The following is a 121,896-nucleotide window of genomic DNA, read 5'->3' as shown; positions in this document are numbered from 1 at the left end:
TCAATACTTTGCTATATACCCTTTGTTGGCAATGACACAGGTCAAACGTTTTCTGTAAGTCTTCACAAGGTTTTCACACACTGTTACTGGTATTTTGGCCCATTCCTCCATGCAGATCTCCTCTAGAGCAGTGATGTTTTGGGGCTGTCGCTGGGCAACACGGACTTTCAACTCCCTCCAAAGATTTTCTATGGGGTTGAGATCTGGAGACTCCAGGACCTTGAAATGCTTCTTACGAAGCCACTCCTTCGTTGCCCGGGTGGTGTGTTTGGGATCATTGTCATGCTGAAAGACCCAGCCACGTTTCATCTTCAATGCCCTTGCTGATGGAAGGAGGTTTTCACTCAAAATCTCACGATACATGGCCCCATTCATTTTTCCTTTACACGGATCAGTCGTCCTGGTCCCTTTGCAGAAAAACAGCCCCAAAGTATGATGTTTTCACTCCCATGCTTCACAGTAGGTATGGTGTTCTTTGGATGCAACTCAGCATTCTTTGTCCTCCAAACACGACAAGTTGAGTTTTTACCAAAAAGTTCTATTTTGGTTTCATCTGACCATATGACTTTCTCCCAATCCTCTTCTGGATGCACTCTAGCAAACTTCAGACGGGCCTGGACATGTACTGGCTTAAGCAGGGGGACACGTCTAGCACTGCAGGATTTGAGTCCCTGGCGGCGTAGTGTGTTACTGATGGTAGGCTTTGTTACTTTGGTCCCAGCTCTCTGCAGGTCATTCACTAGGTCCCCCCGTGTGGTTCTGGGATTTTTGCTCACCGTTCTTGTGATCATTTTGACCCCACGGGGTGAGATCTTGCGTGGAGCCCCAGATCGAGGGAGATTATCAGTGGTCTTGTATGTCTTCCATTTCCTAATAATTGCTCCCACAGTTGATTTCTTCAAACCAAGCTGCTTACCTATTGCAGATTCAGTCTTCCCAGCCTGGTGCAGGTCTACAATTTTGTTTCTGGTGTCCTTTGACAGCTCTTTGGTCTTGGCCATAGTGGAGTTTGGAGTGTGACTGTTTGAGGTTGTGGACAGGTGTCTTTTATACTGATAACAAGTTCAAACAGGTGCCATTAATACAGGTAACGAGTGGAGGACAGAGGAGCCTCTTAAAGAAGAAGTTACAGGTCTGTGAGAGCCAGAAATCTTGCTTGTTTGTAGGTGACCAAATACTTATTTTCCACCATAATTTGCAAATAAATTCATTAAAAATCCTACAATGTGATTTTCTGGATTTTCTTTTCTCAATTTGTCTGTCATAGTTGACGTGTACCTATGATGAAAATTACAGGCCTCTCTCATCTTTTTAAGTGGGAGAACTTGCACAATTGGTGGCTGACTAAATACTTTTTTTCCCCACTGTATATATATATATATATATATATATATATATACACTACCAGTCAAAGGTTTGGACACACCTACTCATTCAAGGGTAATAGTGAAGACATCAAAACTATGAAATAACACAAATGGAATCATGTAGTAACCAAAAAAGTGTTAAACAAATCAAAATATATAAATCAAATAGCCACCCTTTGCCTTGATGACAGCTTTGCACACTCTTGGCATTCTCTCAACCAGCTTCATGAGGTAGTCACCTGGAATACATTTCAATTAACAGGTGTGCCTTCTTAAAAGTTATTTTGTGGAATTTCTTTCCTTCTTGATGCGTTTGAGCCAATCAGTTGTGTTGTGACAAGGTAGGGGGGGTATACAGAAGATAGCCCTATTTGGTAAAAGACCAAGTCCATATTATGGCAAGAACAGCTCAAATAAGCAAAGAGAAATGACAGTCCATCATTACTTTAAGACATCAAGGTCAGTCAATACGGAACATTTCAAGAACTTTGAAAGTTGCTTCAAGTGCAGTCACAAAACCCATCAAGCGCTATGATGAAACTGGCTCTCATGAGGACCACCACAGGAATGGAAGACACAAGAGTTACCTCTGCTGCAGAGGATAAGTTAATTGGAGTTACCAGCCCAAATAAATGCTTCACAGAGTTCAAGTCACAGACACATCCCAACATCAACTGTTCAGAGGGGACTGTGTGAATCAGGCCTTCATGGTCGAATTGCTGCAAAGAAACCACTACTAAAGGACACCAATAAGAAGAAGAGACCTGCTTGGGCCAAGAAACACGAGCAATGGACATTAGACCGGTGGAAATTTGTCCTTTAGTCTGGAGTCCAAATTGGAGATTTTTGGTTCCAACCACCGTGTCTTTGTTAGACGCGGTGTGGGTGAATGGATGATCTCCGCATGTGGAGTTCCCACCGTAAAGCATGGAGGAGGAGGTGTTATGGTGTGGGGGTGTTTTGCTGGTGACACAGTTTTGATTTCTTCACTATTATTCTACAATGTAGAAAATAGTAAAAATAAAGAAAATCCCTTGAATGAGTAGGTGTGTCCAAACTTTTGACTGGTACTATATATATATATATATATGTATGTGTGTGTGTGTATGTATATATATATATATATATATATATGTGTGTGTATATATATGTGTGTATGTGTATATGTATGTTCACCAATATATTACTTAATCCAAAATATGATATATTAATATATTCAGGGCTGCAAAATGTACATCTAAGAAGCAAATTTACTTTTTTTCCTGTGTTTTATATCATATTGTACAACAGTTGATGAAACTAACACTGTAAAAGTGTGAAAAAATGTGATCTGTGTTATTTCCTGATTGGACCTTCTAATCAGCAGGTTTGCATGGGCGGGAGTTTCGGCTTTCCATGGTGACATGACATCACCATGCGGTAAATTGGTTAATAGACCAATAACAAAGAGAGTTCCAAACCACTCTGCCAATAACAGCTAGTTTTCAGTTTCCCCCTCCCTACTCAAACCATTCCCATACAGTCCTAGCAAAATTCTGGCTTGAGAAATAGCTACTTTTTCCCATTTTAATGGAAATCTACTACAGTAAGGTATTTAATTGAAACCTAGAAATGATGTAATATTGATATAAAAACATCTGCATTGGGCCTTTAGGCAAATGCAGTGGCCTAGCATGGCTCAAAACTGTATCAGACCTATTGCTTCAATGTGACCAATACTCTGCCTGATTCTACTTTATGGAAGAGACAGTCATATTCTCCACCCTCTGTATTAAAACCCCATCTGCCACCAAATGCACCTAGAAAAAACAGACTGTGAGATATTAGACGTGAAAAAATCTTAACTGGTTTACTGCATAGCGTTCATATGTGTTGGTGCACATTGCAGGTGCATTACTAAATTGTCATGTGTTATGCCACTAGGCTAGGGGCTATCAAACTTATAGCCCACTAGGCTTTTCATGAACACAACTCATTCATAAATGTAGGATCTAGATCCCATCTACTAAGAGTGTACTTGTTGCCACTGAGTTCATCTTTGAGTATCTGTGCATCAGGAGCAGCAGGAGAATGCAGCACAACTTCACGAAAAGCAGCGACAGATAGGAGTAGTAATAGAACTAGGCACAAAGATGGCTGATATAGCAGCCTTATATAGGTTCACCCTGACATTGTGAAAAGGACAATCAAAACAGGAGCTACTACAAAGGTTCTATACATGTGATGTAGTACTGACGTAGTACTACACAGGTACAGTACTATTCATCTGATGTAGTACTACACAGGTATTATGTGATGTAGTAATACTACACAGGTACTATTAATCTGATGCAACGTTAGTACTACACAGGTACTATACATCTGTTGTAGTACTACACAAGTACTATATATCTGATGTTGTTACTACACATGTACTATACATCTGTAGGAGTCTAGAGAGAAAGAGTGACAAGAAAACCAATCCAACCAGAAAAAGGAAGGCTGATCCTGTGGGCAGATGGATACAAACCTAATGTGTTCTGTACAAGCTCTGTCCTCTTCTAAAGTATCACTAGGCAACACTTCCCTACAGTGTAATTACTAATGGAGGGCAATGGAAATGTGTTTCTTTTCAGCTGGTCAAGGCTTTGTGTTAAAAGTCCCCCGAGTGGGATAGTGCAGATACAGTCAGTAAACCATCATCCTTTCATTTCTGTTCCCTCCATTTGACCAGTGGGACTCCATCGACGTCCGTCTGTCCGATCATCTGCCTGTCAGTCCGTCTGTCAGTACCTCCTTTTCCCGAGCTTCCCAGTGTCCGTCATGCAGGTTTTAGGACGAAGCGCTGCAAGATTGGAAACCAAATATGGTTTTGGTTCATTCACAATGAAGTTACAGAGAGATGGAGAGACGAGAGACAAAATTAAGGTGGTTCACACACAAAAATAGACAAAATATCAGAAATTCCAGTTTTTTGTTTTTTAAAATGTATTTTCCCCCCTTTTTTCAGCAAGCAGGGGGGAAATTCACACAGACGTTTTGGTGTCTTTGATATGTTTAAAAGACACTGAAACATTTTGGTTGATAATAGTGTGGAAATTTCATCTCTGAAATACCAATATTAATAATGTAGCTTCTAGTTTAATTTGCTGCTCACTGATTATTGTATTATACCTGGTCTTTTTTAAATGTATATATACTGAACAAAGACATTCTGGCTGAATTGCATTGCCTACCTGGATCAACTGTTTGTTTCTTGTTGTTGTGATGGACTATCTGATTCTCATTGGTCATCTTCACATCTTGGTCCTCCACATAATTGCTGCAAAACAACACAAGGAGGGGAAAACACACCAGTTTCACTTGTGTCTCTGCATAACCTGGCCAGGTATATGAAAGGCTGGAGCATGCGAGCAACACAAAAACTAAGGACGGACTGACTGACGACAACAAAGCTTAACGCGAGCAGGTCCAAGTCTTATGTCTTACAATGAAGTTACAGAGAGATGGAGAGACAAGAGACATGAGTGACAAGGGACTAGGAGGTCTTTTGGAACTACTGTAGAAGAACTTGGCATCACAAACCAAGCTGTGGGTTGGAGGTGGGGTGACTTGAGGACATGAACGCAACTTCTTTTAACATGAATCGACCGGGGGGCTGACAAGGGTAATGAGACACTCTGTTACTCACTGTTTCAGATCGTGATGTCTGCTACCACCTCGGGGGCTGGAGTAGAGAGAGCACATCTCCGTTTAACACGAGTCACAAAGAGGAAGACTGCAGTGCCAATTACACCGTTATAACTAATAGGAACGTCTGTCCTTGAAAAGACAGGAGAGTTTCTCCCACTATGCTAGCTACAGTCTCCTGCCATTTGAAACAACTCACATCATGTGAATATGGTAAATGACTTCACAAACTCTGCCACTATGAACATGTAGACAGAAGAACCAATAAGCATGTGTGCAAGTTGATGGACAAGCAGCCAAACCTATCCGCACATGTGTACATTTTGATGGACAGGGAAATAATTTGCTTATATCAGGCTGCAGCAGCAAAGTCCATGCTGGGTTACCTGATGACAGTGTTCCTTTCACGGTGGGCAATGTGGGCGTTGTCGGTGAAGAGGATGGTGTGGTAGGGCACCACCGGGTCACAGGTGGGAAGGATGCCCCGCGCCGCCTGGCTCACACTGTCCAAGATGCCATTATACACCAGGAGGTCATCCACTAGCAGCTACACAAGGTACACAAATAAGGCTTACTGCAGGCATTAATTTATTACCCCTTATTTTAGCCCAGAAAGTTAAACAGAGAACAGATTCTTGTTTACAGCAATGTGTATATAGATATGTATAGTTGTGTATATAGATATGTATTGATGTGTATATAGATATGTATAGTTGTGTATATAGATATGTATTGATGTGTATATAGATATGTATAGATGTGTATATAGATATGTATTGATGTGTATATAGATATGTATTGATGTGTATATAGATATGTATAGATGTGTATAAATGTGTATATAGATATGTATAGATGTGTATATAGATATGTATTGATGTGTATATAGATATGTATTGATGTGTATATAGATATGTATAGATGTGTATAAATGTGTATATAGATATGTATAGATGTGTATATAGATATGTATTGATGTGTATATAGATATGTATAGATGTGTATAAATGTGTATATAGATATGTATAGATGTGTATATAGATATGTATAGATGTGTATATAGATATGTATAGTGTCATTGTTGTTTATTGATGTTTGACAGGTCGTCATCGTAAATACGATTTTTTTCCTTAATTGACTTATCCGTGTAAGTAAAGGTGAAATAAAAATCTACAGAAGAGTTCATAGTAATAGTACTTTATTAGACCATTATAGTCTGAAATTATTCTTATTCTGCTTTGCTCCCGAGTCCTAAGATCTGGGTCTCTCTGATGAATATGGTCTGTGTTACTGTACTAAGGAGGAGAGAGAAGAGAAGACTGACTTACCCCAAACTCCTTTACCCCCCTCTGTGGTGTCTTGGAGTAGTTCCACAGTTTGATCATGGACACGGTCACTGGCTGGTCAAATATGAGATACACGCGATTCACCAGTCCGGGGAGCACCGGTGCTAGCCACATGTGTCTGCCATCATGAGTGTTGTTCACTCCATCTACCAGCTTATCTGGAGTCCTTACATCACCGTTCACACTGTCCAGGACATTCACACTGTCTGGGAACGCAGCGATATCTAGGAGAAGCACTGTTAAAGAATGGACTCAGCCAAACTGTGTTGACTGCCATGTCATTACTCCTGCCATTTCCATTTCCTCCACTAGAAGCCACCCTTTTACTATTTCAGGGTACATTTATAGTTTGGGATTTCACTAAACTTGGTCCAGGGAAGGTACAAGAGGTTCCCACTATATGAACAAGCTGCAAAATTGGCTATATCGAAATTTCGTAAAAATGTATATGAAAACAAAAACTAGTGTGGTTAGGGTTAAGTTTAAAAACAGATTTTAAGAACAGAAATTGTAGAACTAGGTGGGGCTTCCGACTTTGCAACTTGGCCAGATAGTGACGACCGGTACAGGGAGAGCAGGCTGGTGTCCCTGTACCGGTACAGGGAGACCGGTACAGGGACACCAGCACTAAACACACCTGATTCAACTAATCAGCACACCCTTGATTGACTGAATAATGTGTTTTAATGCTGGAATAAAACGAAAGCCTGTACACCCTGTGGATTTCCAGGACCAGGGTTGATGACCAGTCTTAGGCCAGACTCGAAGTCTCACGCTAGCTAGCTCAGCCAGTCAGGTCAAGTGAGACTAGTGACCACTGGGTGTAAGTGTAGATTGCAGCAGTGGTGGTTCTCTCTCTGTGTGTGTGTGTGTGTGTGTGGTGATAACATTGTAGGTAGGATACTGTTGTCACTGAGGAGTATCTTCTCGTTGTTTTGGTCATAGAACTCCAGGCCGTTCATGCCGATGTAGTAGGGGTCACCCCAGGTGGTCAGCAGCTGCAGCTGGAAGATGACTGATGGGGTCAAGGGTTAAGGAAGAGACGTGGAGCCGTGTACACACTCAGTACTTTTACAGTCATCAAGTCATTTAGTGATCACAGTATCCCAAGTAGGCGAAACTGGTTGTAATGACATTGAATATGTACAGTATGTCTTCTATGAAAGGTATAATATATACTGTATATTGTCAATTCTATCCACTAAAAGGTGAAATATTTTGTTTGTAAATGTTATCCACTGGTCGCAGTATTGCTGTATGTCTATGTAAGGTGACATGTTACGTTAGTAAAGGCATACTGTAGACCAGGGTTCCCCAAATGGCAGCCAGTGGGCCAAATCTGTGTGATTTCTGAAGATTTTTTGTATTTGTATAAAATATTCGTTGTTGGACATAAAAGACTATACAATCACCAGTAAATCAGCTCAAAGTGATTTTAATTTAGAAAATCTGTTCCCAAGTATTCTAAGCATTAATAGAGAGACATATGTGATCTTATCCCAATGTAATCAGCGTTTGATATTGATTATGTTTTTGTCAAATACTATATCTGTTTGGGCTTCTTGTGTACAAATTATTTATCATTATGGACCCCCGACCATCCGCTTAAGAAAAAAATCGTCCCGTGGCTGAATGTAGTTGGGGATCCCTGCTGTAGGCCTTATATTCTGTGGGACTATGTCTTGTGAGCAGCAGGAGGAAGGATACATCCACAAGGCATGATGGGGGCCTCGTAGTCCATGCTGGCTTGCTCCTGTCTTCTGGAGCCAGCCCTGAAAACCACACAAGGCACAAACCTTAAAATGACATCTCATATTGTATTGCATTACAGTAGTAGAGTATATGAATTATCATATGAATGATTAATTTGATACATGACTAGGTGTTTGGCACAGTGGGGATAATAGATAGAATGCTATTTTACGAGACACTAAAACAGTTTGATGCATCACAACAGAGACATTACATTAAACACCTTCCTACTGGGAGGTGGCCTACAATTAGCCTGGTCCCAGATCTGTTTGTGCCGTCTTGCCAACTCGTATGGTCATTAGTAAGACGGCACAAACCGATGTGGGACCAGACTAGCCTAGAAGTAAGTAGTCACTTGAGTGTGTAGGCCGAGTCCTCTGCTGTCCTCTTGCTGTTGACCAGGCCTGTGGTGGGGGTCTGGAGGAGGTCAATGAAGAGGATCTCCTGAGCAAAGTCAAAGTGACAGTTCCCTGGTCCCTTCCTGATGAGGAAGCCCTCTGCTGGAGAGATGAGCATATTGTCCAGAGACACATGGATCACCTTCACCTGGAGAACACAGGAATAGGGATAATAAGAGATGGGTATCTTAAGAAATGGGTATTATGGTTAGAATTGTGTTTTTGTGAGGAATAGGTATTCACCCCTTAAAAAACCTTTTTCTCAGTCAATATTCAGATATCTTTAAGGATCTATGGCAGAGTGTAAAGCACCCTTATGGGGCATCGTATAGATTTGTACAACTACATTGCACTGCACCTTTAATGACAAGACTCACAAATACAAAAGCAACCTACAGGGCCCAGATATTTCAATTTGAATTTACACTTCCTCCAGGCTACTAAAGCCAGTTCTCCATCCCAGTGACTCTCTCTCTCACCCCTCTGTAGGAGTCCTCTGGGGTCTTGTTGTAGTTCCAGATGCGGAGGCCAGCCACCGTCTGGGCCTTGTCAAAGTTCACCATCAGGGTGTGGTGCTGGCCAAAGGAGAATGGAATCAGCCACATGTGCTGGTCCTCAGTGGTGATGTTGTGGCCGTCAATGAGTCTGGACAGAAGAGAGAGAGACACCACACTGGTCATTCAGGAGTATGTTGGAAATGAAAACGTACAGTTATGAATATAACTACTGTTCCCTGAAGGAGGGAATGAGGTATAACATACTATGGGGGGAGTCAATGACCAATCATATTCACCTGAAGAAAACTGAAATCACTCTCAATGGGCCAATGGATGCAGAGCCAGCCCTCGGAAGCCCCGCCTTCCTGGCTATAATACCGGGGCTTGCATTCATTTCCTCAAATCAGTACCACTCTTCAGCGAGCCCAATACCCCTGACTACGCAGGCCAAAATATGTTATACCTCGTTCCTTTTTCAGGGAACAGTAGTTATATTCATAACTGTACGTTCCCTTTCAGTCGGTCACTCGGTCTAACATACTATGGGGACATACAATCACGCCCCAAACCAGCTCAGAGGGTACCAAAATAGCATGCACACAGCAGACCAAGCACACAGGTTTAACCGGCTCCAAAAAGGGGTTACAGAAGCCACCTTTTTCCCTAATACTTATCCGAGAAGCCTGAATTGTCAGAGCCTCATGAGGCCTGAACTGTCAAAGCCCTATATAGGGAACCATAACCTGCTTTAACTTGGCTATGCGCACTGACACGATGCCACAGAAGCCCAAGTCCATAGACCCCACGGTTCCAAGAACAATACTTACACTACATGGCTAAAAGTATGTGGACACCTGCTCGTCGAACATCTAATTTCAAAATCATTGGCATTAATATGGAGTTGGTCTCCCCTTTGCTGCTATAACAGCCTCCACTCTTCTGGGAAGGCTTTCCACTAGATGTTGGAACAGTGCTGCGGGGACTTGCTTCCATTCAGCCACAAGAGCATTAGTGAGGTCGAGCACTGATGTTGGGCGATTAGGCCTGGCTCGCAGTCAGCGTTCCAATTCATTCCAAAGGTGTTCGATGGGGTTGAGGTGGAGGCTCTGTGCAGGCCAGTCAAGTTTATCCACACCGTAGCGTTAAGATTTCCCTTCACTGGAACTAAGGGGCCTAGCCCGAACCATGAAAAAACGCCCCAGACCATTATTCTCGATTTTATACACCTGTCAGCTACGGGTGTGGCTGAAATAGCCAAATCCACTAATTTGAAGGGGTGTCCATATACTTTTGGCCATGTAGTGTCCCTTGTGAGCCTGAAATGTCAAGGAACCGCAAGTCCAAAAAAACAGAACACCTGTCATGACTTGTAAAGCGCACATATGCGCTGCATAGCATTGACGAGAGTCGATGTACCACGGCAGCCCAAGGCTCAAACCCACAGGGAACTGTGGTAACCTGGATAAATGCGCAACCTGTGCACTGCCTAACTCCCACTCCCGGACCCAACCATAAGAATACTATGAGCCACACTGGGAGCAGTTACATCCAAGCGATAAAACCTCACAAAGGTATGTGGTGAACCCCAACTTGCTGCAGCACAGATATCACAAATCATCATGCCCCTGAACAATGCCCAAGAAGCCGCCACACCCCTAGCGGAGTGAGCACACACCTGGGAGATAGCCTCCACAATCCAATGAGAAAGGCGCTGCTTAGAAAGCGCCCTACCCCGAGTTGGATTAGCGAAACAAACAAAAAGCTGGTCACAAATGCGGATATCCTTGGCCCTATCCATATACGTGCGCAAAGTGCGCACCGGACACAGGCCATGCAACCTCCGTTGTTCACTGGAAGCAAATGGAGGAGGTGAGAAAGGGAACAGCTCAAAAGCCAGAGACCTGTAAGACATAGGCATAACCTTGGGGGAAAACAGGAAGGGTGTAATGATAGCGCGTGGAGTCTTGTAGGAAAGGATCTTCAGGTCCACAGACTCCAATGGTTCAAATGGGAGGCTCAAACAGAGAGTCCAGAACCAAAGCCAGGTCGCAGGTCGGTACCATAGGCTTAGACAATGGTCTGAGCCAATGCACGCCTTTCAGGAACCGCACCACCAGAGGATGAGACCCCGGGGTAGAGCCGTCAATCCCTACATGACACGCCGAGATGGCTGCCATATAAACCTTCAATGTGGAAAAAGAAAGGCCTTGCTCAAAAAGCTCTTGCGGGAACATCAAAATGTCCACCAAAGAGCTCTGAAAATGAGAAACTCCTTTAACCTGACACCAACCCTCAAACGTGCGCGCCACTTATATGTAAACAACTCTCTCGTAGAGGGCGTACGCACCGACTGCATAGTCGTAATCATGTTCGAGGGTAAAAACTTAGCCGTCAAATTCTAACTTTTATGGGCCAGACCCACATATCCCATATCTGCAGGCAGATGATCCCCGGGAACCAGGGTTGTCTGGGCCAACGGGGAGCCACCATAATCAGCAACAGACCCTCCTGACGGACCCTCTCCATGGTGGCCTGAATCAGGTCCACCGGAGGAAACGCATAGAGCAGGGTACGAGGCCACTGATACGCCAAAGCACCCATTCCCAACGTAGCGCCCAGATCCCTCATTGAGAAGAACAGGCAACAATGCACGTTTTCTCAAGAAGCGCAAAGATCTACGTCGGCCCTGCCGAACCGGTCCCATATCTGGGCAAACACCAAGGGGTGCAGTCTCCACTCCGTAGAGACAGGACTCCCCCAACCCCCCCCTGGAAAGTAGATCCGCACCCACGCTGAGAGATCCGGTAAGATACATCGCCCTGAGCAACAGGAAATGCACACTGCTCCATACGAGCAGATAACGGGCCAGGGTTAGGAGAGAGAGACACCGCGTCCCACCCTGCCTGTTGATGTACGCCACCTCCGTCCTGTTGTTGGACCTTACCAACGCATGATGGACCTCCAACATTCGGTCAGTAGCTCTAGGTAATTGATATGCAGCGCCCTTTGCGCTGTTGACCAAATCCCTCTTTCCGCATCTGTTGTGATCTGTTGTGATCACCCTGTGGGACACTACCCGGCCCATGAGAACCCGCTGCAACAGCAGTCGCGGGTCCCTCCAAGGAGTCAACGCCCTTAGGCAGAACAGAGATACCTTGAGCAACCGATGGCAGCGGCGAGATGGGTCCAGACGCATAGCAATCACCCAGAGCTGAAACGAGACGCATAAACAGAAGTCCCAGAGGCACCACAGCTATCACAGAGGAACCGTGCCAGACAGAGCCGGAATGCGAACCTCCTCGGTTGGGACAAAAATGCATTATTCAGAACCGAGTCCAGAATGAGACCCAAAAACTGAATGCGCTGAGCAGGAGTCAAACAAATGTTCTTGTGATACACTATGAACCCGAGAGACTGATTATGGGAAGCCAGCATGGCAGTTTGGAGCTCCACCTGTTCCCTCGACTCCGCTATGACCAGCCAATCATCCAGATAGGCCTATACTCTGATCCACTGGCACCGCACAGGTGCCAAAGCCGCCTCCACCAACATAGAAAAGGTGCGGGCAATAGGGAGAGCCCGAAAGGCAGGACCAGAAACTCGTATGCCAAACCCTTGAAATTAAACCTCAAAAGCTTTCTGTGGGAGGATGTGTAGCCACATGAAAATACGCATCCTTCAGATCTATGGAAGTGAACCAATCGCTGGGATGCACCGACTGCAATAGCCAGTGAAGTGTGAGCATTTTGAACTTGCGAACCTTGAGGTGCTTGTTTAAAACACGTAAGTCTAGGATGGGACGCAATGTTCCATCTCTCTTGGAAACTAAGAAGTACCGGCTGTACCAACCGCTCTGTACTTCTGACAAGGGGACCACCCGAATAGCCTGCTTCTAAAGGAGGGAGGAAATCTCCTCTCTCAAGACAGGCGCTAGGACCTCGGGGACCATTGACGTAATGATTCCACGAAAAGGAGGATGCACAGCGAACTGCAGACCGTACCCCTTCGTCACCTTCCACATCACCCATGGTGAAACTGCGCATGCCCGCCACTGGACAGAGTACACTGACTGTCTCCCATACATTATCTCCTGAAGGGGCAGAGCGCCACCCTGAGGACTGGATATATTTGTATTGTTTTGTTGTCATGTTTTTTTCATATCCACCACTCTGAAAGTGGGGAAGGAACTTTGTTTATTATGCCCACACCTGGACGATACTGCACTCTCAATACCCCTGAACACTGAGAAACCTTGGGTAAAACAATGTGCTTTCATGGTATCGGCGTTCTGATACCTGGCCCACACCGGGTTCAGGGACTTTGGCACCCTGTAACTTTCCCCCATTGACCGAGCCACTTGGGAGCACTGTTGCCACAGTAAATGCTTGGGAGAAGACGGCCAATCCACCCCCAGGTGATCTGTCGCCCTACGACACAGCTCCATCAAAGGCGCATTAACCACCAATGGTTAATTCTCCCCCGCCAAATCCAAAACCGGGGCTTTAGGCTGCCCCGGACTGATGTCATCCGATTCACACTCTGAAAATCCTCGAGAGCCAACCGGGGATAGTATATCATCCCCGGAATCTGAACACTGCCAGAGAAACCGGAATGAGCCTCACTCGGCTGGGATGACACCCCTATCAACTCCGACCACAGCTGCTGCTCTCTCCCGGCCTCAGTCAATCCCATTCCTGAGGTCACTTCACCGGAAGACCCTTCACTAGCAGCTTCTCACAAAGTCAGCACGAGGCCCAATAGAAATTGAACCCCCGCCGGAGACAATGATCCCACGAACTGGTCAAAGCCTCCTGAGCGTGTTTCCACCCCAGGCAAACAGGACAGCACTCGTGAGTATCTTTAATTTTCATTGTGAAACCACATGCCCTAGAGCACGGTTGGAGGTTCAAACTCATCTGGTTAGCCTTTTTGAACTTACTTTTACCACTGGCCATCTTACTCAAGCAAGGAAGCACTGGCTACACAAGCAGGGCAGAAAGTAGTGAGTTTTTAGCTAACACAAAAACCGATACCAAGACCAAACTTGCAACATCTAGTGGGGCGAGTGCCCTCTCCCCACTAACAGACACCTAAGTCGGAGCCGAATCTCGTAGTCTTTGTGTGCTTGAAAAGTTTGCAAATTGCGTGGCACGTTCTTCCTTCCGGCGAGTGGAAGAGCGAAGAATTGATTAAATGAATGCGAGCCCCGGTATTATAGCCAGGAAAGTGGGGCTTGCGAGGGCGGGCTCGGCATCCATTGGGCGTGATTTAACTTTCTTCAGGTGAATATGATTGGTCGTTGACTCCCCCCATAGTACAGTGAGGGAAAAAAGTATTTGATCCCCTGCTGATTTTGTACGTTTGCCCACTGACAAAGAAATTATCAGTCTATAATTTTAATGGTAGGTTTATTTGAACAGTGAGAGACAGAATAACTACAAAATAATCCAGAAAAACGCATGTCAAAAATGTTATAAATTGATTTGCATTTTAATGAGGGAAATACATTTTTGACCCCTCTGCTAAACATGACTTAGTACTTGGTGGCAAAACTCTTGTTGGCAATCACAGAGGTCAGATGTTTCTTGTAGTTGGCCATGAGGTTTGTACACATCTCAGGAGGGATTTTGTCCTACTCCTCTTTGCAGATCTTCTCCAAGTCATTAAGGTTTCGAGGCTGACGTTTGGCAACTCGAACCTTCAGCTCCCTCCACAGATTTTCTATGGGATTAAGGTCTGGATACTGGCTAGGCCACTCCAGGACCTTAATGTGCTTCTTCTTGAGCCACTCCTTTGTTGCCTTGGCCGTGTGTTTTGGGTCATTGTCATGCTGGAATACCCATCCACGACCCATTTTCAATGCCCTGGCTGAGGGAAGGAGGTTCTCACCCAAGATTTGATGGTACATGGCCCCGTCCATCATCCCTTTGATGCGGTGAAGTTGTCCTGTCCCCTTAGCAGAAAAATACCCCCAAAGCATAATGTTTCTACCTCCATGTTTGACGGTGGGGATGGTGTTCTTGGGGTCATAGGCAGCATTCCTCCTCCTCCAAACACGGCGAGTTGAGTTGATGCCAAAGAGCTCGATTTTGGTCTCATCTTACCACAACACTTTCACCCAGTTCTCCTCTGAATCATTCAGATGTTCATTGGCAAACTTCAGACGGGCAGGTATATGTGCTTTCTTGAGCAGGGGGACCTTGCGGGCGCTGCAGGATTTCAGTCCTTCACGGCGTAGTGTGTTACCAATTGTTTTCTTGGTGACTATGGTCCCAGCTGCCTTGAGATCATTGACAAGATCCTCCCGTGTCGTTCTGGGCTGATTCCTCACCGTTCTCATGATCATTGCAACTCCACGAGGTGAGATCTTGCATGGAGCCCCAGGCCGAGGGAGATTGACAGTTATTTTGTGTTTCTTCCATTTGCGAATAATCGCACCAACTGTTGTCATCTTCTCACCAAGCTGCTTGGCGATGGTCTTGTAGCCCATTATAGCCTTGTGTAGGTCTACAATCTTGTCCCTGACATCCTTGGGGAGCTCTTTGGCCTTGGCCATGGTGGAGAGTTTGGAATCTGATTGATTCTGTGGACAGGTGTCTTTTATACAGGTAACAAACTGAGATTAGGAGCACTCCCTTTAAGAGTATGCTCCTAATCTCAGCTCGTTACCTGTATAAAAGACACCTGGGAGCCAGAAATCTTTCTGATTGAGAGGGGGTCAAATACTTATTTCCCTCATTAAAATGCAAATCAATTTATAACATTTTTGACATTCGTTTTTCTGGATTTTTGTTTTGTTATTCTGTCTCTCACTGTTCAAATAAACCTACCATTAAAATTATAGACTGATCATTTCTTTGTCAGTGGGCAAACGTACAAAATCAGCAGGGGATCAAATACTTTTTTCCCTCACTGTATGTTATACTAAGTGACCGACTGAAAGGGAACCTACTATTTATTGGACACTTCATTATACTTGGGACACTTCGTTATAATTGACACTTTAGACTGTGTCTTATCCTTGCAGTGGAGGGACATACAGTGCCTTCAGAAAGTATTCATACCCCTTGACTTATTCCCCAGTTCGTTGTGTTACAGACAGAATTCAAAATCGATAAAATAAAAAAAATTCTCACCCATCTAGACACAATGACAACTTGAATTTTGCAAATGTGTTGAAAATTAAATACAGAAATATCTCACTTACATAAGTATTCACACCCCTGAGTCAATACTTTGTAGAAGCACCTTTGGCAGTGATTACAGCTGTGAGTCTTTCTGGGTAAGTCTCTAAGAGCTTTCTACACCTTTATTGTGCCACATTTGCCCATTTTTCTTTTCAACATTTTTGTTGATTATTGCTAGACAACCATTTTCAGGTTATGCCATAGATTTTCAAGCAGATTTAAGTAAAAACTTTAACTCGGCCACTCAGGAACATTCACTGTCTTCTTCGTAAGCAACTCCAGTGTAGATTTGGCCTTGTGTTTTAGGTTATTGTCCTGCTGAAAGGTGAATTAATCTCCCAATCTCCCAGTGAGCAGACTGAACCAGGTTTTCCTCTAGAATTTTGCCTATGAAGGAGTTCAATTCTGTTTATTTTTTATCCGGAAAAACTCCACAGTCCTTAACGATTACAAGCATACCCATAACATGATGCAGCTATCACTATGCTTGAAAATATGGAGAGTGGTACTCAGTAATGTCTTGTATTGAATTTGCCCCAAACATAACACTTTGTATTCTGGACAAAAAGTTCATTGCTTTGCCACATTTTTTGCAGTATTACTTTAGTGCCTTGTTGCAAACAGAATACATTTTTTTGAATATTTGTATTCTGTACAGGCTTCCTTCTTTTCACTCTGTCAATTAGGTTAGTATTGTGAAGTAACTACAATGTTGTTGATCCATCCTCAGTTTTCTCCTATCACAGCCATTAAACTCTGTAACTGTTTTAAATTGCCATTGGCCTCATGGTGAAATCCCTGAGTGGTTTCGTTCTTCTCCGGCAACTGAATTAGGAAGGGTGCCTGTATCTTTGTAGTGACTGGGTGTATTGATACACCATCCAATGTGTAATTAATAACTTCACCTTGCTCAAAGGGATATTCAATGTCAGTTTTTTTATTTTATTTATTTTTTTACATATCTACCAGTAGGTGCCCTTCTTTGCGAGGCATTGGAAAATCTCCCTGGTCTTTGTGGTTAAATCTGTTTTTGAAATTCATTGTTCGACTGAGGGACCTTAAAGATAATTGTATGTGTGGGCTACAGAGATGAGGTAGTCATTCAAAAATCATGTTAAACACTATTATTGCACACAGAGTGATACAGAAAAAGGGGAGCAGGTGAGAGAGCGAGAGAGAGAGAGAGGATCGGGGCAGGCAGAGAGACAGAGAACCGTGCGCATAGGCTATATCTTGGTAATCTAGCAATGCCTCGTAAATTCACCAAAAGTATATTAAAGTAGGCTACCAATGAGTATGGCTAAGCTATTATTCATAGTGCCAGTGAATTGAAGTTGAACATCGCCAAATGCATCCGTTTAATTAGGCCTATTTGTGCAATAAAAAGTATTGCCTATAGCTTATTTAATGAAACCCTGGCTGGCTGTTGATGTCCTATGTCAGGGCTCTCCAACCCTGTTCCTGGAGCGCTATCAACCTTCCTGTAGGTTTCTGCCCCAACCCCAGTTGTAACTAACCTGATTCATCTTATCAACCAGCTATTGAATCAGATGCGCTAGATTAGGGTTGGAGTGAAAACCTACAGGATGGTAGCTCTCCACAAACAGGGTTGGAGAGCCCTGTCCTAGGCAATAGATCGCAAAGCATCCCCGCTAAACTTTTGGGAAATGGCAAGTTCACCTTTCCCTTTCCCTTTCATCCATAAACACAGTCAAAAGCAAATACGGTTCAGCAGCTCAAATCAGCAGGATGTGGGGCATTGTTATTAGTAAGGACGTCTACCATGGATGGATTGCTAAAATAATGATTATGATCACACTTCATCAATTTAAATATTATGGGGAGACCTATACATTTGGCAGCCAAGCACGAGTTATCAGTGTAGCCTATTATTGTCTAGACATGACGTTGAAATAGCGTCACGCCTACAATAAAAACCTCCAGGCTTCCGTCATAAGAGTAAATTCAATTTTTAAAAAAATGAATTACAGGGGGCAGTTTGGAAAAACTAATCCTGTGTGAATCATCCTCTGAAATAACGCACATGCTTGGATAATAATTACATAACCAACGTCTCTAGTAATACCTGTCTGAATAGGGCTCTAACATGGCAAAGAATAGGTTTATCAGCGTACGCCGCATCATCCCATGGGATCCGTCAAGGCTGCACACAGCAGAAATATCATTGAAATATTCTAGTTCCTACACATCACCTTCTATATTAAAACAAAATAGGCCTTTTATAGGCAAATGGGCAGCATCATGCTCATGTCAGTCCTCTAGAACGCAAATGTAGTCTTCCTAGTAGGACTGCAACAATGAGATGGTGTGTGTGTGTGTGCGCATCCGTTTCAGCATGTTTTTGGGAGTCGAGCAAGAGTCGACTCCTACGACTCCAACCACAGGTGAAACATTTGGCTCCTTGGGTCATAAACCCTATTTATACAATTTCTCTTCTTAAAATTTGAATTTAAACCTAACTTTAACCAAACTGCTAACCTTATGAACAACCCAACCCTTACCTTAAATTAAGATTACCCTTACCTTAAATTAAGTTTTCATGAATTTTTATGATGTAGCCAATTTTGACTTTATGATGATAAGAGCGTCTGCTAAATAATGTAAATGTAAATGTAGTAGTAGTAGTTTTCTTCTGTGGACTTTATATGTCGGTCGGCATCCAACTTTAAGGTGCATTACCACCACCAACTGGACTGGAGTGTGGACCTCAGTTCATCTTTCAATCACCCACGTGGGCATATGCTGCTAAAAAACAATGAGTGCTGCGTGAGTGGAAATTTGAAATGGAAGTTATGGAACTGCCTCACGTGCTTCTGTTTTGGGCATAAGTCCACAATGAAACTAACATTAAATGTGGAGAATTATACATTTGCATCTGTTGGCCATGAAGTATTAATTTATATGCCATTTTAGGCTACTAGCATACCATTTGATACAATAAATATGTTGAAATGACGATATCACTGGAGTCATTGCAAATCAATTTGTGCCACTTCTGTAGCCTTACCTGGAGCTGGCAAACGGATTTAATAAATAGCATATAATTTCAATTAATTGCTGTTGTAGACTTGTGTTATTATGCAATAATTAATGGACATGTTTAGTTAATGAAACTGGAAGTTATCAATTGTGATCATGGTCAGATCTATCGCAATTGCCTATCAGCCGTTGGAATGCATTAGATTGACGGTAACAGTCAGTCAGATTAGGCTACTGGTAAAAAAAACACTGGCTTTTATTGACAATAATATTAATATCCATTTTATTATTAGATTCAGTGATTCAAATTACGACCCCATCCTCAGTAGCCTATTCAAGCATTAGCCTGTATAGGCTATTGGGTAACACAAGCACTTTCTTACTTCGAAATCGCCTCGCTATGTTCAATAAATTAGTCTGTCAATTTGAACTAAGCAAGCTGCTAAATCGTTGATATTACATTTTGCCTAGGCTACTGTAGGCTATCTGACATAAGATGTAGGCCTATCAGGGGCTATCCGCTACCTGCATCTAGCTAAGCAAACCATGGCAAAGTTGAATTACAATCGTAAACCCTGATTTTATTCAGTAGCTCAGGCCTATTGAAATGACAAGTCAATCACGCAAATAGGCCTAGCTAGCTATTTGCATTATCCATTTATAACGGTTTGTAGTCTTAACATCTGGCACAGAATAAGGCACAATTGCCAGAAAATAATATTAGTTTTTTTAAGTTCGTCCAAGTGTTTCTTGCACAGAGATTTCGAGATCCTCTGTACAACTTTCATCACTCAAACTCTCCTGTCGGATTTATATATAGTTATGCACATGCGCAAAAGGGATTTATTTACAATAGATAGGAGTCAAACAAGTTAAATCGACATCCACTGATGGAAAATGATCTGGCGAGTTGAAAAACGGCAAATTATATTTTATCTTGCGACATATGCAAATTCATTTTTTACGTCACGTTAGCGCACAATAATTATTATTTTGATGGAAAACCGAATTTTGCTTCTTACGTCGCTACAAGTTATGTTGACATCCCTTCTTAAATCGCTTGATAATGTTATGAAGTATGACATACTCCTTTATTGCGACGCAGATTTCAGAATGTTCGATTTCAAAACCTTGGACAGCAGCAGATGTACACAGCCATAACACCCTTGAAACCAAAGCCTACAGCTAAACAGAGCTTCTTTATCTTTCAATCAATAAATCAACTATTGAAACATCTTTGGATTTTTTATATCTTGACTTCAAATCACTGCTAAAGCTAACTCTCTCTCCTCCTCATCCTTCTAGACCTATCTGCTGCCTTTGATACTGTGAACCATCAGATCCTCCTCTCCACCCTCTCCGAGTTGGGCATCTCCGGCGCGGCTCACTCTTGGATTGCGTCCTACCTGACAGGTCGCTCCTACCAGGTGGCGTGGCGAGAATCTGTCTCCGCACCACGTTCTCTCACCACTGGTGTCCCCCAGGGCTCAGTTCTAGGCCCTCTCCTATTCTCTCTATACACCAAGTCACTTGGCTCTGTCATATCCTCACATGGTCTCTCCTATCATTGCTACGCAGACGACACACAATTCATCTTCTCCTTTCCCCCTTCTGATAACCAGGTGGCGAATCGCATCTCTGCATGTCTGGCAGACATATCAGTGTGGATGTCGGATCACCACCTCAAGCTGAACCTCGGCAAGACAGAGCTGCTCTTCCTCCCAGGGAAGGACTGCCCGCTCCATGATCTCGCCATCACGGTTGACAACTCCATTGTGTCCTCCTCCCAGAGTGCAAAGAACCTTGGCGTGACCCTGGACAACACCCTGTCGTTCTCTGCTAACATCAAAGCGGTGACCCGATCCTGTAGGTTCATGCTCTACAACATTCGCAGAGTACGACCCTACCTTACACCGGAAGTGGCATAGGTCCTAATCCAGGCACTTGTCATCTCCCGTCTGGATTACTGCAACTCGCTGTTGGCTGGGCTCCCTGCCTGTGCCATTAAACCCCTACAACTCATCCAGAACGCTGCAGCCCGTCTGGTGTTCAACCTTCCCAAGTTCTCTCACGTCACCCCGCTCCTCCGCACACTCCACTGGCTTCCAGTTGAAGCTTGCATCTGCTACAAGACCATGGTGCTTGCCTATGGAGCTGTGAGGGGAACGGCACCTCCTTACCTTCAGGCTCTGATCAGTCCCTACACCCAAACGAGGACATTGTGTTCTTCCACCTCTGGCCTGCTGGTCCCCCTACCCCGCTCAGCCCAGTCAAAACTGTTCGCTGCTCTGGCACCCCAATGGTGGAACAAGCTCCCTCATGACGCCAGGACAGCGGAGTCACTGACCACCTTCCGGAGACACTTGAAACCCTGCCTCTTTAAGGAATACCTGGGATAGTATAAAAATAATAATAATAAAATATATATATATATATTTAAGTGGTTGTCCCACTGGCTATCATTAGGTGAATGCACCAATTTGTAAGTCGCTCTGGATAAGAGCGTCTGCTAAATGACGTAAATGTAATGTAAATGTAATAAACCCCATAATGATAAAGCAAAAACAGGTTTTTAGATTTTATTGCAAATTTATATTTTAAAAGAAAAACTGATATCACATTTACATAAGTATTCAGACCCTTTACTCAGTACTTTGTTGAAGCACCTTTGGCAGTGATTACAGCCTTGAATCTTCTTGGGTATGATGCTACAAGCTTGGCACACCTGTATTTAGGGAGTTTCTCCCATTCTTCTCTGCAGATCCTCTCAAGCTCTTTCAGGTTGGATGGGGAGCATCGCTGCACAGCTATTTTCAGGTCTCTCCAGAGATGTTCGATCGGGTTCAAGTCTGGGCTCTGGCTGGGCCACTCAAGGACATTGAGAGACTTGTCCCGAAGCCACTCCTGCGTTGTCTTGGCTGTGTGCTTAGGGTCATTGTCCTGTTGGAAGGTGAACCGTCGCCCCAGTCTGAGGGCCTGAGCGCTCTGGAGCAGGTTTTCATCAAGGATCTCTCTGTACATTGCTCCGTTCATCTTTCCCTCGATCCTGACTAGTCTCCCAGTCCCTGCCGCTGAAAAACATCACCACAGCATGATGCCACCACCATGCTTCACTGTAGGGATGGTGCCAGATTTTCTCCAGACGTGACGCTTGGCATTCAGGCCAAAGAGTTCAATCTTGGTTTCATCAGACCAGAGAATCTTATTTCTCATGGTTTGAGAGTCCTTTAGGTGCCTTTTGGCAAACTCCAAGTGGGCTGTCATGTGCCTTTTACTGAGGAGTGGCTTCCATCTGGCCACTCTACCATAAAGGCCTGATTGGTGGAGTGCTGGAGAGATGGTTGTCCTTTTTGGTACCCATCGCCAGATCTGTGCCTTGACACAATCCTGTCTTGGAGCTCTATGGACAATTCCTTCGACCTCATGGCTTGGTTTTTGCTCTGACATGCACTGTCAACTGTGGGACCTTATATAGACAGGTGTGTGCCTTTCCAAATCATGTCCAATCAATTGAATTTACCACAGGTGGACTCCAATCAAGTTGTAGAAACATCTCAAGGATGATCAATGGAAACAGGATGCACCTGAGCTCAATTTCGAGTCTCATAGCAAAGGGTATGAATACTTAAATAAGGTATTTTTGTTTTTTATTTGTAATACATTTGCCAACATTTCTAAAAACAAAAAATTGTGTGTAGATTGATGAGGATTTTTGGTTATTTAATCCATTTTAGAATAACGCTGTAATGTAACAAAATGTGGAAGAAAGTCAAGGGGTCTGAATACTTTCCGAATGCACTGTATATTGAATGAAAGCCATAATAAACATTGACACTATAGGAACTAAATTGTGGACTCTATATTGGACTCCAGGAAGAGTAACTGCTGCACGTGCAGTAGCTAATGGGGATCCTAATAAACTAAACTAAACTAAACTATTGGAGGGATGTGACAATTCTTCCAAGAGAAATTCCATAATTTGGTGTTTTATTGATGGTGGTGGAAAACGCTGTCTCAGGCGCTGCTCCAAAATCTCCCTTAAGTGTTCAATTGGATTGAGATCTGGTGACTGAGACGGCCATGGAATATGGTTTGCATCATTTTCATTCAGTGACCACTAGTGCCCTGTGGATGGGGGCATTGTCATCTTATGCGGGTATAGCCATGGTAGCTAAAATAATGGCCAAAATAATGGCCTGACCAGCATTTTTATACATGACCCTAAGCATGATGGGATGTTAATTGCTTAATTAACTCAGGAACCACACGTGTGGAAGCACCTGCTTTCAATATAGTTTGTATCCCTTACCTGTACATCCTGTGGTCAGAGGGTATGCAGTTCAATCCATCTACATTGTCAGCGTTGTGAGGTCAGAGACACGCACGCACACACACAGACACACACACACACACACAGTACTGACTTGTCGAGGGTGCGTGTGTCCTGGCCGTACTCAGGCAGGTCATTGAGGTCCCGTGGCGAGGCATCCACCATGGTAAGGTCCAGAGGCAGGCTGTCCCCCTCCTTCCCCAACACCTCTAACCCTGTCAGGCCCAGGTAGTGGGAGTCCCCCCACGTCATACTCAACTCTATCCTAAGGCCTGAAGAGAGAGGGGGGGAGGAGGAGAGAGAGAGCTTGGAGAGTCAGTGTGAAACAAGCTGAGCTAGTTACATTTTACAGACAGAAAAAGCCAGTCCTGTGTGTAAAATTAGGAATTAATGAATTGATAATGAATAACACTAACTTAGAAGGGAGTACTCACACTTTCCATTGTACATTCCTGGGATCTGCTCCAGGGTCTCCTCAGACTGACCATCAATAGCGTTCAGATGAAGTTTTAACTGAAAATGGCAGTGAAAAGAAACCAGAAATGTTAGTGCTGGGCTGGAGCAAAACCTGCACGTCTTATATCAATCCAGGCTTTCCATGTATTCACTGTATAGTCCCAGTCAGCCATGTGGTACTCACAGCGAGGTCGTCCTCGGGTCTGAAGCCAGCCTGTGTGAAGGGTCTGTCCTCCCCCTCTCCGTCGGCCGTGCTGGGCCTCTGCAGCTCCTCCTCATACCCCATCAGTCCCTCGAAGCACTCCGCCTCCCCAAAGAACGTCTCGTCGTAGCGCGACATAGCCTCCAGGATCTCATCGTCCATGGTGAACAAGATGGTGTCCCCGAATTGGTCCAGACCTAAGAGGAGAGGGGTGGAGGTATAATTCAAGATGTTAAAGGCAAACATGTTTTAATGCATGGCCAACAAATGACATTAAACCTACACTGAGTGTACAAAACATTAAGAACACATGCTCTTTCCATTACATAGACTGACCAGGTGAATCCAGCTGAAAGCTATGATCCCTTATTGATGTCACTTGTTAAATCCACTTCAATCAGTGTAGATGAAGGGGAGGAGACAGGTGAAAGAAGGTATTCTAAGCCTTGAGACAATTGAGACATGGATTGTGTACGTGTGCCATTCAGAGGGTGAATGGGCAAGACAAAAGATTGAAGTGCCTTTGTCACGCTCAACAGTTTCCCGTGTGTATCAAGAATGGTCCACCACCCAAAGGACATCCAGCCAACTTGACACAACTGAGGGAAGCATTGGAGTCAACATGGGCCAGCATCCCTGTGGAACGCTTTCGACACCTTGTAGAGTCCATACCCCGACGAATTAAGGCTGTTCTGAGGGCAAAAGCGGGGTGTGCAACTCAATATTAGGAAGGTGTTCTTAATGTTTTGTACACTCAGTGTATTTTGTCACCAAACAAATGCTGTAGTTCTATGATCTAATGTAATACCTTCAATGTAAATCATACTTGTCCATTGTGCAAACCAAGGCAACTATTATATCATGAAGCTCCTAAAATAAGGACAGAGTATAGGCCACCTGTGGTAGAACTATAGCATGGGATACATTATTATTATTATTATTATTATTACATTTGGGTGTCTAAGGAGAGAGCCTGTCCCTTACTCATGCTCCCCTACCTCCAGACAGAGTCCCTGACGCCTTGGCGATCTCTCCCCTGAAGATACACCTCCCGTCCAGCAGCATCTCAGCCTCCTTCACCCCCCTGAACGAGTGGATCCTGGACTTGTTGTAGTTCCACACTCTTATCATGGCCACCTGACATGGCCCAGCGAACTCCAGGTAGATCACGTGACTCATCCCCTGGGTGAACGGCGCCAGCCACAGGTGCATGTCGTCCTGTGTGCGGTTGATTCCGTCGATCAGGTTGGCGACAATGCGCGGGTCTTTGTCGTAGGCGGGCAGCACGTTAATATCGGGAGGGTCGGCACGGATGCGGGCGGGCCGGAGGGGCTGACCGCTGGAGCTGAAGACTTCGAGACCGTTGAGTCCCACGTAGTGGCGGTCGCCCCACGTGGACAGGATGTTAATGACCAGATGTTGACCACGTGGGAGGACCGGAATCTCAAACTCCTCCTCGCGCTCCGGCTCGGTGGAAAGGTCATCCTCCGGGTCATCGCAGAGGCCCCCTTGAGGGGCGGGGGAAGAGAGGTGGGAGGAGGAGGGGAAGGGGCTGCAGGGGGGGCCTCCTGGGTCGGAGGAGGGGATTGTGGTGATAGTGGCGGCTCTGGAGGAACGCTGGAGGAACTCGTCAAAGATGTCGCCCTCGAAGCCCATGTTGGAGATGCGACCACGCTGGCACTGGTTGAACTTTGTGAGGGAGTCCCAGGACTCCATGAGGGTGTCATCCTGGTCCTGCTGGCTGTGGAGCGTGGCCTGGCGGGTATGACGCTGCCTCTTGTTGCTGCTGTCTGACACTGAACTTGGCTCCTCTGTGGAATCAACACACTCTCATGTTACCTCAAAGACCATGCAAGAGTAGCTAAGAGCAATAATTTTTCGACCGTTTTATACATTGTAGTTTTCATTTTGAGAGTAAGATTTCTACTACTATAATCCTAAAATAACTTTACATATTCCAGTTATGTAGAAGATACAATTCATGGTAATGATTATGTAATTTCACACTGAATAGCCCAGCTCCGACAGCTGGTGTGATAATGGTCAAAGAGTCTATGGCCAACTTCCGGCTGACACGTCCACAACAGATATGGTCAGAACCAGCTGGCATGTGCCCTGTGTGTGTGTGTGTGTGTTGTGTTACTAGAGGGTCTGGTGGGGAGTCAGTCTGTTGTCATGGAGATAAAGAGGGATTATATTAGGATGCAGGCCTAGATTTGGTGTGATGCAGCAATCTGTCTGCTCTATAATCTTATTTAGGAAAAAAAAAAAGATATGTCTGGTCTGCCGTTGACAAGAACAACGAGATTTCTCAATCTCCTCAACATTGGGAAACCAATGGCAGATCCTGGGGGGAAAAACATTATAGAGTTGCAAAACTAAGGCAAGTAGACAAACAGGCTACCACTAGAGATGATTCTGTCTCTGACCTTAAGACGGTTACAGCAAATTACATTAACTGCACAGCCCAGTATGCAGAGTAGATAAAGGAGCCGCAAAAGTATTGTACAAATGAAATTATTCACATAGGTCCTTGGACCATGCGTACACACACACACACAGGGTATACTCTCCTACCTGTGGTCAGTCCAATTGCTCCATGCTTGTCCTCCTCTGCTGGTTTTCTGCTACTAGTGTTGTTGTTGTTGGCTGAGCTCCTACGTCCACTAACAGGCCGGTCCTGGCGCTGCTGGTCACTCAGCTCCTCCAGCAGGTCACCTCCCAGGTCCAGAGAGTCTGCACTCCACTGGCCCTCGTTCACAGTCCTCTCCACCCCCCGACACACCCTTCCCGGGTTACAGCCCAGCTCCGGGAGCACCGAGGTGGAGGTGGATTGGGGGAGGGGAGGTTTGGGCTCCACAGACTGCTGGGGCACTAGCCAGAGGGGCCTCTCCCTTCCGGCATCGCAGCCCTCGGGGGCGCTTCGGGCCAGGGGTTGTAGCCACTGGGGAGTCCTGGAGGAGGAAGGCTGGGTGGTGACTGTGCACTCTGTGGGTTGACCTGACTGCTCCAGCTGCTCTTTCAGAGGGGGGTGGGGGAGGTCCAGGTCCGGAGGGTCCATGTTAAAGGAGTCCCTCTGTAGGGGGGGGCGGTTTGTAGATGTGGGTGGGAGAGGGTTGTAGGTTTTATCCTGCATGTCTATCCTGAACTGGGCTAGCCCCTCAGAGAGTCCATGGTTGGGGTTGGGGTCTCGATGCTGCCCTTCGCTGTTCCCCCCCACGCTCCTCTCGTCATGGCACTGTGGGCTGGCACCCCGCAGACTGTGTCCGGACGCCACGGGGCTGGGAGAGAAGGATTCTGGGACTTGGAGTGCCTGGAGGTCGATGCTGGTGCTGTAATCGAAGATCTGGTTGCCACATCCCTTGTCCAGCTCGCCTTCGAACACCAGCGTGCTGTTGAGGTAAAGATTCACATGCCGGGCACCAACGTCCAGGTCCTAAAAAAGAACAGCACGGCTATTTCAGGCTCTAAGCAGGGCAATATTTAAGGTAATGCATGTATATCGGTAGACCGTATAAGAAAAGCAACATCAAAACAACTCCAAGTCAAACACATCTCAATGAAAAATGCAGAGGTGAAAAAGGAAAATGTCAAAGAACACTGAAACTGAAAATAACACCATACTGTTAACCAAGGAGCTTCCTAGTTGTAGGCCCCAATGTTATTTCCCACAGGTATATAGACAGAGTCAATTAAGCTAACCGTGCAGACGTAGTCAACAGCTACTTGTAGGTAGCCTCCTTACCAACACACACAGACAGACATGGTGGATGGCGAAATGGCTAAGACCAGACTCAAATCTCCTCGATCCCTGCTCATTAAATCAGTGTATCTCCACCCCCTGGATCCCACAGTATCACACAGCTCCTTACCACGCAGCCTAAAACACACCACTAGCACCTAACATAGGACTCAATGAACAGAGACACTTAATATCAACCCATATCATCCATAGTTCCAGACAGCCCCCTGGTTGCCTGGGCTTTGTGATTCCCATCCTTCCCTTTAGTCACAGCAGCAGGGCGGGAGGCGGGAGAACTAACCTGGGCGTCCCCTCACTAATCCCCCAGGGCTAATCTCTTACTGTTCCACATTTGGACTGACTGGTAGCTCACACAGCCACTGCTGGAAGGTTATACCCTCCCAAAGCCTTCTGCCAATATGGTGGTCACCCTGTAGAATGACTGGAATGGCTGAAGCAAGCTGGATTGATGAGCAACTGTTAACAAATGATGGTGTGTATCTTAATTAACCCTGAACTAGGACTGGTGTGATGAACCAATCAGAGGCTGTATATATGTAAGGGCTGTACATACAGTAAGTGCTAACAACTTAATGTACTTAAGTACCATTTCGATCAAATTCCATTTGATTTATCACCTAATGCAACCCTTTTTACTAGAACTGGCAACCTGTATTGCAAAGGCTCCAGCCAAAAGTAGTGCACTACAAAATAAGGAATAGGGTGCCATTTCAGACACAACCTGTCAGTTTGGCCCTACAATGGTCTCTTACATTGAGGCTCCTGTTGTAGTTCCAGATCTTGATCTCGGATATCCCAAAGTCCGGAGAGCGCTCCGTGTTCCTGATGATGAAGTAGAGTTGGACCGGAAGATGGAAAGGACAGGTCCACATATGACGCTCCTTTGTGGTCTTGTGGTCAAACCAACACACAACAACATATAGAAATAAGCAGTCAGTTTAAGTAAAAAAATGGATGAATACATTCACTTAAAGGCCCAGTGCAGTCAACATTTTCCTGTATTTTATATATATTTCCACACTACCAGGTTGGAATAATATTGTGAAATTGTGAAAATGATGATAATTCCCTTTTCGTGTAAGAGCTGTTTGAAAAGACAGTCTGAAATTTCAGGGTGGGATTTGAGTTTTGGCCTGGCTGGTGACATCACTAGGGCTGTTGCGGTGACCGTATTGAATGATGCCCAGCATAAGAAACAATGCCTTTTTTTTGCGACTTCGAATCATAGTCGCACACCTCATGTAGCCTCGCCCATAGGCCTATATGTTTTAATAAGGTCTGTATCACAACTAAAGTGGCCAAATAATTACTTAAAATGAAGCACATTAATCCGCTTTACAAGGGGTGTAGAGCCTAACTGGCATTTATAAGCAGTACATGAGTTTCAAGTTTGGGGAAGATAATTTTCTCCATAAAAATGCACCTTTATAATAAAAGCATTACATGCATAATTGCATTTGCGGTCACTTTTGATAATGGTGTTTTCTGCTAATGGAACATTCGCGCTTATAGCCTACTACCATGTGCGCATTGCTGCGCTTATAATGTGAAGAAATAGCCTAATAGTTTCAACATTTTAAGCTAAACGTGCTGATCTGTTGCAATGTGGTTGTATTAATTTGGGATCTATCGCATCCCACAACTGTCCCAGACTATGTTTGGAATATTTATTTCTCGCACAGAATACAATAGGTCAACTTCTGTACTATGGGGGATAGTAGATTGACATAGGCTAGTTATTTTGCTGTTCATTAGGCCTACTCATCTGGATGGCTGACTAAAAGTAAATGTGGACAGTTCTTCCAACATCTTCAATATGCACCTCAGAATTGGATAAGGACCCGCGCAGTTGCGTCCCCGATGTGACTGTCTTAACTTGTAGACTGTGAGAAAGACCCGATCACGTGACAGAGAGCCGTGTGAGTGAGAGACGTTTCGGATTGCGCAGCACACTCACAGAGAAGGGCACAACGCAGCACTCCGGGCTGCAAAAGGCATGGATTTTTTTTAGGGTGCATTACGGCCACAAAGGGATGCAGCCATGAAATTTGAGGCATTATCAAGTGCTTGACAAATTGTGAATGAGAGACTGATGAAGTGTGTACAGCCTGCACAAAAAACTAAGCAGAGATCATGCCTTTCATGTGACTTTAAAAAAATCATAATTAGAGTCTCATCATGCAGCCTTACAATGTATTAAAAATCAAAACATATAGCCCAACGTTTGTAGAACAACTAAAGTTACATCAATAACTCTAAATTAAGCATATAGGCAGTGGTGGAAAAAGTACCCTACTGTCAAACTTCAGTAAAAGTATTGATACCTTAATAGAAAGTTAAGTAAAAGTGAAAGTCACCCAGTAAAATTGTACTTGAGTAAAAGTCTAAAAGTATTTGGTTTTAAATATACTTAAGTCTCAAAAGTAAATGTAATTGCTCAAATATACTTAAGTATCAAAAGTAGAATTAAAAGTATAAATCATTTCAAATTCCTTATGTTAAGCAAAGCAGATGGCTCCATTTTCTTGTTTTAAAAATTGACGGATAGCCAGGGGCACACCAATACTCAGACATTATTTACAAAAGATGCATTTGTGTTTAGGGAGTTCGCCAGACCAGAGGCAGTATGGATGACCACGTGTTCTCTTGATAAGTGCGTGAATTTCACAATTTTCCTGTCCTGATAAGCATTCAAAATGTAACGAGTACTTTTGGTTGTCAGGGAAAATGTATGGAGTAAAAAGTACAATCTTTTCTTTAGGAATGTAGTGAAGTAAAAGTAAAATTTGTCAAAAATATCAATAGTAAAGTAAAGTACAGATACCCCAAAAAACTACTTAAGTAGTACTTTAAAGTAGTTTTACTTAAGTACTTTACACCACTGCATATAGGAGTACCTATTTCTTTGTTACCCACTCAACACAGAACAGCCGCATGTGCGCACTCCCTCAAATCATTTGGAGAAAATATTTATATTTTATTCAGCTTTGTTGAATTGTATTGATCATACTATAAAATAATATAAAATAATGCCACGGAATTATAAGCAAATCTTGTCTGCTAAATGAACTAGTGTAGCCCACAGCCATTTGGCATAGCCACATCAGGACCTAACATAAGGACAACTCAGAGTATGCTATTCTGTTCTACTGAAATAGACTACATTTTCTTCATATCATGCTTCTTTAGACCTGTCTAAAATAAATCATGGATTTATTGTGGTGTAGGCTATATTACATGGATTTCTCAGACTTAAATGGCTTGTAGGCAATGTGTGGAAGCAAGGAGATGCTAAATGTGTTTATGTTCATTAACAGTCAATTACCGTGAGACCGACAGTTATTTGCTTGACAATCACCGGCTGAATACATTTTGTCACCGCCACAGCCCTAGACATCACCAGGCGGTAAATTAGTTAATAGACCAATAAGAAAGAAAGTTCCAAACCGCTCTGCCAATAACAGCTAGTTTTCCCCTCCCCACTCAGACAACTCTAAGACAGTCCTAGCAAAATTCTTGCTTGAGAAATTGCTCTTGCTAAGAAGCTATTATTGTTTATTTTTGACCATTTTAATTGAAAACAATCACAGTAAGGTACTTAATTGTTACCCATAAATTATTTGATATTGAGATAAAAAGGGCTGCATTGGGCCTTTAAAATGACCAGAGACCCAATATACTGTAATTTGGTAACACTGAGTACCATATTGCTAAATCTTAATTCAGAGTCCAAAGCCGCAGAGACGCGATAGTCTGGTAGTCCATTGTGACATAACTACGCGGTTCTGAGACCACCGTCTGCGGGGGACGCACAGCCCGACCGTGCACCTCCCCCAAATTCCCAACCAACACGACTCTGCATACGTGTCTTCTATTCATTTGAATGAGGTGACGGTTGGAGAAATTGCTCAAGCCGCGCTGAGAATTCGGAAAGCAAACGGTCCAATATTCTAGAACACTGCTGTGCGGAAGCCTACACGTTTTGGACTATGGGACCCATGTCGTCCAAAAAGTTATCGTTTTGACTCTGTTTGTCGATAGAACATTCTTCCAAGAGTCTTGATGATCATCCAGGTGCTTCCAGGTGCTTTTTGGCAAACTTCAGTCAACTCTTTGGACAAGATGGGTCCCATTTTGTCTGGCGAAAACCAAACACTGCATTCCACAGTAAGAGCCTCATACCAACGGTCAAGTATGGTGGTGGTAGTGTGATGGTTTGGGGATGCTTTGCTGTCTCAGGACCTGGACGACTTGCCTTAATAGAAGGAACCATGAATTCTGCTCTGTATCAGAGAATTCTAAAGGAGAATGTCAGGCCGTCCGTCTGTGAGCTGAAGCTGAAGCTGAAGCGCAGCTGGGTCATGCAGCAGGACAATGATCCAAAACACACAATCAAGTCTACATGAAAATTGCTAAAAAGCAATATATTTGACATTTTGGAATGGCTTAGTCAAAGTCCAGACCTAATCCCAATTGAGATGTTGTGTCAGGACTTGAAACGAGCAGTTCATGCTTGAAAACCCACAAATGTTGCTGAGTTAAAGCAGTTCTGCATGCAAGAGTGGGTCAAAATTCCTCCACAGCGATGTGAGAGACTGATCAACAACTACAGGAAGCATTTGGTTGCAGCCATTGCAGCTAAAGGTGGCACAACCAGTTATTGAGTGTAAGGGGGCAATTACTTTTTCACACCAGGGAATTAGGTGTTTCATAACTTTGTTAATTAAATACACTATATATACAAAAGTATGTGGAAACCCCTTCAAACTAGTGGATTCGGCTATTTCAGCCACACCCGATGCTGACAGGTGTATAAAATCGAGCACACAGCCATGCAATCTCCATAGACAAACATAGGCAAATGGCCTTACTGATGAGCTCAATGACTTTCAACGTGGCACCGTCATAGGATGCCACCTTTCCAACAAGTCAGTTCGTCAAATTTCTGCCCTGATAGCGCTCCCCCGGTAAACTGTAAGTGCTGTTATTGTGAAGTGGAAACGTCTAGGAGCAAAAACGTCTCAGACGCGAAGTGGTAGGCCACACAAGCTCACAGAAAGGGACCGCCGAGTACTGAAGCGTGTAGCGTGTAAAGATTGTCTGTCCTTGGTTGCAACACTCACTACAGAGTTCCAAACTGCCTCTGGAATCAACGTCAGCACAATAACTGTTCATCGGGAGCTTCATGAAATGGGTTTCCATGGCCGAGCAGCCGCACACAAGCCTAAGATCACCATGCGCAATGCCAAGCATCGGCTGGAGTGGTGTAAAGCTTGCCGCCATTGAACTCGCGTTCTCTGGAGTGATGAATCTCGCTTCACCATCTGGCAGTCCGACGGATGAATCTGGGTTTGGCGGATGCCAGGAGAACGCTACCTGCCCCAATGCATATTGCCAACTGTAAAGTTTGGTGGAGGAGAAATAATGGTCTGGGGCTGTTTTTCATGGTTCGGGCTAGGCCCCTTAGTTCCAGTGAAGGGAAATCTTAACGCTACAGCATACAATGACATTCTAGACGATTCTGTGCTTCCAACTTTGTGGCAACAGTTTGGGGAAGGCCCTTTCCTGTTTCAGCATGACAATGCCCCGTGCACAAAGCGAGGTTCATACAGAAATGGTTTGTCGAGATCGGTGTGGAAGAACTTGACTGGCCGCAAAGAGCCCCCACCTCAACCCCATTGAACACCTTTGGGATGAATTGGAACGCCGACTGCGAGCCAGGCCTAATCACCCAACATCAGTGCCCGACCTCACTAATGCTCTTGTGGCTGAATGGAAGCAAGTCCCCGCAGCAATGTTCCAACATCTAGTGGAAAGCCTTCCCAGAAGAGTGGAGGCTGTTGTAGCAGCAAAGGGGGAACCAACTCCATATTAATGCCCATGATTTTGGAATGAGATGTTCGACGAGCAGGTGTCCACATACTCTTGGCAATGTAGTGTAAATAAAATAAGTATAATTTGTCAGAAAGGGGGCAAATACTTTTTCACGGAACTGTATATCACCTTATGTGCTATGTATAATCCTTTATCATGCACGACATAGGCTAATAAATTTTCATAAAATGTATAATAATTCCTTACAAAGTGTCACCAAACATCCTCCCAAAAATGTATAAATAGTAAATACAATGCACCAAAACCTTTCTAAATAGTTCAATTAGTGTTATCAGAAAAGCTTCCGGGGAGAACTCAACTCACCTTAGCTTTCCCGTTGACTAGCGCTCCGAGGTTCCCAGGGGAGTCGGCATTCCGGATGTCCAGGTCATGCGGCGACACATACAGCTTCCTGTTCCCTGGGCCGAAGAACTGCATCTCCGTCAGCCCCACCTGGCCCCTGTTCCCCCAGTTACTCAGGATCTCCATGGTGATGTACACGGTGGGTGGTGCCTCCACCGAGACCCGCCTATACTGCCACCATGACAACAACAGAACTTCACGAGTCAATCCAAGCGACACTTCATCCAGTGTATTCTTAGCATCATAGAAACAGAATTAGAACACTTTTATATCTCTCTTTGTGTGTGGTGTTTTTGTGTGTGTCTCTCTCTCTATTTAGCCTTCACTGTCTGTCTCACCTAGTTACTCACCGGTGGTTTGCTATTATCCGTCTTCGCTGTCTGAGGGATGTCAAAGTTCGTGCCTACCTCCAGTTTCTCCAACGCCTTTAGTAGTTTCTGCTGTTGCCTGAGAGAAAACAATGACTCATCAATTCTATTGTCCTTCACCACATCAATCGTCTTTGACCTTGCTCTAGGTGATTATCTATGGAAATGTCTACATGGTCACTGACAGTTATTGAAGACTCCCTACAGCTTTGTTGACTAGACCTGCTTCAAGGTCAGAGGGGTTAGGTTATCACTTACACGTTTCTGATTGTTAGAGAGCCTCGATTAGAGGTATACAATTGCTGGTGCTCTGGCGCCGCCCACCCATGAAGTTACCACGAGTTTTGTACTGTACTGCACAGTCTGTACATGGCGTTCTTATCCCAGCATAGTACACAAGCACGAGGGAGTTAGTTATGCCAGTGTCCTTCTAAACTGTCACCAGTCAAGTCTATGTCTGACCATGCGCCAATATGCAAACTAGCATACCTTATAGATGATTTCATTCTCTGTAGTATGCTATTGTGGATCCTATTGGAACATCGTTTTTTTTCTTTGTGATAGTCAAGGATAGTCAAGAGATTAGTATAGATTTCTGTCCTTATTCCTCCCCATATGCATAGTGTGTAGTGACACTAGTGTGTAACGTTGCAGTACTACCTGGGACCCATGAGGGTGACTCTCTGCATGGCTCTGGTCACCCCACTTTCATCTATGTCGCCATCGTCGTCACGCAGCGAGCCGTTCATCATCTGGTATCCTCTCACCTGTGGATTTACAATGGAGGAGCACAATGGAGTTAGACTTAGAGAGGATAGTAGCCTAACTAGATTAAACTAAAAGTAGAAAAGATTAGAAAATAACAGATACAGATAGGCTAGGCTAGGATGTAAAACAGGAATTACTACAGCAGACAGGTTACAAGAAGATAACACAACCCACTAGTGGACCCAGCACAGCACACTCTGGTTGTGCCCATAGAAATATAATTAAATTCATTCATTCTACTTCTGTGGTTGTTATCTATCTTACCGGGGTGCGGCTGAAGGCCCTGGGCTTGGGGCTCTGCAATGGGCTGTTCTCTCTCTGCAGGGCCTGGAGCACCCTGCACGCTGTCTCCTCCGAGTCGCGCTCCTCTTGGGAGGCCTTCCTTGCTGCAGACAGGGGACGCTCTACACGACTCCTCGGCCCTGAGAGAGAGGGTGGGGGCAGAGAGAGAGAGAGGGGGAGAGGGCGAGAGAGAGAGAGGGGGAGGGCGAGAGAGAGAGAGAGAGAGAGAGAGAGAGAGAGAGAGAAAAAAAAACCAGTTCAGGGACCATTGTACACTTGACTGTTGTTTACTATGTGACAGCTATTTTCTAATAAGGCCTCTTAGGTTTATGAAAGACATGAATACAGGGCAGAACAGAACATACGTTGAGTATCTCTGCCATCCCTGCACTCCTTTGAAGAGGGCCTGTCCAGAGTTTTGCTCTTTACCAGCAGAGGCTTGGTGGGGATGTAGGCCTCCAGGTTGTCATTCCTCTTGGCCGACAGCGAACGCTCGATCTTACGGCCTGCAACATAATGGAAAAAAGGTCAATAAAGGTCAAAGAATAGGGACAATCTCTAAAGTGCTGTCCTCTACTTGTCTTCCCTTCAACTGCAATAATATAAAATATCTGGATGGGTAAATCCTCAGTAGGCATTCACTATCCTTTCATTTCAGATCAGTGCAAATTAAGGGTGGGACAAGGAAAGGTAGCCACTATAGTTGATTGTTAAGATGCACCCCTGGCTGAATAACATTATTAGAGGATATCGTAATCCGTATTGTTGGAGTACCTTTAGGAGAAGGCCCAAAGTCCAGCACTATGAGATCTGCAGGGTCGTGAAGGCAGCCTTTGGGCCCAGTGGCTCGCGGATGGTTTGTGTGAGTAGATGTTTTGTTGGAGGAGGAAGGAGGCAGACCCAGCTCTTCCAGGCTCTCCGTGCTCTCCTCCCTCTCGATCTGCTCCTCTACCCACTCCTCGTCCGACTCCTCCCCCGCCGATCCGCGGCTACCGCTGCTCCTCCGCAAGCTCGCCTCCAGGCTCCGTCGAAGCACCTGAGCGCCATAAAACACCAGGGGTATGTTCAATTGAGTTGAAATGGTAACAAAAACGTTTTATCAGTACAGGCATTTTCTCCTCTGTTTCACAATCTTTTCATCCCGTTTGGTGACCAAATGAACACTACTCAGCTCTCACCCTCACGTCACTGCATTGTATGTAACACTAACCACAAACAAGGTTAACACTGAGCTATAACCTAAGTTGAAGAAACAGGGCAGTTATATATTTGATGTGCCTTGATTTATATTGCTCTGAAGGGGAGTGTCTGCTTGGCGTAAAAGGAAATGAAAAAAGTCGGAAATCAACACTAGGTCAGCACACTCCGGATAGAAATCTATGATTTACGGTGACATGTAATCTGGTGATATGTAAATGGTGAAGATTGCTGTATTTCTTGCACTTTGGTAGCCTGGATCAGTGTCTTGGACATGCCATCTTAGGGAGAGAGAAGAGGAGAGAAGAGGACAAGGAAAGAGAGAAGAGGAGAGGGAGAGAGAGAAGAGGAGAGGGAGAGAGAGAAGAGGAGAGGGAGAGAGAGAAGAGGAGAGGGAGAGAGAGAAGAGGAGAGGGAGAGAGAGAAGAGGAGAGGGAGAGAGAGAAGAGGAAGCGGAGGAGGGAGAGAAAAGGAGAGAAAAACAGTTGACCTCTCACCTTGACCTCGTCGATGTTGAGTAGGACCCGTTCGCTTTGATGTTCAGGCTCTGCCTGGCTACCTCCTCGGCCATCAGCCCTGGAGCCAAACGAACGTGACACCTTACAGGAATCTTGCGGGGAGTGGGGACTATGAGGAGAGCGTGGACTCGACCGCTGGAGAGGAACAGGGTGAATACAGAGCAGAGTGAGATGCAATCATGCAAACCCAGAATGACAGCTGCATTTGACACATGCAGATACTGGCACACACCATCGAAATGTGCCAAAGAACAGTAAACACCCACGCACACGAGCCTGATGGACACTGTTTTCTTCCTACTGTACCTCCATCTCTCTGCTGTCGTAGGGTTCAAAGTCTTCAGAGTACCGTCTCTCTGGAGATATCCGCAAACAGGGTCCTTGTTCTGTTCTAATGTTGATCGAGTTCTGCAAAGATGAAAATAGGAAAACACAATATTATTCACAACACAAACACTACATTCTATTCCATTTGTGTGGAAATGTCTGTGATCTATGTCTATGATCGTGTGATTTGTTCACTAGATTTATCCAACCATACATCAGGGTTAGGATGACTAGATACTATAGAAATAGAATGACTAGATTCTATATTTATGGTGTAGACTAGAATGGCGGTACCTGAACCCATTCTCTCCTCTGCACTTTTCCCGGGCCAATGAGACTCCTCTTCCTGCTGTTCACCTCCAGATTGCGGATTTCCTCCTCTGCTAGCTGTGAACCCCTTCTGGAGGCATCTGGTGATGAGTCAGAGGCGAGAGAGCAAAGTCACTGCACATGAGCAGTCAAGTCCGCCCTCAAATGAAGAGCAGAGAAGAAGAAGACACAAATGGTTCCAGAACACACAGAGGGGGAAAAATGGACACCGGTTACAACTGTCACTATCATTTATTCAACGGCCCGAGTGCATAGGATTATATCACGCTAACTGAGAGGTGAGGTGGTGTTCAGCTGGTAATATGCCACAAGGATGCTACGAAGATTAGTTTAGTCATAAAGTATTTACAAACAGGGACATCATCTACAATAGCCTAACAAGGATTTAGTATTGTAGCAAAGATGGTTTGTTGTCTATACTCAGTCCTGCATGCTGTGTACCAGCCGTGTGTGTAGCTCTCAGAGTGGGCGGTGGCAAAGTGACAGACTTCTGGTTGGGTCTCTTGGTCTGCTTGCTAGCGTTAGCATTAGCCCCATTCAGATAGATGAAGATGCCCTGCTCCAGACATTCTAGCTCAATCTCCTTGGGCTCTTTAGTTTGCAGTCTCTTTAAGATCCTATGGGTTAAAGGTCAAAGGGTTATCATCACTAGGAAATACACACATTTTCATAATAAGTGGTTTATGAATCTTTGAAAATGAGATGAAAAAACATGTTTTAAGTCTGTTTTCATGTTTTTTGTATGCATGTGAGAGAGCATAATATTATATATGCAAGCAGGTCAAACAAGCAGAGCCTAATCCCTAGAAACCAAATTGCTCTCACACAGTTTGCGTGTCTGTGTCACTCATACATCATTAGTGTCACTCAATCTCTCCGCACAAGGAACTAATCAAAGTCTACCTTATCTATAAGTGTAAGTATTAGACTACTGACAGGCAGCTACTGTGTCCTCTCAGTGTAACTGGAGCTGCCTCTCCTAAAGGCATTTGCCCTACACTTCACCAGTTTTTGTGCTAAAGGGCGATTAAATATTCATCCAGTGTCTCTTCGGCAGCCGAGCCAAGCTTTCCTCCTTGGCACCTCTGGCTCTCCTTCACAGATAGGTAGACACAACAAGCAGCAGTGTCAGAGAGAAAAGCCACACGTCAGCCATTTCAGGAACACGTCCAGTATCAGAATACACTGGGTCATGCTCCAGTGATTCCAGTAGCCCTTTACACTAGTACCCATATACGGGTTGAAAATGGCAGATTTGGCACTGATAAAAACGCCTAAATTGGAACACAGTGGCTGTCACGCCCTGGCTCTGGGGACTATGTTATGTTGAGCCAGGGTGTGTAAGTCTATGTTTGTATATCTATGTTGGCCTGAGTGACTCCCAATCAGAGGCAACGAGGGTCAGCTGGTTGTCTCTGATTGGGAGCCATGTTTTACTGTCGTGCCGGTAGGCTGTATTTCCACTGTTTGCTCGGTTGAGCATTTTCTCCATATTGTTTGGAGTGTTTTGGCGCACCTGTTTGTGCGCCCGTTGTTTTCGCCTACGTGCGGAGTTTTGCCTCAGGGCATTTATTCGTGATTGTTTTGTTGTGCTCTACTAAAGTCTTTTGGACTAACGTTCTGCGTCCTGCGCCTGTTTCCACCACCACACCCACCTACATCTACCTTGACAGAAGAAACCACCATAACAGGACCAAGCAGCGTGAAGAAGAGAGAGGATGGACTTGGGAGCAGTGGAGTAGGAGTCTCGACTGGGCCAAGCCAAGAGAAGAGGAGAGAGGTTGGACTTTGGAGCAGTGGGGTGAGAGTCTGGCGAGAACGATGGAGGCCTGGCCCACGGGGAGGAGAGACCCCCAGAAAATTTTTTAGGGGGGCTCACGACGTCGGGGCAGCAGGAGGCCGCGACAGAGCGGTCCAGCGGGTTGGCAGAGGAGGCCGCCAGGTTACGGGAGTCACTGGTCACCAGGGGAAAGGAGGTTGTAGAGGCACGGCGAGAGGTACTGGCGTGTGTTGCCAGTCCGGTCCGGCCTGTTCCTGATCCCCACGTAGGGCCAGTGGTGTGTGTTCCCAGTACGGGCCGGCCTGTTCCTGCCACTCCCACCAAGTCTGTGGTGCGCGTCGCCAGCCCAGTCCGGCCCATCCAAGCTCCCCACACCAAGTCAGTGGTGCGCGTCGTCAGCCCGGTCCGGCTCATTCCTGCTCCCCGCACCAAGTCGGTGGTGCGCGTCACCAGCCCTGTCCGGCCCGTTCCTGCTCTCCGCGCACCAAGTCTGTGGTGCGGCGTCGCCAGCCCAGTCCGGCCCATTCCTGCTCCCCGCACCAAGTCTGTGATGCGTTTCGTCAGCCCTGTCCGGCCCGTTCCTGCTCTCCGCACCAAGTCGGTGGTGCGCGTCGCCAGCCCAGTCCGGCCCATCCAAGCTCCCCGCACCAAGTCAGTGGTGCGCGTCGTCAGCCCGGTCCGGCTCATTCCTGCTCCCCGCACCAAGTCAGGGGTGCGCTTCGTCAGCCCGGTCCGGCTCATTCCTGCTCCCCGCACCAAGTCAGGGGTGTGCTTCGTCAGCCCAGTCCGGCCTGTCCCTGCTCCACGCACCAAGCCAGGGGTGCGCGTCGTCAGTCCAGCACAACCCGTGCCTGGGTCATGTCCGGAGCCGGATCCGCCGCCGAGGCGGAGTGCCCACCCGGTCCCTCCCCTGTTGTGGTTGTTTGGCGCGGTCGGAGTCCGCGCCTTTGGGGAGGGGGTACTGTCACGCCCTGGCTCTGGGGACTATGTTATGTTGAGCCAGGGTGTGTAAGTCTATGTTTGTATATCTATGTTGGCCTGAGTGACTCCCAATCAGAGGCAACGAGGGTCAGCTGGTTGTCTCTGATTGGGAGCCATATTTAACTGTCGGTCTTTTCACTTTGTGTTTGTGGTTTCTTGTTCCGTGTTTGTTGGTTTATGTAACCAGGGACGTCACGTTTCGTTTTTGTTGTTTTGATCGTGTGATCATCTTGATCAAATAAAATGTTCGCATTCAACGCTGCGCCTTGGTCCTCCTCATTGGTAGACGATCGTGACAGTGGCTGTACAGTCAGATACATAACGTCAGAGCTCTGGCTCTGCGCTTCACAGCGCTGTATGGGTTTTGACTAACAGCCGTTCTGAACTTGAGCACCTTGCGCGAAAAGAGGTTGCCCCATCCTTCCCGCTCACTGGGCAACTTTTGCAGATTTTTTGTTAATAATAATAATATAATATGCCATTTAGCAGACGCTTTTATCCAAAGCGATTTACAGTCATGTGTGCATACATTTTTACGTATGGGTGGTCCCGGGGATCGAACCCACTACCCTGGCGTTACAAGCGCCGTACTCTACCAATTGAGCTACAGAGGACCACTTGTTGTCTGAGTGAGAGAAATGCTGTAAATTAAGAGGACTAGGCATTTTGAAAGATGAGACGTTGAGGATGACAATAAATACTGCTCTGATGTCGTACAAGCATGCCAAACACCCATGAGTCCAAATGTGCACTTCACAGTTCCATATCATAAAACTCATGTCATATACAGTGTCAACGTTTATGATCACTATGTTTGATGTACAGTTACAAAATGACATGGCGTCATACCCTTGGATGTTCTGAAAAGAATGAGCCTATGTTTGTCTATTGTGAAGAAAATGTGCCTCGGCACACGCACCTGAATGCAATCATGACTCCATTCTAAGCGCACAAAAATTATTATCTGTTTCCCTGAATTGCATTTGAAAGCCTAACACTGTAATATCGTATTTTATAACTTAGCTAGTCATGTTGGCAATAGAACAGACTTTCAAATGATTCTCACCTGACCCAGATTGCGATTTATAATGGACCACTTTTGGATTGTGTAAACAACAACAGTATTTGTGTGAGGGCAGGTATGCAGGGTTGTGTTCCAAACAAAACAACTACAAGTATGCTTGGTCTAGTTCCTCAATGGCACAGTTAGGAGAGCTTAAAAAAGCACCTTATTTACTGAACAAAAATATAAACGCAACATGCAACAACTTCAAAGATTTTACTGAATTACAGTTCATATAAGGAAATCAGTCAATTGAACTAAATTCATTAGGCCCTAATCTATGGATTTCACATGACTGGGAATAGAGATATGCATGAAAATCCACAAATTCTTATTTTGATTAAAAGGAAAAGTCCATACAAATTACTTTATATTCCTTATCATCAGCATGGCATTCATTAAGAACAGATAGGTCCTTTATTCAATTGGTTTATTATAAGACTCATGCATTACACAAGAAACGCTAACATGCAGCAATACACTTAGCATAGACATAACATTGAAAGACGGAATGGATGTTCTGCTACTAAATATTGAGTGAACTTCATAGTCTTCTTCTCAGTCTACTGAAGTTCAAATGTGACGAAAAAACAAAACCAGATCGTGTCAAATGATAAGATAACTTCAACAATTTTGAATGGAGTGTTAGCATCAGACTGCATCTTCGAAATGAAGATAATGGATAGACTATGAGGATTATTCTGGTTTGAGTATTGACAACAGCAAGACATTCAATATAGCCTAGCTAGCAAATTCACAGGCCCATGCAGGTTGTGGAAAGAGAATGAAATCACTAGCTCTCTTACATAAGTCTAGCAGCCAACTATGCTTCAACATCTGCAGGAACACTGGAGGAGGAGGAGGAGGAGGAGGAGGAGGAAGAAAAGAGGAGAAAAACAATGAAAGAGGGAGAAGACAGAAGAACAGCAGCATAGATGCACTGTAATATTATGTTATAGGAGGTGCAATACTGACTTTGGCCAATGGCCATGTAGGCAATCTATTGAAAATAGTGTTATTCGCACACCTAATGTCATTCCAGATGCAATAAAAAACGGAATATTGTAAAAAATAAACTTAGTTGCATACTTGTATGCACCAAACATTGGACCCATAGAGTTTATTTTCACAATGTACATCCGTAATCCAATCATCAAAATAATGTGGAAAAGAGTCTGTAGCTCAATTGGTAGAGCATGGCGCTTGTAACGCCAGGGTAGTGGGTTCGATCCCCGGGACCACCCATACGTAAAAATGTATGCACACATGACTGTAAGTCGCTTTGGATAAAAGCGTCTGCTAAATGGCATATTATTATTTATTATTATTATGACATTAACAAGCCTAAAAACGTTGTATTTTTTGTGATCCTTTTAATCGTTGTCAGGATTGTGCATCTCCTTTACAAAGCACCCTGGCCGAGATGCAACAGCACCCTCAACCTGAGAGGTGAGGAGTGGGCACATAAATCAGGCTTCATGGCAGGGAGACGCAAGGCCATCCCTTTTTGTAGTGGACGTCCATTCACATGACCTCAGCTACTGTGTTCTGCAAATATTTGAATGAGAAAGAATATAAATTAGCTTACCTCTTTATCCATTGTGTATCCAAGACACTGGTTTTCACATAGCCCTAACTCCACATTTGAGAAGATGTCATTCCATGATGTTTGAATTCAGCTCTGTAGCAAGAAAATAGAAATGGACCGAGATGAACTTTTTTATGAGGACCATCCGTCTGCAGATGTTGGCGGTGCTGGATGTGAGCGTTGCCCGCATCCGGATTCTCTTTTTCCCGCATAAGGAATAACTGCACGCTGCTGCTATGGCTACATTCTCCGTCATTGTTACAATGTCAGTCTTTTACATTTCACATAGCTAAGTTTCAACTACGCACTCCATTCGTTGAAGTTAGCGCACTCGGTGAATGAATTAGTATAGATAATCAGCTTTATTTGTGCAGGATTTTTAGCAAGTCGGCGCTAGCTGATGTTGCTGGCTGCACGAGAACAACTGGATAATGTAGCTGTGTGGCTAAACTAGCCAGCTACGCTAACGAATGGCTAGGCTTCTCACCATTTTCCATTAACTTGCTGTTTTTAGACATAAGATACATTTTCGTTAAATGTTTTTTTTTAAATACTCACAATTCATAGCTCTATTCACAGGTGTTATAAAGCAGTTTTTCGATATTCAGATGAAGTCCGATTTTCATGTGTCCTGTGTGTTGGTAACAGTTGTTGCTAGTTACCAGGAGAAACATCCACCAGTAGCGAAAGCCCCTCTGTGTTGGACACACCCATGAGGAGGAGCACCATGTTTTGTGTACACTGCCTGCCTACACAGCCAAGGCCTACTACAGCAGAGGGAGGAATACTTTGCCTACCCTTAGTAACCATAATAATATATTATATTATGGCCATTTGAGAGCTACAATTTGTGAAAATGTCTCAAACTTCACAAGGGTAGCAATAAAATGCTATATTTCTAATGAAATTGCTAATATTTAGCTTGAAAATTAAGAACCAGGGCAGGGAGCAGACTGGGACATATTAGAGAAGAGGTTTGTTAGATTAGATGCCCAGTTGTGTCCAAATGTCCCCAAAAGCCATACAGCAACCCTCAATCAGAGCGGGACAATGACACCACAAAAACTAAATGAAACTCCCCAAATGCATTTTGTGTTCGACTGTCGAAAGTTGAACACTGTTTTATTCATTATAAATCAATGCCTTTTATTTAAAAAAAGGGCAAAGGGATCTGAAATGAAACCATTGTAAATGTAAACCTCACAAGAAGGGCACCACCTGACCACACTGGACCTAGTTACAGACACTCAATGAGCCAATAAACCTGGTTAACAATCCACTGTCACTAAAAAGGCCTGGGCTATGTCCAAGTTCATTCAACAGTTGTGAATGGTTTAGAACCGAGTGCTGCAGACATAAATGCATGAGAGCATTACAATCATGGCGACTAGGAGGACTATTGTGTTTTGTGCACTTAACACAACCGTCACTAGCAGCCAACACACATTCTTGACATGCTCACAAAACTAAAGTGAATAACTGTCCAATGGTGTAAGATTGTTGTGAACTTCGTAAGGTAAATGAGACAAAAGCTTTGTGTAATGTCCCAATGTAACAGTCCTGAATGTAGCCCAGGTACAGTCACCTTCTGTCTGCACAAGACCAGGGCCTAACCTTAACCCCTACCTACCCCAGGGTGTTCACAGATCTGAAAGAACTAGATGTGAAAGCTATAGGCATAAGTCCACAGGCCAATACCATATTGCTTACATGTGTCCAGTCCTTTGGAATCTCTGAGCACTAAAGGGACAGGGGCTATGGACGAAAATGGAACCAAGCCCTGGATGTTAGTTCGAATAAGCTAAGACACTAGAGCAGTCAAAAAATATTTCGTAAATTACACTGCAGAAGAGAGCAAAAAAGGGTGGGATCATTTTCAAAGGAATCAACTTGACATTTAAAAGGACTTATAAATATTCAGACCTCTTGACTTTTACACATTGTTACATTCAAGCCTTATTCTAAAATGAATGTAAAAAAATAAAAAATCCTCACCAATCTCCACACAATACCCCATAATGACAAAGCAAAAAAAGTTTAAATGTTTGCTAATTTATAAATAAATTAAATCTGAAAAATCCCATTTACTTAAGTATTCAGACTATTTACTCTTTAACTTTGTTGAAGCACCTTTGGCAGCGATTACAGCCTCAAGTCTTCTTGGTTATGATGCTACAAGCTTGGCACACCTGTATTTGGGGAGTTTCTCCCATTCTTCTCTGCAGATCCTCTCAAGCTCTGTCAGGTTGGCTGGGGAGCGTCGCTGCACAGCCATTTTCAGGTCTCTCCAGAGATGTTAGCTCGGATTCAAGTCCAGGCTCTGGCTGGGCCACTCAAGGACATTCAGAGACTTGTCCCGAAGCCACTCCTGCGTTGTCTTGGCTGTGTGCTTAGGGTCGTTGTCCTGTTGGAAGGTGAACATTCGCCCCAGTCTGAGGTTCTGAGCACTCTGGAGCAGGTTTTCATCAAGGATCTCTGTACTTTGCTCCGTTCATCTTTCCCTCGATCCTGACAAGTCTCCCAGTCCCTGCCGCTGAAAAACATCCCCACAGCATTATGCTGCCACCACCATGCTTCACCGTAGGGATGGTGCCACATTTTCTCCAGATTTGACACTTGGCATTCAGGCCAAAGAGTTCAATCTTGGTTTCATCAGACCAGAGAATCTTGTTTCTCATGGTCTGAGAGTCCTCTAGGTGCCTTTTGCAAACTCCAAGCGGGCTGTCATGTGCCTTTTACTGAGGAGTGGTTTCTGTCTGGCCACTACCATAAAGGCCTGATTGGTGGAGTGCTGGAGAGATGGTTGTCCTTCTGGAAGGTTATCCCATCTCCACAGAGGAACACTGGAGCTCTGTCAAAGTGACCATCTGGTTCTTGGTCACCTCCCTGACCAAGGCCCTTCTCCCCCGATTGCTCAGTTTGGCCGGGCGGCCAGCTCTAGGAAGAGTCTTGGTGGTTACAAACTTCTTCCATTTAAGAATGATGGAGGCCACTGTGTACTCGGGGACCTTCAAATGCTAGAATCATTTTTTGGTACCCTTCCCCAGATCTGTGCCTCGACACAATCCTGTCTCGGATTCCTTCGACCTCATGGCTTGGTTTTTGCTCTGACATGCACTGTCAACTGTGGGACCTTATATAGACAGGTGTGTGCCTTTCCAAATCATGTCCAATCAATTGAAGTTACCACAGGTGGACTCCAATCAAGTTGTAGAAACATCAAGGATGATCAATGGAAACAGGATGCACCTGAGCTAAATTGAGTCTCATAGTAAAGGGTATGAATACTTATGTAAATAAGGTATGTTTATTTGTAACAAAATTGCCAACATTTCTAAAAACCTGTTTTCGCTTTGTCATTATGGGGTATTGTGTGTAGATTGATGAGGAAAAATGTTTACTTAATCCATGTTAGAATAAGGCTGTAATGTAACAAAATGTGGAAAAAGTGAAGGGGTCTGAATACTTTCCGAATGCACTGTATATACCCTAAACACATTTTTTAATTTAGATAAACAGAATACTAATTGTAGTAAGTTATTGGTGGTCACTTCAATTTTTACTTTAAAGACATTACGCCGTCTTAGGACACTATGCACACTCAAGTACGACCACATCTTTGAACAAATCATGGTTGGCCATCACAACTATAGGCAATAGATAGATAGGCCAAGAATATAACCCTTTAAATAGTCCACATTTCAAAATGCAACCCAATTTATCCACACTCAAACACTGTTCCAAAATAACAAATAATTTAAAATCAAGTTGATCACTGACCCCAAAAGGTCAAGCTCAGGCTCTGGTAATAATGTGTTATATTTGCAGACAAATAGATTGTCCCAATTTCCCTTCTTCTTAATGTAATATGAGAATTTAATAGGCCTGTCTTTGGGTGAGAGGTCCAATCACCAGTGTTTCCAGGTCAATGTGTGCTGTAAAAATGAGACCTGGGAACGGGTATGGCTTTCTGGCACCTGGCTTTTAAAGCAACCTTATATACTGAACTTTCTTTGTGAGTTTAGGGAGGGTGGGGAAAGATTCAAATGGACCACATGTCCAAATTACCAAAAAAACACATTCAAGAAAAATAATGACCTTAAATAGAAGTGCTTAAAACATTAATAGTTCTTAGAGCCCTTTCATTAACCAGAAATAAAGCAGGGTGTAGGCGAATCCCAGCCCACTCCAACAGAAAAGGAGAGAGAGAGAGGAATAACAGTAATGGTAATACTAATATGTCATCCAATGATTCACAGATGTACAGTTCACTTATAAGTCAGACTCCACCCACCCCGACCTCCCTCCACAGAATTCTATCGTCCTATAGTCAGTGCCCCCCCCAGGTCTGTGAGCCCCGTCCGCCCTCTGTTTCAAGTCTGTCTGTGCTGGAGGGAGAGCTCTCATCAGTCTCAGTGCATCCCCTGTCCTCCTCCTCTGACCTCTTTAACAGCTCGTCCTTTTTCCGGCGCTCCATCTCCCACTCCACAAAGGTGTCGAAGAGGCTGGGCCAGGCCTCGTCCTCGCTGTAGTTGCTCAGGTCCGGCCCGATGGCCTGCGTGAAGTTGAGGAACATGTTCCAGGTGTCCCGCGAGATGCCCCGCACGCCCGATGGGTTCTCGCCCAGGAAGTCCAGCCAGTGCTCGAGGATGGCCGGCGTGTCCTGCGTGAAGACCAGGCGCCACAGGGCGATGGCGATGTCACGCTGCAGCGAGCGCTGGCCCTCCTCGGCGTCCAGGCCGAACTGGAAGGTGAAGCGGTACAGGTCCTTGAAGTTCTCCTCGCCCTGTGCCTCCAGCAGCATGCAGGGGAACCGGGAGCAGATGCCCTCCAGACTGTCCGCTTGGATCGCCCTGCATCCGTCTACAAACTCCGTCCTACAGACAGGCGGAGAGAAACAGGGCTGCGTTATAGACCACAACAAAAGGTTATTATATTTTTTTTTTTCTGATTCTTCAAAAAACTATTTAGTAAACTTAAATAAAATAATTAACAATACTGAAACTATATTTGACTCCAAAACTAAATATAATACAAATCATCATGAATTGTTTAGTTTTATTCTAAAAACTTTGGCAAAAAATCTAACAGAGTTTAAGAGATTTTGGGGTGTTTTCAAGCTACAGAATCTGGCTGGTAAATGCTGCCAGAAGATGGTGTTGTTTCAAATAGGCCTACTTAGTGCATCACTATTGCTAGCATTGGATTGGTGTAAACATGGGCGAGAGTTTGCTTCCATCATATTTTTTGCACCAGTCTTGGTGCTATTTCTTTTGAATCCAAGTCACATTGAGATTTACTTTATCATTTCAACCTAACCTATGACCTGATCCATCACCTTATGTATTACTGCCCTCTCAGTGTTATTTGTATTTATTAAGGATCCCCATTAGCTGCTGCCAAGGCAGCAGCTACTCTTCCTGGGGTCCAGCAACATTAAAGCAGTTACATACAATTTAAAATATTACATGACATTATATTTCATAACACATTAGGTGTGTTCACTCAGGCCACTACTGTACTACCACATATCTACAATACAAAATCCATGTGCATGTCTTATCATGTGTATGTGTGTCTGTCTCTTCACAGTCCCCGCTGTTCCATAAGGTGTATTATCATCAGTAAAAATTAAAAAAATCTTACCTGATGTGGAATATAGTTCCATGTAGCCATGGCACTATGTAGTAAGATCCCAAAAAACACCACAAAATAAACTATCCAACACAAACGGTTCCTAGCCTCCCACACATGCTTTCTGTCCAACACTAAAACTACAACTAAATAAAAACTATATAGAAATATTTTTACTAAATAAAAACTAGCAAATCAGGTCTGAAAACGAACTGAAACTAAACTGAATTTAAAATAAAAATTGAAAAAAAATGATTAGAAATAAAACCAATATAAAAACACAAATCTATAATAACCTTGCCGCAACATAATATCAACTCAGGGCAATGAGCCTTATGGAGAAAAACCTGTCAGTTTCTTACATTTTTGGCAACATTGAGAACCTGGGCAATTTCAAGTCAACAGCTCAGTTGAGAAACTCTTACCATCAAACTCTGATAAACATCACCAAGGCCTCAACATACACAAGTCAGGTAAAGTAAGCAAGGAAATAACTGTGCCTTCTAGGTCTCTCAACTCTTTATCAGTATAACAAAGTGAAACAGACCCAGACACTTTACAGCACAGGGAGAGAATGGGCAAGATGCCCCCTGAGATTAACTTGACCACATCCTGTCACCCTGCCACATCCTCTCACCCTGCCACATTGTGCTTCTGTCGCTTCAGCATTTCACCCTGGCCAGATATGTCCCCTGATATGCCTTGTTTTTCCACCCCCTTTTATACAGCAGACATTAAATCAGACCTGGTGTGAACAGCAAAGCGACAGTAAACCTTTTAAAGTTTCTGGCTATAGGCATCTCAGATTAGAAACATTTCTAATAGGTAAAATGATGGTAATAGGTCCAATCTTCAGACTAGGTACAACATTACATGACAATTGATGAGACAGAATCATCTGAGCAATAGACAATCAGAGAAAGACACACTGTCCACTCCATACTAATCTTAGCCACTCATTACAGAGTGCAGTGTCAGAGCCAGAGACTGATTCTATTTCCTGTATGCCCTCTACCTGTCAACTAGCAAGTGTGAGCTACAGAGCTGATGAAAAGAGTGGAGGTGGAGTGGGGTGGCCAGCCAGAACAATGTTAAACAAAACACTGCACAGTGAGAGGAAGCTAGCCTAAAACAGACAGTGCAGGACAGAAGTAGCCATTTTAGAATTTGGTCAGAGATCAAGCACCAGACATTATGAGCTAATATGGTCTCTTTTGGACCAATACTTGACTTGAGGAATCTTCACAGAACATGTTCTCTGAATAACAGGCAAGAACACATTGATGTAGCATTTTCTTTGTCTTATCCCTACCCCTTCCCAACCCATCTCTCACCTTGTAAACTTGCACATGGTGGCCGCCTGAAACTTCCAGGCGAGGACCAGCACGCGGAACTCGGCGGGGTCCACGTACAGGTCGTTGCAGAACCTCTCCATGCCCTCCTCCAAGATAGACTCCTCCTGTGGGTCCTTGTAGCAGCAGAAAAGCTCCTCGATGCGCAGCAAGGACGGCCCCTCCCTGTCTGCCACCGAGCGCTCCTCATTCCTCAGGTCCCCCATCATGGCCGATGCGGGGATCACCGTGGTCTCCACGGTAACCTCCAAGGCGTTCTTGGTGCCGTTGAACATGAGCTCGCTGGAGGCCTTGTTGCACAGGGCGCTGGGCTCCTCCTTGTGCCCTCCTCCGCCACTGCCTCCCGTGCCCCCGCCTTTCTTGTGGTGGGACTTGGACCCAGGCTCCTTGTCGCCACTCTTGCTGCCGAGCGAGGACGATGGGTTCTTACACTTGGTGACACACTGGCCCATCTCTCTCTCTCTGGTCCTCCCGGTCTGTCCTCCCCTCCTTCAGGCCCCGTCTGCCCCACCTAGACACCTCTGCTCTGGCCTGGTGAGATGTCTCAACATGCCCTCGGGCCCTGGGACAGAGGAGGAGTGCAACACAGTCACACAGGGTCAACAACAACAGTGACAATGAGTCACTGAATCAACAAAGTTGTGAGTCACAAAGGGTCAAAAGGTAAAACACTGAGGTAATAATTACTAGAGAAAACGACCGCTAAATGCTAAAGTTAGAAAAACATATGAAGATCATACAGTAGGCTACATCACCACCAACGAAGAAGGGTGGAGTGCCTGGCAGATTTTTGAAGCCTGGCCCTGGTACCATAGAAGCTGGTACTGTACCATGGAGAGGAGGAGGGTTCAAATCAAACTGGATGGCTGTGTAAGTACAAAACACTTATAGAGAGGAGCCTTATACAGCATGGGTTACCATAGAAACACAGACAACTACTCAGAGACAACAATATGTTTTAAACCATAGAAACCACAAGATAAAACACTTAGAAGTGGTCCGGATCATACATACTACTAGCCTACACAATACCCTACCAGAAAAGTTCGGAGATAGAGCAAGAATGGGTTGGTTCTGATAAATACTTACAGACACTTCCTCAGACTGCATTGACCACTCTAGATGAAGGTGTCATCTTTTTATGCTCCATTGTGGTGACCTTGACATCTGCAATGCTGAAAGACACACACCATCTTGTCACCATAAACATAATGTCATACAGCGGTGTTGTTCCCCCACATGTAGATTCAGTTTGTTAACTTGCTGTGAATTTGTAATTTGATATCAAGAAAGCAGTCAGTTACTACGTTGCAGAGTATTCCCACAGAAAACTATAGCGATAAATATGTCTCAGCCTTCTCCTTTGTGAGAGAGCTTTTAATTATATACACATTTGAAATATTCTGTGACTCATGAGAAATTCATGATAGCTTCCAGCTGTCGCAAGATTCATAAGCCAACCAGCTATTTTTTTCTAATTTTTTGCCTGTCTTTCTCATGCTATGATGATGAAACACTTAACTACAAGAGAACCTCCCCTGATCACATTTAGCTATTGAAACTATTCATGAGGAATGAAACTTCCGATCTAGTTCCTCATGGACATGTACAGGTAAAACACCTCCTGGAAAGCCTGCAGTGCTTTCAAATATGTTCACCCCATTCTATTATGGCAAATTGAGTTTGTTGTAGTAGCTAACTGACTAGGAACACATCTGCCATTTCAATACTAAGGGGAATATCTAGCTAACATAGCTAGCTATCTACGTAACTATTTAGCTAGCAACCCATTTATCAAAATAACACTGCCAGAAAGAATCTAAACTAGCTAGTCTAGTTAACTCATCTGAACGCGTTGGCTAGTTGCGTCTTTTAGTTTGACCAGCTAACAACATGGTAACCTAATCAACATGACTGTCTAACAACTACAGTAACTAAGTTTTCTGACAAAATACAGCCTTGTTTGTGGCTAGCTATACTTCGCCATCATCATACCCTAGCTAGTGCTAGTTAGCCAGCCACCATGTAGCTAGAGCGCTAACTTTACAGATAACGTTTTCTATCTAACTAGCATGCCATAGCTTTAAACTTGTTTAGATAGTGAACAAGAAACGTACCTTTTAAAAACAGTTGATTGTCTAGGAAATCGCGTACATCACTCCAATAACATTAGCTAGTAAAACAAATATCGTTAGCTAACTAGCTTAGGAAACGACACAAACAAACAGCCCCACTTAGCTACAAAGCTAGCCAGCTAAGCTAATGCTAGTAGCTAACGATAGCTAGTCAGTATCATAAACAAAACCGAGCGTTTCAGCTGACGTTTGCCTGATAAGAACGCACCAGGTTTGCCAACAACCGCCCTAAACGACTGACTTCTACTTTAAATTGACTGCTAAATCAAACAAGTCATATGAACCAGTACGAAAGGCTTACAGTTTCTTTGTGTTTCGCCTTTATGTGGACATTAAGGGAATTTTCCCTGCATCACTTCCTCCCCGCAGAGCATCATACAAGCGAGACAGCTAGTAAGCTATGATAACCACTGATCTACATGGATAAGGATGTCCCCTGTTTATATTTTGTTCAACATTGAAGTGGCTGGCAAAAAAATCAATCGAACAGGAATCAACATTAATGTAATATCTGGTGAAATTGTCTTCTTTGGGGTTGAACTTGAAGGGCTTTGAAAAGCGAATTACATTTGGACTATTTCATTGTTTCGTATCGACTTTGCAACACACTGATTGCTGCGAACACGCCTATCAAATTACGTCATGTCTATGCGACATGTTGTCAAAAAAGCTAACAGCATAGCAGGTAGGTCAAGTAATAAATAATACGACTATTCTGTAAGTCCGCATAATGACTTGATGTTATTGTATTGTAGACATACACCGTTAGATATTACTGTCCTAGATGTTCCAATTATATTAAAGATAAGCATGTCATCATTAGCCAGGTACATTGGCTTGTCACCCTGCTAGCTCACGTTAGCCCATGTTCATCAGCGTGACGCAGAGCCCAGCTAGCTACTGAATCAAAATTAAATATAGTTATGTAAAGTACACTTTTCAGAAAATCAGCTCATTTAATTATAGTCTACATACGATCAATGGCTTTTAACCAGTCACCAGGGATGGGCTGTAGGTGAAGAACTGTACTAAGCTGATAGCTATCTAGTGATTATAGTCCCTGCTACAATTAAAAAACAAATGTTCCGATGTTATATTGCCACCAAGTGGTTTATTTCAACATGCATGTACATGTATTATTTTCCCACACTTTCCCAGGACTAAACCTACTTCTGTTTCAGTAATCATTCAAAGCAATGTAATGGAACCTTAACCCACGGCCATATATATTCTAAATATATGTTTTCACCTATCCAATTATGTTTGATCAGTGGTTATATAAATTCAAACAGGGTCCCAGTCTTTTACTCCCAGCATATATTCTTTATATTCCCTGTTTTGTATTGTTTTTAGACCAAATGACGTCAGCCACACGTAATCAGGTCCTGTCACTGTATATGAGGGTATTTCGGATCGCCCGGGGCTGGCAGTCCACACTCCCACAAGACACGGAGAGCGAGAGACGGTACATTGTCCAGGAGGCCCAGACCCTCTTCAGACAGAACCAACAGGTAAAGATAGAAGGGATGGGCATTTGACATTTTATGACTGTCCGAGTACTCGAATGGAAAAAACATATTTTTAGTAGAGAACGACCAATAATTGTCCGAGACAATAGAGCCGAGATAGGCATTTTCTAGTCTATCCCTCTACATAGCAAATCTGCTGCTATGCCAGCCGCCACTCACCGCCTGAGCACTGCACAATGCTGAGGAATGTCTAGCTGGGAAAATCAGCAGCAACAGCAAGCTAGCTCATTCTCCAACAGAAAGGTGCAGTATTGAGAAATTGATTAATTGAGACAGTGACCAAAATTAAACTCCTGTTAATGGCTAGCTACGCAGATAAATATGTGACCTGCAGTGGTGGAAAAAGTACCCAATTGTCATACTTGAGTAAAAGTACAGATACCTTTATAGAAAATAACTCTCATAAAAGTCACCCAGTAAAATACTACTTGAGTAAATCTAAAAGTATTTGTTTTTAAATATACTGTAACGACTCTGGGTTTATAAGCGCGGATATCGACTCTGCTACGCGAGCATGCTTTTGGGGCACAGTCGATGGCGCGCTGGATTTAGGGCCAGAAGGTTGAGGGATCGAGACCTGCTCCCTGCCTGTTTCATTACATTGGTGTCAGAAGTGATCAGACCTTGCATCCACGAACGTGCGTGTGCTTGGCCGGTGATCGCGTTCCTGTAAGACGTTGAGTTGTAGGCTAGCGCGAGGACGCGCACTTTGAATGGAGGGAGTTGTGAAACGACCCTGGGTTTATAAACGCGGATATCGACTCTGCCACGTGAGCATGCTTTTGGGGCACAGTCGATGGCGCGCTGGATTTAGGGCCAGAAGGTTGAGGGTTCGAGACCTGCTCCCTGCCTGTTTCATTACAATACTTAAGTATCAAAAGTAAAATTGAGTCCTAAAATATACTTAAGTATTAAAAGTATAAATCATTTCAAATTTCTTATAAATTGTTAAGCAAACCAGACAGCATGATTTTCTTCTTTTTTTGAAATAAATGGATAGCCAGGGACACACTCCAACACTCAGACATAATTTACAAATGAAGCATGTGTGTTTAGTGAGTCCGCCAGATCAGAGGCAGTAGGGATGACCAGGGATGTTCTCTTGATAAGTGTGTGAATGGACCATTTTCCTGTCCTGCTATGCATTCAAAATGTAATAAGTACTTTTAGATGTCAGGGAAAATGTATAGAGTAAAAAGTAAATTATTTTCTTTAGGAATGTAGTGAAGTAAAAGTAAAAGTTGTCCAAAATATAAATAGTAAAGTACAGATACCAAAAAAAACTTCTTAAGTAGTACTTTAAAGTATTTTTACTTTAGTACTTTACACCACTGGTGATCTGTTAGCAAAGATTACGATAACTAACCATCTCATCTGTAGTGTTAGCTAGCTACAGTGAGGGAAAAAAGTATTTTATCCCCTGCTGATTTTGTACGTTTGCCCACTGACAAAGAAATGATCAGTCTATAATTTTAATGGTAGGTTTATTTGAACAGTGAAAGACAGAATAACAACAAAAAAATCCAGAAAAACGCATCTCAAAAATGTTATAAATTGATTTGCATTTTAATGAGGGAAATAAGTATTTGACCCCCTCTCAATCAGAAAGATTTCTGGCTCCCAGGTGTCTTTTATACAGGTAACGAGCTGAGATTAGGAGCACACTCTTAAAGGGAGTGCTCCTAATCTCAGCTTGTTACCTGTATAAAAGACACCTGTCCACAGAAGCAATCAATCAATCAGATTCTAAACTCTCCACCATGGCCAAGACCAAAGAGCTCTCCAAGGATGTCAGGGACAAGATTGTAGACCTACACAAGGCTGGAATGGGCTACAAGAACGTCGCCAAGCAGCTTGATGAGAAGGTGACAACAGTTGGTGCGATTATTCGCAAATGGAAGAAACACAAAAGAACTGTCAATCTCCCTCGGCCTGGGGCTCCATGCAAGATCTCACCTCGTGGAGTTGCAATGATCATGAGAACGGTGAGGAATCAGCCCAGAACTACACGGGAGGATCTTGTCAATGATCTCAAGGCAGCTGGGACCATAGTCACCAAGAAAACCATTGGTAACACACTACGCCGTGAAGGACTGAAATCCTGCAGTGCCCGCAAGGTCCCCCTGCTCAAGAAAGCACATATACAGGCCCGTCTGAAGTTTGCCAATGAACATCTGAATGATTCAGAGGAGAACTGGGTGAAAGTGTTGTGGTCAGATGAGACCAAAATCGAGCTCTTTGGCATCAACTCAACTCGCCGTGTTTGGAGGAGGAGGAATGCTGCCAATGACCCCAAGAACACCATCCCCACCGTCAAACATGGAGGTGGGAAACATTATGCTTTGGGGGTGTTTTTCTGCTAAGGGGACAGGACAACTTCACCGCATCAAAGAGACGATGGACGGGGCCATGTACCGTCAAATCTTGGGTGAGAACCTCCTTCCCTCAGCCAGGGCATTGAAAATGGGTCGTGGATGGGTATTCCAGCATGACAATGACCCAAAACCGGCCAAGGCACAAGGATTCGAAACCTTAATGACTTGGAGAAGATCTGCAAAGAGGAGTGGGACAAAACCCCTCCTGAGATGTGTGCAAACCTGGTGGCCAACTACAAGAAACGTCTGACCTCTGTGATTGCCACAAAGGGTTTTGCCACCAAGTACTAAGTCATGTTTTGCAGAGGGGTCAAATACTTATTTCCCTCATTAAAATGCAAATCAATTTATAACATTTTTGACATGCGTTTTTCTGGATTCTTTTGTTGTTATTCTGTCTCTCACTGTTCAAATAAACCTACCATTAAAATTATAGACTGATCATGTCTTTGTCAGTGGGCAAACGTACAAAATCAGCAGGGGATCAAATACTTTTTCCCTCACTGTAGCTATATTGGCTACTATGTTAGCTTGCTGGCTAGATAAACATGGTGCTAAGATATCAGATAGAAGCTATTAGCCAATGTGAGCTAAATAACGTTAGCTGGTTATCATTTTGAACATGCACCATTTTCGGCAATGAGCCATCTGACTTGCGGTGTAACTTTAGCTATTTACTGGTGTGTTTATCTGACCAGCCGCAATCATATCCGTAAATTGACAGTTGATAGTCGGATTAGATGATTGTCGTATTAGGGAAAGAAGGAAGTGTTTTTAAAATGCCTAAATTAAGGTTGACAATAGGTGTAGCTACCTAAGAATGTTCCTGCATGTTTATGGACCAAGAAATATGTAGGTCAGCGGGTGTCCACAGTTTTGATGTGAGTAAAGTCATACCATATAAATTAAAAATCCCGACAGCTGTGATGGAAACAGAAAGTTAGGGTACAGTTTTATAAATGCAGACATATTATTTGTTTGTTCAACATGGATCTTGTTGTGTCAGTAAAATGTATTATGCAAGAAATGGCAGTGGAAACACCTTTATGCGCAAATATTGATATAATAACATCATATTGAAATAAACTTGGAGTCACGCGATGATATGGTGTGTGGCCCTCCCACGACTCGAAACCATGCAGTTTATTGGGCTACAGGTTGGTTAAATAAATCATGATGAACTTCACAGGGCGGTGAAAGTGCACGGGGCAGCAGGTAGCTTAGTTGTTAAGAGCGTTGTGCCAGTAACTGAAAGGTCGCTGGTTCTAATCCCCGAGCCGACTAGGTGAAAAATCTGTCGATGTGCCCTAATTGCTCCTGTAAGTTGCTCTGGATAAGAGCGTCTGCTAAATGACTAAAATGTAAATGTAAAATGATGAGCTTGATGCAACTTTCCAATAAATATCGAGGGTCTTATTCTGGTGACATGATGATCGATGCTTGACTGCTATTCGACAAAGAAAAATGTTCTCGCTTTTGTCCATAAAAATCTCATGTAGACTAGCCTACCCAGTACCCGCACAGCCTACCCACACTGTATCTGCAAGTTGTTGGTTAGAGCGCACCTGCAAAAACCAGAGTAGGTACATTAAACTCAACACTTTTTGTGACAAAAATGTCAGTTGAGTTGAAAATGGGATGAAAATGCTTGACTGCTGTCAAACAGCATTCTCATTGACGGGGCTGTAGTGGAACAGGTTGAGACCTCAACCCAATTGAGATGGTTTGGGATGAGTTGGACTGCAGAGTGAAGGAAAAGCAGCCAACAAGTGCTCAGCATATGTGGGAACTCCTTCAAGACTGTTGGAAAAGCATTCCAGGTGAAGCTGGTTGAGAGAATGCCAAGAGTGTGCAAAGCTGTCATCGAGGAAAAGGGTGGCTACTTTGAAGAATCTCAAATATAAAATATATTTGTTTAACACTTTTTTTGGTTACTACATGATTCCATGTGTGTTTTCATATTTTTGATGTGTTCACCATTCTACAATGTAGAAAATAGTTAAAATAAAGAAAAGAGAAGGTGTGTCAACTTTTGACTGGTACTGTATATACAGATGCATTAATGCATACATGAGTGTCTCTGGGTAATTTTGTCATCAACATAATGATATTGAATATCGGCCTAAGAAATCCCCCCAAAATCACACAGAAGGACCGCATTGGAAAAAATATGCCAACTGATCGCAACAATCCCTAATTTATCATAACCATTACCGATAACAAATCGTAATTGCTAAATTGCCCCAAATATATTTCCAAGGAAAAAAGTTGCCAGTGCGAAGTGATGCATATCTCGTGCCTGGAACAGTTTTTCTCAAAGATTGATCATTTGAAACGTTGCTCAATGTGGCGAGTTGAAATTTTTTTTTTTTCAGGGTAACAAACCAAAATCATTATCTTTTCAATATACAGATGTTCGATTTATACTGAACAAAAATATAAACACAACATGCAACAATTTGAATGATTTTACTGAGTTACAATTCTTATACGGAAGTCAGTCAATTGAAATATATTCAATAGGCCCTAATCTATGGACTTCACATGACTGGTCAGGGGCGCAACCATGGGTGGGCCTGGGAGGGCATAGGTCCACCCACTGGGGAGCAAGGCCCAGCCAATCAGAATGAGTTTTTCCCCACAAAAGGGCTTTATTACAGACAGAAATACTCCTCAGTTTCATCAGCTATCCAGGTGGCTGGTCTCAGACTATCCCGCAGGCAAAGAAGCCAGATGTGGAGGTCCTGGGCTGGTGTGGTTATACGTGGTCTGCGGTTGTGAGGCCGGTTGGACGTACTGCCAAATTCTCTAAAACGACATTGGAGTCGGCTTATGGTAGAGAAATGAACGTTCATTTCTCTGGCAACAGCTCTGGTGGACATTCCTGCAGTCAGCGTGCCAAACGCACGCTCCCTCAACTTGAGACATCTGTGGCATTGTGTTGTGTGACAGAACTGCACGTTTTAGTGGCTTTTTATTGTCCCCAGCACAAGGTGCACTAGTGCAATCATCATGCTGTTTAATCAGCTTTTTGCAATGCCACACCTGTCAGGTGGATGGATTATCTTGGCTCACTAACAGGGATGTAAACAAATTTGTGCACAACATTTGAGAGAAATAAGCTTTCTGTGCGGATGGAACATTTCTGTGCTCTTTTTATTTTAGCTCATGAAACATGGGACCAACACTTTACATGTTGCATTTATATTTTTGTTCAGTGTAGTTTATTCTGCTTGTTCTTTGACATTTTCAAAATTAATAAACAATTCCACATTGAACACTGCATGGTGATGAATTACGGACATTACATCGGTTTGGAGTACAGGCATATGCTTAATGATTCTGATGAAAATACACTCTTTGTCTTTATCAAACTAATGTTTTTGCATATTTTCAGTGTGGAACCTGTCTATATTTAGAGGGGGGTTATAGCCTAGGCTAACCAATTCTAAATGGCACTAGCAGTTCTCAAAGTAGCTTAAGCTGAAAATATATGGGATGCAATTATTCCAGAACTGCAGCTCTTTGTTGGAAAACATTTTCCTGTTTCAATCAACCAGACTATTTTGAATTTGTGATAAAACTACTGTCATTTGGCAAGGAATGTAGCTAGTGTATCCCATCAGTTATACGTTTTTATAGGCATTTATTTCTGTAGGCCTAACGGGAACATGTGTGCGCACTCGGCACACGTGTGTGTGTGTGGAGGGAAGAACGCAATTGAGTGAATAAGACACAGAGGGGAAAGGGAATTTAGGGAGAAGAACAGTGTGATGCTTGGTTTATTTTTTGTTGTTCCCCGCAAATGCACATGTACAAATAGAACACTAGAGTCAAAGCAAATTAATTTTGTCTTCAAGACCAAATTTAACTTGCCTCTTCGGGCAGCCACAAAGCACATTCCACCAAATAGTTTTACAGTATTAAAAAAAAATTGATCTTTGGTTAAAGATTGAGATTTGGCGTCCGTTCGAGTACTCTATTATTCATGCTCATCCCTAAAAGATAAACCTAAAGGTTGTCTGGTGTAGGTCAAAATCATCTTTATCTGTTCTGTGTATCCCTTTTAGTTGACAGATCAGGAATCAATAAAGAAGTGCATAGACGAATGTGAGGCAAGGATAGAAATTGGTAAGTGTCAACAACAGCCTTTAATGATTTCATTTAGTAATGTATCTGGAAAGTTAACATACACTGTTCACACTTAAATGCTTTGGTGTGAGAATGTGAGTGACATTTTTCCCCACTCTGATTTGCAGGTCTTCATTACAGGAACCCCTATCCAAGACCTGTAAGTGACAGACCTCTAAACCAGAACAAATGTGTTTATCTCTCAGGCACTATTGTGTAATTTCACTATTGTCTAATGTAATGTTTTTATTTTGGTTCTATACACTCCATTGCAGATATACCTGCCTATAATGGGACTGGCAACCCAGAAAGGCAGGAAGCTGAAAGCACAGCAACGCATGAGGAAGCAGGCCAAGCCGGTTTACTTACAGTCACATGACGAAGACAGTTGAGACTAGATTAACTCATGTTACCAAGGACAGGAAGACAGTCACTGGCTGATCTCAGGAGGAGTTGAGTTCAAATGACCACTCAACTGTAGATGACAAAAATCCAAAAAAGTCATTTATTTTCAATGTTCATCAAGCACATTTTCATTGTGCACTGCAGCATCCAATCCATCATGTCTGTGCAACAGTATACTGTACCAAGTATATTTATGCATGCATTTCCTGACAAAAGCTCTTATGTAAATGTCAGAATTGTCTGTCCTGTAAGATAGGCAGCCATAAAGATGTATGATATTGTTTGGAATTTATTTATTCTATCAATAAATTGAGTTTTGATAAATGCCACTCCTCTGCATTCATGCTTTCAAGAAAGAAAAAAAAAAGTCAGGTGAAATCTGTCAGGTAGAAAAATACTTCAGAGATTCCTCTGTACTTTTGTATACTTTTTAGCCAGTAGTTCTGAATGTAGCACTCTCGAGCCAAAAGTGGTAACGAAAATGTTGTACTGCGTCATCACGTCATTGTTCTCGAGCCTCTAGCACACACAAAGATAATTTAAACCCTGTGGTGTTCATGAGCTGTGCACATGCATGGCTTCACCCCACAACCTCATTGAACAATGCAGTGCCGATCGGACCCCGCGTCCCAGTTTAACCTTGCCACCTCATTGGACATCATTCCACCTGCCAATCAACATTGTCCCTCATGCTTGGTTCTGGCTAATTCCCTTTGTTGTACAGACTGGTACGGCAAGCAAGCAATTGTGATAATGTAATTTATACAATGGAAAAGTTATAACCTACTTACAGTACGTTTGCATCAAATGACCTATCCTTCAAAGTTTTCACACCTCTTGACTTTTTCCACATTTTGTTGTTACAGCCTGAATTTAAAATGGATTAAATTGAGATGTTTTTGACACTACACACAATACCCCATAATGTCAAAGTGGAATTATGTTTTTCGACATTTTTACAAATTAATTAAAAATGAAAAGCTGAAATGTCTTGTCATTAAGTATTCAACCCCTTTGTTATGGCAAGCTTAAATAAGTTCAGCAGTAAAAATGTGCTTCACAAGTTGCATGGACTCAATCTGTATGCAATAATAGTGTTTATCATGATTTTTGAATGACTACCTCATCTCTGTACCCCACACATACAATTATCTGTAAGGTCCCTCAGTCGAGCAGTCAATTTCAAACACAGATTCAACCACAAAGACCAGAGATGTATTCCAATGCCTTGCAAAGAAGGGCACCTATTGGTAGACGGGGAAAAAAAGAGCAGACATTGAATATCCCTTTGAGCATGGTGAAGTTATTAATTACACTTTGGATGGTGTGCCAATACACCCAGACACTACAAAGATACAGGCGTCCTTCCTAACCTAATTTGCTGGAGAGGAAGGAAACCGCTTACGGATTTCACCATGAGGCCAATGGTGACTTTAAAAGAGTTACAGAGTTTAATGGCTGTGATAGGAGAAAAATGAGGACGGATCAACAACATTGTAGTTACTCCACAATACTAACCTAATTGACAGAATGAAAAGAAGGAAGCCTCTACAGAATAAAAATATTCCAAAACATGCACCCAGTTTGCAACAAGGCACTAAAGTAATACTGCAAAAAATTTGGCAAAGTGATTACGTTTTTGTCCTGAATACAAAGTGTAATGTTTTGGGGCAAATCCAATACAAGACATTACTGAGTACCACTCTCCAAATTTTCAAGTATAGTCGTGGCTGCATCATGTTATGGGTATGCTTGTAATTGTTAAGGACTGGGGAGTTTTTCAGGATAAAAAATAAATGGAATGGAGCTAAGCACAGGCAAAATCCTAGAGGGAAAACCTGGTTCAGTCTGCTTTCCACCAGACACTGGGAGATGAATTCACCTTTCAGCAGTACAATAACCTAAAACACAATCTACACAGGATTTGATTACCAAGAAGACAGTGAAAGTTCCTGAGTGGCCGAGTTAGTTTTGACTTAAATCTATTGCAAGACCTGAAAATGGTTGTCTAGTAATAACCAACAACCAATTTGACAGAGCTTGAATAATTATGAAAAGAATAATGTGCAAATGTTGCACAAAATGTTTGGATTTAGCCAGAGACTCACAGCTGTAATCGTTGCCAAAGGTGCTTCTACAAAGTATTGACTCGGGTGTGAATCATTATTTAAATGATATATTTTTGTATTACACTTTCAATAAATGTACAGAAATGTCTAAAAACATGTTTTCACTTTGTCATTATGGGGTATTGTGTGTAGATGGGTGAGAAAAAAACATATACTTAATCCATTTTGAATTCAGGCTGTAACACAACAAAATGTGGATTAAGTCAAGGGGTATGAATACTTTCTGAAGGCACTGTATATATAGGCCTAGTATTTGTCTAAAATAGGCCTTTTATAAAAACATTTCATGCAATTCTATGTGATTTACATGAGAGAAGACATTAGCAGAGTATTTTTTAATACCACACAAAGGGCCAAATGCAGGCTGCTGTGCAACTCCCTATTCAGGCAGGATGCAATTTAGGAATCTTTATTTATTTTTCGTATTTATAATAATTTGTTTGATCATTATCATTGTATATCATTGTTGTTATTGTAGGCCTATTCATTAATCTAAACCAGTTCTTTAAATATGCTAAACATGTTTTGTTTAATTCTGTTGAGACATTTCCGTTGGCTAAATTAAGTTTGATCTGTCTTTTTAATTGTGTGCTCTGTATTTATTTTAAGATAGGTTATAAGTAGGCCTTTTGTAAAATAAATGTCACTAGCCTATTGCTTACATTTGTTGGGTATTTTAGGTACTGGTATGGTAGGCAAAATAGCCTGTTCAAAACTTTTGTGAAGGTTTAAACAATTGTTTTGTTTCATTCTGTTGAGACATTTTCTTTGGTGAAATTAAGTTCCATCTGTAATGTGTTTGCCACAATATAATATCCTGCTTGCATTTCCCTTATAAACAATGGCTTGACTTACTTTTGATATTACCCTAATAAAGTTGAGAAACTTTGAAGGTTTGGTGTGGTGTGGCTATTATTAAGCTATTACACTGAGTGTACAAAACATTAGGAACAACTGCTTTTCCCATGACAAAGACTGACCAGGTGAATCCAGGTGAAAGCAATAGCCTTATTGATGTCACTTGTTAAATTCACTTCAATCAGTGTAGATATAGGATACATGTTAAAGCAGGATTTTTAAGCCTTGAGACATGGATTGTGTACAGTTGAAGTCGGAAATGTACATCTTAGCCAAATACATTTAAACTCAGTTTTTCACAATTCCTGACATTTAATCCTAGTAAATATTCCCTGTCTTAGGTCAGTTAGGATCACCACTTTATTTGAAGAATGTGAAATGTCAGAATAATAGTAGAGAGAATTATTTATTTCAGATTTTATTTATTTAATCACATTCCCAGTGGGTCAGAAGTTTACATACACTCAATTAGTATTTGGTAGCATTGCCTTTAAATTGTTTAACTTGGGTCAAACGTTTCGGGTAGCCTTCCACAAGCTTCCCACAATAACTTGGGTGAATTCTGGCCCATTCCTCCTGACAGAGCTGGTGTAACTGAGTCAGGTTTGTAGGCCTCCTTGCTCGCACACGCTTTTTCTATAGGATTGAGGTCAGGGCTTTGTGATGGCCACTCCAATACCTTGACTTTGTTGTCCTTAAGCCATTTTGCCACAACTTTGGAAGTATGCTTGGGGTCATTGTCCATTTGGAAAACCCATTTGCGACTAAGCTTTAACTTCCTGACTGATGTCTTGAGATGTTGCTTCAATATATCCACATAATTTTCCTTCCTCATGATGCCATCTATTTTGTGAAGTGCAGCAGTCCCTCCTGCAGCAAAGCACCCCCACAGCATGATGCTGCCACCCCCGTGCTTCACAGTGTTCTTCGGCTTGCAAGCAACCCCCTTTTTCCTCCAAACATAATGATGGTCATTATGGGCAAACAGTTCTATTTTTGTTTCATCAGACCAGAGGACATTTCTCCAAAAAGTATGATCTTTGTCCCCATGTGCAGTTGCAAACCGTGGTCTGGCTTTTTTTATGGCAGTTTTGGAGCAGTGGCTTCTTCCTTGCTGAGGGCCTTTCAGGTTATGTCGATATAGGACTCGTTTTACTGTGGATATAGATACTTTTGTACCTGTTTCCTCCAGCATCTTCACAAGGTCCTTTTCTGTTCTGGGATTGATTTGCACTTTTCGCACTAAAGTACGTTCATCTCTAGGAGACAGAACGCGTCTCCTTCCTGAGCGGTATGACGGCTGCGTGGTACCATGGCGTTTATACTTGCGTACTATTGTTTGTACAGATGAACGTGGTACCTTCAGGCGTTTGGAAATTGCTCCCAAGAATGAACCAGACTTGTGCAGGTCTACAATTTTTTTTCTGAGGTCTTGGCTGATTTCTTTTGATTTTCCCATGATGTCAAGCAAAGAGGCACTTAGTTTGAAGGTAGGTCTTGAAATACATCCACAGGTACACCTCCAATTGACTCAAATGATGCTAGCCCAGAAGCTTCTAAAGCCATGACATCATTTTCTGGAATTTTCCAAGCTGTTTAAAGGCACAGTCAACTTAGTGTATGTAAACTTCTGACCCACTGGAATTGTGATACAGTGAATTATAAGTGAAATAATCTGTCTGTAAACAATTGTTGTAAAAATTACTTGTGTCATGCACAAAGTAGATGTCCTAACCGACTTGCCAAAACTATAGTTTGTTAACAAGACATTTGTGGAGTGGTTGGAAAACGAGTTTTAATGACTCCAACCTAAGTGTATGTAAACTTCCGACTTCAACTGTAGCAGGGTCATTCTGGCCACTCCATTCAGCTTCCCACGCACCAGCTCCACAATGTCAGCTATTTGGGCATTGCTCTTATCCACATAAGCCTTAGAATGGATCAACATACAGTATACATTCAATTACAACAGATGGTGACAATATAATGTATTAATTAATTAGAGGATATCCACCTTAAGTATCCTGGCAACAAGGGCACAGCCAATTTGTTGCGGTTGTCTTCCAACTTCCGGCCCATTGAAACAAAGAAAACCAAAGGAGGACATGTCGCTAAATATAAATTAAATTAGTCAAAACTAGTAAATAAAGTGCACAGAATCTGAAAGATATGTTATTTCTCTGTAGAAAATGTAAATGTTTGTTTTCATACAGGATGCCGACATTATCTCAGTTAGCATTCCCATGGATGGTTAGCTAGCTAGCTATGTGGCACAACAGATTGCAAATATCCTAATGTTATCTACATAAAAACATCTCAGCATCGTTTCTTTCCTTTGTCAATGGTATTCTGTGTCTAACAACATCGTCGTTTCAAGTATTGCTGCTTGATTGAAAAGGGAAATTGCCTGTGTGGATAACGATCATTAGATACAGTCTTAAGTATGCTAGCTAGCTAACCATCCATGTTGATTCTATGGGAATGCTAACTGCGCTAACGTTGGAGTCATACTACATGAAGTAAAAAGCATGAGCTGGCACACACCCCAAATAGTTAGTAGAGGTGCTTACTAATGGAGAGTAAACTGTAGGCTATAAAAAAGTAAAGAGGGTTGCACACTTCATGTATAAGCTCGCAGTAAATTATTGGGAAAACCACCTAGGTTTGTCCAACAAGCTTATATTTTGGGTTCTGATGGGGTATGACAATTTAAGCTCAAGCCTTTATAAGTTATATTCTTCAAGAATCAATGGGTATACAGTGGGGGAAAAAAGTATTTAGTCAGCCACCAATTGTGCAAGTTCTCCCACTTAAAAAGATGAGAGAGGCCTGTAATTTTCATCATAGGTACACGTCAACTATGACAGACAAAATGAAGAAAAAGAAATCCAGAAAATCACATTGTAGGATTTTTAATGAATTTATTTGCAAATTATGGTGGAAAATAAGTATTTGGTCAATAACAAAAGTTTCTCAATACTTTGTTATATACCCTTTGTTGGCAATGACACAGGTCAAACGTTTTCTGTAAGTCTTCACAAGGTTTTCACACACTGTTGCTGGTATTTTGGCCCATTCCTCCATGCAGATCTCCTCTAGAACAGTGATGTTTTGGGGCTGTCGCTGGGCAACATGGACTTTCAACTCCCTCCAAAGATTTTCTATGGGGTTGAGATCTGGAGACTGGCTAGGCCACTCCAGGACCTTGAAATGCTTCTTACGAAGCCACTCCTTCGTTGCCCGGGCGGTGTGTTTGGGATCATTGTCATGCTGAAAGACCCAGCCACGTTTCATCTTCAATGCCCTTGCTGATGGAAGGAGGTTTTCACTCAAAATCTCACGACACATGGCCCCATTCATTCTTTCCTTTACACGGATCAGTCGTCCTGGTCCCTTTGCAGAAAAAAGCCCCAAAGCATGATGTTTCCACCCCCATACTTCACAGTAGGTATGGTGTTCTTTGGATGCAACTCAGCATTCTTTGTCCTCCAAACACGACTAGTTGAGTTTTTACCAAAAAGTTATATTTTGGTTTCATCTGACCATATGACATTCTCCCAATCCTCTTCTGGATCATCCAAATGCACTCTAGCAAACTTCAGACGGGCCTGGACATGTACTGGCTTAAGCAGGGGGACACGTCTGGCACTGCAGGATTTGAGTCCCTGGCGGCGTAGTGTGTTACTGATGGTAGGCTTTGTTACTTTGTTCCCAGCTCTCTGCAGGTCATTCACTAGGTCCCCCCGTGTGGTTCTGGGATTTTTGCTCACCGTTCTTGTGATCATTTTGACCCCACGGGGTTGAGATCTTGCGTGGAGCTCCCAGATCGAGGGGAGATTATCAGTGTTGTGTCTTCCATTTCCTAATAATTGCTCCCACAGTTGATTTCTTCAAACCAAGCTGCTTACCTATTGCAGATTCAGTCTTCCCATCCTGGTGCAAGTCTACAATTTTGTTTCTGGTGTCCTTTGACAGCTCTTTGGTCTTGGCCATAGTGGAGTTTGGAGTGTGACTGTTTGAGGTTATGGACAGGTGTCTTTTATACTGATAACAAGTTCAAACAGGTGCCATTAATACAGGTAACGAGTGGAGGACAGAGGAGCCTCTTAAAGAAGAAGTTACAGGTCTGTGAGAGCCAGAATTCTTGCTCGTTTGTAGGTGACCAAATACTTATTTTCCACCATAATTTGCAAATAAATTCATTAAAAATCCTACAATGTGATTTTCTGGATTTTTTTCCCTCAATTTGTCTGTCATAGTTGACGTGTACCTATGATGAAAATTACAGGCCTCTCTCATCTTTGTAAGTGGGAGAACTTGCACAATCGGTGGCTGACTAAATACTTTTTTCCTCCACTGTATACAGTGGGGAGAACAAGTATTTGATACACTGCCGATTTTGCAGGTTTTCCTACTTACAAAGCATGTAGAGGTCTGTAATTGTTATCATAGGTACACTTCAACTGTGAGAGACGGAATCTAAAACAAAAATCCAGAATATCACATTGTATGATGTTTAAGTAATTAATTTGCATTTTATTGCATGACATAATTATTTGATACATCAGAAAAGCAGAACTTAATATTTGGTACAGAAACCTTTGTTTGCAATTACAGAGATCATATGTTTCCTGTAGGTCTTGACCAAGTTTGCACACACTGCAGCAGGGATTTTGGCCCACTCCTCCATACAGACCTTCTCCAGATCCTTCAGGTTTTGGGGCTGTCGCTGGGCAATACGGACTTTCAGCTCCCTCCAAAGATTTTCTATTGGGTTCAGGTCTGGAGACTGGCTAGGCCACTCCAGGATCTTGAGATGCTTCTTACGGAGCCACTCCTTAGTTGCCCTGGCTGTGTGTTTCGGGTCGTTGTTATGCTGGAAGACCCAGCCACGACCCATCTTCAATGCTCTTACTGAGGGAAGGAGGTTTGTTGGCCAAGATCTCGCGATACATGGCCCCATCCATCCTCCCCTCAATACGGTGCAGTCGTCCTGTCCCCTTTGCAGAAAAGCATCCCCAAAGAATGATGTTTCCACCTCCATGCTTCACGGTTGGGATGGTGTTCTTGGGGTTGTACTCATCCTTCTTGTTCCTCCAAACACGGCGAGTGGAGTTTAGACCAAAAAGCTATATTTTTGTCTCATCAGACCACATGACCTTCTCCCATTCCTCCTCTGGATCATCCAGATGGTCATTGGCAAACTTCAGACGGGCCTGGACATGCGCTGGCTTGAGCAGGGGGACCTTGCGTGCGCTGCAGCATTTTAATCCATGATGGCGTAATGTGTTACTAATGGTTTTCTTTGAGACTGTGGTCCCAGCTCTCTTCAGGTCATTGACCAGGTCCTGCCGTGTAGTTCTGGGCTGATCCCTCACCTTCCTCATGATCGTTGATGCCCCACGAGGTGAGATCTTGCATGGAGCCCCAGACCGAGGGTGATTGACCGTCATCTTTAACTTATTCCATTTTCTAATAATTGCGCCAACAGTTGTTGCCTTCTCACCAAGCTGCTTGCCTGTTGTCCTGTAGCCCATCCCAGCCTTGTGCAGGTCTACACTTTCATCCCTGATGTCCTTACACAGCTCTCTGGTCTTGGCCATTTGTGGAGAGGTTGGAGTCTGATTGAGTGTGTGGACAGGTGTCTTTAATACAGGTAACGAGTTCAAACAGGTGCAGTTAATACAGGTAATGAGTGGAGAACAGGAGGGCTTCTTAAAGAAAAACTAACAGGTCTTTGAGAGCCGGAATTCTTACTGGTTGGTAGGTGATCAAATACTTATGTCATGCAATAAAATGCAAATTAATTACTTAAAAATCATACAATGTGATTTTCTGGATTTTTGTTTTAGATTCCGTCTCTCACAGTTGAAGTGTACCTATGATAAAAGTTACAGACCTCTACATGCTTTGTAAGTAGGAAAACCTGCAAAATCGGCAGTGTATCAAATACTTGTTCTCCCCACTGTATATAATTAATTTATAAGTCCAAAAATGAATGTAGCAAATAAGGATTGTAGCTTTAACTATGGTTTTGCTTGCTGTCAATGGGCCGGAAGTTGAAAGACAACCGTGTTCGAGCAGCAACTGGGTCAAGTGGGCAGGGCTACATAAGGTAAATATGGATGAATGGTTAGAGTAATACTATGTATTAAGTGACTCACAGACTGGTCCAGAAAATGGATGAGGCGCACATGACAACTTTCCCAGGCCACTGCAACACCCAGTTCTTCCTGGGGACCTGCAAAATAATCACTAAAACATTTTAAGTGTCATTGTCATTGTCCAGAAAACCTTTGAATTACTGTACCTCGACGTACTGGTCCACTCCTTTGTGGATGACATCGCAATGCTGGTCATCATCATGCCCTCCACCTGCAATAGCCACTTCTCCACCATCACACAATCACATCAGCATGTGTGTGTGTGTGTCTTACTATAGTACCTTGGCTTTGGCAGGGTAGAGCTTGGTGCTAAAGGGCACTATCTCCTTTTCAGAGCTGATCATGCCAGTGATCTTTATATCCTCAGTGAACTCCATCTTGGTGATCCTCTCAAAGCACTTCTTCGGGTGGGGCTGGATGCACCTCAGGTCCTTGGTCTCTGACAGGATCTCCAGCATCTCATCATCGGACAGGAAGAAGAACCTGTGGATCACATTCAGTCAGAGGTGCTTCCGAGGTGGCACCTTATTCCCTATGTAGTGCACTATATAGGGAATAGGGTGCCCTTTCGGACAGACCCTCAGACTCATTGCATTTTGGATTGAGGATAAGCCATTCATTGTGATTGAATTGAGATGTACTGCAGTGGGCTAAATCATGGTCACACAGTGTATTTCTTGGAAGTCAAACAAATCTACTTTGAAACAAAAGTATACACCTCACACACATGATTATGGGCTTACAAAAAAGAAGACACCTGTACCATGTCATATATAGAGTTGAAATGTATTCAATTATGAGTTTTCATCCCAATATTACACTTTATATACATCACAGAAGACTGAAATATAACAAAACTGTTTGACATACAAAAACGGACTTTCGGCGTAAAAAAACAAAAACAATGTTTATTAATTATGAAATTATGAAAAATATGAATAACTTTCACCCATGAGGACACTAAGACATTTGAATGCAGGAAAGATACTTACTAATTCAGTTACACTGACAGTTCTCCAAGTACCCAACTCTTCAAGGGCTACATAGGCTGCACATTCTTAACTCACAGGTATCCCATTGACATGAATACATAATTGACACAAATGATCAAGTTGCTTGCACAAATTTCATATGAGCATTGACATACAGCCTACGTCAAAGTCAAAAAGGCTATTTCTGAGAGAATGTTAATGGTTGTTAAGAGTTACCTGGGGAAGTGGTGTGCATTCTTCTCCAGGTAGGTGTTGAGGTCTCTCTGGATGTCCTCCAGAAACACATTGGCCTCCTTGAGACGGCCCAGCATGTTAGGCTGGGCTGTGGTCACCAGCACAGGCGTGTTCTTCATCTGAACACACACACACACACACACACACACACACACACACACACACACACACACACACACACACACACACACACACAGGGTATTGGTCAAGATAAAGAAATCCCCACACGTACTGTACTTATGTATGCACACACACAGTAATTTAGTGGTGTGTGTGTCAAAGCCTCGGCAATGATATCCTTCCAGTATCAGTCCAGAATGGCAAACTTGCGTCCCTCCTCGGGCATCTGGGCGATGATGTCCTCAGAGCTGAAGATGGGCTCCAGATAGAACCAGGTAGCCTGACACTTCAAGTCCAAGATGTCCTGCATCATCAGCAACGTATCCTCCCTTTGCTGAGAGAGGGAGGAGAGAAGAGGAGAATGGGGGAAAAGGGAAAATTGAGATTTGAGATTTTAGTGAAAAGGAGAAAGAAAGTGAGAGAGGTATAAGCCCTTAGAATGAAGGTACAATACAAACGTGCAGTACAGGAGTATTGGAAAACATGGGCTCATATTAATTTACATGGCCATTGTTGGATTCTAGCTTGAAATACTTGCTATAGAAGTTAAAGATTACATGTATAAAGAATGTATATGGTGAGGTCAATGGAGTGTGGATAAGAACTAGTGTTATGGAAGTTACTGAGTGAGGGAAAAGGCAATCACTTGGTTGCGGTCACTGATAAGGTTGGATAGCCGTGGATTAGGGAGGAGTGAGGAATGTGGGCCCAGGTGAAGTCAGATGAAGTGAGAAGGAACAGTTTTATTACACACATCACTTAACTTCCTGCCTAGCAACAGATGTATTGGCTGTCTAGATGTGCAAGGAGGAGACTCCGCCTAATAGGAGGGTATAAATACTTGTGCTGGTGGAAACATGTCTTTGTCTTTTCAGCTGTTTGACCCAGTGAGGAATAAACTTGTTTTGAGCTTTTCCTAGTCATCCGTTTTAGTTTTTACTCTGTTTGTTTAGAACCTAACAGTTTGCTTTGCCAGCAGGATTCATCACGATTTATAGTCGAACTGGAGAGTCTGAATCAGTGGAACAGATAAAAATAAGGTAGGCAAAGTTCCTACACCTGTTACTACTCATTCTGACATCTTGGGGAGACTAGAGTCGTAGGCTGAATACAAATGACAGGATACGGATCTGGAAAGCCTGAGTTTATTCAGTAGGCCCACTGTATATACTACCGGTAGACCTAGGGGTTGGGGCCCCTAGGGGAGTTTAGCCACCAGAAGGTTAGACTGGAGCACTGCGGGCACTGCGTGCCTAGGAGGGTTTAGCCCCTAATAGGTTAGACTAGACAATGCGGGCACAGCGTGTTTAGGAGGAATTAGCCCCCCCTAATAGGTTAGATTAGGGGTTGGAGTCTGTTTAAGTGTCTGTAGTCTATATGGTATATGGAGATGTTGGCACATCCATGTACTAGTATGATAGGTTATAGAGAAGTAGTCCATGTAGAGGGACAAAGACAGGAAGTGCGTTCGGTGGAGAATAGGAGATATCCGAGAATATCTGTGCTTAAAGATGAAACATTGTCAGTGAGTGGGAATGTGGATGGCGATAGAAGGTTGCCTACAAGTTCTGGAGGAGAGCTGTGGTTAGAAAAGCAAAAAATTATTGGAATGTTGTTTGAACATGAGTGGAATGTATTAGCAGTAGCAATAAGGAGAGAGGTTGGTTTCGGCCCTGTTGAGGCGGGGAACCATGACAGACTATGTGGAATAATTTTGGTAATGTGTGTTGTCAACAACAGTGATATTTGAAGCGTGACACTGGTATAAGACATTAGGTCTCCCTGTATTCTCCAGTAGTAAATTGGCAGACGCTTCAGTATTGGTTCTAAGAAGGTATCAGGTGCCGTGATAATAGATAGGTACCATAACTACTCTCCGGGGAAGTGGGTATCACTACCCTGGAAATTGTTAATAGAGGGCGTGTATTAGAGCCATGAGTGAGGAAATCTAGACACCCTAGACACCGTTGAGAGAGGCGCAGAAATAACATCCGTGGCTTCTGACACTCCCGTAAAAGAGGGAATAGAAGAGGAAAACTATAGCAAAGCCATGGATGCGCTAAAAGAAGCGCACAAGAAATCTACCAATTCGGCTTAAGCATGGGGAAAATTGACCAAAGTGGATCAAATTGGTCAGCATTTCCCTGCTGACGGAACATTTCAATCAAATAAAGAACTCAGAGATGCTGTTGTGGCATGGCACAATGACATCAATGAGAAATCACAAGCTCAATATACAAGCGTTTTGATGTCGGCGTTTTATCAACAGAAGAGTAGAACCGATAAAGCTCCAATTAAAGAAATGCAGAGTCACCTTGTCCAGGCGACTGACAAGTATGAGGCAACTAATGAAAAATTAGAAATAGCAAAAGGGATGAACAGAACCAGGACCTCGCAAGGGCTCTGGAAAATAATTAAAATGAAGTCCAACAACTTACGGCTACCCTCCAGCAGTATCAGAACACCTGTGGGGGGGTATATTTTCTCACCACTTCCCCACCGTTCGCCCCGGGATATCATGTATCCCAGGCTAAACAGATCATCTCTCCACTATATCCCTCTCTTATAGAGGAAGAAGAGCATTACGGGTTGAGAGAGGCAGAGGAGGGACGTATCACCAGTCCAGACAAAGTAGTCCCGGACTGGATCATAGATCCGAGGGACCCCGAAAACCATAGAGAGGTGCACCCAGTTCGTACTTCATGCAGTTGCGATGACTTATTATCCCGGGCAGAGACTCCCAGAGGGAGGGAACCCCATACTGCTAGATGGCCAACCTATAACACGACTCAAAATTCAACACCAACACCAGCCGCTGAGTATTGGTGAAATGCGTAGCATAATGAAGGAAGCGGCTGACCCGGTTAAAGGGCCACATTTTTGGATTCCACGCTGGTGATTATGATAATGTTGTCCGTTCCCTATTGCCAAGAGCAATGTAGGCACAATTAATCGGAAACTATTGTACTCCCGCCTGGTCATCCACTCGTGAGGCATGTGACCCAGCAAATTCTCTGGAACAAATTGAACTATTTGTGACAGCTATTGGAAATCTTTTGTTCCGCCCTGACATTAACAAAATTAGCAGATGCACTCAGGGTCAAAATGAGGGGGTACGTGAGTACGTTGATAGGATGGAAGACGCGTTGTGCACTAATCTGGCACTAGCAGATCATTTTAATGAAAATGCAGGAATTTGTACCTCCGCTTTGATGGCAGGGTTGAAACCCTCTGTCAAAACTGCTATTGCAGGGGTGGTGGACCAACACTACACATGGGTGGAGATAGTTCAAGCCGCATTGAGAGTGGAATCTAATTCCGCTCACTTTGCAGTGCGTGTAGTCGCTCCTAAACATACTCCAGGTACTGGTAATGGATTCAAGTGTAAGAAAAATCAAATCAAGTGGAGAGGTAAATATGACAACAAATACATTAGGCAGCGAAAAGCCACCGAACCATGTCACCAATGCGGAGCATTTGGCAATTAGGTGACAGACTGTACGGTGGTGCCTGAGCCCTCTGTACCGGTTCAGTGCGGCTGTGCAGACATTTTCCAAGGACACTAAGATAACCTGCCTAAATGACTACCGACCCGTAGCACTCACGTCTGTAGACATGAAGTGCTTTGAAAGGCTGGTCATGGCTCACATCAACACCATTATCCCAGAAACACTAGACCCACTCCAATTTGCATACCACCCCAACAGATCCACAGATGATGCAATCTCTATTGCACTCCACACTGCCCTTTCCCACCTGGACAAGAGGAACACCTACATGAGAATGCTATTCATTGACTACAGCTCAGCGTTCAACACCATAGTGCCCTCAAAGCTCATCACTAAACTAAGGATCCTGGGAGTAAACACCTCCCTCTGCAACTGGATCCTGGACTTCCTGATGGGCCACCCCCAGGTGGTAAGGGTAGGCAACAACACATCTGCCACGCTGATCCTCAACACGGGGGCCCCTCAGGGGTGCGTGCTCAGTCCCCTCCTGTACTCCCTGTTCACCCATGACTGCATGGCCAGGCACGACTCCAACACCATCATTAACTTTGCCGACGACACAACAGTGTTAGGCCTGATCACCGACAACGATGAGACAGCCTATAGGGAGGAGGTCAGAGACCTGGCCATGTGGTGCCAGGATAACAACTTCTCCCTCAACGTGATCAAGACAAAGGAGATGATTGTGGACTACAGGAAAAAAAAGAGGACTGAGCACACCCCCATTCTCATCAACGGGGCTGTAGTGGAACAGGTTGAGAGCTTCAAGTTCCTTGGTGTCCACATTACCAACGAACTATCATGGTCCAAACACACCAAGACAGTCGTGAAGAGGGCACGACAAAACCTATTCCCCCTCAGGAGACTGAAAAGATTTGGCATGGGTCCTCAGATCCTCAAAAAGTTCTACAGCTGCACCATCGAGAGCATTCTGACTGGTTGCATCACCGCCTGGTATGGCAACTGCTCGGCCTCCAACCGCAAGGCACTACAGAGGGTAGTGCGTACGGCCCAGTACATCACTGTGGTCAAGCTTCCTGCCATCCAGGACCTCTATACCAGGCGGTGTCAGAGGGAGGCCCTAAAAAGTGTCAAAGACTCCAGCCACCCTAGTCATAGACTGTTTTCTCTGCTACCGCACGGCAAGCGGTACCGGAGAGCCAAGTCTAGGTCCAAAAGGCTTCTCAACAGCTTCTACCCCCAAGCCATAAGACTCCTGAACAGCTAATCATGGCTACCCGGACTATTTGCACTTTTTTCTGACTTTCTGGTGAGGCCTGATCACTTTCACTAATTTGTTATTATTATATGTTCAATTTATATTGAATTTATGTTTTATTATTAACCCATCCTCTTTGGAGGACAAATATATATATTGCTTTTCTGCTACATATACATACATTTTCCATACACATTTTCCATACACATTTTCCATACATGGATGTTGAAGAGGCTTACTTTGTGACAACAACTGCAAAGTGAATGCTGTCGACTGCAGGCATGGACCTCTGCAAGGGGATGACCAATTCTCCTGAACTGAAAACTAAATGGGAGGAGAGTACGACAACTGATCACCCGTTGGCGCTAGAAACAAGGAGTAGTGCTGAAAGTTTTAGGTTTAGTGTGGAGACCGGGAACAGATTACTTTGTGTTTTACCTCAGGCCGCTACTGAGCATTCTAAAGCAAAAGGAAAACACAAAGAGAAGTGTTCTGCAGTCGTCTGCACACATCTTCGACCCTCTTGGCTTCCTGACCCCCTTCACCACCAGGATCAAGTGCATGTTCCAGGTAATGTGGGAGAGGGGACTCAGCTGGGATGAAGAGTTACCACATGATCTGACACGAGAATGGCAACAGTGGTGTTCAGAACTACCCCAGCTACACCAGCCGCCATACCAAAGTGGTACAGAACAGACATGCAGCCACAGAACAGCCACACACTGAAACTACACGTGTTCTGTGATGCAAGTGAAAGGGCTTACGGTGCAGTAGCTTACCTGCAAGGTGAATCACAAGACGGGGAAACAACAACAAGTCTAGTCGCATCCAAGTCCATGGTATCCCCACTCAAGAAAATGATGCTGCCACGCCTGGCGCTAATGGGAGCTGTGATTGGAGTGAGACTAGCAAACAACCTGATGACCACACTGAAAATGGAACAAAAACAGATCAAAATGTGGACAGACTCGATGATCGTGCTGCATTGGATTTGCAGCTCAGCTCAGAAATGGAAACAGTTTGTCGCAAACAGAGTGACAGAGATCCAATCCAGAGTCATGGTCACATATTGAAGGAAAAACAAATCCAGCCGACCTCCCTAAAAGAGGACAAACTGTTCGAAACTTGAAACAGAGCCAGCTACGATGGAACGGACCCAGCATTCTGACATCACCAAATCAGTTGGAGGAGACTGATGACAACAAGGTTCCAGAAGAGGTGAATACAGAACTCAAGTCCAGTCGCCAGGTCACTGTACAGTTCACAGCAAACAGCACAGACATCACTGAACCCGTGTTGGAGCTTGAAAGGTACAGCAAACTGAAAAGATTGTTCAGAGTGACCGCCTGGATAAAGAGATTCATAGCCAATGCTCGTACAAACAAAGATGCAAGTTGAACTGACTGCTAACGAACTGTTCGAGGCAGAAAAGTACTGGATCAAGGTAGCACAACAATAGACTTTCAGTCAGGAGATCAAACTACTGAAGGCAGGAAAAAGCCTAAACAATGACTGTAAAATCAGAGAACTGAAACCGTTCCTGGACGATCATGAACTACTCAGTGTAGGAGGAAGACTGCAACAGTCCAACTTCACATTCAGAGAGCAGCACCCATGGGTTCTGCCTAACAAGCACAGATACTCAGAAATGCTGATACAGTACCATCATGAGAAGGTGATGGATTCTGGAGTAAGATACACTCCAGTACAAATCAGAGAGCGATACTGGATCTTGCGTGCTAGGCAGCTAGTCAAGAGCACAGTGGCAAGATGTATAGTCTGCAAGATATTCAAGGCAAGGGTCACTGCGCCTTTACCAAAAGACAGAATAACTAATTTTGCAAGGTAATCTATTCGGACAATGCAAAAACGTTCAAGAGAGCTGATCAGGACTTGAAAGAGCTGTGGAAGGGAATCAAAGAGCCCCAACTCTTGGCGTTCTTCTCAGAAAGGGGCATCACCTGGAGGTTCATCGCCGAGCGAGCAGCCTGGTGGGGCGAATTCTGGGAAAGACACGTCAGGTCAGTGAAAACAGGCCTGAGAAAGGTTCTCGGGAGAGCTTTGCTCAACTTTGAAGAGATGTGCACAGTCCTAACAGAGGTTGAAGCTATCCTAAATTCTAGGCCTTTGACCTTCGTGCACAATGAAGTGGATGAACCACAACCCCTGACACCAGCACACTTCCTGGTGGGTACACCTCCTGGTGGGCCCAAGCCATTTCCGGCTGACACTCAGCACCCAACACTCAACAAGAAGGAAATGACACGCAGATGGAAGTACAGGCAGAGACTTGCGACCAGCTTCTGGAACAGCTGGCGAAGAGACTACTTGCTGGATCTAAAGTCAGCACACCGCTGTGACACACCACAGCCCACCCCACTGAAAGTGGGTGACGTTGCACTCATCGGAGAAGACAACACACCCAGACAAACCTGGAAACTAAGGAAGATTGAAGAACTGTTTCCAGGCTGAGATGGCCTAGTTAGGTCATGTTCAGTTCGTACTGCCTCAGGGACTTTGTTGAGAAGACCTATTCAGTTGATACTGCTTAGAGATTTAGATGAACACAGTTGTTCATCAGGGGGGAGGATGTTGTAACTTTAATGGGTTACAGAGTTAATGTTTACAGTTAATTCATTGAGCTGTATCTAAATACATTTTATTTTACAGTTATTTACATATGTAAGAGTAATTGTATTAGAATTCATGTTATTGAGATTGAGAGAACTATGTACATACACTACCGGTCAAAAGTTTTAGAACACCTACTCATTCAAGGGTTTTTATTTATTTTTACTATTTTCTACATTGTAGAATAATAGTTGTCACGTCTCCTCCCGTTGCTCCCCTCTGGCGCTCTGATTCGCCGGTCTACTGAGCCACCGGTCTGAGCGCACCACCTCGGCAACACCGGAATGGAAACCCAACGCACCCTAATCACCTCCAGCGCACCTGCACCACATCATGTCATCACCACCCCTATATAGCCCTGGACTGTTCAGTGTTGTGTTGTGTGTGATTGTTAGTGTCATGTCCTCGCTCTTTGTTGTGCTCTTGCTCAGTGTTAAGTAAACCTTTACATTGTTGATTACTGCGTCTGTGTCCTGCCTCTTCGTATCCTCAGTACTCGTCAAAGAATCACACACCAATCATGAAGATGGATGCAGCAGGTAATCCTCCTGGAGTTTCCCAGCGCCTCAACCAGCACCAGCAGCAGATTGCCTAGCTGAATGCCGCCATGCAGCAAGTGCTCCAAACGCTGAATAAACTGAGCATCACTCCGGTTCCACCTCAGGGAGCGGCGAGTGCACCCAGTCCACCTCCTCCCGTGCTATCACCAATGTCTGAGGGACCCCTCACCCTGCCGGAGCGCTATGACGGGAAACAACAAAATGTAGAGGCTTCCTGCTACAGGTCTCACTGTATCTGGCGTGTCAGCATGGGGCATCTCCATCGGACCAAGCCAGGATAGCGCTGGTGATTTCGCTACTGAAGGGAAAGGCGCTGGATTGGGCCATGGCAGTCTGGGAAGGAGGTAAGGCCGCGGCGCTTCCCTTCTCCATCTTCCTCGCTCAGTTCAGGGCGGTGTTCGATCATCCCACGGAGGGATGGCTACAACAGGGAGAGGAGGCCGCGTATGAGTACGCCCTGAGCTTTCGCACGGTGGCGGTGCCTTCCGGCTGGAATGAGCGTGCTCTGCACTCGACCTTCAGGAGAGGCTTACGGGAGGACATCACGACGGAACTTGCATGTCGGGACGACGAGATGGACCTTGAAACTCTCATCGCCATGTCCATTCGTCTTGACGATATGTTGAGAGACTGACGGCGTTCCCAACACCACACGGAGCCTCGGCGCTCACTCCCACCGTGCCACTGCCTTCTCCGCTACACGTCACCTCGCTGGACAATAAACCACTTGGATCAGGCACCATTACGCACATCACTCTCCCCATCACCATCACCATTCCCACACTACCGGAGCACCACGAGGAGCTGTCCTTCCACATCGTCATGTCACCCCTTCACCGGATCGTCTTGGGATTGCCCTGGCTCAGACTAAACAACCCCACCATCAATTGGATCACCAAGAGGATCACAGCCTGGTCCCCCTCATTCCGGAGGACCTGCCTGCCGGTGGTTTGTTGTTCCACGTCAGTGGAGAGTCCGGAGTCCGCCCTCCAGCCCAACATTCCATGTGAGTACGCAGATCTCTCCGATATCTTCTCTGCCTCCAAGGCTAAGTGTCTCCCTCCTCACAGGCCCTGGGACTGCGCCATTGACCTGCTGGAGGGATAACACCCCCCGAAGAGTCGCATTTACTCCCTCTCCATAGCGGAGGCCATGGTGAAGTATGTGGCGGAGACCCTGAAATAGGGGTTCATCAGACGCTCTACCTCTCCTGCCTCCGCCAGCTTCTTCTTCGTGGCCAAATAAGACTGGGGACTGAGGCGTGCATTGACTACCGGGGGCTGAACGCAGTCACCACCAAGTACCGGTATCCCCTCCCTCTGGTTCCGTCGGCCATCGAGCAGCTGCGAGGGGCCCGGTACTTTACCAAGTTGGACCTGAGGAGTGCCTACAACCTGATCCGAATCCGGGAAGGAGACAAGTGGAAGACTGCATTCAGCACTACCTCAGGCCACTATGAATACTGCGTCATGCCCTACGGCCTCGCCAATGCACCTTCCGTGTTCCAGTCCTTCGTCAATGATGTGTTCTGAGACATGCTGAGTAGACAGGTGGTGGTGTACATCGACGATATCCTGATCTACTCGGCTACGTTCGAGGAGCACGTCAGGGACGTCCGAGCGGTCCTACTCCGCCTCCGGGAACACAGCCTGTTGGTGAAGGGGGAGAAATGCGAATTCCACCAACAGGCCATCTCCTTCCTGGTATACAGGATCAGTCGTCAGGGGGTGTTCATGGAAAGAGCGAAGATGGACGCCGTCAGGTCATGGCCAGTCCCCACCACCATCAAGGGCCTACAGCGCTTCCTGGGCTTCGCAAATTTCTACCGGCGTTTCATCAAGTTCTTCAGCTCCATAGCCGCCCCGCTCACCTCTCTCCTTAATGGTGGGCCTCAGAAGCTGGCCTGGAACCCTGAGGCTCTCGAAAAAGCTTACCCCCACAGAGAAGAACTATGGAGTTGGAGACAGGGAGCTGTTGGCGGTGGTCCTCGCTCTGGAGGAATGGAGACACTGGCTGGAGAGCGCAGTCCATCCATTCCGGATTCTCACTGACCACTGGAATTTGGAGCATATACGGGCCGCGAAACGGATGAACTCTCGTCAAGCCAGGTGGGCCCAATTTCTTACTCTCTTTCAGTTTATTCTGTCCTACTGCCCAGAATCCCAGAATGTGAAAGCCAACGCACTCTCCAGGATGCACCATACCGGAGAAAGGAAGGATCTGGGGGGTCCTATCCTGCCTCAGTCTCTCATCGTGGCACCTGTCATTTGGGATGTGGACAAAGACATCCGCCTGGTGGCTCAGGAGGACCCAGCGCCTGCCAACGCCCCTCCGGGGCGCGTGTATGTACCCAACAGGGTCCGTGACTGCCTGCTGATCTGGGCGCGCACCACCCTTACGGCAGGGCACTCCGTTTTTTGCCACTAACTGGTTTTCCTTCTGCTCTCCAGGTCGCTGAGGTCCTGTTCCAACAGGTCTTCCGGCATTATGGACTTCCGGAGGACATCGTCTCGGACCGTAGCCCCCAATTCACCTCCCGAGTGTGGAAGGCTTTCTTGGAGAAATCGGGGCCACGGCCAGCCTCACTTCCGGGTATAGGCCTCAGTTGAATGGGCAGGTGGAGCGCATGAACCAGGAGCTGGGAGGTTTCTTTGTTGCCACTGTCAGGACCGGCAGGGTGAGTGGGCAAGGTTTCTTCCTTGGGCAGAATATGCCCAGAACTCCCTTGTTCACTCCTCCACGGGGCTCACTCCCTTCCAGTGCGTCCTGGGGTACCAGCCGGCCCTGGCCCCTTGGACACCCAGCCAGACCGATGCGCCCGTTGTCGACGAGTGGTTCCGCATGGCCGGACAGGTCTGGGACGCCGCCCATGTCCATCTCCAGAGGGCCATTCGTCGGCAGAAGGAGCAAGCCGACTGCCACCGCAGTGAGGCCCCCGTATTCCAGCCTGGCGATCGTGTCTGGCTGTCCACTAAAAACCTCCCTCTCCACCTGCCCTGCAAGAACTGAGCCCCAGGGATTGTGGGGCCGTTTAAGGTCCTCCAGTGGATAAATGAGGTACCGTACCGGCTGCTCCTTCCCCCTCACTACCGTGTCTCACCCACTTTTCATGTGTCTCTCCTCAGGCCGATGGTTCCTGGTCCTCTGGCGGATGCCTGCCCCCGGGGTACGCCCCCCCCGACTCCGCCCCTGGTCATTGATGGGAGTCCGGCGTATGCGGTGAGGGACATGCAGGTTCCGTGGGGGACGGCTCCATTACCTGGTGGTCTGGGAGGGGTATGGTCCTGAGGAGAGGAGCTGGGTTCCGGCTGAAGACGTTCTGGACCCCAACCTAATTCGGGACTTCCACCGTTGCCGCCCGGCCCGCTCCTCGTCCTCAGGGTTGTCCTCCTGGTTGGCGACATCCTGCGGCGGGAGCCGGGGTACTGTAACGTCTCCTCCCGTTACTCCCCTCCGGCGCTCTGTTGCTGGTCTACTGAGCCACCGGTCTGAGCGCACCACCTCAGCAACACCGGAATGGAAACCCAACGCACCCTAATCACCTCCAGCGCACCTGAACCTCATCACCACCCCTATATAGCCCTGGACTGTTCAGTGTTGTGTTGTGTGTGTGATTGTTAGTGTCATGTCGTGTACTCGCTCTTTGTGGTTCTCTTGCTTAAGTAAACCTTTACATTGATGATTCCTGCGTCTGCGTCCTGCCTCTTCGTATCCTCAGGACTCATCACAATAGTGAAGACATCAAAACTATGAAATAACACATATGGAATCATGTAGTAACCAAAAAAGTGTTAAACAAATTTTAACCACCCTTTGCCTTGTTGACAGCTTTGCACACTCTTGGCATTCTCTCAACCAGCTTCATGAGGTAGTCACCTGGAATGCATTTCAATTAACAGGTGTGCCTTCTTAATTAATTTCCTTCTTAATGCGTTTGAGCCAATCAGTTGTGTTGTGATAAGGTGGGGGGGTATAGAGAAGATAGCCCTATTTGGTAAAAGACCAAGTCCATATTGTGGCAAGAACAGCTCAAATAAGCAAAGAGAAACGACAGTCCGTCATTACTTTAAGACATGAAGGTCAGTCAACACAGAACATTTCAAGACCTTTGAAAGTTTATTCAAGTGCACTCGCAAAAACCATCAAGCACTGTGATTAAACTGGCTCTCATGAGGACCACCACAGGAATGGAAGACGCAGATTTACCTCTGCTGCAGAGGATAAGTTCATTAGAGTTACCAGCCTCCGAAATTGCAGCCCAAATAAATGCTTCACAGAGTTTAAGTAACAGACACATCTCAACATCAACTGTTCGGAGGAGACTGTGTGAATCAGGCCTTCATGGTCGAATTGCTGCAAAGAAACCACTACTAAAGGACACCAATATGAAGAAGAGACTTCCTTGGGCCAAGAAACACGAGCAATGGATATTCGACCGGTGGAAATGTATCCTTTGGTCTGGAGTCCAAATTTGAGATTTTTGGTTCCAACCGCTGTGTCTTTGTGAGACGTGGTGTGGGTGAACGGATGATCTCTGCATGTGTATTTCCCACCGTAAAGCATGGAGGAGGAGATCTTATGGTGTGGGGGTGCTTTGCTGGTGACACTGTCTGTGATTTATTTAGAATTCAAGGCACACTTAACCAGCATGGCTACCACAGCATTCTGCAGCGATACGCCATCCCATCTGGTTTGGGCTTAGTGGGACTATCATTTGTTTTTCAACAGGACAATGACCCAACATACCTCCAGGATGTGTAAGGGCTATTTTACCAAAAAGGAGAGTGATGGAGTGCTACATCAGATGACCTGGCCTCCACAATCCCCGGACCTCAACCAAATTGAGATGGTTTAGGATGAGTCGGACCACAGAGTGAAGGAAAAGCAGCCAACAAGTGCTCAGCATATGTGGTAACTCCTTCAAGACTGTTGGAAAAGCATTCCAGGTGAAGCTGGTTGAGAGAATGCCAAGAGTGTGCAAAGCTGTCATCAAGGCAAAGGGTGGCTATTTGAAGAATCTCAAATATATTTTGATTTGTTTAACACTTTTTTGGTTACTACATGTTTCCAAATGTGTTATTTCATAGTTTTGATGTCTTCACTATTATTCTACAATGTAGAAAATAGTAAAAATAAAGAAAAACCCTTGAATGAGTAGGTGTTCTAAAACTTTTGACCGGTAGTGTATTTCTGTTGTATTGGTTAGTATTGGATTATGCTATTGACTGCAAGTACCAGCATGCCTTGCGACAGGAAGTAAGAAAAACGAGAACGCGGCAGTTATGTACAAGTGACAAGTGATTATCCTGGCTTTCGCTAGCAACTTTCTTTTATGTTTTGTAGAATCTAAAGTGGTAAAATGTAATGTGAACAATTATTATTACTAAAAATAAGCCTTCATCTCACATCCGACATCTCAAGTCATTACTTTGAAGATAGTTATTCTACAGTGGTTGAACCATGACAGAGTTGAGTGGTCAGACAGACCTGGTGCAGGGCGAAGAACTGGAGCAGGTTCTGCAGGGAGGCAATGACAAGGCTGTGGATCTGCATGGACATGAGGGCGGCCACACAGGAAAAGAAGTCCTGGGCACTGACTGAGGCCACACACTCACTCTGGGGCACCAGGGGCAGCCACAGGTCCTTGGAGGTGACAAATAAGGACACATGCAAAACAGACACTGGGGTCTCCTACAGTCCAAATAAGGGATTGTTGTGACTTATATGCCTCCAGTGGTTGAATAGAGGCTTGTTTGCAGCGATGTGACGCCATTTTGCCACCAGTTGATAGGAGGGTTACCACCAGCGTTCTGCTGCCGACAGTGGTCTGGTATAGTAGGTGCTTGCTTGCTGGACCCCTGTATGTGTGTAATATTGCCGTGACACATACAGTTGAAGTCGGAAGTTTACATACACTTAGGTTGGAGTCATTAAAACTCGTTTTTCAACCACTCCACACATTTTTTGTTAACAAACTATAGTTTTGGAAAGTCGGTTAGGACATCTACTTTGTGCATGACACAAGTAATTTTTCCAACAATTATTTACAGACAGATTATTTCACTTATAATTCACTGTATCACAATTCCAGTGGGTCAGAAGTCTATATACACTAAGTTGACGGTGCCTTTAAACAACTTGGAAAATTCCAGAAAATGATGTCAGGGCTTTAGAAGCTTCTGATAGGCTAATTGACATAATTTCAGTCAATTGGAGGTGTACCTGTGGATGTATTTCAAGGCCTACCTTCAAACTCAGTGCCTCTTTGCTTGACATCATGGGAAAATCAAAAGAAATCAGCCAAGACCTCAGAAAATTTTTTGTAGACCTCCACAAGTCTGGTTCATCCTTGGGAGCAATTTCCAAACGCCTGAAGGTACCACGTTCATCTGTACAAACAATAGTACGCAAGTATAAACACCATGGGACCATGCAGCCGTCATACCGCTCAGGAAGGAGATGCGTGCTGTCTCCTAGAGATGAACGTACTTTGGTGCGAAAAGTGCAAATCAATCCCAGAACAACAGCAAAGGACCTTGTGAAGATGCTGGAGGAAACAGCTACAAAAGTATCTATATCCACAGTAAAACGAGTCCTATATCAACATAACCTGAAAGGCCACTCAGCAAGGAAGAAGCCACTGCTCCAAAACCGCCATAAAAAAGCCAGACTACGGTTTGCAACTGCACATGGGGACAAAAATCATACTTTTTGGAGAAATGTCCTCTTGTCTGATGAAACAAAAATAGAACTGTTTGCCCATAATGATCATCATTATGTTTGGAGGAAAAAGGGGGTTGCTTGCAAGCCGAAGAACACCATCCCAACCGTGAAGCACGGGGGTGGCAGCATCATAATGTGGGGGTGCTTTGCTGCAAGAGGGACTGGTGCACTTCACAAAATAGATGGCATCATGAGGAAGGAAAATTATGTGGATATGTTGAAGCAACATCTCAAAACATCAGTCAGGAAGTTAAAGCTTGGTCGCAAATGGGTCTTGACCCCAAGCATACTTCCAAAGTTGTGGCAAAATGGCTTAAGGACAACAAAGTCAAGGTATTGGAGTGGCCATCACAAAGCCCTGACCTCAATCCTATAGAAAATATGTGGGCAGAACTGAAAAAGTGTGTGCGAGCAAGGAGGCCTACAAACCTGATTCAGTTACACCAGCTCTGTCAGGAGGAATGGGCCAAAATTCACCCAACTTATTGTGGAAAGCTTCTGGAAGGCTACCCGAAACGTTTGACCCAAGTTAAACAATTTAAAGGCAATGCTACCAAATACTAATTGAGTGTATGTAAACTCCTGACCCACTGGGAATGTGATGAAATAAATAAAAGCTGAAATAAATAATTCTCTCTACTATTACTCTGACATTTCACATTCTTAAAATAAAGTGGTGATCCTAACTGACCTAAGACAGGGACATTTTACTAGGATTAAATGTCAGGAATTGTGAAAAACTGAGTTTAATTGTATTTGGCTAAGGTGTATGTAAACTTCCGACTTCAACTGTATACCCCTGTATGTATGTTATTGTATGACATGTAGTTTCTTGCTAGAGAAAAAGGACGAAACCTAGCAACTGGTGCCACACCAGAACATTATGTATTTTGGCCATACTGTGGTTGGCAAATGAGACTGAGCTATCAGAGAACAATGGTTTTCAAGCGGGCACAAACACAGGAAAAAATCTACAAATAGCCAATTTTGCAAAATTACAATGGTTTATATTTCAGCCACAAATCACATTTACCGGTCCCTTGCTCTAAACACAGCGGGTTGCAATGGAATCCTTAAGTAAGAAGATGGTCAGCTAATCTACACAAAGACATGACATGGGGTGTGACACGGGCTTAACACAGTGGACAAGTGGAAAACATGAGCCTCTCACTACAACACTGGAATTAGCCATGCAGACCTTGACCTAACTGCTTCCTGAATGTCAACCTGCCTGTCTGTCTACCTGGCTGCCTGACTGTCTTACAGGCTCTGACTGTCTGTCTACCTGATTGACTTGACTGACTACTGAGTGGCTCACTGTCTACCCGTCTGTCTGCCTGTCTGTCTGTCTGTCTGCATGTCTGTCTCTGTCTGTCTGGCAGAAGACAGTAGGCTACTACTAACGTATTGGCCAGCCCAGGACGTCCCTAGTGATTTGGCACTGTCTCTGAACCAGATCCTCAAACTGTGGGCAGCAGGGGGAGGTTGGCAGAGAAAAGGTCCCCCAGCCTTACAAACCTCAAGGAGGAGAAACTGAAAGGAGGAGAGAGAAAGAAAGAGAGACATAAGGGTTAACTTGTATCACCCGAACTGCATCCCTGTTCTAGTGGATGTGGTTGTAAATGCTAGAGGCAGTCGTTATAAATGCGCTTTAAATTAAGTTTGATTTAGTTCTATTCTTTAACTTAGATTTTTGGTTGAAATGGAGCTGTGAATCCAACATATTCATTATTAACTTGAATATTGTTAATATTGTCTATTTTTTGTTCAACCCTCGATTGAATTGAAACAATAGATGTTGATGACTTCGCAAATGTTATACAGGCCTAAATAGTATCATTGCTGATATATGACTTATAGAAAGAGTATGGTTACATTTCATTTGCCCTGTTAAAACCTTTGGAATGACTTCGATAGCAAAAGTGAATCTATTTAGTTATTTAGAGATCTCTCAATAAACATTCTCTCGATACCACATTGGTAGTTGTCGTTGACAAATATCAAAGCTGGGCTTGGTTATAACCCTGGATAGGAGACCAAGTGGACAGCTGTAGATAGATCAACTCTCCAGTAGGAGGTGCTGCCCAGACTATAGTTTTTTTTTCTGATAGTGGATATAACATTTGAGATTTGATGTTGTTTCAAAGGTACAAATTCAACATATTTTATACTAGGTTTGTCTATGGTGAAAATTGGTTATCATGAAGACATAATTCTGTGGTTGAAATTTCACCCTCAAAAGAACAGTTTATGTTGATGTCTATTTGTAAATCCAATGTATTTTCCACATAGATTCCACGTCACAATGCCCAGTGGGCATACTCAAAGTCTCCATCAGTATTCAGGGTCTTCTATGCCATGGCAACAGCAGTCGTTACTTAGCAACGTGATGCACGACAATTTGGAGGAAGACACTTCAATAAAAAAATAGTTATTAGAATAGTACCACATTTTCTGCTTAGGCTGGACATTAGAGACAGTTCTTAGCCTATCATAAGATTTGTATCTGACTGAGAGAATCTGTGACAGAGACAGTGCATTATTTGTAATACTATTTTTTATTATTATACATAGGTGATTTGAAGATTCATTTGTGCATGCAGTCATCCATAATCATAATCATATCATGCTTCAACATGAGCTGATTGTTGATATGGAGATGGACAAAGGGGATGCAGGTTGACGTTTATTGGGATGAGTCTTGTCCTTGAGGCAGAACTGAGCTATTTCGGCTAGATGGGCCAGCTGCAAAGTCAAAATTGGCTATATTGTAAGAATTCATGAAAACAAAAATGTGCTTTTTGGTTTTAATTTAAGGTTAGGCATTAGGGTTAGCAGTGTGTTACGGGTAGGGTTAAGATCAGGGTTAGGTTTAAAATCAGATGTTATTACTTTTTGACAATGCCAGCTAGTGACCACTGCCTCCAGGACATGATTCATGATGAAAAACGCTAACCTGCAAAGGGGATGCCCATGCATAAAATCAGTACAGCTGTGGAATGAATATTGACGTACAAAACTTTTCGCATGCCCACCAGGGGTCACAACAGACTAGTTACTCGTCCACAGTGAGGTCAGTGAGGGTTTGGTTGCTCTAATGTGACAAACAGAGGACATGCTTATTCAACTATTCTCTGAGATTTAAAAGAAAGCAAGCTTTTGGATATTTGAAAGTGAATATTGTTGCCTCAAGTTTGCACTTAAGTGACATAAGTGAGAGAGTAGACTTAAAAGGACTTCTCGTCCTATATTTCAGGTAGGCATAGGTCAACTGATGCCTGCTTTTGCTAATGTTCTGGTTTTTCTTATGCCAGCTATTGCTGAATTACCATAGTGATGAAACTACAGCGACTGCAATATCTCCCAATTGTCTTTTATTTTGTATGTTGTTCTGACTCCTCTCTGGTCGAGAGAGAAATTATAGTTCAGTCTGTTTATTATAAAACAAAACAAAAATCACCTTCAACAACCAACATGGTGCAAGCAGCTTAGGTAAAACGCTACCCAACTGGACCCAGGGTAATTTCAATTGTGTTCATAATCAGATTCACTCAGAGCTAGGCACCCTTACAGAAATGTGAGATTATGTGAAAAGGTGTTTTTGGAACACTTCACATGTGATCACATGCTTTCACGTGTTATCACATGTCGCTTTACATGTTGTCACATTATCACATTAACTTCACATAAGATCACGTGGTCACAAAAACCTGTTTTTGGAATACTTCTCGTGTTCATATGTGAAATTCATGTTTCAAGGTTCAAGTTTTATTAATCATATGTATGGGATACACAAAATGCTTACTTGCAGGTTCCTTCTCAACAATGCAACAACAATAAGAAATAATGTAAGATAAGAATACGAACATAAAGTAAATGGCTCAGTAGAATAGAATAAACATTAAAGCTTAAGTATAACACAGGAAGGAACCATTTATAGTCCAATATTTACACATGTATCAGGGAAGGAGGGATGGGGGGGCAAGTGTTTAAATTGTGCAATATTTAGCAATCATAATAAGAGTCTGGTAGCAGCACTTGTGATGTGTGTGTAGCATGAATATACGGTATATGTATATGTATCTCTGTGTGTGTGGATGAGTGTATATCGGTGTGGGTGTGTGTGTATGTGAGTGTGTGTGTGCTAAGATGCGTAGATTCAGTGCAGGTGGCCAGTCTAGTTCAAGTGTTTAGCAGTCTGATGGCTTGTAGATAGAAACTGTCTCTGTTGTTTTTCCGTAAGGGCAGCTAAGGGCAACTGTCTCGTGGTTTTTCCATAAGGGCAGCCAATTAGACTTTTGATTAACATTTGATTGCCACTTTGTGATGACGTGAGGAAAATAATAAACAACAACTTAGTGAACACAGTTATAAAAGCAGGTTTTGTGAACATGACATTCTGTGTTCTTATGTTTTCATTTAGGGATATTGGAGTTGTCTGTGTTTTGTCTGTGACAGATCAGTTAAAGAGCAGTGGTGTTACTGCTTAATGTACTCTACTCTGTTCTCTGTTCTCTCTGGGGGCATCATTACCTCAATGATAAATAACTGTATTCACTGTAATTGACTACTGATTGAAACCCAGAGGACTTGGGCTTTGTAAACTCTTTTAAAGAAAGGCTTGGAGCATATTTTCTTTTAAAATTACCGGTACACAGTCATTATATTCATATTAGCAAGAGTAACTACTATTTCTCCATTACTTTTCCATTATTATGAGTTACCAATGAGGCCAATAAGTGCTGGTTACAGTATACCTCAGCTTTACCTTGAGAGTGTGACTTTTACATGTAAAGTTCTGTTTCAGGCCATATAATTTACAGATAATCCTTTGGGAGTTTATTCAAGTTCAACTACTGAGCCATACATGAGCATGTGTAGCTATTCTCTGGTCTGTTGGGGAATGGCTTTTATGCACATACATGATAGATGACACCCCAGGGCATTTGAGATGTTCCAAATAAAAGTCCCTGAGCAGGTCTATGACCCATTTTCAATGGGATGTACCATAAACAAAAGGAAAAAGGTGTCATTTTCAGGCTCGTTTGGTGTAAATATAGTTGTTTAGACACTCTCACCTGAGAGCAATGTGGCATTACAGGGATGATGAATAAGTATTAGCACAACAAGAATATAACCGGCCTGGAAAGAGAAGGAGGGTGATCCATCACACGCCTCCCAAAGCCCTTCACTGTGTGTAAATTTAAGGGATTTCAGAGAAACCCTGTGGGAATGAATGAGGGAAAGAATACAAAAAAAAAGAGGGAGCGGGGAATGAAAGATAAGGAAACTGTCGTTTTGGAGAGAGAGAGAGAGAACGAGAGAGAGTTTTCTTAGAAGTTTTCTTAGAAGAACCCCATCAATACCCCATTGGTAATATGCTTTGTGGTTTTCCTCTTTCACTATGGCCTATGAATGACTGCATGTTCTAGGGCATCCATACTCAGTTGGCAGACCATGGTCCGGACCCAGAATGGGGTCAATACGGACCGCGGGTCCTGACTTTTATAAATTAAGTTGACATAGCAATGGACGCTAAAAGCTAATCGAATCCCATTGTGAACAGGGGCGGACACTTACTGGCAAGCGGACAGTATTTGCCATGACAGGCCCCCATTGATTTGGTTGTAATGTTTGAGTCACTCAGATATCATATGATATGGGATAAAGTGTAGAATTGCAGGAAATAAGCTTTAAAACCGCAATAGGTGTGTGAACTGTTTGTGCCATGGACAGTTTGTGTGTGTGTGGGACCTTTTCCACCTAGGACATTTGTGTGACTGGACCTTCTCAAATAGTATTTGAGTACCCTGATCTAAGGTCTATGAATGACCTTCTTGATATAGTATCCCATAAACAAGGCTGTCTGTATATAAGAAGGATATACTTGGCAATTAGAGGCTTCTAAATAAGGCAATACATCTCCTCTTACCCTGATCAACTTGCTAGTGGCTCAATGAAGATCAGGTTATCAGATGTCCTGACTTGAACTGACAGTAACAAGGTGATTTGTTTTCCTTGTTGTGGTTGCTTATTGTTCCTGCAAAGCAGTCAAAACATCAGGATAAGACAAATGCTAGTCCTAATAGTGCTAGTATAAACATTATAATCTCTTGACTTAAATCAGAAACGTATCAACATTTCTTTAAAAAAAAGTGACACTTTAATAATTCGAACCAACAAGAATAGTCCTGTCAAAATAGAATGGGCCATTATAAGTAGGGATGGTTTTATGCTGGTTTCCTCTTTTAAGTGTTCTTTCTCAAGTGACAGTGACACAATAGCAAATGTAACACAAAAACCCAGAGCTGCTGTCCCATGACTAAGCATGTATTACCCTCCCTCTGAAGCAACATTTAGATGAACCTCTCCTCTCCCTCCTACTCTCTTCTTTGTTTTACTTGTTGTCACGCCCTGACTCAGGGGACTCGTATATGTTGAGTCAGGGTGTGTATATTCTTTGTTATGTAGTATTTTCTATGTGGGATCTAGTATGTATAGTTCTATGTTGGCCGGTGTGGTTCCCAATCAGAGGCAGCTGTCGCTCGTTGTCTCTGATTGGGGGCCATACTTAGGCAGCCTATTGGCACTAGTTTTGTGGGATCTTGTTCCGCTTAAGGTTTGTTGTTTCTACCTTGGACTTCACGTTTCGTTTGTTGTTTTGTCGTGGTGTTAATAAACATGGATGTATATCACGCTGCGCCTTGGTCTGACCCGTCATTGAACGAATGTGACAGAAGATCCCACCAAACGAGGACCAAGCAGCGTGCCCAGGCGGAGCGAATAGCCATGTCACAGGTGGGCAATTTGTGGTCATGGGAAGAGATATTTGCGGGGAGAGGACCAAGGGCTAAGGTAGATGCCCAGGCAGGAGAGGTGCAATGGCAACACGGAGGAGGCCGGTCGAGGAGGAAGCCCGAGAAGCAGCCCCAAGAACATTTTAGGGGGCATTGAACGAACATGACACTTGTATTATACAGAGTCTCATCATCTGAATAGTGCCTCTGAATAGTCCCTTCTACATGTGTATTTTCACCACTTCCAGCTACATCTGGTCTCCCATCCAAGGGCCGACCAGGCTTAGATTCAGAGGCGAACCAGCAGTGGGATGCAGGGTGCTATGTTGTTGGAATGAATGTGCCAAAACTTGCAATTGGAAAAAAGGCAGCGAAAGCAAACGGCAGGGTAACATAACCAAAGATAGGGAAAATTGCAGGAAAGAGGAAGGCGTTTTATTTAATTGTCTTATAAAAAATGTATTTACATTAATTTGTTCACGCATTTCAAAATAATTTCCTTGCAATATTTTGTTTTGCTATCAATACTTTTGGGTTAATGTTTTGCTTTCAATATCATTATTTTTGTTTGCAATTCTAAGAATGTTGTTCTCGACTTCAGAAGTGTTGCTTGATATTAATGGCACAAAAGTAACTCACTAGAGGATTGCGCCATATAATCACACTATTACTCTATTAAAAGGTGTTTAAAGTGGCAATCCTTAATTTAAACATTAACAAAGTGTTTTCCCCACCACAGTTTCAGTAAAAAGCTGAGGGATGGGGCTGGAGAAATGCAACCACTGTCAAATCCATAGAGTACGCTATTGATGCAAAGACTGACCATCCATTATATCAAAATTATACATAGTTTTAACCATGTTTTTAGGCTATACAGTCATTATTTACATGTACTTTGTTTACAAACATTTGAGTAAAACAAACTTACATTTTGGGTTCTGATGGGGTACAGAAAATACCTAGTTAATTTCTGATGATCTCATTTTGCTCTTTTGTAGCTTTGGCAACTATGTGTGCGTTTTCTATACCTGTTTGCTCCTCTCCCTGTAGGCTTTACAGACCCTTCCCACTCCTTGGCTGCAACCTTTTTAATTTAGTGTACCCTGCACGCATCACCCATGTGGAATTCTGGGTCTCTGGCAGCATTTGGAACTGTCAATCTGCAGTCAAGAATGCAGAGTTCATCTCAGCCTATGCTGCCCTTCAGTCCCTTGACTTTTTAGCCCTGACGGAGACTTGGATCACCCCAGAGAACACTGCTGCTCTCTTTATCTGACTGTTTTCTCTCATAGTCCAAGAGCATCTGGTCATCGCGGTGGCGGCACAGGGCTATTCATTTCTCCTAACTGGAGATTTTCTCTTTTCTCCCTCTCTCACCTGTCCATTTCCTCATTTGAATTCCATGCTGTCACTGTCACTTGTTAAGCTTGAGTGGACATTGCCATCTGTCACTCACCAGGTGCCCTTGGAGAGTTCCTCAATGAGCTTGACACCTTGATAAGCTTACTTCCTGATGGCTCACCACTTTGTACTTGGCGACTTCAACCTCCCGACATATGCCTTTGATTCATTTCTTTCCAACTCTCTTTCCCCTCCTTGCCTCTTGACCTTACCCTTTCCCAATCCCCTCCAACTCACAAGGCAGGCAATATGCTTGACCTCATCTTTATTAGAGGCTGTGTTTGCCTACTAATCTCACTACAACCCCCCTCCAGGTCTCTGATCACTAGTTTGTTTGCTTTTCTGTCTCCCTTTCCTCCAACCCTAGCCATTCAGCCCCTACCCAGATGGTCATGCGCCATCGCAATCTTCGCTCTCTCTCCCACTACTCTCTCCTCTTCTATCCTATCATCTCTTCAATCCTTCTCCCTCCTGTCTCCTGATCCTGCCTCTTCGACCTGACTCTCCTCCCTTTCCCCATCCTATAACTTGCACTGTCCCCTTTCCTCCCGGCCGGCTCAGCCCTCCCCTCCTGCTCCGTGGCTGAGTGACTCATTGTGAGTTTACAGAACAGGGCTGCGGACAGATGAGCGAAAATTGAGGGAAACTAAACTCCAGGAGAATCCTCATCCTTTCACTCCCTCTCTACCTTCTCTTCCTCTGTAACTGCTGCTAAAGCTACTTTCTATAACTCTAAATGTCAAGCTTCTACACCTAGGAAACGCTTTCCCACCTCCCCTCTTTCCTTAATCCCCCCCTCTGCAGACGACTTTGACAACTCCTTTTCAGAAAAACGTTGTCGACATCTGCTCCTCATTCACTCAGGCTATTGAGGCCACTGGTCCCACTCAAAGAACTACCCCTGACCTCTTTCTCCCCTCTCTCTCCAGATGAAATCCTGTGACTAGTGAGGTCTGGCCAGTGACAACCTGCCTGCCATTCTTCACTTCCCTCATCAACTCATTCCTGAACACTGGCTACGTCCCCTCTGACTTCAAAATAGCCTGAGTCGCTCCCTTCAAGGGACCAACACTCGACTCCTCTGATGTCAAAAACCATAGACCTGTATCCCTTTCTTTTCTTTCCAAAACACTTGAGCGTGCTGTCTCTGATCAACTCTCATTATCTCTCAGAACGATATTCTTGACCCTAACCAGTCAGGCTTCGAGATGGGTCACTCAACCGAGACTGCTCTTCTCTGTGTCACGAAGGCTCTCTGCACTGCCAAAGATGACTCTCTCCTCTGTTCTCATCCTCTTAGATCTATCAGCTGCCTTCGACACCATGAACCATCAGATCCTCTTCTCCACCCTCTCAGGGCTGTATCTCAGGCGCTGCACCCCCCCCCCCCACCCACTTTCTGACATCCAGGTGGCGACATGCAGGTATCTCAGCTTGGATATCGGCCCACCACCTCAAACTCTTATCTTGACAAGACTGAGCTGCTCTTCCTCCTGGGGAAGACTTGCCCGCTCAAAGACCTCTCCATAATGGTTGATAACTCCACTGTTCCGCCCTCCCAGAGTGCAAAGAACCTTGCCGTGACTGTGGACAACACCCTGTCGTTCTCTGCAAACATACAAAGCAGTGACTTGGTCCTGCAGGTTCATGCACTACAACATCTGTGGCGTACGACCCTACCACACACAGAAAGCGGTGCAGGTCCTAATCCAGGCACTTGTCGTCTCCCGTCTGGACTACTGCAACTCTGTTGGCTGGGCCCCACGCTTGTGCCATCAAACCCCTGCAACATACAGAACGCTGCAGCCCGCCTGGTTTTCAACCTTCCCAAGTTCTCCCATGTCAACCCGCGCCTCCGCACACTCCACTGGCTTCCAGTCAAAGCTCGCATCCACTACAAGACCATGGTGCTTGCGTATGGTGCAGCAAGAGGTACTGTCCTTCCCTACCTTCAGGCTATGCTCAAACCCTCCCACTCAGTTCTGCCACCTCTGGTCTCTTGACCCTCCCACTCAGCCCAGTCCAAGCTCTTCTCTGTCCTGGCACCCCAATGGTGGAACCAGCTTCCCAATGAAGCTAGGACAGCAGAGTCCCTGTCTATCTAACCCTACCTCTAACCCTACCTCTTCAAAGAGTAGGGGTTCCCGAGTGGCGCAGTGGTCTAAGGCACTGCATCGCAGTGCTAGCTGTGCCACTAGAGATCCTGGTTCAAATCCAGGCTCTGCTGTAGCCGGCCGCAACCGGGAGACCAATGGGGCGGCGCACAATTGGCCCAGGGTAGGGGAGGGAATGGCCGGCAGGGAGGTAGCTCAGTTGGTAGAGCATGGCGTTTGCGACGCCAGGGTTGTGGGTTCGATTCCCACGGGGGGCCAGTATGAAAATAAAAAAGAATAATGTATGCACTAACTGTAAGTCGCTCTGGATAAGAGCGTCTGCTAAATGACGTAAATGTAAATGTTAAATAATCCAACTCTTCATCTCAACCCCAATGCCCCCCCCCCCCAGCTCTGACCTTGCTGTGCTTAGCTACTTTATTGGGGAAAGTGTACTTGCTATACCTGTGATTAGGTGGTTGTCCTACCTAGCTATCTTAAGGTGAATACACTAATTTAGCAGCACAGGAAAATAGTCCAATTCACACACTTATCAAGAGAACATACCTGGTCATCCCTACTGCCTCTGATCTGGTGGACTCACTAAACACACATTCTTTGTTTATAAAATATATCTGAGTATTGGAGTGTGCCCCTGGCTATCTGTAAAAACAAAAACAAATGGTGCCATCTGGTTTGTGTAATGTACAGTGCACTCAACTTTTTCCACATTTTGTTACGTTACAGCCCTTTTCTAAAATTGATAAAATAGTTTTTTCCTCAATCTACACACAATACCCCATAATGACAAAGTGAAAACATGTTTTTAGAATTTTTTGCAAATGTATTGAAAATGAAATGCAGAAATATCTCAATTACATAAGTATTCACACCCCTGAGTCAATACTTTGTAGAAGCACCTTTGGCAGTGATTACAGCTGTGAGTCTTTCTGGGTAAGTCTCTAAGAGCTTTCCACACCTGGATTGTGCAACATTTGCCCATCATTCTTTTCAAAATTCTTCAAGCTCTGTCAAATTGGTTGTTGATCATCATTGCCAGACAACCATTTTCAGGTCTTGCCATAGATTTTCAATTAGATTTCAGTCAAAACTGTAACTCAGCCACTCAGGAACATTCACTGTCTTCTTGGTAAGCAACTCCAGTGTAGATTTGGCCTTGTGTTTTAGGTTATTGTCCTGCTGAAGGTGAATTAATCTCCCAGTGTCTGTTGGAAAGCAGACTGAACCAGGGTTTCCTCTAGGATTTTGCCTGTGCTTAGCTCCATTCTGTTACCTTTTTATCCTGAAAAACTACCCAGTCCTTAATAATTACAAGCATACCCATAACCTGATGCAGCCACCATTATGCTTGAAAATATGGAGAGTGGTACTCAGTAATATGTTGTATTGGATTTGCCCCAAACATAACACTTTGTATTCAGGACATAAAGTTATTTCTTTGCCAAATTTTTGCAGTATTACTTTTGTGCCTTGTTGCAAACAGGGTGCATGTTTTGGAATATTTGTATTCTGTACAGGCTTCCTTTTTCTCACTCTGTCAATTAGGTTAGTATTGCAAAGTAACTACAATGTTGTTGAGCCATCCTCAGTTTTCTCCTATCACAGCCATTAAACTCTGTAACTGTTTTAAAGTCACCATTGGCCTCATGGTGAAATCCCTGAGCACTTTCCTTCCTCTCCTGCAACTGAGTTAGGAAGGACACCTGTAATTTTGTAGTGACTGGGTGTATTGATAAGGCATCCATAGTGTAATTTATAACTTCACCATGCTCAAAGGGATATTCAATGTCTGCTTTTTAAAAAGATTTACCCATCTGCTGATAGTTACCCTTCTTTGCGAGGCATTGGAAAACCTCCCTGGTCTTTGTGGTTGAATCTGTGTTTGAAATTCACTGCTTCGCCGAGGGACCTTACAGATAATTGTATGTGTGGGGTACAGAGATGAGGTAGTCATTAAAAAATCATGTTAAACACTATTATTGCACTGTCCATGCAACTAATTAAGTGACTTAAGCACATTTTTACTCCTGAACTTATTTAGGCTTGCCATAACAAAGGGGTTGAATACTTATTGACTCAAGACATTTCAGCTTTTCATTTTTTATTAATTTGTAAACATTTCGAAAAACATAATTCCACTTTGACATTATGGGGTATTGTGTGTATGTGTGTGTGTGTAGGCCAGTGACAAAAAATCTCAATTTAATCCATTTTAACACAACAAAATGTGGAAAAAGTCAAGGGGTGTGAATACTTTCTGAAGGCACTGAATAGCATTTTTTGCAACAAAACCAATTGTAATACACATTTAAAATCTATGAATTAAAACAGTAACATTTTACACACATAAAGGTACCCATAAGCAATTATTTCTGATGAAAAAACACAATGGTGAAAAATTGGTGGATATAGCGTTTTGGAAATCAACTCTTAATTTCTATTTATTTTATACTATTCTTTTTTGATCCTCTTTATCAAAGTATCCAATAATTCCGAACCCCACTTTATGGTGGTAGGTTCAGCTATATGCCCAAATGTTGAGCAAACTCAGAATCCTATTGCAGCTGGTTGCCTAACAATTGTACTTTGAATCAACATATATATTTTTTATAGTGCACCAAAAAGAGTTCCGCTATTGTTACGAGCCAAATAACCCTTATTTGGCACTATATAGAACCATTATTCTTAAGGGTGTACCTACAGTATGTCATGGGGAGAAGTGAACTATTATAGTAACAGTATTATACATTGTCCCATACCAAGCCACTCTTCTTTATCAGTAAGGTAAGCCATTATCTGATTGCTGAGTTGCTTCCATTTTATGACAGTACATGACTCAAAGTGACAAAGAAAGAGGAGCTAAACGTGAATTTAGACCTTTATATATTTACATATTATATATCATTTATATTTATATATATACCTATTTATACCTTTACTTTGCCTGCTCATGTTTCTTCATTTCCCATTTCTATGGCCATCCCTCTGTTGAAAAATGTCACCTCAAGTTGTACATCCTGGTCCGTTATGCACTTCCTCCTCTTTCCTCTACTTCATACATTACAATATGAGGGCCACAACTAAATAAAAGCAATTGGACAGAATAACCACATTATTTGCCATTAATTGCAGGCGATAGTGGTGTGTAGTGGATGGAAAACTCATTAAGTTGGGTAATGAATAATGAATTAGAGGGAGCTGGTTTTGTGGTAGCTTGGTTTACATCTTCGTTGGACCCGACCCTGTTTTGGCTCTCATGGGGGGGCGGAGAGGCGGGGAGGTGGCATGGGGGCAGACGGTGACATAGCGAGGAAGGGAGAAGGGTAGGCAGAGGGCCATATCAGCTCAGCACCCCAGGTGAAAGTGAGGAGAGGGCCGTGCTGATAGGCCCAGCCAGCGCTAGGCTCATCAGGCTAAAATGGAAAAAAGGCTTGGCTAGACAGGTAGATACTGAGCCAAAACACAGGGTCTGCAAGGGAACCGTGACCACCAGCAGCCATTAGCGGAAACACAACCTACCCTCTTTGTAGTCCTGTATTTGAGCGAGAGAGAAAAACGTAGTAGTGCTTACTGCAACTCGAGAGGTGATGTAGAAACCTGATTATGAACGTGAATGCGGTCTTAAAATACAATTTTGATAAAGGCTAATGTTTTTTTTATTAGTTTTTTGTGAAAGTATTGAAAAAGATACAGCTGACCAAAAACGTCATTTATTGTAATCCTATGCTCCATGATGGTGCAAACAAAACTTGTGTGCTGATGAAATACAATTCACCAAGTTCTTAATTAGCTATACCTTTCAAATGTTTGATAAGACACTTGTCATCTCGAAAGCACCTAACCTGTCCACCTTGCGGAATGGCGAAAGTGACATGTGACACAGAGTGGTCACATGGTGCCAGCTAGTGCCCTGTCTTAGGTGACAAGCCTCACATTGTCAGAAATGTAACTGTTGCTGGAGTCTATCCTCAAAATGGAAACTTGACTGGTCCTCCTCTATCTGAATGGCCTCAATGACATGAAAGTTGGCATAAGAGATACCTGTTTCAGATTCACTGAAACTCAACTGTAATTTAGGCAAAGATCAATAGCATGTTCACATTGTCATTGTTTGTTACCACCACACAGGATCATTGTCAAGCCATGGTTTCACCGGGCTAGGGTGTCACACAGCAGCAGCTGGTCAAGCCAAAGTTCAAATCACAAACTATGATGAACAGAATAAAGAACCAAGACACACCTAAATATCTCCTTTCACAAAGTCAGGATTCAGAAATCATGATGCTACCTTGGTCCCAGATCTGGAGTTGGCAAGACCGCACAAACAGATACGGGACCAGGCTATGATAATGCTATCTTGCTTTTCTTTCCCATTTATGTCATAATATATGATGGATAGAGGGAGGAGGACATTGTCTATAAGATTCTGATATTAGCATCTTATATAGACAATGTCCTCCTCCCTCTATCTCTCACGTTGTTCATGGCAAGGTCTGATGTTGAGGAAGCTTTTGATAGAGTTTAGCTACTCATTATGCATTCTAACTAACAAAAGACATCTCACTTTCCATTGCGGCCCACTCATTGGGAATGCTAATCTGTCTTTTCATTGCAGGCCTTTGAACATTTCAGACAGAACCTCATCCGCTTTGGTGATTTTGCTCTACTCAATCACCATCGGTCACCATCCTATCCATAGCTGCAGGAAGTAGGGGTGCTGAGGGTGCTGCAGCTGAGGGTGCTGATAAATAAATAAATATATAATAATACAAATTAATTTTTAAAAATCCCCCCCAAATTAGTGAACTAGGCCTTTATTACTCCTGTATGTACGGAGAAAGGTTGGTAAGGTTCCATGACTACTGCTGTGGGTGGCCTGGGCACCCTGGTCAGGGACAAGGCACTCAACCAGCAGAGGATGATTCGTTTGGTTAGTGTCTGTGATTGCAGAGCCCAAAGAGGAGCGGGTTAGAATGAACACTCTAGATCCCTCAAACTCAACTCTGGACCTTGAAGCCAGTTCCAATGCATTTTTCATTGTTCCCCTCTAATCAGGGACTGATTTAGACCTGGGACACCAGGTAAGTGCAACTAAGTATCAGGTAGAACAGAAAACCAGCAGGCTCTGGACATTGTAGCGTACGAGTGGAATACCCCTGCTCTAGAATTAATAGTCATTCCAATGCTAGCTTCCTGAAAATGTGCCATCTCTGAATCAAATGAATCAGAATAAGAAATTGGATCTTTGAATCTAATCTTTGTTGATAACCGTGTGAGTTTGATTTATTGTACATGAATATGAATGTAAGAATGAATGTGCTGTGCACCATCAAACTGCAGTGAAACCCTCATTACATGACTCTACAGACAGTGTCTGGATACTTTGCACTAGCTAGTATGTTGGACTTAAATGAACTAAACTAATAGCTATAGGCTGGACATTACAATCAGTCAGTCTATACGGGTCATAGGACTGCATGGCGACGACGACCTAGTTGCTAAAAATATATCTGGCGCATAATTAGTGAGGTAACTAGATTACACAGCGTGATTGGAGAGGAGTGGACTGTGGAGTCTGGAGGAGAGGAGAGACAGGAGATGAATACTGCCCGTTCATTATATAAGTCTATATAGCTTTCACGTGTACTGTAACTACAGTATGTACATCTTCCTCCCTTTGTATTTCACACACAGGCTGTAAATGAGTGTAGATTAGTCATCATAAAGGTAGCAACATCAAATGGGTATATAGTAGAGCAGTGGTCACCAACCATTTCTGAGTCAAGATCACTTTCTGAGTCAAAATGCAAGCCAAGATCAGATTTCTTTTAAACATGACTTAAAAAAAGTAAACCTATGCAACATCAACCAATTTTGAAAACAGTTCTGTAGCAATGAGATTTGTGCAGTAGGCTATAGGCCCAATGCATTATATCACTGGCTATGCTTGAATTGGCTATGCTTGAAATGCCCTGCAAAGGTTGTTCTTTTCAGACCATTTTGAAATTAGATATATATTTAAATTAGGTATATGATCACACTGGTAATAGATCATTTGTTGTATGACTTGTGAAACATAGCTGAGTGAGCATATTTAAACTGGACTGGTGGCCTGCATCTGATGGTCAGTCTGAGAGGAGGGAGGGAGCAGCGGTGAGGCTGCCTCTCACCCGACTCACCGTCTCTCTGCTCTCCCTCCCTCTGCTGAGAAAAGGGGACACAGACTTCCAGCTGATGGCAAAACTCAAGTCGCACTGCATTATTTCTGCCTCATGCACCAATTCATGTTGTTACTCCTATGACCAGAGAAAGTGAAATATTCCTTGATATTGAAAAAGACACAAGCCGCTAATAATAACAACGCAAGCTTATCGGAACACTTTGCCATAGTCATTCATTGTAGCTGCAGTGCTGGTTGTAGCGTGAGTGGAAGTAGGGAGAACAAGTATTTTATGGCTTATAAAAGTGTTGAACAAAATCTAAGTTACAGAATAGGACTAAATCCAATCAAACTTGATTATAGTGCATGTAAAGTTTTATTTGATTTAGTCCTTTTCTTTAACTTAGATTTTTTCTGCTTGAGACGGAGACGTGAATCAAACATATAAATTATTCATTTGTAGACAAACTGGAATTAAAGCCAGTGGCTCAGATGGAAGATACATCTCCTTCAAATGTTGATATTTGGTAAAATTGTCTACCAAACACAATTCAATATCCAGTTTTTCTACAAAATAATAATTGTAGATTTACGTGTAGTGGGCAGTAATATTTGATATGTGTATATACAGTATAGTATATATATATCACATGTGACTCGTAATAAGACTAAGCAATTAGCCTATTAAAATGTTTTTCTTACTCCATAAAGATAATTAAAATATTCAAGCAAGCATTAGGCAATGAGTTGACGTTGACTAGCAAGAACAGGTCTGAGAATTGTCTATATCAAAGGCAGATATTTAATTAACATTGTACAATGAATGGATTCACATACAAGGCATAAAGCTTAAGTTACAAAGCATTACATTTACATTTTAGTCATTTAGCAGACGCTCTTATCCAAAGCGACTTACAGTTAGTGAGTGCATACATAATTGTTTTTATTTTTCATACTGGCCCCCCGTGGGAATCGAACCCACAACCCTGGCATTGCAAACGCCATTGCTCTACCAACTGAGCTACATCCCTGCTGGCCATTCCCTCCCCTACCCTGGACGACACTGGGCCAATTGTGCGCCGCCCCATGGGTCTCCCGGTCGCGGCCGGCTACGACAGAGCCTGGATTAACAAGCATTTGAAAGCATACTTCTAGGCATATAGATTCTAAGGTGAACTTAGAAGACAAAGCATTGACAAAGAGATACCTACTAGGCCAGAGGCCTAGAAGCCTAGGAAATGAGAATTGATCATAAAACCTTCCTCCATGGACTGGATACAGGAGAAGAGAGAGAACAAAGGCTTTCAATTCCATTTATAACATCTGAAGGTGTAACCGTTCAACCCAAAACCAACCACCATTGACCAACCAAATGATACGATACCAAGTTTACAGTAACCTAAACACTCCCAGGCCCAATCTCCACAGGATGTCACAGCATCTAAGAGCTTGTGTGGGAGATGAGACCAATGTAAGAAGACCATAAAACCTCTTTGCATAGAGTAATTCAGCGTTCACCCTGTACAGATACAGGTAACCACAGAGATAATACATCCATATAGATAGCATCAGAGTTATCCTCATTGAACAAGTTTCAGATAGATACCAAACATGGATACTATAGCATTATTCTGTCACAATAGTCAGTCCTCTGGATACTGTAACAGAGATACATTTTGGCCCCTCAGTGGGGGAAGGGCTGACTAGTCCTTGGGCATTGTCCTTTGTGCTTTCCTTGTGTTCCTGGACAATTTGCCATGCAGCTCCAGGTTTCCATTCAATACATACATTAGGGCAGAGCCTAAATACGTTTCTATCTCAACCAAAAATCTAAGTTAAAGAATAGGACTAAATCAAATCAAACTAAACTTGAAATGCACTATAAATAAAGTTTGATTTGATTTAGTTGATTTTTGGTTGAGATGGAGACATAAATTCAACATATTAATTATTAACCTGAAGATTACATTTGATATCAACCAAAGCTTGACACCCTAGGCCTATTTGTATTGTCTATTTTTAGTTGAATCCTGGTTTGAATTTAAACAATAGATGTTGATGACTTTCCAAATGCTACATAGGCCTAAATAGCATCATTGATTATATATGAGTGATAATGTATGGTCATTTCATTTGCTCTGTTAAACCTACCCTTTGGAATGACTCAACAATCATTCCCACGATAGCACATTGGTAGTAGTCAGTGACAAATATCTAAGCTGGGCTAGTCTTGGTTAAAACCCCAGATGGGAGACCAAAGGGTAGCTGTAGATAGAGCAACTCTCCAGTAGGAGGTGCTGCCCAGCCTATAGTTTTTTTTTCTGATAGTGGATATAATGTTGAAGATCTGATGTTGTTTTAAAGGTACAACAAATTCAACATATTTTAACTTGGTTTGTCTATGTTGAAATTGGGTTACCAAGATGACACTGTAATCCTGTGGTTGAAATATACTTTGATGACTTTTTGCAAATCCAATGTATTTTCCAGGTAGATTCCACATCGCAATACGTTGACATATTACGTTGAAACAACATTGATTCAACCAGTTTGTGCCCAGTGGGATGATTCTAAATAGCACAATTTTTCTTTCTGAGAATGTGCTGCAGCATCATGTGCGTTTGAAGTTGTTACGAAGCCTCTTTATAGATAAGGAGGCTGAACCCTGACCAGAAAGAGTACTACCAAGCATTTATGTTGCCTAGATTTACACAAAATCTGCCATTAAAAAAGTGCTGATCTAGGAGAAGGTTCCCCCTATATGATCTTATTCATTATGATCTAAAAAGCTAAACTGATCCCAGATCGGCACTTCTGCTCTGAGTGAGACTTTGTCAATACAAGCACAGAATATGCATTTACCTAAAGGTGGAGAGATTTGAGGCAAAGTTGAAACTAAGCTCTGAGGCAAGTTTGGGCGCTGCTGCTGTTGAAGTCATAATTGCCCTCACTAGACTCCCAGCGTGTTGACATTGTGTGTGTGATTAGACCTGAGCACCCACGCCTACAGATCATCTCCTCAGCAGAGCTCCAATTACCCAGGAGATCACACAATGTTCCCTGGAGTGAAAAGGAGAGGAACAGGAAACCCAAAAGCTACAGCAGTAAAGATAGTAAAGTTTCAGCATAAAAGTTCATGTTTAGCGTGTTAAAAAAGATGTTTGCCTTTGACCGACACGTCTGTCTGGGTTGTCTGGGTCTTTGTGTGTGTCTCACAGAGATTTGACCTTGCAGGATGCATTTTTAAAAATAAATACTTACCAATGTTGTCTTGCAGCATCGCCGTGCCTACTGGCAAGGAGATTTATATCTCATTGTAAACATCATTTTTGGCCATACAGATTATTCTGTCAATCAAGCTTTGTAAAGATCACTATCAAAGGCAGGATAAATGGTATTCCCCATTGTAAAATATACTATTAAAGAAGTCTCATGAGAATAATCACTGGATTAATGATGAGTAACAATCCATAACAACATTAAAGGGATACTATGGGATTTTGGCAATTAAGCCCTTAATCTACTTCCACAGAATCATGTCTCTACATCCAGTACAAAGGAAGTTATAGGTAGTTTTGCTAGCCAAGTTCTTTCAAACTGCACACAGAGACAGAAAAATGGTATACACGAGTTCATCTAGCTCTGGGGAAGTAGATTGCAAAAATCTCAAATTATCCCTTTAAAAGTCATATTGATATTCTTTCAAAACAGTAACTCTTGCTAAAGGTCACATGTCCTGAGTGGTCAGTAGAGACAGTGGTCTATCAGTGGGTGCTCGGCCAATCCCCAGGCTCCATGCTGGTGTCCTGCTGCCTCAGAGACTCAACGTGACACGAGGCTCCGTCCGCACAGCACACAACACAGAGACACTAAGCCTCAGTGACAGCACCATATATTGCCATCTCTCTCTCTCTGCTCTCTCTCCCCTCTCTCTGTCTTTCTCCCTCTCTCTCTCTAACTTCGTCCAGACTCTCTAGACTGCTTTAAGCTTAAAAGGAACTGTCCCAATGAATCATAAGAATTTTGGATGAAGTTGAGGATGAAAGTTATTTACAGTTTCTTTTAGACTTCATATCTGTTTTCATTTAATCTCCTCTCTTTCTATATCTTACCTAGTTTGCTTTTGAGGGATTTCATGCTCAGATAAAAAGGAATTGGTAAGATTGATAAAAAAATATATATAAAAAATACACATATACAAACAGAAGAAATATAGAACAGTGAATCATATGTGTGGTTTCTCTTGAGGTCTCTCTTTACAGTATTTTAACACTGAATACATTTTGCACTGAATGCATTGTCCGCCATTCATGTTCATTTAATAATGGTACATATGTTTCTGTAGATAATATATGCTACTGTAGTGTCGAGTTAACGTTGCTAATTATGCTGTGATGACCAAGGAGGACCCGCTGACGCTGTATTTTCATCATAAGGTTTATTCATAACAAAGGGTTACAGCGTCGATTTACAGCATCGATTTACAGATACCTGCAGATACCCGGAGAATAATCGCCCCATCTCTAATATGATTATTCTGACCTCTTTTGTCCCAACTGTGGTATATATGCTATGTAATCTGATATGGGTGTTCCCCTACAGACCAATCCCAGGAGTCCACACACCAGACTTCCTCTGTTCTATGTTGTGTCACCACAAAACTACTCCCTCTAACTCTGAATAAACCTCCTCTCAGGTTCCACTTGAAAACATTAGCAAAGTCATAATTTATCATACACTACATATTCCCCCCTTCGAGACTAACTAAAAGTCTCGAAACAAAAAGAATAGGATTATGACAAGTAACAATCTCTATTATTGATTATTTTTAACAATAAACCCAAAACACTTTTCTCTGGAGTGTAAATACCTTTCTATGAAATATGAACAAATCTTTATGAAGTGTGAATACATTTCTATGAAATATGAACAAATCTCTATGGAGTGTGAGAGCGAAAAACCTGTCTGGCAGCCTTCTTTCCAAATATCCATCCATATCAATCAAGACAGTAAAATTCTCTCACGGCCCCTCTGCCCCAGGCAACCACTTAAGTACTCCAGATCAATTCATAAATCTTTATCAATGCATTTGAAACTATGTTGCAACTAAATACACATGAAAGCCCCAGCAAACAAAATACTATCCAAAATGTCCACACTCAGGCTGGTCAACCCATCGGACCCTACTGTGGATTATCTCTATCCCTGCCTAGAAATAAACAAAAACATCTGAGATCCCCACATGTATCTAATAACAGCAAATATCATTCTACAAAAGTTAATACCTAATACAGAAAGAATATGACACAAATTATGTATTACACATGCAAATATGTCTATATATCATTGCAGACACTGGAATGTAGTCCACTACACTTCATCTCCTCAGCAGTGTCGACTTCCAATGCATCTTCGATGATGGAATCGGAACATTTCCACACCTTCCTTGTTCCATTTCCTCCAGTCCCTTCATATTCTCCTTTCATATTGTCCCTTCATATTGTCCTTGTTTGAGTATTTCAATCTCTACATATTCCCCCAAATGCTTCTGGAAGAAAAGAAAAGACCAAACAGTATATTTTGCAAAACAACACATTCAAATTAAAACATCAATATCAACTAAGAATATAAAAATGATATATAAAATGAATCTAAATGAATCACATTCTATTCCCCCCTTTGATTCATAACAAAATACTAAAATCACACTAATATTGAAACCTCTTAAATCTATCTATCAATACTCCTTTGAGTCTTGACAGAAGGTTAAACCCTCTTATCGTTTCATTTGCAAAACCCTTCAAATTATAGTTAATATTATCTATGTTATCTTCCCAAAATTTTACACCATACCATGGAAAAATCCCCACTTCTCTCTTAGACTTATCCTCCAATGATAGGCTTCCCAGACTATGAAACTTCTCTCTTTCAGAATCAGATTTATCTCTGTCCCTGTGCTTCCCCTATTTTAATTTTAAACCTCATATGGAAGCTTCAACTTCTAACAAAAACAACATCCTATCCATCCATAGGTAAGAATATATACTCTCACCACAAACCCCTAAATAACTCCTATCCATCATATGTTTTATTAGAACAAAAACAGCTTTTAGCCTTCACTGGTTTCCTCTCCAATGCTTCATGAAGCGCTGTTAACTGATTTTCCTTCCTATCTAACAAATTCACCTAGGTTAATGCATTTAACCAATAACACTTAAACCTAGGCCTAAACAAATGTTTCCACAACTACAAGGAAAATGAGCTGTATCACCCATCCTAACCCTAATAACAGTCTTTTCCTCTAAAATTGGTGCTAGAGCTATTTGCTCCCTTGTAATCAAATGTGATATAGTTATAGCTTTAATAACTGTCAATGTTGAAATAGTTAAATTGCTTCTCACTGTTGTTATAATATACTAAAGTGTTGATGTCATTGTTGTTGTTTCATCTAGTTTCCCCTAAGCTTTGAACTCTTTACTTGTACTTCCATATATCACCACTAGTGTCACTACATTCACTCTCAGTCCTAACTCTAATCCCTCACTTTCAAACTTTTCTCTCTCTCTTACTACTAACTAACATTGAAGCTTAGCTAACTGTCCTAGAGTTCCTTCAACCCTAGTTTTCCTAACTTTTTAATCTGACTTTTCTCCTAACTTAAAAAAAAAATCATTTCACTGATTTATTCACAAAATCCCTTACCACTAATTTTTCAATATGTGATCGGGAAGTCCCCACCTGCTTATGATTTCTTTACACACAGACTTGGCAAACGATTGAACATCTTTTAGCCTAGTTTGAAATCTCTTGGTGTAGGAATGTAACCAAGAATAACAGTCACCCTTTTAACATTATTTTTCAAACAGATTGTATAATAGGCAGGAGGACAATCTATCTGTTCAAGCAAATATGGTTCCCAAAAACCCTACTCTTTTAAAATCTTCTACCAGACAGCCGTCTGGTGTACATCTTATTGTACAGTTCAACTTACACAATGCTTCTCTTCCCAACAATGCAATAGGTATATTTTCTGATACCAGTATGGGTATTTTAATTTTCTTGATTTTTATAGCAGAGCTCAATTGGTTCCTTAAGAGTAATCAGCTGTTTTACTCTCTCGAATCCCTATCCTAATTAGTTAATTTTACATAGTGAGATGTGTAACCTCTTCAGGCTGAACACAGATAAAAGCTTTTCCACTATCACTTCTCATAGTCCTTTGTTTTCACTTGAATTGTTGGATATTTGTTTCCCCTAATTGGTGTTACCAGCTGACACCCCCCTTCGGATCTTCTAGGCCAGGGGTGTCAAACTCATTTTAGCTCAGGGGCCACATGGAGGAAAATCTATTCCCAAGTGGGCCGGACCGGTAAAATCATGGTATATATAACTTAAAAACAACAACTTCAGATTGTTTTCTTTGTTTTAATACTATCAACATAAAACATAAAGCTGGAGCCTGAGGACAGTGTGTCCAAAATAGTACAAGCACAACATCACTATTAATCATAAAACACCTCAAGTTTATTTGAAAATTCTAAAGAAAAAGAACACACAAACACACAATGCCTCAGTGATTCACAGAACTGTTTCACAGATCACAGAACTATATCAGGGTGTCATTTCTCAGGTAGAAATGTAGATACAAATAATGAAATCCTGTTCCCCAAACAAGTGCAAGAACCACAGAGTCAAGAATAGGTTAAATATACAAAATAAAATAAAATCAATTAAAAACAATAGCACATCAACATAAAAACATATAAACATAAAGCTGGAGCCTGAGGACAGTGTGTCCAAAAGCACAACATCACTATTAATCATAAAACACCTCAAGTTATTTGAAATTCTGAGGACAAACAACACACAAACACACAATGCCTCAGTGATTCACAGAAGTATATCACAGATCACAGAACTATATCAGGGTGTCTCATGCAGCACTTTAAGTGGGGTTGCATAGTTTATTTGACTCCTGATACCTGGCAACTTTTAGCTTTCACCAGCGCATCAATATCAGGCGTCACATCCTGAGTGGCAGCCAACTTCAGGATGTGATTCAAGTGCTTGTGCGTGAGCCTTGAGCGCAGCTTTGTTTTATTTATGCTCATTAAAGAGAACTTGCTCACAAAGATATGTGGTTCCAAACATGCACAACAGTTTTGCAGCGAGGGCTGTCAAGTTGGGGTAACCTGGCAAGAGATTCTGATAAAATGTGTCCAAGCCAGCTGCGGCAAATTTGCCCTTCAAATCCGAGGGATTCACGGTGAATGGCGAACAAAAAACTTTGAAGTCTTTCTCCAGTTCACCAAAAATCTGAAAGCGTTGCTCAAACTCCCTTAACAGTCCCGTTATTTTATCTTTGAACCGCTTCATGTCTGCCACATGTTGGGTCGCGCACACATTTTTCAGACAGGGGAAGTGAGCTGCATCACCACCGGCGAGTTGCGTCTCCCACAATGACAGCTTCAACTTGAAAGAACGTATGCTGTCATAATACTGCGTGGCAACTTTGTTGCGCCCTTGCAGCTGTTTGTTCAAGTTATTCAGGTGCTCTGTAACATCCACCATAAATGCAAGGTCCTGCATCCATTCTGCGGAATTAAATTCTAACACTGGTTTGCCCTTTTCTTCCATGAACTGTTCAATTTCTTCTCGTAAATCAAAGAAACGCCTCAGCACAGCACCTCGGCTTAACCATCTCACCTCATTGTGGTATGGCAGGCCATAGATGTGGTCTTTCTCTCTGAGAAGGCTGTCAAACTGACGGTGATTCAGGCTTCTGGATCGGATGAAATTAACAGTTTGGATGACCACCTTCATGACGTTATCCATCTTTAATGACTTGCAACACAAAGCCTCCTGGTGCAAAATACAGTGAAAAGTCCAAAAATCACGTCCTCCATTTGCAGATTGCACTTTCTCTCTGAACTTTGTCACAACGCCTGCTTTTTTCCCGATAATTGAGGGTGCACCATCTGTAGCCAGGCTGACAGCGCGGGACCAGTCCACTCCGACCCTGTCCAGCGCGCCGACGAGTGCAGTGAAAATATCAGCTGCTGTCGTTGTATCTGTCATCGGCACCAACTCCACGAACTCCTCGGTGACGGTCAATGTGTCATCAACTCCGCGGATGAAAATGGCCAGTTGTGCAACATCTGTAATGTCCGTGCTTTCATCAATTGCAACCGAAAACGCAATAAATGACTTTACTTTTTGCTTCAACTGGCTGTCCAAATCCACTGAAAGATTGGAAATCCTGTCTGCAACTGTGAATCTTGTCAGGCTGATATTTGCAAAAGCCTGGTGCTTTTCAGGGCACCCAATCTCTGCTGCCTTCATCATGCATGTTTATACAAATTCACCCTCACTAAATGGTTTTGAAGCCACTGCGATTCCATTAGCAATGAGGTAGCTAGCTTTCACTGCAGCGTCACTGATGTCTCGGCTGTGAGTAAACACAGACTGCTGTTTCTTCAGACCCACCAACAGTTCATTCACCTTCTCTCTTCTCCGCTGTCCTTGAAAGTTGTCATATTTGTCGGCATGAAGACTCACATAGTGGCGACGAAGGTTATATTCTTTCAGCACTGCAACATGCTGTGAACACACCAAACATACAGCTTTCCCATTCAATTCCGTGAATAAATAGGATGACAATTTTTCTTGGAACACTCTGCACTCTGCGTCCACTTTTCTCTTTTTTGACAGAGACATATTGGGGCCATGAGGGTGCCAAAGCACATAATGTTAAAAGTAGAAGCCGTAATAAATATCGCGGGCAAAACAAAGTAGCTCATCCGGACTGGCTGCACTTGCTTGACCTATTTGCTCTGCCCCGGTATAAACAGTTTGCTCCTCCAATTCTTGGGATCCTTTTCTCAGCAGTTTTTTCTTCTCTTCTGTATCTTCAGCTTATTGAGTTGTTGTTCCAGTTCTCGTTGTCTCTTCTAAATGATTCCCCTTATCCAGCCATAATACACTTCAGTCTATATCTCTTTCTATTTCTTCTTTGCTAATCATTGTTGAATAAAATCCTCTTGAATATGAAGCACCTTTAATCTCCAAGTCTTCATCTTTGTCTTCATCTTTCCGAACCTCATTCTTCTCTTAGTTTCCAGACATCTCGGTTTTTTCTTACTTCTGGAGTTTTGGATTCATCTTTATGGTCCTTTCTGCTTCCCCTCTCTCTATTATTCAATCACTTTCATCATGTTGATAACGTCAGGATTAAAATTCCCTCCACTGGCTATGGTTGTTCAATGTCAGGCCAACTTTTATTCCCTTTTCCAGATAACCTTTAGTTAATGGTATTGCAATGTTTACTATTTTCAACTATATCAACAGGTGTAATTACTTTCATAGTTCTTATATCCTTTTTCCCCCTTGTAACAACTATTTTATATTCCTTTATTGTGAATTATTTCTATTTTAGACTATATAGCCTATAGTTTCCTCCCTATTTTTTCTCTCTTTCTATTTTTTTTCTTCTTCCCCAAATTAATTAATTAATCAATTAATTTATTCATCCATTTAGTTATCTATTCATTTTATTTTATTTTACCAAATTATTGATTAATGGCAATCTTACCACATCCAATCAGGAAAGTAAATGAAAGTAGTCAACTTCAGAGCAATCCAAAAAATAAAGACTTCTAATCCTACAACACTACAATACTCATAAACTCATTGCTTAATAAGCATCCAATTATCTTAATTTTACAGAATAATGTCAGTACTTGATTCCCCCACACAACTCTAATCAAACCCACTCATGCACAAAAACTCCAAAATGCAATTTTTATTTTCATCAATTGATCAGTCTTTTGCCAAGTCCTTGTCAAATTGTCATAACATCATTTAAGCTAGGCACACAAATTATCCTTTATGGGAAGGCAAGGTTTTTGTAAATAAAACAATACTAGCCTTGATTTTTTTTTTTGACTTGATCCTGTCGCAGCAGACTGTCGCGTCACACCCTGTCACATGATGTACACATCAGCACTTCCGCTCTCTCTCTCTCTCTCCTCGTTCCTCTTATGTCTCTCATATCACAAAAGAACAAAGAAACAGACAAGAATTTAGTAGTTTATGCAGTCACTGAGTTATTTCAACCATTCAATATTCCTCTAGTCACATTCGCGCTACGAATTAACTCAGGAATCGTATAAATAGCTCAATAACATTTTATTTTTTTATTTTTTTATTTAATTATTTTTTTATTTTTAATCCGTCAACATCTCTCTCTCATTTATCAATTCAATAGGTCTCAAGAAAACAGTTTCATCTTCAAACAACCGCCGATGTAACAACCAGAATACACCATTAGCCTCTAAATGTTCCCTTCTCTTTGTTCCTTCGTTCGTCTGCGTCTCCCCGCAGCACAGTGTAGCAGAGGAGTGGCATATTTACCCCTACGTCACTCTAGTGTCGTAAAATCACACGCATGCGCAGTACATTCATCACTACGATTTCACAGTGGAAGGAGCTCTCTCCCAGCTCTCTCAACGCTAGGCAACAGAAAGTTAACAGTCCCGCTGTATTTCCTCTCTTTTACCCCTAATAGACAAACAATAACACTTAACAGAGCTCACAAAACATCAGGCACCAAACCCAAACTATCTAAACACGATATTGGTGGCTCAACCCATTCCAATGGACCACCAAGGAAAAAATATCGAACATAACCCGCATCAAATTTGGCATGTAGCATGAATAAATTAGCATGTAGCATTAGCATTAGCATGTAGCATGAAGCATTATTAGCAGGCTACATTTAGCATTTCTCCCTCCGCCGTGTCGTAAAATTTCTTTGTTAGCTAAATTTGTGCTACCACGAGGTCTGCCGGAAATGTAATGAGCGGTCACATCAATTAGGTGATTCGTCAACCACCAGCTGAGAGGGAACACACAATTAAATATATACCACAGCCACAAGTTTCCAGAACTCACCTGAGTCACCTAATGTGCTTCTAGGATTTCGGCCCACCTTAGAGGTCGCCTTTACAAAAGGGCTTCCGTAGATTCACAGCGGTTCTAAGTTACACACATATGCCTAGGCCTTATTCCTCTCAATCGATTGTTCTTGAATTCTTATTCAAGCAAAATATCTCTATAGACACTCCCCCCTTTTTGCGTTGTTTACCAGCGCAAACAAATTTAGAATGGACTCCTATCTCACAGCACATCAGCAACGCACACACGCAAGCTCTTTAACGGTGCATTTTTTCAACGCACACACACAGACACACGAACTGACCAGAGCCCAAAGTAGTGACAAACTCACCCTCATCTGCCTCTGGAGCCAGAGTCAGCTCGGCGCCCATGAATGACACGCTGAGAAAAAACGCAATACCGTCCCAAATTCCTCGTCGCCATTTTGTAGTGTCGAGTTAACGTTGCTAATTATGCTGTGATGACCAAGGAGGACCCGCTGACGCTGTATTTTCATCATAAGGTTTATTCATAACAAAGGGTTACAGCGTCGATTTACAGCGTCGATTTACAGATACCTGCAGATACCCGGAGAATAATCGTCCCATCTCTAATATGATTATTCTGACCTCTTTTGTCCCAACTGTGGTATATATGCTATGTAATCTGATATGGGTGTTCCCCTACAGACCAATCCCAGGAGTCCACACACCAGACTTCCTCTGTTCTATGGTGTGTCACCACAAAACTACTCCCTCTAACACTGAATAAACCTCCTCTCAGGTTCCACTTGAAAACATTAGCAAAGTCATAATTCATCATACACTACGCTAATGTTGACATCTGATATACGGTGCCTTCAGAAAGTATTCAGACCCCTTGTTTTTTCCCCTCATCAATCTACACACAATACCCCATAATGACAAAGCAAAAACAGCTTTTTAGATATTTTATCTAATTTATTAAAAATAAAATATAACAATATCACATTGACATAAGCATTCAGACCCTTTACTCAGTACTTTGTTGAAGCACCTTTGGCAGCAATTACAGCCTCGAGTCTTCTTGGGTATGACGCTACAAGCTTGGCACACCTGTATTGGGGGAGTTTCTCCCATTCTTCTCTGCAGATCCTCTCAAGCTCTGTTAGGTTGGATGGGGAGCGTTGCTGCACAACTATTTTCACGTCTCTTCAGAGATGTTAGATCGGGTTCAAGTCCGGGCTCTGGCTGGGCCACTCAAGGATATTCAGAGACTTGTCCCGAAGCCACTCCTGCGTTGTCTTGGCTGTGTGCTTAGGGTCATTGTCCTGTTGGAAGGTGAACCTTCACCCCAGTCTGAGGTCCTGAGCGCTCTGGAGCAGGTTTTCATCCAGGATCTCTCTGTACTTTGCTCCGTTCATCTTTTGCTCGATCCTGACTAGTCACCCAGTCCCTGCTGCTGAAAAACATCCCCACAGCATGATGCTGCCTCCACCATACTTCACCGTAGGGATGGTGCCAGGTTTCCTCCAGACGTGAGGCTTGGCATTCAGGCCAAAGAGTTCAATCTTGGTTTCATCAGACCAGAGAATCTTGTTTCTCATGGTCTGAGAGTCTTTTAGGTGCCTTTTGGCAAATTCCAAGCGGGCTGACATGTGCCTTTTACTGAGGAGTGTCTTCCATCTGGCCACTCTACCATAAAGGCCTGATTGTTGGAGTGCTACAGAGATGGTTGTCCTTTTGGAAGGTTCTCCCATTTCCACAGAGGAACTCTAGAGCTCTGTCAGAGTGACCATCGGGTTCATGGTCACCTCCCTGACCAAGGCCCTTCTCCCCTGATTGCTCAGTTTGGCCAGGCGGCCAGCTCTCGGAAGAATCTTGGTGGTTCCAAACTTCTTCTATTTAAGAATGATGGAGGCCACTGTGTTCTTGGGGACATTCAATGCTGCAGAAAGTTTTTGGTACCCTTCCCCAGATCTGTGCCTCGACACAATCCTGTCTCGGAGCTCTACGGACAATTCCTTCGACCTCATGGCTTGCTTTTTGCTCTGACATGCACTGTCAACTGTGGGACCCTATATAGACAGGTTTGTGCCTTTACAAATCATGTCCAATCAATTGAATTTACCACAGGTGGACTCCAATCAAGTTGTAGAAACATCTCAAGGATGATCAATGGAAACAGGATGCACCTGAGCTAAATTTTCGAGTCTCAAAGCAAAGGGTCTGAATACTTATGTAATTAAGGTATTTCTGTGTTTCGCTGTTTTATAAATTTGCAAAAATTTCTAAAAACCTGTTTTTGTCTTTGTCATTATGGGGTATTATGTGTAGATTGCTGAGGACATTTGTTTATTTAATCCATTTTAGAATAAGGCTGTAACGTAACAAAATATGGAAAAAGTCAAGGGGTCTCAATACTTTCCGAAGGCACTGTAAATGGTTGCAGGTTGACGTTTATTGTCAGGAGTCTTGTCCTGGAGGCAGAACTGAGCAATTTCCCCTTAGATGGGCCAGCTGCAAAGTCAATATTGACTATATAGTAAAACTTTATGAAAATATAAATGAGCTTTTTGGTCTTAATTTAAGGTTAAGGTTAGGAATTAGGGTTAGCAGTGTGGTTAGGGTTAAGGTTAAGATTAGGGTTAGGTTTAAAATCAGATTTCATTACTTTGTAGCTGTGCCAGTTAGTGACCACTCTGCAGAGCTGCCTCCAGAACAAGATCCATGATGAAAAACACTAACCTGCTCAATCGTCTGTCACGTGACTAGGGCAGATCCTATATGGGGACTCAGAATTATGATTTGGGCTGTTTTTAACAGTGAAGATCCTTCCCATATTTATTGACAGAGCACATTAGAGAAGAGGGGGAAACAGTAGTACTAATTACTATTGATTCATTGATGAACTCATGGTTTAGATTTGGGTATGTTTCCTCTCTGACTCTTTGGGTGTGCATGGACTCTGAAATCAATGCACGGTTTTATTTATCAGTCTTGAACTGCAAAAGTGGACAATAATTGGAACAGTTATAGGCTAATATAGGCTAGTTATATGTTTTGTATTTCCTTGTGTTGCTACTCCATGGTAATATCCATTTCACTAATGAAAGTTATGTGCCTTATTCAAGTAGTCAGTGAATGGGACAGTGAAAGAGAAAGATGATGTGTTAATTTAGCTTAAAACCAGTACGAGCAAACGTGATAAAAGATTCTGACATAACTGAAAGGGTTTGGACACCGACCAGTAGTTATCAATATCATCATTCAGGCAGTTGCTGCTGAAACTACACATACCCACTATCCCACTAAACCCTCACTATGGGGACTTCAAGTGGGGTTAAGCCACGAGCGCAGCGGGAGAGAGGAGATGGCTTTTAGGAAAGAAGATCTAATGGATAGAGTTGGTACTTGCTGACACGGCTCTGACAAAGCTGTGGAGGTGATGATGGTGGATGGAGTGGGGGATGGAGTGGTGGATGGAGTGTCTGGGACTAGGGGTGCCACCTCAGCCCTCTCCTTCCTCTCACTGCAATTAGACTAATTAGAGGATACTTTGTAGCCGCTGAGGGATGAAGCGCTATTAAATGCCGTGGCCTGACTCTGTTGGTTCATGCCGCTTCACGTTCAGAGTGGCCTTGCAGGTTTTTCTGTTTTGTAGTGACTTTGTAATAATGTTGTTATAACAGTAGGTTGTATTGTTATATCTTAACATATATGATGTAACATTGTTATGACATAAGGTGTTATGTGAGGAATATAGATACAGTACTGTACAGTGCTGTAACATTACGGTCTTTTAAAATTAGCATGCATGAAACTCGACATAACTTATTAACAATACAGTTGTGCAATTATTTCCATTATTTTCTGCATGAAAACAATAATGTACAGTATACCTATAACCACTTTCATTGTCCTTTAGTGTAACTGGTGTCAGTACTTACAGTACTTAGACTTCTCGGCAGTTAGAATACGCTGTGCGTCCCAAAATGAGGCATGATACTTCATGGTATAGTGAGCCCCCATCTGTCACGCCTTAATGACTGGACCAATGAGGTCGCTCGCTGTATAGTGCGATCTGTATGGGCACTTGAGTGCTTTTGTACATGGTGGACAAAGCCAAAAATAAAGCAAAACCCACGTGAGCATGGAGCAAAGTCGCTGGGGCTCTTTCTGTCCTACAGTGTTATTGGCTTGTATCGAAAGGTTCTGATGCAACAATGGAAGGGATGGATAATAATCCTGGAACAAAGCTGGTACTGCACATTTCTCCCAAACTGTGTACTAGCCTTGGCGTCACAAAGACCATATTAGTTGGCAAGGCAGCATAAACATAACAGGGAACAGGCTCGGACTGTACATGTTCTAGAAACAGGAGCTCAAAACGGAATACTGTCCAGATGGATGGAATGAGACTGTGGTACAGATACATTAAATCAGCTGACACCTGGGGAGAGGAAGGCCCATTAGTGAGCGAGTGACCCCAACAGAGAGGAGAGGTGATGTGGTAGTAGGATGATAGACATAGTGGATAGAGTAGAGGTTTCCAATGAGGTCTGCACCTGAGGTTAACAGAGGGACCTGGGGTAGAAGACACAGGTGGGTGCAAGGAATGGCAATGATTCTACCAACTAATACTTTGAAGTGCACATTTGGTGAAACATTATAATGGAAAACCAGGATGAAACCGCTCTCTAATATTGCCATAGAGATCTACTGTCCAGTATTCTATTGCATTGTATTGAGCTGTTCATCCAAGGATGTGTCAGGCTCATAATTATTAGTTACAGTAAGTTACCAATGGTCAGATTACATTAGTCCATAAACTCTTAGAATTTTTTTTGCTATCGCCATAAGAGAACCCTTTGAAGAGCCCTTTTCGGTTCCAGATGGAACCCTTTTGTTCCAGGTAGAACCCTTTTGTGTTCCATGTAAAAACCCTTTCCACAGAGGGTTCTACATGGAACCCAAAAGAGTTCTACCTGGAACTAAAAAGGGTTTCACATGGAACCAAAAACGGCTCTCCTATGGGGACAGCCGAAGAAACCTTTTGGAACCCTTTTTTCTTAGAGTGTACCAATGCAACATTACTCCAACTGTCTCATTACTAGGGCCCTAAGTTCTTCCTGGTCAGGTCTATTCAGTCAGGAAAAACTCAGGGCCCTAAAACCTACCCATTTTGGGGACAACATCAATTTGTACGCTTAGCAGCAATTCAATTAAGGGGGTTACAAAGGGTCAGAGGTGTTAGAGGTGAGACAAACCTCCGAGGGTGTTCTGTTACCTGGCTCTTATCCACCATATATTGTGGCTTTAATGGCATCCTCTTCCATTTAGTGTGTAATGGAGCTCACTGTCCACTATCCGTTGGCACCTCCTCTTTCATACCTCTTAAGGACTAAACCTAATGGTGACATGAGGACTAACCCAGGGCTCAATTTGGTAATGAGCACCACCATACTGGTCCACCCCAATGTCTCCTGCTGTGTTGGATTGGGTTAAAGGTGCACTGCACACACCCAGACCTCAATGGCTGTAGAGGCAGGTGATACCGTAAAAAAATATATTGTGAAACAGATTAGGAGTTTTTATTTGGTGGGGAAAGGCACTGTAGGGGAAGAAGAAATTAGAAGTATTTTGGAGGGAAGTGTGATGGTTTACATAATACGTGTGTTTAGTTCAGGTCCACTGTTGTAGTTGGGGATATTAAGATGTCACTGTGAATTAAAATAGCAGACTTCTTACAAATCTAACAACATGTCCAGATGCAAGGAAAACATACTTTTTCTGATATCTCACTAAGCAGCCATTCTCTTCCATATGAAGGGAGTTATCTCATTTTGCTTATGTAGCAATTGTTTTTATTTTTGTCATTTAGAAGATGTTCTTATCCAGAGAGACTTACAGGAGAAATTTGATTTTCACTTACTCGGCTCGGGGATTCAAACCAGCAACCTTTCGGTTACTGGCCCAACGCTCTTGATCGCTAGGCTACCTTCTGCCTGTCACGGACGCCAATGAAGTACGACCAAAGCGCAGCGTTGGGAGTGAACATGATGATTTTAATGTAGAAACACACGACAAAACAAAACACGATCCGTGACGTCCTCAGTTACACCGACTGAACATAGAACAAAAACCCACAACCACAAGGTGAACACAGACAGTTTAAATATGGCTCCCAATCAGAGATAACGAGCCGACAGCTGACACTCGTTACCTCCGATTGGGAGTCACTTGACCAAACATAGAACGAGAACACCTAGACACTAAACACAGTACAAAACACACGGAAATCTACACACCCTGACTCAACATAAACAGTCCCGGAGCCAGAGTGTGACAGTACCCCCCCCTAAAGGCGCGGACTGCGACCGCGCCTAAATACGAGCAAAAACAGGGGAGGGCTGGGTGGGCATTCCTCCTCGGCGGCGGCTCCGGCTCCGGGCTAGATCCCCACTTCCTCTCCAACCCCCCAAAGTACCCCTGGTCCTGTCTAGCCCCGCTGGCCGGAACCGGACTGACGACACGCGCCCCTGGCTTGGTGCGTGGAACAGGAACGGACCGGACCGGGCTGACGATACACACCCCCGGCTTGGTGCGTGGAGCAGGAACGGACCGGAATGGGCCGGCGACGCGCACCACAGACCTGGCGCGGAGAGCAGGAACGAGCCGGACAGGGCTGACGAAACGCACCCTTGGTTTGGTGCGTGGAGCAGGGACAGGCCGGGCTGGACTGGCGACGCACACCGCAGGCTTGGTGCGTGGAGCAGGAACAGGCCGGACAGGGCTGACGAGACGCACCACAGACTTAGGGCGGGGAGCAGGAACAGGCCGGACCGGGCCGGCGACGCGCACCACAGGTTTGGTGCGGGGAGAAGGAACAGGCCGGGCCGGGCCGGCGACGCGCACCACAGACTTGGTGCGGAGAGCAGGCACGGGCCGGACAGGGCCGACGAAACGCACCACAGACTTGGTGCGGGGAGCAGGAACAGGCCGGGCTGGGCTGGCGACGCACACCGTAGGCTTGGTGCGTGAAACAGGAACAGGCCGGGCCGGGCTGGCGACGCGCATCATTGGCTTGGTGCGGGGAGCAGGCACGGGCCGGACCGCACTGGGGACACACACCCCTGGCCCTCCACGGGGATCAGGAACGGGCCGGACCGGACTGGCAACACACCCCAGTACCTTTCGCCCTGCCTCCACACCTTCCTTCCCCTTCGTGACCAGTGGCCCCCTTAACCTGTCGGCCTCCTCTTCACAGCCGCTGGACCGCTCCATCGCGGCCTCCTGCTGCCCCGTCGTCCACGTCGTGAGCCCCCCCCTAAAAATTTTCTGGGGGTCTCTCCTCCCCGTGGACCAGGCCTCTATCGTCCTCGCCCAACTTTCGCTCCTCTGTC

At 43.6% G+C, this 121,896-nt stretch overlaps 3 protein-coding genes across 9 annotated transcripts; 1 reads left to right on the top strand and 2 right to left on the bottom strand.

Moving 5' to 3' along the window:
• Positions 1-3,193: 3,193 nt before the first annotated feature.
• On the bottom strand, positions 3,194-44,214 carry LOC121547229 (katanin-interacting protein). Of its 2 annotated transcripts, XM_041858389.2 has the most exons (28): positions 43,965-44,213; positions 43,407-43,499; positions 42,625-42,666; positions 38,436-38,611; positions 37,959-38,074; positions 37,644-37,745; positions 37,317-37,472; positions 36,397-36,658; positions 35,988-36,128; positions 35,605-35,762; positions 35,233-35,339; positions 34,555-34,651; positions 34,166-34,375; positions 28,720-28,857; positions 26,782-27,640; positions 25,203-26,015; positions 24,187-24,401; positions 23,981-24,059; positions 23,641-23,818; positions 9,012-9,177; positions 8,490-8,680; positions 8,090-8,154; positions 7,287-7,397; positions 6,365-6,606; positions 5,423-5,583; positions 5,038-5,073; positions 4,583-4,668; positions 3,194-4,191 (listed from the first exon to the last, which is right to left on the bottom strand). In XM_041858389.2, coding segments are annotated over exons 3-28 (4,926 nt in total). In that variant the 5' UTR covers positions 42,627-42,666; positions 43,407-43,499; positions 43,965-44,213; the 3' UTR covers positions 3,194-4,132. The 2 variants fall into 2 exon arrangements, with proteins under 2 accessions (XP_041714323.1, XP_041714324.1); XM_041858390.2 differs by lacking the exon at positions 5,038-5,073 and having other exon boundaries at positions 43,965-44,214.
• Positions 44,215-46,821: 2,607 nt separating this feature from the next.
• On the bottom strand, positions 46,822-52,909 carry LOC121547231 (DCN1-like protein 3). Of its 6 annotated transcripts, none has more exons than XM_041858394.2 (4): positions 52,829-52,909; positions 52,510-52,565; positions 50,375-51,567; positions 46,822-48,283 (listed from the first exon to the last, which is right to left on the bottom strand). In XM_041858394.2, the coding sequence occupies exons 3-4, from the start codon at positions 50,842-50,844 to the stop codon at positions 47,737-47,739; spliced, it is 1,017 nt and encodes a 338-aa protein (XP_041714328.1). In that variant the 5' UTR covers positions 50,845-51,567; positions 52,510-52,565; positions 52,829-52,909; the 3' UTR covers positions 46,822-47,736. The 6 variants fall into 6 exon arrangements, with proteins under 6 accessions (XP_041714328.1, XP_041714325.1, XP_041714326.1 ...); XM_041858391.2 differs by having other exon boundaries at positions 50,375-50,954; positions 51,133-51,567; positions 52,510-52,859; XM_041858392.2 differs by having other exon boundaries at positions 50,375-51,258; positions 51,482-51,567; positions 52,510-52,859.
• Positions 52,910-53,085: 176 nt separating this feature from the next.
• On the top strand, positions 53,086-61,291 carry LOC121547232 (LYR motif-containing protein 1). Its single transcript, XM_041858398.2, has 5 exons — positions 53,086-53,212; positions 53,881-54,038; positions 60,502-60,562; positions 60,691-60,722; positions 60,838-61,291. Exons 1-5 carry the CDS (start codon positions 53,170-53,172, stop codon positions 60,952-60,954), a joined length of 411 nt encoding a protein of 136 aa, XP_041714332.1. The 5' UTR covers positions 53,086-53,169; the 3' UTR covers positions 60,955-61,291.
• Positions 61,292-121,896: the final 60,605 nt, after the last annotated feature.

Source organism: Coregonus clupeaformis, chromosome 31, assembly GCF_020615455.1.
Source record: "Coregonus clupeaformis isolate EN_2021a chromosome 31, ASM2061545v1, whole genome shotgun sequence".
Taxonomy (NCBI): Eukaryota; Metazoa; Chordata; class Actinopteri; order Salmoniformes; family Salmonidae; genus Coregonus; species Coregonus clupeaformis.
This window is presented reverse-complemented; position numbering and strand designations above follow the sequence as displayed.

Excerpts from the sequence above, each read along its gene's own strand:
- LOC121547229 (XM_041858389.2), bottom strand. Across the intron at positions 37,473-37,643 it reads ACGACAGCAGAGAGATGGAG|CGGTCGAGTCCACGCTCTCC; the intron begins GTACAGTAGGAA and ends GTTCCTCTCCAG. Across the intron at positions 24,060-24,186 it reads GACCCGAGGACGACCTCGCT|TTAAAACTTCATCTGAACGC; the intron begins GTGAGTACCACA and ends TGCCATTTTCAG.
- LOC121547231 (XM_041858394.2), bottom strand. The coding sequence starts at position 50,844 with ATGGGCCAGTGTGTCACCAAGTGTAAGAACCCATCGTCCTCGCTCGGC. Across the intron at positions 48,284-50,374 it reads ACCATGTGCAAGTTTACAAG|GACGGAGTTTGTAGACGGAT; the intron begins GTGAGAGATGGG and ends GCCTGTCTGTAG.
- LOC121547232 (XM_041858398.2), top strand. The coding sequence starts at position 53,170 with ATGTCTATGCGACATGTTGTCAAAAAAGCTAACAGCATAGCAG. Across the intron at positions 60,563-60,690 it reads TGAGGCAAGGATAGAAATTG|GTCTTCATTACAGGAACCCC; the intron begins GTAAGTGTCAAC and ends TCTGATTTGCAG. Across the intron at positions 60,723-60,837 it reads GGAACCCCTATCCAAGACCT|ATATACCTGCCTATAATGGG; the intron begins GTAAGTGACAGA and ends ACTCCATTGCAG.